The sequence below is a fragment of the Oncorhynchus mykiss genome, chromosome 5 (genome assembly GCF_057628025.1).
Source record: "Oncorhynchus mykiss isolate SJ-2025 chromosome 5, ASM5762802v1, whole genome shotgun sequence".
NCBI lineage: Eukaryota > Metazoa > Chordata > Actinopteri > Salmoniformes > Salmonidae > Oncorhynchus > Oncorhynchus mykiss.
Genome location: NC_143026.1, coordinates 79,073,369 through 79,195,359, shown reverse-complemented (window position 1 = coordinate 79,195,359; position 121,991 = coordinate 79,073,369). Strand labels below are relative to the sequence as shown.

Genomic DNA, 121,991 nt, shown 5'->3' with positions numbered 1-121,991 from the left:
AAAGTCAGCGACATATTACAGTTGGTTAGCATTTTAGCTAAAGTTAACTAGCAAGTTTGTTAGCTAGCTAGCTAATTTATGTAGAGTTAGCCACCAGTAAGTAGATGGCTTGTTCGGAGGCAGTTGCTTAGTTACTTCGTTATGTGCTGCTCTTACCTGTTTGGTTAATCGGTGGACATGGTGCGGTTCAACATAAAGTCTAAATAACATAGGTGCGAAGAGTTAATACAATCAAGCTCGCCTGCCACTCACTCCACACTTCTCTCTACATGCTGGATGAAGTGGTGTTGTTTTACAACATGATAGGAATCCTGCGCTCTGCTTCATGATTAACTGACGTAAAATCATAGAACGTGCGTGTTTCTTTGTAACCGTTTTAGTAAGACCAAAGACGGTATAGAAACTATTTGACAACTTTGTCTGTGTGCTGTTTAGACATATACAGTAGTACATAGTAGCAGTCTACCGAACAGCTTTTCTTTAAAGGTACAAAGCAGACGTTTTTATCTCCATAGCAAATCATTTCTGGTTAACAATTAAGTACATCACTGTGATTGTTTTCAATTAAAATGATCAAAAACAAACAACAATCGTTTCTTAGCAAAGACCAATTTCTCAAGCAAGAATTTTGCAAGGAGGGGAAAACTGAAAAAGTCGTTTTTGGCAGAGTTTTGGAACTCTTTCTTATTGGTCTATTAACTAATTTACCGCTTGGGGATGTCTCCAGGCAGGACAAAACTCCATCCCACTAAAGCAGGCTGAAATTTCATGCAGTTTTTTCATCCAGCTCTTACACTAAAGGAGCATTATCATCATTTTCAAAATTGTAAGTATTATTTCAACGTCATTATGTGGAAATATTATAAAACGTAGATAAATCACGTTTTTTACTGCACTGGGCCTTTAACATTTGTGACAGTATTGTAATCTATACGCCTTTATCAAGGACCCCTTTTCCTATACAATCCCCTCCTACTCTGTCTCGTGGGCAGAGTGCTGCAGCGTTCAAGTGGCTGCTATTTTGCAGCACTGAAAGCGCACTTCCAAGGAAGAGCTTATTTGACGGAGGATGAGAAAGGATTTGGTGAAATGGACTGTTATTATTTGTACACACTGTGGTTAATTATTGCTACACAAGAAGGCAGAATAATTGTGCAGAAGACGAGATTAGATTTCTATGTTTCGCTTCTTATTGTTTTTTCTTCCTCTGGCAGGTTAGTGTTGTGAGATGTGCTCTATTTGCCATGGCAAGAGGTCTGTTTTCATGGGTCTGGCTGAGGAAGCCTATCTACATACAGGTAAACCCAGTGGGAAATCTTTCCTATACTTTATCGTGATCGGACAATCACCCATTCACTATTGGACAGTTGGGATTATTCATGTTCCTGTATGGTAGGCTACTTTGAACATTAGAAGGCTCTTTTGGACACGATTTCATATACATTCATTTGCAATATTTTAATCTTCGGTAAACTGTAATTTTGGCCATTGCCATTATTGAGGCTGCTGTTTCTGATACAACTGTTTCTTTGAGTATTGGATTGATCCTATTTCATTTCCAATAGCGTACTTGCTCTGTCGATGCCCAAGAGCTGTAGTCATTGGCCCAATTCAGTAGGTACTCACCGTTTCTGTAGCAACAGGGATCATCCAGCTTTCACACAAAACAGGAGGATACACAATGTATTTTTCCATGGATGAGAGCACTGCATTCAATCCCAAGGACAGCTAGATAATGTTTTTCTTTGCATTCTAATGTTGTAATGTTGTTGAAAAGTTGTTGTTGAATTCTAAAATTCTAATGTTGTTGACACAAACCAGTTCACCTGGCACCTACTACCATACCCCGTTTAAAGGCACTTAAATATTTTGTGTTGCCCATTCACTCTCTGAATTTCCTACACAATCCATGTTTCAATTGCCTCGAGGCTTAAAAATCCTTCTTTAACCCATCTCTTCCCCTTCATTAAGTGACATCAGTAAGGGATCATAGCTTTCACCTGGTCAGTCGACGTCATGGAAAGACCAGGTGTTCATAAGTTACAGCCTTATTCTAAAATGGATAAAACATTTCAAAAATGTTTTCCAAAAATGTTTTCCATTTCAAAAATCCTTTCCATTGATCATCCTTGAGATGTTTCTACCAACTTGATCAAATCAAATCAAACTTTGTCACATGCGCCAAATACAACAGGTCTACACCTAGACCTTACCATGAAATGCTAACTTAAAAGACCCGTAACCAACAGTGCCATTCAAGAAAGTGTTAAGAAAATATTGACCAAATAAACAAAAGTAAAAAAGTAACACAGTACAATAACGAGGCTACATACAGGGGATACCAGTACCGTGTCAATGGGAGGGGGGGGACAATGGAAATAGTCTGTGTGGCTATTTGATTAATTGTTCAGCAATCTTATGGCTTGGGGTAGAAGCTGTTAAGGAGCCTTTTGATCCTAGACTTGGTGCTCTGGTACAGCTTGCCGTGAGGGAGCAGAGAGAACCGTCTATGACTTGGGTGACTGGAGTCTTTGACAATTTTTGGGGCTTTCCTCTGTCTAGTATATAGGTCCTGTATTTTTTATTTTATTTAACCTTTATTTAAACAGGAAAAGCCCATTGAGACAGAGAGTCTCTTTTTCAAGGGAGACCTGGCCAAGAAGGTAGCAACCACCTAGCAGACCGGGTATGGTAACTGCTGGTGGTGAAGGAGACCAGACTACAGAGGTAAAGAGGGAGTTTACCCAAAAGGGCTTTGTAGATGAACACATACATTTGTATCTTTCTACGCATATAAAGTGAGGTCCAATTTGGTGCAATGGTGGGTGAGTGACTTGGCATTTGTAATAAAGCGCAATGATGCATGATAAACAGAGTCCAGTCTCTGTAAGACAGAGGAGGTTGCATGCATATACACAAGTCACCATAATCAATTACAGAGAGAAAAGTGGCATGAAAAAGCTTCTTTCTAGCCATAAGCGTGAAGCAAGCGTTATTACGAAAAAAAAACTATTTCAGTTAAAGCTTGTCACAAGATTATCCACATGAACTTTAAAGGACAACTTGTCATCTTTTTATTTATTTTTATACATTAGCAAAAATGTCAACCTGTTTTTGCTTTGTCAGAATTTTGTATTGTGTGTAGATTGAGGGGGGGGGGAAACTAAATGTAAAAAAATGTGGATAAAGACAAGGGGTCTGAATACTTTCTGAATCAACTTGGAAAGCTGAGAAAAACAGTGTTCTCTAGACCATGTAGGAGATCCAACCTTTACAATGCGAGTGGTGTTTTACTGCAACTTATAGAGCCAAACCTTTTTTTAATTTAGTTAGATATGGTTCATGTTTGTAGCTATTTTTTCCCCCAGTGATCAACATATCTATTAAAAATGTAATTTATTTTACAGCCGGAATCAAAAACCCTGGTCTCATCATCTCATCTGTCTGTTTTGTTCAACCAAGAGACACACTCTGAGCTGCATTTTTGTTTTGTGCCTGTTTTTCCTTCACACCGCTGTGTGAGTAAGCCATGTAAGTGAAAAGTGACAGCAGTCACAAGGGGGAGTGTGTGTGTGTCTGCCATCTTAGTCCCACGGAGGGTTTTCCAGGCCACTCTGCATCTTCCTAATGAGGTCATAACATGATGGAACACCGTCACTCGCCGGTTGGTCGCTCCAGTAAGACATGCCGATTTCATACATACATACAGATGAAGTCGGAAGTTTACATACACTTAGGTTGGAGTCATTAAAACTCATTTTTCAACCACTCCACACATTTCTTGTTAACAAACTATAGTTCTGGCAAGGCGGTTAGGACATCTACATTGTGCATGACACAAGTCATTTTTCCAACAATTGTTTACAAACAGATTATTTCACTTATAACTCACTGTATCACAATCCCAATGGGTCAGAAGTTTACATACACTAAGTTTATTGTGTCTTTAAACAGCTTGGAAAATTCCAGAAAATTATGTCATGGCTTTACAAGCTTCTGATAGGCGAATTGACATCATTTAAGTCAATTGGAGGTGTACCTGTGGATGTATTTCAAGGCCTACCTTCAAACTCCGTGCCTCTTTGCTTAACATCATGGGAAAATCAAAAGAAATCAGACAAGGCCTCATAAAAAAATGGTAGACCTCCACAAGTCTGGTTCATCCTTGGGAGCAATTTCCAAACGCCTGAAGGTACCACGTTCATCTGTACAAACAATAGTACGCAAGTATAAACACCATGGGACCACGTAGCCGTCATACCACTCAGGAAGGAGATGCGTTCAATCCCAGAACAACATTAAATGACCTTGTGAAGATGCTGGAGGAAACCGGTACAAAAGTATCTATATCCACAGTAAAAATGAGTACTATATCGACATAACCTGAAAGGCCGCTCAGCAAGGAAGAAGCCACTGCTCCAAAACCGCCATAAAAGAAGCCAGACTACTGTTTGCAACTGCACATGGGGACAAATATTGTACTTTTTGGAGAAATGTCCTCTGGTCTGATGAAACAAAAATAGAACGGTTTGGCCATAATGACCATTGTTATGTTTGTAGGAAAAAGGGGGAGGCTTGCAAGCCGAAGAACACCATCCCAACCGTGAAGCACGGGGGTGGCAGCATCGTTGGGGGGGAGGACAACAAAGTTAAGGTATTGGAGTGGCCTTCACAAAGCCCTAACCTCAATCCTATAGAAAATTTGTGGGCAGAACTGAAAAAGTGTGTGCGAGCAAGGAGGGCTACAAACCTGACTCAGTTACACCAGCTCTGTCAGGAGGAATGGGCCAAAAGTCACCCAACTGCTTGTGGAAGGCTACCTGAAATGTTTGACCCAAGTTAAACAATTTAAAGGTAATGCTGCCAAGTACTAATTCAGTGTATGTAAACTTCTGACCCACTGGGAATGTGATGAAAGAAATAAAAGCTGAAATAAATCATTCTCTCTACTATTATTCTGACATTTTACATTCTTAAAATAAAGTGGTGATCCTAACTGACCTAATACAGGGAAGTTTTACTAGGATTAAATGTCAAGAGTTGTGAAACCGAGTTTAAATGTATTTGGCAAAGGTGTATGTAAACTTCCGACTTCAACTGTAAATAAAACCCCAAGCAGATGTCCTACTTGGAGATATGGATTCCTTGTGATTGTTTTATCTATGCAGAGCACTGTTTAAAATTGTACTCCCCGTAGCCTACAGAATTTCCCAGAATGTCACAAGTAATTTAATCTCATTAAACCAGACCAAAAATCTTGCGTAAACAGCCATGAGAGATTACAAATCATTTCACAAAACATTCAACAAATCCTTAGCATCAAAAGACGTATTGTCTACAGTTGGGTCTGCTTTCCGACTTAATAGTGTCAGACATTGCACTGCGTGTGGCGGAAGTTATCGCCCAAAATTGAATCTCCACATAGGCTACATACTGTGGAAGGCCATGGTTGTCAGGGGGTGCAGAGCTCAGTGGTCCAGCCGAGATAAAACTGCTCCATGGATCCTGTCTGTCTGTCAGGAGACAGGGTAATCCTGCCATGCTGGGTCCAGTTTATTGTACCCAGTCATCCAGATCTGACATCCAATGCTCCTTGAGTCCTTTACCACCAGAGTTAGAACCTGGGAATGACTCATCCCAAATGGCACCCTATTCGCTATATCGTGCACTACTTTTGACCAAAGCCCTATGGGCCTTTGTGAAAGCCATAGTTGAGATCACCAAACACGTAGCCCTGGCTGCACATTTTTAATATGGGTAGCCTAGAAACGTGTCTGTTGTGATTTGTCACCTATTTAACACAGTGTGAATATGTGATCAGGCACCGCTGTATTTTTGTATTGCAATTAAAAATGAAAAGGACCGATGTCCATTGCCCACCCACCGGTTTTGTCCCTGTGAAGTAAGAGAGAGAACCAGGTCTGATGTACCCCTGTGGCCCGAGCCTGAATATGAGGAACTGTGTCAGTATGTGCAATAGGGGGATATGATGACGATACTGATCATCTTATTTGATGTTGGCACAGTTTGACAGTGCTAACTAGAACACACATGCCCAGAACAGAGCAAATTATTCAAAGTTTTAAATTGTATGTTTCTGGAAGATTTGGTTACCTACATTTTAGTCAGTTAAACTCAGATGTGGGGAGGTTTAAGGAGGTGCTGTTTGTCAACTCTTTCCACAACTCTCTCTCCTTAGGGGAACACCTGCGTGCTCTCATCTCTCCATTCTCTCCCATATCGCCTCCTCTCCATGCTCTGCAGTGCATGAATCTATCAGTATGTGTTCACAAACCACTGTTTGAGGTCTAAGCTTGTCCCAGAGGACATGGTGGGAGCCTAATTTAATCAATATTACTTAAGATGCAGCATTTAGCTGGTTAGTATTTTCTTCCCACCCCACTCTCCTTAGGTGTAAACTTCATTTGTATTTTGGACATGCTCGATAGGCTGAACTGATGAACTAATCTGGAGCAGAAGAGCAGGAAGTCAGAATTAAATGCTATTGACATGTCACTTTGTCCTGTGACACAAGAGGAGAGCTAACAAGCAATGTGTTAAGTTGTTGTGGCAACTTCTGCTATTCTGTGCGTGTGTGTAGGTTTGCGTGATTGTTTGTGCGTGTGTGTTTTATGTGAGGAAGAGAGAGCAAGGCTGTGTATTTTTGCATGCTTGTATGTTAGGAGACTGTAACTTACAACAGGCCATGAACATGTCATATGTATCTACACAGTATGTAAGTGAAAAGTGAACAACTGGCCCAAAATCTGCTGTTAACATGTAGTGTTATTGTCGCAGTGTTGAGTCAGTGTGGGGATTGGGGTGTGTCCTCGACCAGGAGGGTGTGTCCTCGACCAGGAGGGAGAGGGTCTTTCTTATTGCCTGCTGTATGCTGTCCGACTTGGGACTGGGATGAGTCCGCTCAACCAGGCAGCGCGTAGCTCCTGCACATAGCACAGAGACAGTGTTACATCTCCCTGTGCCTGTACCAGGCACACAAATAGAGAGTGTGTAATTCCCAAAAGGCACCATATTCCCTATATAGTGTTTTTGTAGAGAATAGGGTGTCATTTGGGATGCACTGAGTGTGATATCTCTCTGAGCCTGCACAATGCACACAGCAAATAGTAATGACACCTCCTTCCTTTAGAGACTTGGAGTCCTGGGAGGAAGAGATGGATGCTGGGACAGATGAGTTACTGGTGCGTAACTCCTATGAGAGAGAGGGAGATGCAAGCAGAGAGTTTACACAGGTGGTACAAAAAGAAGCTCTCACCAGGAAACATCTTCCACGCTTGATGATTCCCATGTGTGTGCACTGTGCATAAGCCTATTAGTGTTCCCCATCTAGAATATTAGGGAGGGAAATGGTTTGCTTTTGTCTGTGACCCAATCTTTTAATTCTCCCTCTCCATCCATCCCTGCTTCATCTCCCCTCTCTCTCTCCCTTTCATCTCCTCTCTGTCTCTCCCCTTCATCTCCTCTCTCTCATCTCTATCCCTCGCAAGGCAGTTATCCCACTGTTCCACAGGCGCCGATGACGTGGATGTCAATTAAGGCAGCCCCCTGCACATCTCTGATTCAGAGGGGTTGGCTTAAATGCGGGAAGACACATTTCAGTTGAATGCATTCAGTTGTACAACTGACTAGGTATCCCCCTTTCCTCTCCCTGTTCATATGTCCCTCCCTCATCTCTCTATCCCTCTTTCTCTTTCGCTCTCCCCCATCTCTCCATATCTCTCTCTTTCCATTTCTCTCTCTTCACAGCTGGAGAGAGTGCCCATTAGAGAGGACTAGCTTTATGATCATGAATAATGGATGAGTGGTGAGCAGGGCTGCAAAACAAGTGTCAGCATAGAAATGGATCAAGAGCAGAGAACATTTCTATCTTCTCTCCCTGCGTATATGGATGCCAAAGAGCCGTTTCAGGTCACAAATAACAAGTGCTTTGTCCATGTATTTGTTGTGCATCCTTAAGTTGCATGGACTCAATATCTGGACCTCTGCTCAGTGTCAATTAAAAAAGCTGGACTGTAGTTAGGGTTAGTTAGACTATAGTCCCAGCACACCAGTGGTCTCTGTGTGTCGATTGAAATGTTGGTATCTCCAGCATGTTTCAGACATAATATGTAGGGGATAATCAATTACACTTTCTGCAGTTCCTTCTAAGGAAATAAAACCCAAGGCCTGGTGGGATGCATGATTATTTAGTGGCTAAACAATGGCTAAGGCTGTGTCCCTTTCTAGTGCACCACTTTTGACCCGGGATCTCAGGGCAAAGGTCGTGCCCTATAATGACTCTTTCCGCCCTTACCATCCACACACGCCATTACATCACCACAGCTCTGATTACAGCTGGTAATTAATAACAAGCAGTCACAACAGCCAGGATCAATGCTGCCTCATTAGCTGTGTTTTAGGGCTCCATCCCCTTTATAGTGCACTTCTTTCTACCAGGGCCCATAGGGCACTATTTGCATTATATAGGGAGCCATTTGGGACGTAGCCTTGCTCTTTCCCCACCAGCAGCCTATGGGCTCCTGTATAGGAGTGAGAAATGCATAATCACAGTTCAAATGAAAGCCCTCAAAACATTGATTTTTAAAGAACAACCACATATTTATTTTCCTTCAGAGTGTTATCTATAATGACTTTGCAGTTGGATGCAATTTACAGCACCTACCTACGCAAGAATCAATATGGAACACAGTGTATTGTTTGTGTGGTAGTCTCTCATGGACAGACTACGTAAACATAAATGTCACTGTAGATCTGTCATGATTTGTACAATGGCATGCGTGAGATAACGAGCAGCGTTAGTTCCGGTGCTTTGGACAAATCTTGGTTTCACAGGTGTTAGCATCTTTTTCGAATTTCGAAAGGGGAGGGAACATTTGGCAATAGACTTGCCCGCAACTTGCATAGAGAGAGGGTGGAGCTCTTTGTTCCAGTTCTGATACTCTTTCTGTCTTCCCACAAATGGACCCTGAACTTCATCGAGCCTCTGACCAATTACGCAATACTTTAGTTCTGGGTTAATCGAGATTAGTTCTTTCAGTTTAGGTTTGTAAAAAAACACTGGGAAAGTACTAGGACACCTACCGATTATGCTCACTCTAAACATACAGTACACTGAGTATACCAAACATTAAGAACACCTTCCTAATATTGAGTTGCACTCCCTTTTTGCCCTCAGAACATCCTCAATTCATTGGGGCATGGATACTGGCCCATGTTGATTCCAATGCTTCCCACAGTTGTGTCAAGTTGGCTGGATGTACTTTGGGTTGTAGACCATTCTTGATACACACAGGAAACTGTTGAGCATGAAAAACCCAGCAGCGTTGGAGTTCTTGACTCAAACCAATGCGCCTGGCAGCTAATACCGTACCCCGTTCAAAGGCACATACATTCTTTATCTTGCCCATTCACCCTCTGAATTGCACACATTCACAATCCATGTCTCAATTGTTTCAAGGTTTAAAAATCATAATTTAACCTGTCTCCTCCCCTTCCTCTACACTGATTGAAGTGGATTTAATAAGTTACATCAATAAGGGACCATAGACTGACCAGGTGAAAGCTATGTCATGGAAAGAGCAGGTGTTCATAATGTTTTGTTCACTCAGTGTAAAGTCAAGTGTATGAGGTCTTCAGATTACTTGACCAGGGAATGCCACAGAGAAATTACAAGGAAAGCTACAGATTATGTTATTAGCCTGGCACACCTCCCAAGTCAAGTGTATCTGGTTCTCTGAGACACCGAGGCAGAGATCAGCCTGCATATAGAGAGGGACTACACTAGACACCATGCTGTTGTAAATGACATTCTGAGAAGTTGTCGGTCCTGTGGAATGCTGAATAATTTAGGTTTAATATCAAGGCACTGCGGCTGGGAGAACACTTATCTGGAAAGCACCAACTCTTCCCACAAGTATGGAAAAATCTAAGCACAGAGGAAAAGGGTTAACCGAGATTACAGCTCTTTGACCTCTAGCTGCTCCAACCACCGTCCAGGTCTAGGAACCCACAGAATGAGGTTGGGCTGTGGGGAGAGATAATTGCTAAAAATTGGTTGCTCTGAACCTGCAGTCACAATAGAGAAGTGACTTGTGACTAGTCAGGAGCGGCAGCGTAGCCTAGTGCGTTGTACTAGTAACCAAAAGGTTGCAAGACCAAATCCCTGAGTTGACAAGGTACAAATCTGTCGTTCTGCCCCTGAACAAGGCAGTTAACCCACTGTTCCTAGGCCGTCATTGAAAATAAGAATTTGTTCTTAACTGACTTGCTTAGTTAAATAAAGGTAAAATAAAAAAGACTCCACAGCTCTCAACACTGAGATGACAAAAGAGGAGAGTAATGGACTGACATTACAGTAAGAGGTCCATTGAATAGAGAGAGAAGGATTAGATTAGAGAGCGAGATGGATGCAGACTGAAGGGCTAAATTGATTTCAGAAGAGTCATCTTTACTGTCAGTGAAAGAGGGTGGGTGGAAGATGAAGGGAATGCACATCTGTCAAGTCCCAGTCTTATGCATCATCACTAATAACAGAGTTCTTATAGAAATCCAATTCAGAAAACAGGGACTCGCTTTTCCTCATTTGCGTAAAGGTTTCATCTTTAGAAAGTGGTATTGTCCAATGTACATCACATTACAAGTGCTGGGCAAAGACGATGCAAGAGTTCACCTTTACTCACAATCATGTAGGTTAATCACTCTGTCCATAGTCATTGGACGGTAATGAAATGTGGGAATTGAGTAAGAAGTGGTTACAGATCCACACACAGCATCACAACATGGAATAGAGGGAGAAATTGAGATTGGCACTCAAAGTACTGTATTAAGTTGAGAATTGCACAGAAGAGATACAGAGAGAGACAGAGTCATGTCAATAAAGCAAATTGGAACTGAAAGAGGGAGAGGGAGAGAGGCTAGGGGAGTCCATCACTGTCAAACATTGGACATATTCATTATTAATAGATGGGATAGAAAGGGTTTCTGAATGTCTGTTATTCCTCCACTCAGCCAGCTTTCTGTGTTGAAGTAATGCCATTATTGATCTACTGAGAACATTAAGATAGTCCATTTTTAGAATTATGAATCAAAAGGCAATAACAATTTGGAGTGTCAAAAAGGATAAAGATTGTACAGTAGCTGTCTGCCTGTAACTAACCATGTGTTACCACAGAGCACCATTGGGTTGTTGATTACAGAGCTCATAATCAATAGTCATTGTAATAATGAAGTATTACTGTACGCCACAAGGCCCTCTATAGGCAACTACCCATGTATATCCCAATTTAAGGCCTGTTTCTCCATCAATTGCTCTCTAATTAGAATAAACTAGTTCATTACTAACAGTTTCATAAATAGTGTACATGAATGTGCTGTTATAGCAGTGAACAAAATTATGTTTTATTGAAGGACTGTAATATGTTGTAGATAGTTATGCAGTTGTGTAAATGCATGTTGTGTAAATCAAATAATACAAACCCCCCCCCTAAATCTATTTTAATTCCAGGTTGTAGAGCAACAAAATAGGAAAAATGCCAAGGGGGTGAATACTTTCGCAAGCCACTATATGGGATCACATGAAATTACATGATTGACTCAATGCTGGCTCGTACACGATATGTCTCTCGCTCTCCCCCCTCATTATATGACCCACCTCAGTTCAGTGATTTATTGTTCTCTCTGTTGCAGTGGCCAAGTCGGTCTAGGAAGAACGAGTCACATGGTCTGTTCTCACAGATGGTTGCTAGACTACAACAAGCATAGATGCAGGCGCAACAGACACTGGGAACAAGACAGAAGGCCTCACCCCTCCTCCCTCCTTTGTCTGTCACTGGCTATGTACCAAATGACACCCTATTCCTTATATAGTGCACTTCATTTTACCAGAGCCCTATGGCTGTATCGACTCCCTGTCCCCAAGCACACTCTGTTTTTCTCTCATACTCTCCCTCTCAATAACAATAGTTATTATTTCTTTCACGTGTTATACATTTTACAAGATCACCCAGCCCTTCTGGAGAGGAATAACACAGTAAATAGGTTTAAGATGTCTGATTAGAGAATGTCAAGCCACGAGGGGTCTGGGATTTACGGCAATCCCGCCAAATTTCTTTAAGTGGCATTTAAATTTCAAATGGATCGGTTAGCTGTTAGTTCCTGAAGAACATGGAGAAAGGTAGGATTTTCTGGCACAGCAATGCATTCGAAATGCATTCTGTTGAAACCCACTCAAATCTAAATTGACATTAGTTTTTGAGGAAGTGTCGTTTTGAATCTGGTTCTTTCTATGAATCTTCACGTCTCACAACCTGACCCTGTTTTAGCGCAAATTATGTCAGTGTGTTATCTGTTAATCTCTCACCTCATCTATTCTGCAGGATTGTTATAATACTGAATCTCAGTTAAACGTTCATGTTTCATTATGCACCCAGTGAAGGAGCTATTAATTGGATAACTACACTACTGGTACTAGACCAGCCTGCTTATGGAAATGACTGGAAATCCCTTTAGTGCTGAGTGTCACAACCTCACATTCCTGCTTTCTTGGTAATATGATTTCCACCTGAACTCTTCGAATAGGAATGCCCATTTATGTATTCTGATCATGATCTTATGTAATGAAAGTCATCACAGCTCTCTCTCCCCCTCTATCTCATTATCTACTCTCTCTCCCTCACTCCCTTGCTCTCTCTGTTTCAGGCCCGATTCTCTTACCTGCACATGAAGTATCTGTTCTTCTCATGGCTGGCAGTGTTTGTGGGTAGCTGGGTGGTGTATGTGGAGTACTCATCCTACTCAGAGCTGTGTCGTGGACATGAGTGCAAGAATTCCATAGTGAGTTCTCCATTTCCTTATATGAAATAAGTAAATTGATGGAGCCTCCTACTGGTTAAAAATATACTATTCCTTCAAATACAGCATTCCAGTGTCAGCTTCCATATTGTATTGAAACCATCCTGTGAGTTACTATACAAACCAACACCATGTCTATTTATCCAAGTGTGACAAGTACAGGAAAGGAGTGATCGACGGCTCGGCATGCAGAAGCCTGTGTGAAAAAGACACGCTGTACCTGGGGAAGTGTCTCTCTGCCAAGCCGAACAACCAGGTCAGATCTGACTCTGATCCTAGTTCTACGGTAAATCTCAAGTCTTTCCTTTCCAAAATGTAAGAGGGAAGGAGAGCATTGGAGGAGAAGATCCAAGGATCTGCTTCTCACTTCCTTCTGACATTGGGCAGGTGGTGTGGAGAGAGGACATGAGGAATCAAGGAAGGACTTTTGAGATTCACCCATAGTGTTTAGAGCTACAGTGTTTCTGTGTCTGAGAACTAACACGAGCATGTTGTGGGTCTGTGTGTCTCAGGTGTACTCAGGTGGCTGGGGGGACCTAGAGGGGGTGATTAAGTGCCAAATGGAAGAGATTCCTCATTATAACCTGGGAGCTGAGATGGAGCACAGGAAGGAGGCATCGCCCTTCAACAAGCCCACCAAGGGAACTTCCGTGGAGAAGTTCAAAGAGATGGTCCTCAGCCACCTCAAGGTCAGAATACTGTCATCTCATCCCAGTGTGATTCATTAGACTACCAGCTTTTATTAATAGGTTCATGTCCAACACTTATTTGAAGATCTTCATAACACATTCATAATCCATACATTATGCATTTATAATCAGGGCACCAATATTTCATAAATGCTAATTGATATTTTGTCACAGTATTCACATTCACGTAACTTATTACCATCTTTGTTAGTGTGTTATGACTTTAGTGGCTAGCGTGTTCATTAATGCAGTTCTGTTACAAAGGTATCTCTTACCCCTTATTCCTCTCCAGACCAAGGTGGGTGAACAGGCCAACCTTCCAGACCTGGTGAGCCTGGTTTTCTCCATGGCCGACTACAACAAAGATGGCCTCATCTCCTTGCCGGAGGCCCGCTCCACGTGGGCTCTTCTCCAGCTCAATGAGTTTCTGCTAGCAATAGTCCTGCAGGACCGAGAGCACACCCCTAGGCTCCTGGGCTTCTGTGGGGACCTGTATGTGATGGAGAAGGTAATCTAATAGGAATGCCCATTTATGAAGAATAAAAACAGGGATTATTTTCTTCAGACAACACAAATGATCTAGTAATCATGAGCGTATTTGTGATGAAAGTCATCACAGCTCTCTCCTCTGCCTCTTCCAATACCCCCCATCTCTCTTGTTCCCTTTTTCTCTGAACTTGTATGTGATGGAGAAGGTGCCCTATGCTCCCCTGTACGGCATCAGCCTGCCCTGGGTGGTGGAGCTGTGGATCCCCGCGGGGGTACGACGCAGCATGGACCAGTGGTTCACGCCCTCCTGGCCCCGCAAGGCCAAGATCTCCATCGGCCTCCTGGAGCTCGTTGAGGATGTCTTCCACGGGACCTTCGGCTCCTTCCTCATGTGTGACGTGAGCGCGGACGGCTTCGGTTACAACGACCACCACGACCTGAAGGTGATGGACACTCGCCACATTGTCCCTGAGGCCACCTTCCAGAAAGCCATGAGGGAGCGGCGGTGCGACACGGAAGACGACTGTCTGTACGGTGCCGACTGTCGCACTTCCTGTGACCTCACCAAGCACCGGTGTACTCCAGAGGTGACGCAGCCCAACCTGGCCAAGGCGTGCGGCACACTGAAGGATTACCTCCTGAACGGGGCGCCGTCTGACATTCAGGAGGAGCTGGAGAAACAGCTGTATGCATGTATAGCATTGAAGGGCTCGGCTGAACAGATGGAGATGGAACACTCACTTATACTGAACAACCTGAAGAGCTTGTTGTGGAAAAAGATATCGCACACTAAGGACTCCTGAGGTGAAAACATAGGTACATCCAGACCCTGGATTTGAAAGTATTGATTGGAACAGCATTTCTACTATTGTAAATCCACACTTTGGGAAAGGGTGGAGAATCAGGACAGATGAACACTACTGCTGCCCCCTCTTAAGCTTTTTAGGGAACTATAATATACAAAAATATAAAAGCAACATGTAAAGTGTTGGTTCTGTTTTTCATGAGTTGAAATAAAAGATGCCAAGTGTTCCATATGCACAAAAATCTTCTCAAATTGTGTACAAATGTTTGAGCGTTAATCCATCCACCTGATAAAACAGCATGATCATTACACAGGTGCACCTTGTGCTGGGGACAAAAGGCCACTGATCACACGCCACAGATGTCTCAAGTTGAGGAAGCATGCAATTGGCATGCTGACTGCAGGAATGTTCAACAGCGCTGTTGCCAGAGGATTGACTACATTTCTCTACCATTAACTGCCTCAGTCTTAATGAATTTGGCAGTACATCAAACCGGCCTCAGGACCTCCACATCCGGCTTATTCGCCTGTGGGATCATCCGAGACCAGTCACCCAGAGAATTACTCCATTTCATCAGCTGTCTGTAATAAAGCCCTTTTGTGGGGAAAAACTGATTGGCTGGGCCTGGCTCCCTAGTCGGTAGACCTTTTGTTTTTAACCTGACTGCACCCCTGCTCAGTCATGTGAAAGCCAGATTAGTGACAAATGAATTCATTTCAATTGACGTTGTTGAATGTTGTTTAAATTTCAGTATATAGAGGGACAATCAAACCATCGGTTAAAAATGCTTTACAAATTGAGGGGGACTGGGTTAATTTCCCCCTTAATTTGTGTAATGTTTAGACTGATTGTACATTTCTAGCAAACAATGCCTATTGTATTCCATTGTCAACTTTCCCTCCATCTATTTAAAATCTGCATTGAACACTGTCTATAGCGGGTGTATTCAACTCAAGCTAGGTCAGCTTTGTTTTTTTGTTCTACCAGATTAAATTGCATTTACCTGGTGTCCCAGGTCTAAATAAGTTTGATTAGAAAAAATGAAATCAGCAGTGAAACTGGATTGGAGGTCCATATTTGAATATCCTCGGTGGATGGTTTTGAATCAAGAGACTAGCCAACACTTCAGAGGAGAGTAAGTAAATCAGTTCCATGTCCAATTCCACACAATCTCAACCACTTAAACAGTATGGGTAACACTTCAAACAGTAGCTACTATAATAGAGGGGTAAACCAATAACAGACAGAGGCTATATTCTTTTTCTAAAGATTTATTAGAACAAAGAATTGTCCCTACATCATTAGGACCAGAGTTTAGCTGTCGGCAGCCTCCTGTTCCTGAGCCCTGAGGAAGCTGGCCTTCTTCTGAGCAACGCGGTCTTTCCTCTGGGCCAGAGAGAGCTTGGCACGGTTCCACCTGGGGGAGACAAACAGAATTATTACATTACGATGCATTTTAACAATGTCAGGGAACATGACTACAATGCCAAGGGCAGGGGACAATGCAATAAGTAAACTGAAATGTGTTTAAATACAAACAGATTGAAATTGACCCCAACTTGGACCATGATGTTTTAGTCATAACAGCATGAAAGCCAACAATGCAGTAGTAAGTACTGCATTCCAATAGAAAATAGCCAAAATTGCTCATCAACTTGCCTCTTCTTCTTGACTTCTTTCTTGGGCTTCTTTTCGTGGACTGGGTTGTTACGAATGCCAGCATGGGCCTTTTTGTACATCTCCTGAACCTGCGAGACAAGTGTGGCAAACAATAGTACCATGTAGTGGGTAAATAAAAGTAAATTCCAGACCAAATACACATTAACACAACAGTACAGAGGCTCCTGCTGGATGCAGTATAGTTTAAGAATGAGTTGTCACATTTGCCAGTTGTATTTTAGGACTAGTACATATGACACAAATGTATTAACTGTACTGCTCTCAGCCCCGTCTTGAAACGTTGATTACATCAATTTGGGCAAATGAAGGACCAACTACAATTTGCTCAGCCTCAAGTCTATCATCATCAAGCAGCAGTTACTACATAGACTTATTGAAAAATTCCAAATCAACCCCTATCCCCTCCTGTAGATCAGAGGGCATTGATAAGATTGAAGCAATGGACAGTAAGTTAACGCAGAATCCCAAACCAGGCCCTCGCTCCCTACCAAATCGTTTTGAGGGCACTCTGGTGTCACGTGTTGCTGACAACTCCAAGGGACACTTCCTAAGTGACAAGGGAATTAAATGAAACCATTAACTTCAGGAAACACGGGTGACTTGAATGACGCAATTGTGTTTTACATTTAAATAGGCCTCTGTGAACACGCAAACGCAGGGCCAAGGGGAAGGGACTGGTTTGGGATTCAGCACAACTTTCCCTTCAGAATTTATTTGCATCATAAGCTGATATGATCCCCAGTATGCTTACAGGCATGAGGCCTAAGAATTTAACAGAGCAGTAGTAGCAACCCATGCTATCTCAGGTTTAGTTTGGTTCAGTGAAAACTGGGTAGAACTGGGTGTGTGATACAATCCCAAGTGGCTAATAGTGCAGATAAACACGTAACCATCCAGCTGTGGTCTAATTTAACTAATAGACATGTATTGGCAGGCACCTCCCGATACATCACAATGGGTTCAGTGTGAACTTTCAACTTGCCGTGTCAGGGGCAACGCCATTCTTGATGAAGCGAGAGAACTGCTTCTTGTATGCGTCCTCATCCTCCTCCATCAGATAGCTCATGTACTCAGACACATTGACACCCATGATGTGCTTGCGGTGGACCTCTGCATTGAACTCTTTGCTCTCCGCATCATATCCAGGGAAGCGCTTAGTGCTAGGGGGAAAGGAAGGGGAAGAGGGGACAAGACCATGTCAGGCAGAAAGGGACTACTGACCCAGTCATATTGACTGAGGATTATAGGCAGTGCACTATGACCAATAGTTTCACTAAGGCCATATGAAATGAGTGATTGCAGAACACCAAGAACATAACATTTGGCTGGTAAACTACTGATTCATTTTGCTCTCAGCCCCGTCTTGAAACAGGACATGTTACATCAACCTGGGCAAATGAAGGACCAACTACAATTTGCTCAGCCTCAAGTGTATCATCATCAAGCAACACATAGATCCTGGCAACTTCAGAAGTACTAGCCTAGTCCCAGATCTGTGTGACTTACAAACAAATCTTGACCTGGGGATGTATGCATCATGTGCCCCAAGAGTGGGAATGCTGATCTAGGATCAGTTTTGCCTTTTTGATGACAATGAATAAGATTGTGGACAGGGGGAGCTGTTCCTAAATCAGCAGTCTTACGCCAAGACACTAGATACATACAGCCCCTGGCTACAAAAACATGTTCTTAAGCCAGGGAAAGTAATTACCTGTGGGGGATGGACAGGCCTCCATCCACAGCCCCCTTCAGGGCTCCGAAAACCTTGTTGCCAGTGCTGGTTCTGGCGAGCCCTGCATCCAGGTAGCAGGTGAATGCACCTGGCTGACCGTCGATGCTCTCCACGTTGAACTCATCTCCAGTGACCTCCACCTGTCCCTCGTACACCTTGTCCAGGCCGAACTTGTTCAGCAGCTGGAGGGGAAGACAAAAACAGGATTAGAGGAATCTGTTGTAGTATTAAGCCAAGCTGACAACATTGGTAGTGTGTTCTCGCTCAGCAAGCAACACTGTAGGTGGCTAAAGCAGAGGTCCTTTATGACTCAGTTGGTAGAGCATCATGCTTGCAATGCCAAGATTGTGGGTTCCATTCCCATGTTCATCCAAACGTAGAAATGTATGCATGCATGACTAAGTCTGCTAAATGGCATATTATATTACAGTCAGTTGCTAAACAAGTGGATCAAGTCAAACGGACAGCTAGCCTTTCGCCTGTAACTGCCAATTCCTCACAATGAGCAAAAAGAAATGCATGGTTCAATAGGATTGTTTGGAAATTCAGATGCAGAGCAGACATACTTCATGTAATACAGGGAATCATGGCATCTCTATAACAAACAATCCAGAACGCGATCCAGAGTTATGTCAATAACTTCGAAATGAGTTCAAGGTGTAAAAGATTAAACAAGGTTTGACGAAAGTAAATGGCACATGCAATGTTGATAAAAGACAGCTTTCATTAACAGGGTAGAAACATAGAATACGCATTCGCTAATAGTGCTGCAAACTGAACAAAACTATGGAGGGAGCCATCAGGTCAGAGCAGGGGTGTATGAGAGCTGATCTTACCCTGCGGGCCAGCAGCAGACCAGTGCAGTAGGCTGCTGCGTAGTTAGTCAGACCAACGGCGATCCCGTACTTGGGCAGCTCATGGGAGTAGGCAGCGCACACGATCATGTCCCCCTCGATCTTGGCATAGGCAATCTGAAGCAAATCACATAACACAAGAAATAATGACAATATAGTCTACAACATTTAATCCATAAGCGTGTGCTGCGCCGATTTCTGGTAACCAACCAGTCATAGTATAGGACATCGCCGATAAAATCAAATCAAAACATCATGGGACATCTCCGATTAACTCAAATCAAAGCGTCATGGGACATCTCCGATTAACTCAAATCAAAGCATCATGGGACATCTCCGATTAACTCAAATCAAAGCGTCATGGGACATGTGAGAATGATGGGGTCAATCTATTTGAATTGATCTGAGAACACAGTTCCACATTTTTCTCAGTGGATTAAACTGGACAGTTAAGTTAGTTAGTTGTTGCCACCTGAGCATGGTGCTCAGGTGGCAACAGAGTTGTGGGTTTGACTCTAACAAGCCACATGTGTAACTGTCAATTGTGTGTTACTGATGAATGTGTTACTGTCAAAAGTAAGCTGCTAAATAGATTGTCCATTCTGGTAATTCCAACATTTTCCCCATCTTACCTGGCAGACGATATCCCGGTTGGAGAAGCGGACAATCATCCTGTATTTGGGTGTGTTGTACTTGTTCTTATCTTGGATGACCAGGCGCTTACGGGCGAAGTAGTCCGTCTTTCCCTCTATGCAGAACAAGGATACCAAAGTCAGTGAGATGGAGGTTTATCAATGGAATGAATAGGGTCTTTAGTGTGAAAGGAAATATCAGGACAGTCATGGCATTTGCATTCTTACAACTCCAATCACGTGCTAAAACAAATCATTTTGACAATTTAGAAATCCCTTACCTCGCCTCCTCCTGAATTTGACCTGGTACCTCTTGAAGTAGGACTTATTTTTCACCACTTTCACAAAACCCTATAAGATAGTAACGTAATTAGCATGTCGGTAAACCTACCTAACTACTTTTCAACACACAAAGTAGACCTAACGTTACACATGCTGCACTGAAAGTTTATTTTATGTGGCCAAACTGTCAGACATTGTCACACCAAGTCTTTGGCCCATCTTCGCTGATGGGCTAGCTAGCAGTTAGTTAGCACTACTTTGCGATGTTCAGCACAGGGATGGATTTGGGGCACTGACCACATTATCCTATCCCGGTCCAAAATCTGTGCCATGCGATATATGAAAAGACAATTTCACCAACTGTCGAACTAGCTGACCACATTTTCTACTAGCCAGCCGGTGTGAAAAGTACTAGCCTCGGGCTAGTTTTAATTTCGACCCTACTCCGACTTTGGCAACACTATAAACATGTTTATTAGCGATTCACATCACTGGACTTGATTACAGACAAAGTAACAATTCGCTAGGAAGATCTCTACAGAGCTACAGGAAGCATGAATTGATTCAAGCGGCCATTAGGCCACGTTTGATAGACCCCCGTGAGAGGTAGCTGGACGGAATCCATCTTCATCTATGGCTTTCAAAAACATCTAAAACATGTGATTGCACACAACACATATCTGATGTCTTATATATGTATGTAGGAACATATTTTGGCGTTTTACTAACCATTTTCAGTCTTTTCTGTCTCCTTAACCAGGAGCCTGGAGTCAAAGACAGGGGATTTGACTCCGCTGCATTAGAAAAAGGAAGTTTGCATTGCGCATGTTGCGTAAATAGCGTGTAGCAGGATGTAGCTTTAGAGTAAGACAAATGCTACACTGCCCTCTACTGTATAGGGGGGACAATGGCAATACCAGGTGATAAGATGTCTCCAACAACAGTACATGATAAAAAATGTGCATCACTGAGGTATTTTCCTTTGTGGGTTTGTAATAAACCCTCAACGTACATTTATTGAAGGCATTTGCAAAGTGTCCTACAACACAAATTACATCACACTGTGACTGTGCCATGCTGTGTGTGCATGCATATTATGAACATCTACTGAATAAAAATAAACATTGCTATAGGAACATGTTAATAATTAAAACAACAGACCCAAAGGATGTTGTACAGAAGACACATGGGACATCAAAGGGAGGATTGCTCTGTAATTATGTCTGATTTTCATTCCATAGTGGACAGTATGGTGTAAGCAAGAGTCTTACGTCAGTGTTTTTTTTAGGACAGACGAGGGTGTGGCTGATATAAGAAATATGATATGTTTGTTAGCACTGGAATTTCCATGTAAAACCAGAAAAGTTAGTTTGATGACCTTTTGCTCTTATGTGGATCACGATAGTCGGCTCTGCCATTAACCTCATTCTCACCTGTTTTAAAAAAGTCTGAGCTGGACAGCTGATAGTGAACCTTTATTTCAACATCTTCTGTCTGACATTGAATAGTCTCCCTGTCACTAATCTCCCGTGGGCAGATTCTGCATCGATTTTACTTCTGGGTGAACCGGAGATTACTCTTTCACCCCCTCTGAGTGTGGCATGTTTGCTGTAATCCACTCTAGACAGCAACATTCCAAAACTTCCTGTGGAATTGATACTACTGTCAGAGGCAACAATGAGCCACAGGTGAGTTTGTGCTGTAGCGATTGGCTTCCAGTACTTTGCAGTTACTCTTGACTTTAGTAGACTACAGCTAATAGGAACATGTTATTTTACAGAGCAAAAATAAACATCACAAGGTGTTATTATATGAACGCTGGTTTATATGTTGGATGAACAACGACATTTAAGAACATACAGCTGGCGGGTTATACATTCTATCGGCAGGATAGAACAGCAACCACTGGTAAGACACGGGGCTGGGGCCTATGCATATATGTGAACGACAGCTGGTGCACGATATCTAAGGAAGTCTCAAGGTTTTGCTCGCCTGAGGTAGAGTATCTCATGATTAGCTGTAAACCACACTATCTACCTAGAGGGTTTTCATCTGTATTTTTCATAGCTGTCTACATACCACCACAGACTGATGCTGGCACTAAAACCTCGCTCAATGAGCTGTATACCGGCATAAGCAAACAGGAAAACGCTCATCCAGAGTCGGCGCTCCTAGTGGCCGGGTACTTTAATGCAGGGAAATTTAAATCAGTTTTACCTAATTTCTGTCAGCATGTTAAATGTGCAACCAGAGGAAAATAAATATAGACCACCTTTACTCCACACACAGAGATACAAAGTGTACAAAGCTTTCCCTCGCCCTCCATTTGGCAAATCTGACCATAATTCTATCCTCCTGATTCCTGCTTACAAGCAAAAATTTAAGCAGGAAGCACCAGTGACTCGGACTATAAAAAAGTTGTCAGATGAAGCAGATGCTAAACTACAGGACTGCTTTGCTAGCACAGACTGGAATATGTTCCGGGATTCTTCCGATGGCATTGCGGAGTACACCACATCAGTCACTGGCTTTATTAATAAGTGCATCAAGGAAGTCGTCCCTACAGTGATTGTACGTACATACCCCAACCAGAAGCCATGGATTACAGGCAACATTCGCACTGAGCTAAAGGGTAGAGCTACCGCTTTCAAGGAGCGGGACTCTAACCCAGAAGTTTATAAGAAATCCCACTATGCCCTCTGACAAACCATCAAACAGGCAAAGTGTCAATACAGTACTAAGATCGAATCGTACTACTCTGGTTCCGATGATCGTTGAATGTGGCAGGGCTTGCAAACTATTACAGACTACAAAGGGAAGCACAGCCGAGAGCTGCCCAGTGACACAAGCCTACCAGATGAGCTAAATAACTTATATGCTCGCTTTGAGGCAAGTAACACCGAAACATGCATGAGAGCACCAGCTGTTCCAGACGACTGTGTGATCACGCTCTCCGCAGCCGATGTGAGTAAGACCTTCAAACAACATTTACAAGGCCGCAGGGCCAGACGGATTTTCCAGGACATGTACTCCGAGCATGCGCTGACCAACTGGCAAGTGTCTTCACTGACATTTTATTTATTTTATAATTTTTTTATTATTATTATTTTTTGCCCTTTTTCTCCCCAATTTTGTGGTATCCAATTGGTAGTTACAGTCTTGTCTCATCGCTGCAACTCCCATATGGATTCGGGAGAGGCGAAGGTCGAGAGCCTTGCGTCCTCCGAAACCGAACCAAGCCGCACTGCTTCATGACACAATGCCCACATAACCCAGAAGCCAGTGCACCAATGTGTTGGAGGAAACACTGTACACCTGGCGTCCGTATCAGTGTGCACCTATCCCGGGCCCGCCACAGGATTCACTAGTGCGCCACGGGACAAGGACATCCATGGGGCGGCGCCAATTGTGCGGGCTGTGACAAAGCCTGGACTCGAACTCAGAATCTCTAGTGGCACAGCTAGCTCTACCATGCAGTGCCTTAGACCACTGCGGCACTCGGGAGGCCCTTTCACTGACATTTTCATCCTCTCCCTGTCTGAGTCTGCAATACTACCAACAGGCTTCAAGCAGACCACCATAGCCCCCCCTGTGCCCAAGAACACTAAGGTAACCTGCCTAAATTATTACCGACCCGTAGCACTCACGTCTGTAGCCATGAAATGCTTTGAAAGGCTGGTCATGGCTCACATTAACACCATTACGCCAGAAAGCCTAGACCCACTCCAATTTGCAAACCGAACCAACAGACCCATAGATGATGCGATCTCTATTACAATCCACACTGCACTTTTACACCTGGACAAAGGGAACACCTATGTGAGAATGCTATTCATTGACTACAGCTCAGCGTTCAACACCATAGTGCCCTCAAAGCTCATCACTAAGCTAAGGACCCTGGGACTAAACACCTCCCTCTGCAACTTGTTCCTGGACTTCCTGATGGGCCGCCTCCCAGGTGGTAAGGGTAGGTAACAACACATCCACCACGCTGATCCTCAACACGGGGGCCCCTCAGGATTGCGTGCTCAGCCCCCTCCTGTACTCCCTGTTCACTCATGACTGCACGGCCAGACACGACTCCAACACCATCATTAAATTTGCTGATGACACAACAGTGGTAGGCCTAATCACCGACAACGATGAGACAGCCTATAGGGAGGAGGTCAGAGACCTGACCGTGTGGTGCATGGACAACAACCTCTCCCTCAATGTGATCAAGACAAAGGAGATTAATTTGGACTACAGGAAAAGGAGGACCGAGCATGCCCCCAACCTCATCGACGGGACTGTAGTGGAGCAGGTTGAGAGTTCCTTGGTGTCCACATCACCAACAAACTAACATGGTCCAAGCACACCATTACAGTCATGAAGAGAGCATGACAAAACCTATTCCCCCTCAGGAGACTGAAAAGATTTGGCATGTGTCTTCAGATCCTCAAAAGGTTCTACAGCTGCACCATCGAGAGCATCCTGACGGGTTGCATCACTGCCTGGTATGGCAACTGCTCGGCCTCCGACCGCAAGGCACTACAGAGGGTAGTGCGTACGGCCCAGTATATCATCGGGGCCAAGCTTCCTGCCACCCAGGACCTGTATCTATGCATAATCACTTTAATAACTCTACCTACATGTACATATTACCTCAATTACCTAGACGCCGGTGCCCCAGCACATTGACATTGACTCTGTACCGGTACCCCCGGTATATAGCCCCGCTATTGTTATTTACTGCTGCTCTTGAATTATTTGTTATTCTTATCTCTTACTTTTTAAATTATTATTTGAGGGTATTTTCTTAAAACTGCATTGTTGGTTAAGGGCTTCTAAGTAAGCATTTTACTGTAAGGACTACCCCTGCTGTATTCGGCACGTGACAAATACAATTTGATTTGATTTATATTGTATTATATGATATTGTTTAGATTATTTTTAATGACGTGAAAAGTATCATACAGAATTATCAAATGGGTCTATATTTAAGCAATCAGGCACGAGGGGTGTAGTATGTGGCCAATACAGCCCTTAGCCCTTATATTGGCCATATATCACAAACCCCCGAGGTGCCTTATTGCTATTATAAACTGGTTACCAACGTAATTAGAGCAGAAAAAATAAATGTTTTGTCATAACCATGGAAAACTGTCTCATATACCACAGCTGTCAGCTAATCAGCATTCAGGGCTCGAACCGCCCAGTTTATGATCTCTGATAGTGTATTTTGTTGTGTGCTGACAAGAAATAATAGACATGAACTTGATACATTTTTCAAAAGTCTATAGCTGGTGGAGTTTATAAAGAGGTCAAAGAGTTGATCAAGGAACTTGAAGGTTTGTTATTTAAACTACTGTAGCTAAGTGTAAGGTAATAAATAAACAGTAGAGGGCAGTAGTAGTGTACTATTTTTCGGTAGTTGGGTTTTTCAGGTCGACTGACGTGACGCATGCTCTGTACGGTGGATGTAAACATTGGAGCTGCCCTTTTGTTGGCACGAGCTGGCTGTCGATTTGTGTACACGTATTCGGCTCGATGGGTTGTTTGGACGTGGAGCTGTTGCCTGGTGGAATCAGCTAGCTAACTAGCAGACTCGGCCTAAAAATAAATCCGAAACCAGGCCATTGAACTTGTTTAAATTCAATTGCGCAAGTCTGTGCTGTTGTACTTTGGTCAATGGAAAGTTAATGTTTATCCCCCAGGGTTGAAAACGCGACTAGGCACGGTAAGCGCGGTTCAGACTTTTTTTTTATGAGCAAGGAGCTGTTGCTTTGGCTAACTAACTACAGTAGCTAGCTAGCTAGCTAACGTTTTAAAGTGTTTGGAAATAGCCTGGAGCTAATAATGTGTTTGGTATGTTGGTATATAGGGCACTGTATTCCAAGTAGGCTTTTATGTCGCTAAATAGGTAGTTGTTTAATAGCTTAGCTTGTTGTAATACCCAATCTAACTAACGTTAGCAACTTTCATAAGCTGTTAGTTCATCGAATATATGCACAACGGTTAGCTATGAATTCATAAATCATTGCTAGTTGAACTTCATGCAAAATGTTTACTGAATCCTGTAGCAATTCAATGAACTTTAACAGACAGTTAGTTATAATGTGGACAGCTAACAAACTCACGCCTCATTTATAATGACTGTAGAAACAGCCCCCGGTAAACACATTTCAGTTGCTGTACGTTAGTTACGTTTTACTGTCATAGTAAAGTTAACGTTAGGCACACAATGGTGGAACTGAAATGTTTTATTTGCTAATAGATTTACACCTCCGAGACAGCATATCTAGTTGAAGGTAATATGTTTATAGTCCACCACAGTCAATTTCCATGTGAGGTCTTTTAAATTATTAAAATGAGGGTTTCCTGGATGACACACTCCTGTAATTTAAGTAAATAGCTGAGAGAACTGCAACTGTTACCTCCACTGTACAGCCATCCAATTATTTGTGTACAGTGATAAATAAGTCAGTGTCAGTTGTGCCAGCCAAGGACATTGATTTTCCATTCGCCTTTTCTTAGCTTGTTTACTTTTCATGGAATGTAAGCACACCAAAGAATTTTCATCATAGGTGCTAGATGAAATCCTTGCTGAAATGTTTCTATAACCCCCACTGTTTCCATCTGAGCCTTGGAAGTAAACATAGCTGCACTCTCACTATGCAGGAACCCTCCTCAACCCTACCCCAACCCTAATGGCACCGTATTTGCTAAATGTTGCACTACTTTGATTAGAAACCTATGGTCTAAAGTAGTGGAATATTTAGAGAATATGGTGCAATTTGGGACGCAGTGGGTGCTGAAGATCCCCTTTCCTCATGATCCACTTAACTGCTGATCCAGGCATGCAGTCATCTGTTGCTATGCTGGGTATTAGCTAGTAATGCTGTATCTAGCTGACCCATGTTTCTTCCTCCTCTTTCACTGATCGACTAAAGACAAAAATCTCCCTCCCTATTATACCACTTTGTAGCTTAGACCTAGCCTAGTTGATAACACTAGGAAACTACCCCTCACAGGCACACCTGTTTTTAGACATTAAGGTTAAGCGCTTTGTAATACAATCACATGCTGGTCTGTCCTGCTGTCTCACAGTCCAGTCCAGACATTCATGCCATGTGACTGCAGTGATTTCTTGGCTTGTTTGTTGGCTAGGAGGAGTAGTGGGGAGACGCGATTAACACCGGGATCCCGGGAGAGGGACAACTCTTCACATTTCCTGAAAAAAATGAAATGACAAGACCCAGGAAATGAGTTTACATTTTCCACCAATGTAGCACTAATGTAATTCCACAAAATACACAACATGCGCAGCAGCAGATTGGCAAAAAATAAAACGGCACATCTAAACAGGTTGTTACATGGAAGCCTTTAGCCTAGAGAATTTGCTTCACACTAAGCACACGCATAATTGACAATGCCGGACCGCACACAAGACCTGGATGCAGTTTAGAGTTCTAATCAGAACTGAAAATTCAATCCCAGTTCAATGCAAGCCCGGTGACCTGAATCCTGAGCCCAGGCCTGGCCCGAGATCACAGAAATTAAATGAGCCTGAACCTGAAAAAAAAAGAAGAAAATAAAGATTTTTATTTAACCAGGTAGGCCAGTTGAGAACAAGTTCTCATTTACAACTGTGACCTGGCCAAGATAAAGCAAAGCAGTGCGACCAAAAACAACAACAGAGTTTCACATGGGATAAACAAACGTACAGTCAATAACACAATAGAAAAATCTGTATACAGTGTGTGCAAATGAAGCAAGGATGCATCCCTTTCCCATAGAACCCTTTTGGATGCATCCCTTTCCCATAGAACCCTTTTGGATGCATCCCTTTCCCATAGAACCCTTTTGGATGCATCCCTTTCCCATAGAACCCTTTTGGATGCATCCCTTTCCCATAGAACCCTTTTGGAAGCACCCTGGAATGTACAGTGGCAAGAAAAAGTATGTGAACCCTTTGGAATTAACTGGATTTCTGCATAAATTTGTCATCAAATTTGATCTGATCTTCGTCTAAGTCACAACCATTGATAAACAGTGTGCTTAAAGTAATAACACACAAATTATTGTATTTTTCTCGTCTATATTGAATACATCGTTTAAACTTTCACAGTATACGTTGGAAAAGGTATGTGAACCCCTAGGCTAATGACTTCTCCAAAACCTAATTGAAGTCAGGAGTCAGCTAACCTGGAGTCCAATCAATGAGATGAGATTGGAGATGTTGGTTAGGACTACCCTGCCCTATAAAAAAACACTCACAAAATGTGAGTTTGCTATTCACAAGAAGCATTTCCTGATGTGAACCATGCCTTGAACAAAATAGATCTCAAAAGACCTAAGATTAAGAAAGGTTGACTTGCATAAAGCTTGGAAAGGTTTACAGAAGTATCTCTAAAAGCCTTGATGTTCATTAGTCCATGGTAAGACAAATTGTCTATAAATGGAGAAAGTTCTGCGCTGTTGCTACTCTCTCTTGGAGTGGCGGTCCCGTAAAGATGACTGCAAAAGCACAGCACAGAATGCTCACTGAGGTTAAGAAGAATCCTAGAGTGTCAGCTAAAGACTTCCAGAAATCTCTGGAACATGCTAACATTTCTGTTGACGAGTCTACAATACGTAAAAAACTAAACAAGAAGGGTGTTCATGGGAGGACACCACAGAAAAAGCCACTGCTGTCCAACGAATAATTACTGCACGTCTGAGGTTCGCAAAAGAGCACCTGGATGTTCCACAGCGCTACTGGCAAAATATTCTGTGGACAGATTAAACTGAAGTTGAGTTGTTTGGAAGGAACACACAACACTGTGTGGAGAAAAAAGGCACAGCACACCAACATCAAAACCGTTCTGGAGCATCATGGTGTGTGCGAGCATCATGGTTTAGGGCCTGGACAGCTTGCTATCATCAACAGAAAAGTTTATCAAGACATTTTGCAGGAGAATGTAGGGCTATCTGTCCGCCAATTGAAGCTCAACTGAAGTTAGGCGATGTAACAGGACAGCGACAAAAAACACAGAAATAAATCAACAACAGAATGGCTTCAACAGAAGAAAATACGTATTTTTGAGTGGCCCCGTCAGAGTCCTGACCTCAACCCAATTGAGATGCGGTGGCATGACCTCGAGCGGTTCATACCATACATCCCAATAATATTGCCGAACTGATATAGTTTTGTATAGAGGACTGGTAAATAATTCCTCCTGACTGTTGTGCAGGTCTGATCCTCAACTACAGAAAATGTTAGAGGTTATTGCTGCAAAAAGGAGGGTCAACCAGTTATTAAATCCAAGGGTTCACATACTTTCCCCACCCTGTGCTGCGAATGTTTACACGGTGGTCAGTAAAGACATGAAAACGTATGATTGTGTTATTAGTTTAAGCAGACTGTTTGTCTTGTGGCTTAGATGAAGATCAGATCAAATTGTATGACAAATTTATTCAGAAATTTAGGTAATTCCAAAGGGTTTCTAGCCACTGTTGTCTGAAGGTGGCCCACATTTTAAAATTGTTTTCTAATCTCCCTACAGTGCCACACTGTGATTTGAGTTCTTATTGTGTGGAGTGGAGAAAATATGTTTGTGTGCAAGGGCATTACAAATAATATTCAGTTCTCTTTTCTTTTCTCATCCAGAAGTGACAGCAATGGATTAAAGCAAAACATTGATTTTCCTCATGCTTATTTACTGAAAAAGTTATGATAATTCACAGCATGTCAGGGCTCTACATGGACTTTTTATTTGTTTTCAAGGATCACGTGTGCGCCTAAGTAGGAGCACAAAAAGGAAATTGAGAAGCACAATGAAAAATATTTGCAGTAACAAGCCACTTTCTTTGTAGTAATGGTGCAAGCGTGACGGTCACAAATCTGCACTCTGTATTCTCCATGGCAATCGGGCTGCAGTACAGTGAAGTTATCATTGCCACAATTATCATCTGGGTGATTTTTGTTTTCTGGGTGCACAGGTGCTCCTAAATAAGAATTCCAGGTCGCACAGCAGAATATTTAGGTGCATATGGGAGTAAAATGGTTGCGCGGTAGAGCCCTGCATTTAATTAATTAAGAAAATAGGCTTAATTGAAAGCTGGATTTGTTTTACGTTGTAGAAAACATAAGGGAAATTCTGCTTTTCAAGGCTTATCCTAGTTAGGTTAATAGTGCCATGTTGGTCTATTCAGCAGCGTGGCACTGGGTACATTGCTCTTGTCTGCTGTAGGCTTAGTCCCCAAGCACAGATAAGGAGATGCCTTTCTCAGTCTCTTTGTGAGTTTTAGTTCCCTGATCTCAATGGCAATGTTGGTTTGCTGAGGAGCCCTTTATTCAGACTTCAGAATCAGGCCTTGCTGTGTCTTTCATTAGCCATGCTGAATGCTTCTCTGGCTGGGTTGCAAATGGCACCCTATTCCCTATATAGTCCACTATATAAGGAATAGGGTGCCATTTGGGATGCTGCTTCTGAGTCGGGCCCCATTCACCCCTCTGTTCCTTGGCTTAACAAAAGAGGAAATGATCACTGACTGCACCCACTGAGGATTTATGTAGGGGAGACTCAAGACTGCATAGGACAAGCTGCTGAGAGGAATGTCAGTAGGGGAAGCCTACCACCTGTTCACTAGCAACCCTTTCAACTATTTAATTGCATAGGCCTTGGCCTACTCTTGGTATTATTTTCAGTTAAGAGCCGACAGCACAGAGGTGATGTCCGCTAGAGTGAGTTGTCTATCCGAGCCACATCCAGCCACACTGTCTGTACCCTACTACAACAACAACATGTGGATCTGAAGCATTAAACCCTGGAACAGGCTGTCTCTCTCTTCCTTCCCTTTCAATTTGAATCCCAAATAGGCATCTTTTCTCCTGCCAGTTAGTTCTGCCTGGTATGACACATTGGGGATGTGCTGAAGGAGCCTATCTCACGCCCTTACATCCTACTCTTGGCTCCCAGTAGGAGGCTACCTCCCAAATAGCACCCTATTTCCTACATAGTGCACTGTATAGGGAATAGGGTGCCATTCGGGATGCAGGGGGGGTGGTATAGTAGAGCCTGGCTTTTTACTGATACCCCAATAGATGCCTGGGTAACACATGCCTGGATAACATGAAAGGAAACAAACTAAATTACCACAAATGTTCTATCTAAACTCAGATAGATATATATCAATATATATCAATATATATATATATATATATATATATATATATATATATATATATATATATCTCAGCAAAAAAAGTCAACAGTGTTTATTTTCAGCAAACTTAAAGTGTACATATTTGTGTGAACATGACAAGATTCAACAACTGAGACATAAACTGATCAAGTTCTACAGACATGTGACTAACAGAAATTGAATAATGTGTCTCTGAACAAAGGGGGGGGGGGGGGGGGTCAAAATCAAAAGTAACCGTGGCCACCAGCTGCATTAAGTACTGCAGTGCATCTCCTCCTCATGGACTGCACCAGATTTGCCAGTTCTTGCTGTGAGATGTTACCCCACTCTTCCACCAAGGCACCTGCAAGTTCCCGGATATTTCTTGGGAGAATGGCCCTAGCCCTCACCCTCCGATCCAACAGGTCCCAGGCATGCTCAATGGGATTGAGATCCGGGCTCTTCGCTAGGCCATGGCAGAACACTGACATTCCTGTCTTGCAGAAAATCGCGCACAGAACGAGCAGTACGGCTGGTGCCATTGTCATGTTGGAGGGTCATGTCAGGATGAGCCTGCAGGAAGGTTACCACATGAGGGAGCAGGATGTCTTCCCTGTAACGCACAGCGTTTAGATTGAGCTCGTTGTCATTGCAGGCAGTCTAATGATGCTGTGACACACCGCCCCAGACCATGACGAACGCTCCACCTCCAAATCGATCTCGCTTCAGAGTACAGGCCTCGGTGTAACGCTCATTCCTTCGACGACAACCGTGACTCCTCAGTGAAGAGCACTTTTTGCCAGTCGTGGCTGGTCCAGCGACGGTGGGTTTGTGCCCATAGATGACGTCGTTGTCAGTGATGTCTGGTGAGGACCTGCCTTACAACAGGCCTACAAGTCCTCAGTCCAGCCTCTCTCAGCCTATTGCGGGCAGTCTGAGCACTGATAGAGGGATTGTGCATTCCTGGTGTAACTCGGTCAGTTGTTGCCATTCTGTACCTTTCCCACAGGTGTGATGTTCGGATGTACCGATCCTGTGCAGGTGTTGTTACACATGGTCTGCCACTGCGAGGACCATTATCTGTCATTATCTTTCTTTTGGTGTTTTTCAGAGTCAGTAGAAAGGCTTCTTTAGTATCCTAAGTTTTCATAACTGTCGCCATAATTGCCTACCGTCTGTAAGCTGTTAGTGTCTTAATGACCGTTCCACAAGTGCATGTTCATTAATTGTTTATGGTTCATTGAACAAGCATGGGGTGTTTAAACCCTTCACAAGGAAGATCTGTGAAGTTATTTGGATTTTTACTAGAGGTCGACCGATAATGATTTTTCAATACCGATACCGATTATTGGAGGACCAAATAAAGCCGATACCGATTAATCGGCCAATTAAAAATAATAATAATAAATAAATAAATTATATATATTATTTAAACTTTTACTTAAACTCTCCTTCCAGACTCACATTAAGCATCTCCAATCCAAAGTTAAATCTAGAATCGGCTTCCTATTTCGCAACAAAGCCTCCTTCAGTCAACGTTTTCAACGTTGATACCGATTCTTGGAGGACCACAAAAGCCGATACCGATTAATCGTCCAATTTAAAAAAATGTTTTATTTTATTATTATTATTATTTTGTTGTTGTACTTGTCATTATTACAACACTTCTGAATTAACACTTTTAACTTAATATAAAACATGAATAAAATCAATTTAGCCTCAAATAAATAATGAAATGTTCAATTTGGTTTAAATAATGCAAAAACAAAGTGTTGGAGAAGAAAGTAAAAGTGCAGTATGTGCCATGTAAGAAAGCTAACGTTTAAGTTCCTTGCTCAGAACATATGAAAGCTGGTGGTTCCTTTTAACATGAGTCTTCAATATTCCCAGGTAAGAAGTTTTGGGTTGTAGTTATTATAGGAACTATAGGACTATTTCTCTCTATGCCATTTGTATTTCATTAACCTTGACTATTGGATGTTCTTATAGGCACTTTAGTATTGCCAGTGTAACAGTATAGCTTCCGCCCCTCTCCTCGCTCCTACCTGGACTCGAACCAGGAACACATCGACAACAGCCACCCTCGAAGCAGCGTTACCCATGCAGAGCAAGGGGAACAACCACTAAGTCTCAGAGCGAGTGACATTTTAAACGCTATTACCGCGCACCCCGCTAACTAGCTAGCCATTTCACATCGGTTACACGAGCCTAATCTCGGGAGTTGATAGGCTTGAAGTCATAAAGAGCTGCTGGCAAACGCACAAAAGTGCTGTTTGAATGAATGCTTATGATCCTGCTGGTGCCTACCATCGCTCAGTCAGACTGCTCTACCAAATCATAGACTTGGTTATAACATGATAACACACAGAAATACGAGCCTTAGTTTCCGGATTCGACCATATTAATGACCTATCATCTCGAAAACAAGACGTTTATTCTTTCAGTGAAATACGGAACCGTTCCGTATTTTATCTAACGGGTGGCATCCATAAGTCTAAATATTCCTGTTACATTGCACAACCTTCAATGTTATGTCATAATTACGTAGAATTCTGGCAAATTAGGCGGCCCAAACTGTTGCATATACACTGACTCTGCGTGCAATGAACGCAAGAGAAGTGTCACAATTTCACCTGGTTATCAAGTCCAATACAGCAAACGAAAGAAACTTCTTTGTTAATCTACCCATGGTGTCCGATTTCAGAAATGCTTTACAGCGAAAGCACAAATGATTGTTAGATCACTGCCAAGTCAAAAAAACACAGCCATTTTTCCAGCATGAGTCACAAAAAGCAGAAATATAGATAAAATTGATCACTAACCTTTCATGATCTTCATCAGATGACACTCATAGGACATCATCTTACACAATACATGTATGTTTTGTTCGATAATGTGCATATTTATGTCCAAAATCTCTGTTTACATTGGAGCTTCACGTGCAATCAAAACATTACTGCACAACATCCGGTGATTTTGCAGAAATACTCATAATAAACAATGGTAAAAGACAACTGTTATTCACAGAATTAAATTGACTTCTCCTTAATGCCACCGCTGTGTCAGATTTAAAAAAACTTTACGGAAGAAACATAAATCTGAGAACGGAGCACAGAGCCCAATCCAACCAGAGAAATATTCGCCATTTTGGAGTCAACAGAAGTTAGAAATAACACTATAAATATTCACTTACCTTTGATGATCATCAGAAGGCACTCCCAGGAATCCCAGTTCGACACTAAATGACTGATTTGTTCTATAAAGTCCATAATTTATGTCCAAATAGCCACTTGTTGTTAGCGTGTTCAGCCCAGTAATCCATCTTCATGAGGCGCAAGCACTTCGTCCAGACAAAAACTCAAAGTTCCGTTACAGTCCTTTAGAAACATGTCAAACGATGTATGGAATCAATCTTTAGGATGTTTTTAACATAAAACCTCAATAAGCTTCCATCCGGAGAATTCCTATGTCTGAAGAAAAGCACTCGAACAAGGGCTAACTCTGTCGGGAGCACGCATCGAGAGCCTGCGACACTCTGCCAGACCACTGACTCAAACAGGTCTCATGAGCCCCTCCTTTATAGTAGAATCCTCAAACCAGTTTCTAAAGACAGTTGACATCTAGTGGAAGCCGTAGGAAGTGCAACTTGACTCCATAGACCCTGTGTATTCGGTCGGCCAAGCTTTGAAAAACTACAGATATCCCACTTCCTGGTTGGATTTTTCTCAGGTTTTCGCCTTCCATATGAGTTCTGTTATACTCACAGACATCATGCAAACAGTTTTAGAAACTTCAGAGTTTTTCTATCCATTAATAATATGCATATATTAGCATCTGGGACAGAGTAGGAGGCTGTTCACTCTTGGCACGCTATTCATGCAAAAATGGAAATGCTGCCCCCTATCCAAAAGAGTTAATATTGCTTGCTAACCTGGATTTTTTTTCGCTAAATATGCAGGTTTAAAAATATATACGTCTGTGTATTGATTTTAAGGTATTGATGTTTATGGTTAGGTACACATTGGAGCAACGATACGCACTGCATCGATTATATGCAACACAGGACACACTAGATAAACTAGTAATATCATCAACCATGTGTAGTTAACTAGTGATTATGATTGATTGTTGTTTTTTATGAGAAGTTTAATGCTAGCTAGGAACTTACCTTGGCTTACGGCATTCGCGTAACAGGCAGTCTCCTCGTGGAGTGCAATGTAATCGTTATGTTTGGAGGAAAAAGGGGGAGACCATCCCAGCCGTGAAGCACGGGGGTGGCAGCATCATGTTGTGGGGGTGCTTTGCTGCAGGAGGGACTGGTGCACTTCACAAAATAGATGGCATCATGAGGTCGGAAAATTATGTGGATGTTTTGAAGCAACATCTCAAGACATCAGTCAGGAAGTTGAAGCTTGGTCGCAAATGGGTCTTCCAAATAGACAATGACCCCAAGCATACTTCCAAAGTTGTGGCAAAATGGCTTAACCTCTCTGATCTCCCAAACCCGGATCCGGTATCGTGACTACAGCCTCAAGCTCATTACCATAACGCAACGTTAACTATTCATGAAAATCGCAAATGAAATGAAATAAATATGCCATCTCGCAAGCTTAGCCTTTTGTAAACAACACTGTCATCTCAGATTTTCAAAATATGCTTCTCAACCATAGGAAAACAATAATTTGTGTAAAAGTAGCTAGCTAGCGTAGCATTTAGCGTTAGCATTAGCGTTAGCATCCAGCACGCAACATTTCAACAAAAACATAAAAGCCTTCAAATAAAATAATTTACCTTTGAAGAACTTCTGATGTTTTCAATGAGGATACTCTCAGTTAGATAGCAGATGCTCAGTTTTTCCAAAAAGATTCCTTGTGTATTAGAAATAGCTCCGTTTTCTACATCACATTTGGCTACCAAAAAAACCCGAAAATTCAGTCCTCAAAACGCGAACTTTTTTCCAAATTAACTCCATAATATCGACTGAAAACATGGCAAACGTTGTTTAGAATCAATCATCAAGGTGTTTTTCACATATCTCTTCATTGATATATCGTTCTTGGACACATGGTTTCTCCCCTATATCAAATGGAAAAGTACAAGCAGCTGGCAATTGCGCACCGAATTCCACGCAGGACACCAGGCGGACACTTGGAAAATGTAGTCTCTTATGGTCAATCTTCCAATGATATGCCTACAAATACGTCACAATGCTGCTAAGACCTTGGGCGAACGACAGAAAGTGTAGGCTCATTCCTTGCGCAATCACAGCCATATAAGGAGACAATGGAAAACAGAGCTTCAGAAATTCTGCTAATTTCCTGGTTGATGCATCATCTTGGTTTCGCCTGTAGAATGAGTTCTGGGGCACTTACATACAAAATCTTTGCAGATTCTGAAACTTCAGAGTGTTTTCTTTCCAAAACTGTCAAGAATATGCATAGTCGAGCATCTTTTCGTGACAAAATATCGCGCTTAAAACGTGAACGTTTTTTATCCAAAAATGAAATGGCGCCCCTAGAGATCTAACAGGTTAAGGACAGCAAAGTCAAGGTATTGGAGTGGCCATCACAAAGCCCCGACCTCAATCCTATAGAAAATGTGTGGGCAGAACTGAAAAGGCGTGTGCAAGCAAGGAGGCCTATTAACCTGACTCCGTTACACCAGCTATGTCAGGAGTAATGGGCCAAAAGTCACCCAACGTGTGTGTTTAACATCGGCAGGCTAAAAATAATTCATTATTAAGGTCCTTAACTTAGCCTAGATGCTTGACTCTTACATTTCTTTGGAACTGTTTTTAAGAAGTGAAACAAAGTTGGTGCATCATTGAGACTTAACCAGCTTTTTTGTCATGTGAGCTAAGCAAGCCATTAATTAATTGTGTGACTGAGTGCACTCTACTGTGCCAGTTACCTGCATGTGATTAAAACCTAACAGTGAAATGCGCATACAGTGCATTTGGAAACTTTTCAACCCCCTTTACTTTTCCACATTTTGTTACGTTACAGCCTTATTCACAAATTGATTAAATTGCCCCCCCCTCAATCTACACAATACCCCAAAATGACAAAGCAATAACAGGTTTCTAGAAAAATAATGTATAACAAACTCACATGGACATAAGTATTCAGAGCTTTACTCAGTATTTTTTTGAAGCACCTTTGACAGCATTTACCTACTCAAGTCTTCTTGGGTATGACGCAACAAGCTTGGCATACCTGTATTTGGGGAGTTTATCCCATTCTTCTCTGCAGATCCTCTCAAGCTCTGCTAGGTTAGTTGTGGAGCGTCGCTGCAAAGATATTTTTAGGTCTCTCCAGAGATGTTTGGGCCAGAGGTCGACCGATTAATCGGAATGGCCGATTTAATTAGGGCCGATTTCAAGTTTTCATAACAATCGGAAATTGGTATTTTGGGTAGTTTGGGGCGCCGAACAAAATGTGTTTTTATTTTCAATACCTTTTATTTAACTAGGCAAGTCAGTTAAGAACACATTCTTATTTTCAATGACTGCCTAGGAACTGTGTGTTAACTGCCTTGTTCAGGGGCAGAACGACAGATTTTTACCTTGTCAGCTCAGGGGTACCAATCTTGCAACCGCACAGTTAACTAGTCCAACGCTCTAACCATTGCACTCCACGAGTAGCCTGCCTGTTACGCGAATGCAGTAGAAGCCAAGGTAAATAGCTAGCTAGCATTAAACTTATCTTATAAAAAAAACGATCAATCATAATCACTAGTTATAACTACTAATCCAGTTTAGCAGGCAATATTAACCAGGTGAAATTGTCATTTATCTTGTGTTGATTGCATGCAGAGTCAGGGTATATGCAACAGTTTGGGCTGCCTGGCTCATTGCGAACTAATTTGCCAGAATTTTACGTAATTATGACATAACATTGAAGGTTGTGCAATGTAACAAGAATATTTAGACTTAGGGATGCCACCCGTTAGATAAAATACAGAATGGTTCCGTATTTCACTGAAATAATAAACGTTTTGTTTTCGAGATGATAGTTTCCGGATTCGATCATATTAATGACCAAAGGTTCGTATTTCTGTGTGTTATTATGTTATAATTAAGTCTGATTTGATAGAGCAGTCCGACTGAACAGCAGCAGGCCCGTAATCATTCATTCAAACAGCACTTTTGTGTGTTTTGCCAGCAGCTCTTCGCAAGCACAGCACTGTTGATGACTTCAGGCCTATCAGCCTAATGGCTTGTGTAACCAATGTGAAATGGCTAGCTAGTTAGCTGGGTGTGCTCTAATACTGTTTCTAACGTCACTCGCTTTTAGATTTGGAGTAGTTATTCCCCTTGCGCTGCTTTTGTGGAACGATGGGTAACGATGCTTCGAGTGTGGCTGTTGTCGATGTGTTCCTGGTTCGAGCCCAGGTAGGGGGGAGGGAAGCTATACTGTTATACTGGTGATACTATAGTGCCTATAAGAACATCCAATAGTCAAAGGTATATGAAATGCAAATGGTATAGAGAGAAAGTCCTATAAATACTATATTAACTACAACCTAAAACCTCTTACTTTGGAATATTGAAGTCTCATGTTAAAAAGGAACAACCAACTTTCATATGTTCTCATGTTCTGAGCAAGGAACTTAAACGTTAGCTTTTTTACATGGCACATATTTTACATGGCACATATTACTTTCTTCTCCAACACTTTGTTTTTGCATTATTTAAACCAAATTGAACATGTTTCATTATTTATTTGAGGCTAAATTGTTTTTATTGATTTATATTAAGTTAAAATAAGTGTTAATTCAGTAGTGTTGTAATTGTCATTATTACAAATCTAAAAAATTGGCTCATTAATCGGTATCTGCTTTTTAATCGGTATCGGCGTTGAAAAATTATCGGTCGACCTCTAGTTTGGGCTCTGGCTGGGTCACTCAAGGACATTCTGAGAATTGTTCCGAAGCCACTCCTGCGTTGTCTTGGCTGTGTGCTTAGGGTGGTTGATGGCGCTCCAGCTCTATTCTTCCTCATTAAGCTACAGTAACTCAAAATGCATGAGGTTTTGGTGGATGTCGGCTCGGATTCAGCTCTGGTCTGGCATTTTCACAACGCAGCAAATTGCCTCTAAGTATAACTGATGTAGACGGTCAGGGAAGAAGAGCTGAGGAGTTGTTACTTTTCTGAACACGCCTCAGAGACTCTCTCTGGTAGCAATATCATCTGCTCTCGTGGGCTTGTGTGTAAATTGAGTAAGTGACTTGAGGTTAGCCTTTCAAGAAGGGGTTTCCTTTTGAGGAATATCTCTAAAGATGTTAGTCAGGCCTCATTAGTACTGTAGATCTAAATGACATGATATGGTTAAAGTGTGAAGTCATGACTCGGCTCCCAGAGATGTAATGGCATTATGTCAATCAGTGTTGCTCTCCAAGACTGAATATATATATATCACACTTCTGTGAAATCAAACTGTCCACTTAGGAAGCAACACTGATTGACAATAAATTTCACATGCTGTTGTGCAAATGGAATAGACAACAGGTGGAAATTATAGGCAATTAGCAAGACACCCCCAATAAAGGAGTGGTTCTGCAGGTGGTGACCACAGACCACTTCTCAGTTCCTATGCTTCCTGGCTGATGTTTTGGTCACTTTTGAATGCTGGCGGTGCTTTCACTCTAGTGGTAGCATGAGACGGAGTCTGCAACCCACACAAGTGGCTCAAATAGTGCAGCTCATCCAGGATGGCACATCAATGCGAGCTGTGGCAAGAAGGTTTACTGTGTCTGTCAGCGTAGTTTCCAGAGCATGGAGGCGCTACCGGGAGACAGGCCAGTACATCAGGAGACGTGGAGGAGGCCGTAGGAGGGCAACAACCCGGCAGCAGGACCGCTACCTCCGCCTTTGTGCAAGGAGGAGCAGGAGGAGCACTGCCAGAGCACTGCAAAATTACCTCCCAGCAGGCCACAAATGTGCATGTGTCTGCTCAAACGGTCAGAAACAGACTCCATGAGGGTGGTATGAGGGCCCAACGTCCACAAGTGGGGGTTGTGCTTACAGCCCAACACCTTGCAGGACGTTTGGCATTTGCCAGAGAACACCAAGATTGGCAAATTCGCCACAGGCGCCCTGTGCTCTTCACAGATGAAAGCAGGCTCACACTGAGCACATGTGACAGACGTGACAGAGTCTGGAGACGCCGTGGAGAACGTTTTGCTGGCTGCAACATCCTCCAGCATGACCGGTTTGGCGGTGGGTCAGTCATGGTGTGGGGTGGCATTTATTTGGGGGGCTGCACAGCCCTCCATGTGCTCGCCAGAGGTAGACTGACTGCCATTAGGTACCGAGATGAGATCCTCAGACCCCTTGTGAGACCACATGCTGGTGCGGTTGGCCCTGGGTTCCTCCTAATGCAAGACCGTGCTAGACCTCATGTGGCTGAAGTGTGTCAGCAGTTCCTGCAAGAGGAAGGCATTGATGCTATGGACTGGCCCGCCCGTTCCCCAGACCTGAATCCAATTGAGCACATCTGGGACATCATGTCTCACTCCATCCACCAACGCCACGTTGCACCACAGACTGTCCAGGAGTTGGCGGATGCTTTAGTCCAGGTCTGGGAGGAGATCCCTCAGGAGACCATCCGCCACCTCATCAGGAGCATGTCCAGGCGTTGTAGGGAGGTCATACAGGCACGTGGAGGCCACACACACTACTGAGCCTCATTTTGACTTGTTTTAAGGACATTACATCAGTTGGATCAGCCTGTAGTGTGGTTTTCCACTTTAATTTTGAGTGTGACTCCAAATCCAGACCTCCATGGGTTGATACATTTGATTTCCATTGATCATTTTTGTGTGATTTTGTTGTCAGCACATTCAACTCTGTAAAGAAAAAAAGTATTTAATACGAATATTTCATTCAATCAGTTCTAGGATGTGTTATTTTAGTGTTCCCTTTATTTTTTTGAGCAGTGTGTATATATACGCCGCCTAGGTCTAATACAATGATCCTCTATTTCAGTAACTCAACAGTCAAATTTGCGTCACCCTCTAACATTCGTCCCACCACAGCACTAGATAGAAATATGTTGCAGGTGGGGACATAGGCGTCTTCTCTCCAGAGAAACAGCTGTCTGTATTTTAATTCCAGCAGAATGGTAACAGCTGCTGCTTTCGAAACGTTTTGCGTCAAGGGACTGGGTAGAGCCATGGGCTTGAGTTTGTCAGCCAAAACAACATGCAGACTAGTTAGTTGTTCTCAACACTAAATTGGTATTATTATTTTTTGCAACAGACATTATGATTAGGCCTATAGCTAGTGGAAACTGTACTGTGTAAATGTCATTCTGAGAGAGTGATAAGATTGAATTCTTCCTCAGGACTGATAGTGTTTCCCGCTCGCGTGGACATGGATTATTATTGTGGTGATTATAAGGAAATTGACGGTCAGGAAATATTCGCAATGATCTAGAAATCAAGTGACTCACTGTTTTTGACAGAACAACAAAAACCTGCTTGATGACTGAGGTTCCTTAGACTTCCTCTTGAGGTCAAAGTTACGTCTCTAGTAGTGCACTCTAAGTTTGTGTGATGTGACATGAGTTGGTGACTGACGTTGTTCTGAGCCACCCGCTGTCAGGTGAATTCCAGAGGCTCTTGTCTTGCGGACTACAGTTGAAAGGAAAGATTTAACCAACTCCAGTTGCAGTGCCAGGCAGCACTGTGCTGTCTTGAATATCTCAGGAGGAGGAACAGAACTTTGACCTTGTCTGCCCTGACACTATGATCAGCATATGACTGCAAAGTACCGGAAGACACACCGCAAACTTATTTTGAGACGATTGTTCAAAAGACAGAGTTAAGCCTTGGTGTCAAATTAGGTTAGGAGAAGAACTGGAGTGTTGCTGATCCTGGCAGTCTTTTCTGGTGGGAGTTTTTTTCTAACTTGTTTTCATTTTGTTGATACTGATTGGATTTCTGCATGGATTGTCAAGACTACATTTGGAATAGCAGCACTCTTTACAGGTAGGAGTATCTGGGAGGATTTGAATAGTGTGGTAGCCTATAACTAGCCTATGTCTAGCCTGGTCCCATACTTTAGTGTCGTTGTCAGGCCATAGGCTACACAGTTAGTTACAACTCAAGCACAAAGGCCTACAGTATGGGACCACTGTCTGTTGTGAAATGTCTGGTGACTTATAAACAGCTTGTTTAGTGTTGTCTCGTGTCCCTTTTTTTACAAGGAACTCTTGGTTTAGTTTAGCATGTATTCATCCAGTTTAGATGTGCGTTTGTCACCTTTTAATTCAGCTGGACAAAGACACATTGTTTGCTAAACCAATGTTCCTGTAGGCCTATTCCTCAGATGGAAAGACATAGCCTACTGTATCATGATGGTAGACTATAGTATTATAGGCCATTGGATCTCACAACATTCTCACTAGTGGTGTCAGTTTCATTGGATTGAGTGGTGTGATGTAACTGAATACGTTCAATATGTACACTGCCTTAAAACAGTATTTACACCCCTTGACTTTTTCCACAGTTGTGTTACAGCCAACACACAATACCCCATAATGTCAAAGTGGAGTTATGTTTATTGACATTTTACAAATGTAATAAAAAATTGTGTTAAGTCAATAAGTATTCAACCCCTTTGTTATGGCAAACCTAAATAAGCTCAGGTGTAAAAATGTGCTTAACAAGTCACATAGTAAGCGGCATGGATATGACTGCTTCATATCTGTAACCCACACATACAATTATCTGTAAGGTCCCTCAGTCGAGCAGTGAATTTCAAACACAGATTCAACCACAAAGACCAGGGAGGTTTTTTAATATCTCGCAACGAGGGGCACCTATTGGTAGATGGATGTAAAAAAAAAAATATAAAAAAAAAAAGCAGACGTTGAATATTTCTTTGAGTATTGGGAAGTTATTAATTACACTTTGGATGGTGCATCAATACACCCAGTCACTACAAAGATACAGGCATCCTTCCTAACTCAGTTTCCGGAGAGGAAGGAAACCACTCAGGGATTTCAGGATGAGGCAAAGGTAACTTTAAAACAGTTACAGAGTCTTATAGCTGTGATAGGAGAAAACAGGATGGATCAACAACATTGTAGTTAATCCACAATACTAACCTAAATGACAGAGTGAGAAGGAAGTCTGTATAGAATAAAATATATTCCCAAACATGCATCCTGTTTGCAATAAGGCACTAAAGTAAAACTGCCAAAAATGTAGCAAAGCAAATCCAACACTTCACTGAGTTTCACTCTTCATTTTTTCCCTAGCATGGTTGTGGCTGCATCATGTTATGGGTATGCTTATCATTGGCAAGGATTGGGAGTTCTTTTTTTTGATAAAAATAAATGGAATAGAGCTAAGCACAGGCAAAATCCTAGAGGAAAACCTTGTCTGCTTTCCAACATACTGGGAGGCAAATTCACCTTTTCATTACTTGACAGAGCTTGGATAATTTAAAAAATAAAAATGTGCAAATATTCTACAATCCAGGTGTGCACAACTCTTCGAGACTTAACCAGAAAGACTCATAGCTTAATCGCGGCCAAAGGTGTTTCTAACATGTGGTCTAACTCAGTGGTCTGAAATTTGACATTTTCAATAAAATAAACATGTTTTCACTTTGTCATTATTTAGTATTGTGCATAGATGGTTGGAAAATCTATTTAATCAATTTTGAATTCAGGCTGCAACACAACACAATGTGAAATAAGTCTAGGGGTATTAATACTTTCTGAAGGCACTGTATCAATGACCGACTGAGACAGTTTATTTTTCTTCCTTCAAGCTGCGGCGTTTGCATTTAATAGTCTGTGTATTGTAAATTCTTGATGCATCAGTGTGACGAAGAAGAAAAAACAACAAGAGACAGTCGTTAGATGAAGCATGGATCCACACCAAGAAAAGCCTTACTACACAGTAACAGTCACAAATCAGTGTTCTAATATGTCTAGAGATGGTTGGACAGCCAGAGAACAAACATGACTATTGACAGTGTCCATAAACTCAAACATTGCAGGAAAGAAAGCCCAAAATGCATAAAACAGACAGAAGGAAGGAAGTGTGCTTGTAAATCCCTCCTACAGCTCACATGCTTCTCTCCACAGGTGGCGACTGATAAGGTTGCAGGCAAGCTGAGTTCTACTCTCTCATGGGTGAAGAACTCCATGTCACACACGGTTAGTCAGATGGCTAGCCAGGTCGCCACCTCGTCTGTCCAGGTGGCAACGGTGCCCTCGTCCCTGCAGACCACCACAGCCGCCTCCTCAACATCCCTCTCCCCGTCTCCCACGTCGGCATCTCCCGCTAAGCTCAGCCCAGATGAACTGGAACTGCTCGCCAAGCTGGAGGAGCAGAACAGGTGAGCGCCAGCTAGGAATTAATGAAATAATCAATCAAGTTCTGTCAACATATGAATACGTTTTTGTTCCCATGAACAACATTTGCATTGGTTAGACCAGTGACAAAGTCAGTGGTTATATCAATCTTAATTGTCTAGCAATAACAGTGACTGACAGTGGCTACAAAGACATTTTCACAATGATCTAAGCAAAAGTAGGCCTACAGCCACACTCTGTCCCTGAAGTGTTCATTAGCTGAAACAAGAGAAGTGCATTAGGACTCAACACACAGCCTCTGCTGTCCCCTCCACTCGACCCCTTTCTCTCCCTCTTTCCGTCCTGTGGCTCTCACCCTGCTTTTATGAGCAGTCTGAGTGTTGACATGGAAACGACAAGGCCTGAGAAGTGTAGCAGGTGGGCCCTGAGATGGGCCCTGATCAAAAGTAGTGCACCATAAAGGGAATAGGTTGCCATTTGGGACGACGACTCGGTACGGCAATCTCAAATGAAGAAGACTGCAGTCAGAGCCCTGTGAGATGTGGCTGTACTGATCTGTCTGAAGTGTGAGAGCGATGCTCGTGGGGCTGAGATGATAAGCTGTAGTAGTAGGACACATGTTGCAGTTAATAAAAGCTAATACTGGCTGAATCTTCTGAACAGTCTGCCGTGTGAGAGAAGTGAGAATGATATTTGAATAGGTTTGTTTCCCTTATGCTTTATAAAGCTTGGCTAACATCCGTTAAGACATCAACTGAGTAGAGGAGCAGTCAGTAGTAGTGATTCTTAACCTCTTAGTTCGCTAGCAGTCTCACTATCCATGGACTATACCATAAAACCGATTAGCTTAAAACCATACATAAACTTAGATCTAGCTCTTTAGTCTTGATTTAGACTGCCTTTTGATTTTATTATTCAGAAGTTACTACAACATTAGTTGTATTATTCAGAAGTCACTCCTGTTCAAAGTAATTATAGGGGGGAAAGGTCAACTTTTTATTGTCCTGGACAGACCTCTAAGCACCTTCCTCAACAGAGGGTGGACAGCAGGTGGGGTGTTTAGTTCAAGCAGGGCTACAGCTGGCCTCTTTCATTTGGCACCTGTCCCTGCTGCCCCTCCCTCTTCCATCAGGCTCTCCCTCCACGGGGTAAATTTAGGTGTTGGCGGCTAAGAATGTCTATTTCACCAGCCACGTTGGTGGGTGGTCAATTTGCAACGCTCTACAGTGCGAGCATAGAGTACCACCGTATGAGTCATAACAGGTGTCATAATACCCATAAAACATAGCAGTCAAACAAGGAAATGGTTCCAATTGTTTTTCCACTATTCATTTTTCCCTATGAAAGAGAGAGATACATTGTTATCAAAATGTCACGCCAGGGTAAGCCTACACAAAACACAGCCCTTGTTTTTAAGTGTTTGATTTTTCCCATAGGGAATTTTTTTTTATGTTTGGAAAACAATTGGAACCATTTCCCTGTTTGACCCCAAGGTTGTATGGGTATTATGACACCTCCACTGTGGGGCTCTATTACATTTGCAAATACAAATAGTAAAAAGTCAAGTATGAGTACATGCTGGGGTTAGAAAAAGGCTGCAGTAGCTGTTTTCAAAGTATTTCTGCTGTTTTGGTTCATAGCTGCTACATTGCACAAAGATATACTAATCCTACTGTATATCCTACCTCGTGCAGCAATACTGCCTGGCAGGGGAGCTGTGTGCAATGAATTAAGTGCTGATAGATACATTTTTGGAGGCTCTGCATACAGGCATAAAAGTTGGTCTAATTTACTCGAAAGTCTGTAAAGTGAGACTTTGTCCTCGTGATTCTTGGCTATTTACATTTGTTTTGTTCACAAGCTCGGGTTGCTTTTCAATGTTTGTTTGTCTGCTGCTTCAACTGATAGTGAAGAGACTCCCTAATCAGATCCCAAATCTCTCTCACACACACACACACACACACACACACACACACGACAGGACTCGAGTGGCCCTGTTACCACGGTAACCACACGCTTTAAAGGGGCAGCTGAATATTTTGTCTCTTTTATATTTTGATTAAGAGACTCGGGTCACTTTTTTTTTGTAATTGAGCAATATACCACATTACCGGTTACTAATACATTTGTTTTAGAAACATTACAAAGCATGGCCATCTGCTTTTTTTGTGTTATTTAATTATGTCAAAATAATATTTGGACTGGTAAAAAATCTGAGTGGCTGGTGGACCAAAAAGCACGACATTTAGAGCTATTGTTGCAGTGTCATGGGTAGGAGGTACAGTCTTGAGGATCATCGTGACTGGGGTTTGAAAATGACTCGTCTACAGAAATGTTACATTTTTATCAGAGATTAAAGTTTTTCCGAGCTGATAAGTTTAATTGACTCCTATAGAAAATACAAGTTGTATCCTCCGAACCAGCACTGGGTCTTTGAAGAAGTACACATTCATTGCAGGAAGAATCTTTCAACTAAAGAAATAACAAAAAAAGTTGTATTATGTCACACTGTTGTTGAAATTCCTTGTTTCTTTTTAAATACCAAAATGGATGAGAATAAGCTATATAAAATTATGAACAGGCAGTTTTTCGATCTTAGTTTTATGTAAAGGGCTAGTTATCCTCACTTTCTGACTGAGCAGGAAGACACTGACCTGCAGGTGCATCAAAAGTAGGTTTTTATACATCTATGAGCACCGAGGGAAGACTTGTGTACTTTGAGATCAATGCAGTATCACAGATACTAATGTAATGCCACACACACACACACACACACACACACACACACACACACACACACACACAGTGAGAAGGGGAAGGCCTTTGTACTGTGCAAAGTAGATAAGAGGTTTGAGTTTGAGAGAGACTAGTGCCAGACTCAGTTCAGCCAGTTCACTAGGTGAAGGCTGGTAGCTTCTCTGGATCTTCTAACTACACACCAAAAACATGAAGACAGCACCATGAGTTTATCCTGGTAAGCAGCACGAGGATCCTAACTTTCTTTCTAGATGCCATGGCTCTCTTCTCGTTACCGAGAGGCCTTAACTGAGGACAAAGTCTAACTGACATGAATTATTTTAGCGACAGAGCAACTTGTTTAAATAGTTCCTTTGTATCCTCTGTTCCTCCTACGAATCTCTGTGCTGTACTGGATCTTTTCAGTAAATTTACAATGGTTTGATGTATTTGTTTTGAGCCATCTGTAAGAACCCAACATGGAATGTTTTGTCGACTGGTGAATTATTAGCGGAGGAGCAGTGGCTAGGCTACATAGGAAATTCAGGTTTTCTGACTGTCAGTGTGTGCCTAGAATAAACAGTGTATCAACATTTTGGAATATTTCTGAAAATGACAGTGTGATGAAATCTACCAAGGAGAGAGGGAGAGGAGAATATGTGGACGCTTCTTCTTCCATGGTTGAAATGGATTGTTTGTTCCCTGTTCTAGGCTACATTTGTTGCTTTAGGCCTACAGGCCACTGAGGCCAGAGACTAACCTTATCAATGACCTTAACATTCCCTACCCTTCCTGCTTCCACACGGCCTCTTAAGAACACACTCAGTGTTATCTTGCATGTTTGCTAGAAGCCATGGGCTGCTACTGCAACCTTGCGTCCTGTTAGGATGGCTTAAACCTTTAGCCTATATCTTAGTAGTGTATTCCCTCACATCCCAGTATAGCTGTGATGACATTGGGCTCTACATTTAGCCTTGTCACTTTTTTAGGCATCTCATGATACATAGTCTGGTATCTAGTCTACTGCTTTCTAGATCTGTGGCCTTTGAAAGCAAAGCTATGTTTTAATTAAGCAAGCAGCTGTCACTGTTTAAATTATTCCAATGACACAGTATTAATCATCTGCAATATTTACTACCTTTCCCAACATGTTGAATGTATGTCCTAAATGTAAAACCCTTGCTGGTGCTGTCCTAGCTGTCCCTGTAACACAGGCCTACCCTGGCCCCCTTCCCCCTGACCCAAATATGGCTGTAACCCTACCCAGTCTGGGAGCACTCCCAGTGACGTCACCCTGGAGCCGAGAGGCCCAGGCCCCTTTTCTGAGATCAGGTTTCTGAGCCTCTGTGTCCCAGCAAAGGCCATAGCCTCTTCTCAAATGGCACCCTATTCCCTATGAAGTGCACTACTTTTGACCAGAACTACATAGGGAATAGGTTGCCATTTGGGACACACATGGGCTCATCAGCACGGCATAGGTTGGGAGGCATGGTTCCCTCTCACAGCCCTGGGCCCTGTTCATATGGCACTAAACGGAAAGAATACTGACTGAAACAGGGAGGGACTGCCTGGACTTGTCTGCTGAGAAATGCTAATTTGCGTTTTCTGTTACAATTTGTTTTAAAATATGTTCTGTTGCGTTCCCTAATGAACCTGATCCAGAGTCTGTTAACTTCAGTCTTACAGCTCCAGCGACAAACACATTGGCACATTAATTGATAGTGATACAAGGTCAGTCTGCTGTGAACTTAAACATACTCCTGCAGCTTTTTCTCACCAACCCACTTTCAGGAATGTTTTCAATCTAATAGATGAGACCAGATTCCAGGTAGTTATTTAGGCTACTTTGTATTGACCCACTTTACTGTTGACGTGTCATGGCTTTTTTTTTTTAAGGTTAATGTTTAGGGATTAGTACAAATGTAGGATCTCATTGAAGTAATAGTTAATCAACTAAGTCCACTTTGCTTTCTGTCACTTGGGACATTAATGCAAGTTAAATGTTCCATGAAATATCAGCCTGATTGATATTGTAGTGACCCTGATATAGTGATCATGATGGTTGTTCAAGGCTTTCCTATCCACCATGTTCATTGCATTTTGCACCTCAAACGAAAGTGCTGTGAAAGGATGTGTTGTTCTCTCAACCTTTTTTTAAGAGATGTACTTTGTCCCTAGTACTGTCTGTAACCCCATTGACCCTACATCCAGGGCTCATCACTGGGGATGCTGTTGCAGTGGGCTCTCCTTGGCTATGGCTCTGTCATAAAGCTGTACTACATCTCACTGCTAATTCTTCTGTATTGAATGAGCTTTTCCATTTTTAGTACTGCGCTAGAATTTAGTGGCTTCACCGTCTACCAGTGCCAGCACGATTTGGATAAATGTTCAGCATCAGTTATTGGGCTACTTGCCTCAAGCATTTACCCACAGTAAACCCACACTGCCCATATCAATGCATTTCTGATCCTTTCTACTGTAACAGTGACTATCTATTTATTAAAATATTTTTATTTCTACCCCTTTTTCTCCCCAATTTCGTTGTATCCAATTGGTAGTTAGTCTCGTCTCATCGCTGCAACTCTCGTACGGACTCGGGAGAGGCAAAGGTCGAGAGCCGTCTATTCTCCGAAACCTAACCAAGCCGCACTGCTTCTTGGCACAATGCCCACTTAACCCGGAAGCCGGCTGCACCAATGTGTCGGAGGAAACACCGTACACCTGGCGACCGTGTCGGCGTGCACTGCTCCCGGCCAACCACAGGACTCGCTAGTGCGTGATGGGACAAGGACATCCCTGCCGGCCAAACCCTCCCCTAACTCGGACGATGCTGGAACAATTGTGCGCCACCCCATGGGTCTCCCGGTCGCGGCCGCCTGCGACAGAGCCTGGACTTGAACCCAGAATATCTAGTGGCACAGCGATGCAGTGTCTTAGACCACTGCGCCACTCGGGAAGCCCATCTATTGACACTAATGAAATGTTTCAGATTGACCAGTTATGTGTGTTTATTCTTGATTTGGTACATTAGCAGCTAAAGCTACATTAAATAATCTATATCTGATGTCTGTAATTTGTGCTGCCTTCACTTCCGAACATAGAATGAAATGCTCTCTCATTCAGTCCGAACTCCCAACATAATGTCTCATTGGAGATCATGTATGCCTGAGTATAATGGTTATATGCTGGTCATATTTGGCAAGAGAAGCTCATGCATGTTGTTTGTGTCTCTAGGTTGCTGGAGACGGACAGTAAGTCCCTCCGCTCTGTGAACGGCTCCAGGAGGAACAGCGTCTCCAGCCTGGTGTCCAGCTCCTCGGCCTCCTCCAATCTGTCTCACCTGGAGGAGGACTCCTGGATCCTCTGGGGACGCATCGTTAACGAGTGGGAGGACTTCCGCAAGAAGAACGAGAAGCAGCTCAAGGTGAGTACTCTCGTGCGCTACACACTTCCTGTACACAATAGCCTGGGGACAAGCTTAAAAAGGGAGAGACTATTATTGGCCTTTTGTAAGAGTCAAAGGCAACTCTGGAAGAGCCAGTCTCAATTCACTCCCTTCCCTTTGGCCCTAACCATAACCCCTTGGCCCTAACCATTACCCCTTCCCCTTGGCCCTAAACCTATAGGTGAGAGACTATTGGTGAATCTCAATCTGTACTCGATTCCTCTCCATCCTCATCTGAATACTTCAGAGAATAGCGAATAATACAAGGTTCCTATCTTTGCTTACAAGTTGCACAAATATTTTTAATCAATGAAGTTAGTGAATACATTCAGTACAGTACAGCAGTCTCTTTGTTTCCTGGTATTGATACTATATAGGCGCAGTTCAGGTTTTTTTTCCCAAGGCCAGCTATGTCTTTCACTGACCCTTACTACTGTTGTCTTGATTTTACAGTGTGAACCCTGTTCTAAATGTAGCTTCTTAGTGCTCACTGCCAACTGATGGTGTCTCCCTAGTCGCACAGGGGGAAGTCTGATTTACCCATGTCAATGACATCTGAATCAGTCAATCAAATCAAATGTATTTATATAGCCCTTCGTACATCAGCTGATATCTCAAAGTGCTGTTCAGAAACCCAGCCTAAAAGCCCAAACAGCAAGCAATGCAGGTGTAGAAGCACGGTGGCTAGGGAAAACTCCCTAGAAAGGCCAAAACCTAGGAAGAAACCTAGAGAGGAACCAGGCTATGAGGTGGCCAGTCCTTTTCTGGCTGTGCCAGGTGGAGATTATAACAGAACATGGCCAAGATGTTCAAATGTTCATAAATGACCAGCATGGTCAAATAATAATAATAATCACAGTAGTTGTCGAGGGTGCAGCAAGTCATCACCTCAGGAATAAATGTCAGTTGGCTTTTCATAGCCGATCATTAAGAGTATCTCTACCGCTCCTGCTGCCTCGAGTTGAAAACAGCAGGTCTGGGACAGGTAGCATGTCCGGTGAACAGGTCAGGATTCCATAGCCGCAGGCAGAACAGCTGAAACTGGAGACGCAGCACGGCCAGGTGGACTGGGGACAGCAAGGAGTCATCATGCCAGGTAGTCCTGAGGCATGGTAATAGGGCTCATGTCCTCCTAGAGAGAGCATACTTAAATTCACACAGGACACCGGATAAGAAAGGAGAAGTACTCCAGATATAACAAACTGACCCTAGCCCCCCGACACAAGCTACTGCAGCATAAATACTGGAGGCTGAGACAGGAGGGGTCAGGAGACACTGTGGCCCCATCCCATCAGGGCGTGTTTCCTGGACCAACAGTATTGCTTCCAACACACCGACAGCATCATTGCATTTTGGTACACCAGAATTTCAATTAATTTCCAATGAAACACAGCATTTTCCTTACAGCATTGCGTTGCAGAGGCAGTTGCAGTGCATTCGGTGTGATGTATATGTTGGATTTATCGAATGTATGCGTCAAACTGTATGCGTAGACGGCTTAACAGAAATGGTAGCAGAAGTTGAGCTTTTATTGCATACATATCCAGATGAAGCTGCGTACTATTTTGTGCAATGACGCTGTCGGTGTGTTCGAATCGTAAGCCTGGTCACCGACAAAAAAGCTAATTGTAAATCTGAGGTGCTGTTATGCATTAGTTTTGCATTGTGTGTTAGTGGTGGAGAACCTTCCACTGGACCTCGGCTGCGTGACTAGGGCTGTTACGGGGATTGAATTACCACCACACCGGCGGTCACGAGTCATGAAGACAGTCAATTCCACATGACCGTTTAGTCACAGTAATTAGGCTTCTCCAAGCTCTGATGCTGCTGATGGTCATTAGTAGCCTACCTAACTTGCTAACTGCCTGGTACTCAGCAATATATTTTCCCTCTAATCACTCGGACATAAATGTAATAAAAAATCTAATCAAACACTTCATGAGAGATGATGAGCTTGTGTTGCACAACATTTCTAAAGGCTATGCAATTGCATGAGAAAACAGAGTGATGGCCTCTACTAAATAGAGGAGCATCCCATCAGCTTTTTATAGGCTAGGCCTACTAAACTCAGCAAAAAAGAAACATCCTCTCACTGTCGACTGCGTTTATTTTCAGCAAACCTAACGTGTAAATATTTGTATGAACATAAGATACATAAACTGAACAAGTTCCACAGATGTGACTAACAAATAGAATGTGTCTCTGAACAAAGGGGGGGTCAAAATCAAAAGTAACAGTCTTTCTGGTGGGGCCACCAGCTGCATTAAGTACTGCAGTGCATCTCCTCCTCATGGACTGCACCAGATTTGCCAGTTCTTGCTGTGAGGTGTTAACCCACTCTTCCACCAAGGCACCTGCAAGTTTCTGGACATTTCTGGGGGGAATGGCCCTAGCCCTCACCCTCCATTCCAACAGGTCCCAGACGTGCTCGATGGGATTGAGATCCGGGCTCTTCGCTGGCCATGGCAGAACACTGACATTCCTGTCTTGCAGGAAATCACGCACAGAACGAGCAGTATGGCTGGTGGCATTGTCATGCTGAAGGGTCATGTCAGGATGAGCCTGCAGGAAGGGTAACACATGATGGAGGAGGATGTCTTCCCTGTAATGCACAGCGTTGAGATTGCCTGCAGTGACAACAAGCTCAGTCCGATGATGCTGTGACACACCGCCGAAGACCAAGACAGAACCTCCACCTCCTATTCGATCCCACTCCGGAGTCAGGCCTCTGTGTAAAGCTCATTCCTTAGACGATAAACGTGAATCAATCAATCAATCAAATTTATTTTATATAGCCCTTCGTACATCAGCTGATATCTCAAAGTGCTGTACAGAAACCCAGCCTAAAACCCCAAACAGCAAGCAATGCAGGTGAAGAAGCACGGTGGCTAGGAAAAACTCCCTAGAAAGGCCAAAACCTAGGAAGAAACCTAGAGAGGAACCAGGCTATGTGGGGTGGCCAGTCCTCTTCTGGCTGTGCCGGGTGGAGATTATAACAAAACATGGTCAAGATGTTCAAATGTTCATAAATGATCAGCATGGTTGAATAATAATAAGGCAGAACAGTTGAAACTGGAGCAGCAGCACAGCCAGGTGGACTGGGGACAGCAAGGAGTCATCATGTCAGGTAGTCCTGGGGCATGGTCCTAGGGCTCAGGTCCTCCGAGAGAGAGAAAGAGAGAAGGAGAGAATTAGAGAACGCACACTTAGATTCACACAGGACACCGAATAGGACAGGAGAAGTACTCCAGATATAACAAACTGACCCTAGCCCCCCGACACAAACTACTGCAGCATAAATACTGGAGGCTGAGACAGGAGGGGTCAGGAGACACTGTGGCCCACTCCGAGGACACCCCCGGACAGGGCCAAACAGGAAGGATATAACCCCACCCACTTTGCCAAAGCACAGCCCCCACACCACTAGAGGGATATCTTCAACCACCAACATACCATCCTGAGACAAGGCTGAGTATAGCCCACAAAGACCTCCGCCACGGCACAACTTAAGAGGGGGGGGGGGGGGCAACCCAGACAGGATGACCACATCAGTGACTCAACCCACTCAGGTGACGCACCCCCTCCAGGGACGGCATGAGAGAGCCCCAGTAAAGCCAGTGACTCAGCCCCTGTAATAGGGTTAGAGGCAGAGAATCCCAGTGGAAAGAGGGGAACCGGCCAGGCAGAGACAGCAAGGGTGGTTCGTTGCTCCAGAGCCTTTCCGTTCACCCTCCCACTCCTGGGCCAGACTACACTCAATCATATGACCCACTGAAGAGATGAGTCTTCAGTAGAGACTTAAAGGTTGAGACCGAGTTTGCGTCTCTGACATGGGTAGGCAGACCGTTCCATAAAAATGGAGCTCTATAGGAGAAAGCCCTGCCTCCAGCTGTTTGCTTAAAAATTCTAGGGACAATTAGGAGGCCTGCGTCTTGTGACCGTAGCGTACGTGTAGGTATGTACGGCAGGACCAAATTACAGAGAAAGATAGGAGCAAGCCCATGTAATGCTTTGTAGGTTAGCAGTAAAACCTTGAAATCAGCCCTTGCTTTGACAGGAAGCCAGTGTAGAGAGGCTAGCACTGGAGTAATATGATCACATTTTTTGGTTCTAGTCAGGATTCTAGCAGCCGTATTTAGCACTAACTGAAGTTTATTTAGTGCTTTATCCGGGTAGCCGGAGAGTAGAGCATTGCAGTAGTCTAACCTGGAAGTGACAAAAGCATGGATTAATTTTTCTGCATCATTTTTGGACAGAAAGTTCCTGATTTTTGCAATGTTACGTAGATGGAAAAAAGCTGTCCTTGAAATGGTCTTGATATGTTCTTCAAAAGAGAGATCAGGGTCCAGAGTAACGCCGAGGTCCTTCACAGTTTTATTTGAGACGACTGTACAACCATTAAGATTAATTGTCAGATTCAACAGAAGATCTCTTTGTTTCTTGGGACCTAGAACAAGCATCTCTGTTTTGTCCGAGTTTAAAAGTAGAAAGTTTGCAGCCATCCACTTCCTTATGTCTGAAACACATTCTTCTAGCAAGGGCAATTTTGGGGCTTCACCATGTTTAATTGAAATGTACAGCTGTGTGTCATCCGCATAGCAGTGAAAGTTAACATTATGTTTTCGAATAACATCCCCAAGAGGTAAAATATATAGTGAAAACAATAGTGGTCCTAAAACGGAACCTTGAGGAACACCGAAATTTACAGTTGATTTGTCAGAGGACAGACCATTCACAGAGACAAACTGATATCTTTCCGACAGATAAGATCTAAACCAGGCCAGAACTTGTCCGTGTAGACCAATTTGGGTTTCCAATCTCTCCAAAAGAATGTGGTGATCGATGGTATCAAAAGCAGCACTAAGGTCTGAATCCGACCATCACCCCTGGTGAGACACAACCGTGACTCGTCAGTGAAGAGCACATTTTGCCAGTCCTGTCTGGTCCAGCGATGGTGGGTTTGTGCCCATAGACAACATTGTTGCCGGTGATGTCTGGTGAGGACCTGCCTTACAACAGGCCTACATGCCCTCAGTCCAGCCTCTCTCAGCCTATTGCGGGCAGTCTGAGCACTGATGGAGGGATTGTGCGTTCCTGGTGTAACTCGGGTAGTTGTTGTTGCCATTCTGTACCTGTCCCGCAGGTGTGATGTTTGGATGTATTGATACTCTGCATGTGTTGTCACACGTGGTCTGCCACTGTGAGGACGATCAGCTGTCCATCCTGTCTCCCTGTGGCGCTGTCTTAGGCGTCTCATAGTACGGACATTGCAATTTATTGCCCTGGCCACATCTGCAGTCCTCATGCCATGCAGCATGCCTAAGGCACGTTCACGCAGATGAGCCGGAACCCTGGGCATCTTTCCTTTGGTGTTTTTCAGAGTCCGTAGAAAGGCCTCTTTAGTGTCCTAAGTTTTCATAACTGTGACCATAATTGCCTACCGTCTGTAAGCTGTTAGTGTCTTAACGACCGTTCCACAGGTGCATGTTCATTAATTATGGTTCATTGAACACGCATGGGAAATCGTGTTTAAACCCTTTACAGTGAAGATCTGTGAAGTTATTTGGATTTTTACGAATTATCTTTGAAAGACAGGGTCCTGAAAAAGGGATGTTTCTTTTTTTTTGCTGAGTTTATATTTACTTCTCAACTTTCCTAATATTAAGCACATCGCTTATCTTTACAGCAGGAATATAGCCTACCTGGCTGGCATGAAAATGAACCACGGGAAAAATGTCCTCCATTCGCTATTTAAGTGCGTAGATGACATGTCATTTTCCCCTGTCCCTGTTTCAACATACATGGATGATAATGGTCCATTCAAAAAAACTAAAAAAATTCACACATATATTATTTAGTATCTGTAAAGGCAAGATTAAATCAAGAATAGTCTGATGGTGACAATATTAGCATATCACTTGTGAATGATGCCAGTGTAAGGCAAGAAACTATGCCTTTTTTGTGTGCAGCTTCTTATAATCATAGTCGCACACCTCATGTAGCCTAGCGCATATGCCTATATGTTTTGATACGGTTTGTATCGTATGAAGCTCATTAATCTGCTTAACAAGGGGTGGAGAGCCTAACTGGTATACATAAGCAGCGTGTGAGTTTCAAGTTTGGGGAAGATCATTTTCACCATAAAAATTAACCTTTTTATAATAAAAGCATTACATGCATAATTGCATTTGTGGTCACTTTTGATAAGGCTGTTTTCCCGCTAAGGGGACATTTGCGCTTATAGCCTACTTCCGTGTGCACATTGCTGCACTTATAATGTGAAAAAATAGCCTATTAGTTTATCAACATTTTTTAGCTAAACGTTCTGATCTGTTGCATCAGCCTCATTGTGTAAAAAATGTTTTTTGATGCTAGTGGTTATATTAATTTGAGATCTATCGCATCCCACAACTGTCCTACACTATGTTTGAAATATTTCTTTCTCGCACAGAAGGGCAAGTTGACCAATAGAATAGGTCAACTTTTGTACTAAGGGACATTTAAAACATATTTTTTATTTAACCTTTAACTCAGTTAAGAATAAATTCTTATTTACAATGACGGCCAAATCCGGACAACACTGGGCCAATTGTGCGCTGCCCTATGGGACTCCTAATCACGGCTGGATGTGATACAGTGTGGATTTGAACCAGGTACTATAGTGACGCCTCTTGCGCTGAGATGCAGTGCCTTAGACCGCTGCGCCACTTGGAAGTCCGACATAGGCTAGTGCTTTTGCTGTTTGTTAGGCCTACTCATCTTGTTGGCTGATGAACAGTAAATGTGGACAGTTCTCCCAATACCTTCAATATGCACCTCGGAATTGGATAAGAACGCTCGCAGTTGCGCCCCTGATGTCTGTCTGCACTTGTAGCCTGTGAGAAATACCCGATCAGGTGATGGAGAGCCATTTGAGTGAGAGGAGCTGCGGCGCACTGAGCACTCGGGGAGAAGGGAATTATAATTATTATATTTAGCCCAAGGGTGCAGTGGCCACTGGCTGCAAAAGGCATGGATTGTTTTAGGGGGCATTACTGCCACACAAAGAGGATGCCAGCGTGAAATTTTAGGCATTATCAAGTGCTTGTCAAATTGTGAATAGGAGATTGATGAAGTGTGTACAGCCTGCGCAAAAAAACAAAGCAGAGCTCATGCCTTTCAAGTGACTTTTTTCAAATAATCATTAGTCACATCATGCAAAACATATAGCCCAACGTTTGTAGAGCAACTAAAGTTACATTAATAACTCTAAATTAAACATATAGGAGTACCTATTTCTTAGTTAACCACTCAACACAGAATAGCCGCGTGTGCACACTCCCTCAATGGTTGGAGAAAAATATTCAGCTTTGTTCAATTGAATTCTACATACTATAAACTAATGCCACGGAATTCTAAGCAAATATTGTCTGCTAAATGCACTAGTGTAGCCCACAGCCATATGGCATAGCTAGATCAGGACCTGACTTCAGGACAATTCTTCTGAAATAGACTACATTTTCTTCATATCATGTTTCTTTAGACCTGTCTAAAATAAATAATGGATTTATTGTGAATGTATAGGCTATATTACATGTATTTATAATACTTTTTAAAAGGTAGATGTTCCAAAGGTCTGCATCAGTGGCTTGAAGGCTGTGTGTGGAAGCCAGGAGATTCTAAATGTGTTTGTTAATTAACGGTCAATTACCGTGAGACCAGCAGTTGTTTGCTTGACAATCACTGGCTGACAAAATGTTGTGACCGCCACAGCCCTATGTCTGACAATGGTATTTCACAATTTTTCCAGAGAAGAGGCCTTTGCTACATCACCTCCATGTAACCTGACTGTTGCAAGACTGCATCCTAGTCATATTATTAATCATCATGTTGAGCTCCTCAACAAATAGATTGCTCAGTTGACATTGCTCTCTTCTGTTGATCTAGTCTAGTGTGTTTCATCTTGCAAGGCAGGATGATACTACTACGTGTACTACTTTTATGTTCTATCAGCAAAATGTACATTCTCAATTTAACGTACTAGCGACGAATTCAATGCATCATATTCCCTCTTTTCCACTAGGGTGCTCCCGAAAAAAAGATAAGCCTCTTAACAATGAGCCTGTCCTTGGATGCGTCCCAACTGGTACCCTATGCCCTACATACTGCATTACTTTTGACCAGAGCCCTAGATGGGAAATAGGGTGCCATTTGGGACTTAACACTGAGTGAACACCAACCATAGTCTGAGTAATGTAGTGACAGACAGAGTAATGGGAGCAGGTCGTTTTACAGGCGTAATTGCAGCTGTATGCGTTATTCATGCGTTTCCTCTTGCATGTGTGTCTGAGTATTATCCACTGGAGGGATTGTATGTGTGTGTGTTTCCATTACAAGGCTGGGACTGTCAAGACTGACCTCAGAGAGAAAGATCCCCTGACCCCACACTCTCGAAAGCTTGCACACAAAAACAACACACAGCCTACACTTACACACACTAACACACTCCATCCTGCACCACTGGTCAGTGTTCCCTCTCTGCAGAGGAAATGTCTTTATCAAGTCACATCGGCAGTAATTTACAAGAACAACATTTCACTCTGCACAATTCCTCGCTGACTAGATTATATTTAGTGGTGGAAAATGTTATTGGAATGACTGACTGGGGTACATGCTGTGCTGTGGAGAAAACACACTGGAGTGTAGCAGCACACAGACACATGATTGTGTTTGCTCTGAACACCACATAGAATAAAACATTTGATGTGGATACCAGTATGTTCCTTGGTATTTTAACACACTCAGAAAACAAGGACTACATATTTTCCATCAGAGGCTGTTACGTTAATTATTAGGAATAGACTAGTTAATCGAAACTATTTATATACCTTGAAAGCGATCTATAGACAAGGTTGGGTAAACTGCAAACCACACTTTGGTTTGTCCACTGACACCAATTGGTAATATTAGCATTTTCAAAACAAAGTAAATGCTGATTATATGTTTAGTCTGTGCAATTTGGGTACCTTGAGATGTCCCTACCCCATTGAAGTTGAAATGCAAAATGGTTAAGGCTAAGGTTAGGTAAGGGTTAAGGTTTAGGGTAGGAAGGTCCCAAGCATTCGGGACGGTATTGACCAATATTTTTCTTCTCTCCAAACAGGATCTGGTCAGAAAAGGGATCCCCCATCACTTCCGAGCAATAGTATGGCAGTTGCTATGCAACGCCCAGAACATGCCTATCAAAGACCAGTACTCTGAGCTGCTGAAAATGACATCACCATGTGAGAAGCTGATTCGCCGGGACATCGCCCGGACGTATCCTGAGCATGACTTCTTTAAGGAGGACAGCTTGGGACAGGAAGTACTCTTCAATGTTATGAAGGTGAATGCTTCATAGGTTTGCAGAACTACAGAAAAGTTCCCACGAGAGAATCTTCAAATCTGCAACTCTTCAACCGGTATTTTTGAAAAGCCAAATAATTCTGGGAAAGTAACTGGAATTTTGCGACCCTGGTGCTTTGTCTGAAACCTTTACCCTCAACAGATTGCTTTACAGTGTGCTCTGGAGTTGGTTTAGCTCTTTAGCGCTGGTGCTTTCAGCACGTACAGGTAACTGTCAAAATAATGAAACACTTTAGTCAATGAGGAATACAAAGTATATTGAAAGCAATTGCTTCCACACAGGCGTGATTCCTGAGTTAATTAAGCAATTAACATCCCATACTCAGGGTCATAAATAAAAATGCTGGGCACGCCATTATTTTGGTTACCATGGCTGTGTCCCTATAGGATGACAATGCCCTCATCCACAGGGCACAAGTTGATATGCATGAAAACGATGTAAACCATATGCCATGGCCATCTGTCACCAGATCTCAACCCAGTTGAACACTTGGGAGATTCTGGTGTGGCGTTTGAGACTGCGTTTTCCACAACCATCATCAACACACCAAATTATATAATTTCTTGTGGAAGAGTGCTGTCGCATCCCTCCAATAGAGTTCCAGACACTTGTAGAATCTTGAAGCTGTTCTGGCTCATGGGAAAGGTGGGATGAGTCAGTTGCTCAACTGAATGCATTCAACCGAAATGTGTCCTTCGCATTTAACCCAACCCCTCTGAATCAGAGAGGTGCGGGTGGATGTTGATTAACGCAGCCCCATCACCGGTGCCCAGGGGATCAGTTGTTGTGGGGGTTAACTACCTTGCTCAAGGGCAGAACAGCAGATACTGGCACAACGCCCTATTAAGACACTTTATTTTGATGTTTCCTTTATTTGGGCAGTTACCTGTGGGTGGGTGGGTGGATATACACTTAACTGGAATGAATCCTGGTCCCATCTTTCGACTCATCTTTCCTGTCTGTCTTCTACTATCTGTCCTATTCGCCTGGTCACGGATCTGTTTGTGCTCTTGGCAGGATAGCACAAACAGACTAGTACTCAGTTTACTGTCCTGTCAATAGAAGATGAAGAACAATATTGCGTTAGAGCTGCTAATTTTATTTTTCTCATTAGCCAGTGGCAGAATTGTTCAAGAAAAGCTGTTTCAGCCTCCCGTGTGGCGCAGCGGTCTAGAGTCGTCACTACAGACCCGGGTTCGTTCCCAGGCAGTGTCAGAACCGGCCATGACCTGGAGTCCCATATGGCGGTGCACAATTGGCCCAGCCAAGGATCAACAACGGCACAGCCGTGAGGTGGTAGAGATACACAAGCTTACAGAACAATCGTCTGGTCTCGGTTGCAACACTCACGAGTTCCTAGCTGCCTCTGGAAGCAATGTCAGCAAAATAACTGTTTGTTTGGGAGCTTCATGAAATGGTTTTCCATGGCCGAGCAGTCGCACACAAGCCTAAGATCACCATGCGCAATGCCAAACGTCGGCTGGAGTGTTAAGTGCACTGCCATTGGACTCTGGAGCAGTGATTTATTTTTTATTTCACCTTTATTTAACCAAGTAGGCTAGTTGAGAACAAGTTCTCATTTGCAACTGCAACCTGGCCAAGATAAAGCAAAGCAGTTTGACACGTACAAAAACACAGAGTTACACATGGAATAAACAAACATACAATCAATAATACAGTAGAAAAAGTGTATATATACAGCATGTGCAAATGAGGTAGGATAAGGGAGGTAAGGCAATAAATAGGCCATGGTGGCGAAGTAATTACAATATAGCAATTAAACACTGGAATGGTAGAATGTGCAGATGATGAATGTGCAAGTAGAGATACTGGGATGCAAAGGAGCAAGATAAATACAGTATGGGGATGAGGTAGTTGGATGGGCTATGTACAGGTGCAGTGATCTGTGAGCTGCTCTGACAGCTGGTGCTTAAAGCTAGTGAGGGAGATATGAGTCTCCAGCTTTAGTGATTTTTGCAGTTCGTTCCAGTCATTGGCAGCGGAGAACTGGAAGGAGAGGCGGCCAAAGGAAAAATTGGCTTTGGGGGTGACCAGTGAGATATACCTGCTGGAGCGCGTGCTACGGGTGGGTGCTGCTATGGTGACCAGTGAGCTGAGATGAGGTGGGGCTTTACCTAGCAGAGACTTGTGGATGACCTGGAGCCAGTGGGTTTGGTGATGAGTATGAAGCGAGGGCCAGCCAACGAGAGCGTACAGGTCGCAGTGGTGGGTAGTATATGGGGCTTTGGTGACAAAACGGATGGCACTGTGATAGACTGCATCAAATTTGTTGAGTAGAGTGTTGGAGGCCATTTTGTAAATGACATTGCCGAAGTCAAGGATCAGTAGGATAGTCAGTTTAACGAGGGTATGTTTGGCAGCATAAGTGAAGGAGGCTTTGTTGCGAAATAGGAAGCCGATTCTAGATTTAATTTTGGATATTGCCCTATATGTTGCATAGCCTTTGGTCAAAAGTAGTGCACTATGTAGGGGATAGGGTGCCATTTGGGCATTGAGTTGCAGCCCCAAAGTGCTTGGCCATGCTTGGCTCTTGACCATGATCCGAGGTCACTTCCTGTTGTTGCAGGCCTACTCTCTGGTGGACCGGGAGGTCGGCTACTGTCAAGGAAGTGCTTTTATCGTCGGACTGCTTCTCATGCAGGTAATGTCAGTCTACCACACGCACACACACGCTGTCTACCCGATAGCCTCACTCACATAGAAAAACATGCTGTGTCATTGGTCACATGCAACTTGCCACTACACACATTGACAGACATGTTATATAGATCAGAGAACATTTTCTAAGAGAACTGTGTACTGAGAGTTGTGTTTTTCATGTGATTATCTTGTACTATGGTAGATATTTTGTATTGTGATGTGTGAAATGTGTATTATATGTATATGAGGAAGACATGTTTTGTTGATGGTTTCATAAAATTGCGAAGTCTAAGGGCTGGTTTCCCAGATACAGATTAAGCCTAGGAACGGACAAAAAAAACTGCATTGAAGGTATATTTTAGTCCAGCACTGGGCTTAAAATGTGTCTGTCCTCTAGCCTAGATGGTGTGAGGAAGTATTTTGTTGAAGGTTGATGAATCTGCATGATGATCACTTGTGTTGTTTGGTGTGTGGGTGTCCCTGTCACTAGATGCCAGAAGAGGAGGCGTTCTGTGTGTTTGTGAAGCTGATGCAAGACTACAGACTGAGAGAACTGTTCAAGCCTAGTATGGCTGAACTGGGTCTCTGCATGTATCAGTTTGAGTATATGATCCAGGTAAGACCTGGCATGGGTTCGGGACACGATTGAATGACAAACCTTTACAGAGCATTATTGATGCACTGTTAGATGATCCTTTAACTTTGATTCACTGAGACAATATCATGAATAACAACTTTATATTTAATAGTTTAGCAGGCACTCTTATCATAAATCAGTCAGTGTCATGATGGGTCATATCTATTTATGATTATATATTTTAATTGTATCTATCTCTGTCTCTCTCTTTCTCCCAACGTCCCCCCCTCTCCTTCAGGAACTTCTCCCAGACCTCCATATCCACTTCCAGGCCCAGAGTTTCCACACCTCTATGTATGCCTCTTCCTGGTTCCTCACCATTTTCCTCACCTCATTCCCTCTCCCTGTTGCCACCAGGATCTTTGATATCTTCATGTTAGAGGTGAGTCCAGTTAAAGGTGCATCCCCATCCCTCAACTGTAGACCAAAATAAGTGGCAGGGCTGCCATTTTGCTGATAAACAAATCCCAGATTGTAGCTTTAAATAATTATTTCTGATTTACTCATGTTTGACAATCTACTTCCAGTCTACCGAGTGAATACAGAATATAGTTTGTATTACAGCAAACACAATGGGCTGTGCGTAAATGCAAGCATTTGGTACCCTCTGGTGGCCTTGGCCAAAAGCACATAATCTTATGGACTAAAATTCAATTTCACCTCTAACTTAGTGCTTTTTTTGTCATAGGGTCTGAAAATAGTGTTCCGTGTGGTACTAGATAACGCAATGCTATGATAATGCAACGATAATGCTTTGATAATGTCATATTTGTCTCAGGGTCTGGAGATAGTGTTCCGCGTGGGGCTGGCCATCCTACAGATGAATCAGGCAGAACTCATACAGCTTGATATGGAGGGAATGTTACAGGTATGACTGAGCAGCCATAAACATTGAAATAACAACCCTGTCTGAGTTAATGCACACAATTATCAATTCAATATACTTTTTTCATCCCTGAGGGGCAGTTATTGCCAGCAGGCAATAATCTGGTCCCAGATCTGTTTGTTCTGTTGTGTCAATGACCGTAAGAGTTGGCTGGACCGCATAAACTGATCTGGGACCATGCTATGGCATACAAATTGAACGACAAACACACTCAAAGTTGCTTTATGTGAGCATGCATGTCTGGTCCTCACCCATTGTCTTCCCTGCTCTGCTGTAGTACTTTCAGAGGGTCATTCCCCACCAGCTGGAAAGTGGACCAGACAAGGTCATCCTGGCTGCTTATAATGTCAAGTACAACGCCAAGAAGATGAAGAAGTGAGTAGTACATTTCTGCTTGCTCTCTGGGGTCTAGGCCGGGTTACTGGAGATGGATGCTTGAAGCAAGTACAAGTGTTGTCGGTGCTCTGTATTGATGCTGTATGACTCCTGTTTTCAGGTTGGAAAAGGAATACACTACAATCAAAACTAAGGAGATGGAGGAGCAGGTGGAGATTAAGGTGAGTGGTGGCGCAGTAGGCTACGTTTTTAGTTTGGCAGTAGTACAGTGCGCTCCTATAGTCATCACATCAGTACAGCTCCATTTGATCACTATAAGCAGTTGATCACTATAACCGCACTCTCCCTAAGCCGAGTGCACTGTACTTAAAAACCCAGTTTGGAATAATTATTGTGTGTGTTGCATGTCTTTGTTTTGCAGAGGTTGCGCACAGAGAACCGACTGCTGAAACAGAGGATAGACACACTGGAGAAAGTGAGTGAAAAGGAGGAGGAGAAGTTGAACCGTGGCTCTCCTTGCCATCCTATGTCATGACACCAGTCATAATAAGAAGCCATATTATACCAGTAAACGCTTGTCATGGCTATTCACACAACAAACCATAACCCCCTACATTAAACCATCAAGCGCTTGTTCATGCATCTCTTGTTGGTCACTAAAGACACATGGCGGAGTCTTGTTGTTACTAACTGGGCTGTGAGTGTTGTCGGTGTGTATCTTATAGGATAAATGGATCCTAGTTGGCTTTGGAATGGAAGTCTTCCATTGATATGCATGTCTCAGTCTTGAGATCCACACTCAGGACCAGTTAAGCCAGACTCTAAAACAGTAGCTGGCTGTGGAGCTCCACAAGGCTACATTCTGGGGCTCTATGTAATTCCACCAGACACTAACTAACTAAAGCTGTAAAACGCTTGACGGACTCACTGTGAGAGTGATGGCTGTACACTCTTAAGATGATGCAGAGGAGCACTGCATGCCAGAGTACACGGCTGCCTTTGTTGTGCATGTTGTTGGGATCCGCCTTTGTGTTTGTCAGAGCACAAAGATACAGGCATTGCCAGGCCTGGCCAGAGTACCAGGGCACCATGCAGAGGCCTGAGTAGCTGTTCCAAATGACCAGGCTCTGTCTGGGACATAACCACTCACTCATATCACAGTAGCGCTTCAAACAACAGTCGACGGCTGCAACGTCATACCCAAAATATTAACTGGAATGACACAACAACTTCTAAAACTTAACCGTGTGGCGCGAACCTATAAAGCATGGCTTCATCTAAACAACTGTTATTTTGCTGTTTTATAGCTAACTTCTAATGATGCTTTTCCTCTTAGCCCCATTCAGCCTTAGTCTTCTGCTTTGCCTGTCTGAAACTCATCACCATGTTGTCTCTCTCACCACCACCTACTTCTCACTTTGTCACCACTTTATCCCCCACAACCTTGTCACGACAACTTATCACCACCACACCTGAAGACCATGTTCCTTTTCTACCTCCGAAACTGTCTAAATTACTAAGACACTATGGGGCGTATTCTAACCTCTCCCATTGCCAGCAGCATACCACCCTGCATACCACTGCTGGCTTGCTTCTGAAGCTAAGCAGGGTTGGTCCTGGTCAGTTCCTGGATGGGAGACCAGATGCTGCTGGAAGTGGTGTTGGAGGGCCAGTAGGAGGCACTCTTTCCTCTGGTCTAAAAAAATATCCCAATGCCCCAGGCCAGTGATTGGGGACACTGCCCTATGTGGGGTGCCGTCTTTCGGATGGGAAGTTAAACAGGTGTCCTGACTCTCTGAGGTCATTAAAGATCCCATGGCACTTATCGTAAGAGTAGGGGTGTTAACCCCGGTGTCCTGGCTAAATTCCCAATCTGGCCCTCAAACCATCACGGTCACCTAATAATCCCCAGTTTACAATTGGCTCATTCATCCCCCTCCTCTCCCCTGTAACTATTCCCCAGGTCGTTGCTGCAAATGAGAACGTGTTCTCAGTCAACTTACCTGGTAAAATAACAGATAAATAAATTCACATCAATGCATGGCTAACTGAAGTGGAATTTAAGATTTCTCGAATTGTTAATAAATAACGTATAGACTTAATCGGTTGGCAAAATGACGGAGGAAGGACAATGAACACTGAATTTCCCTTTTCAAAAACAAAATCAAGTGTTTTGTTTATATTTACGTTATAACTGTGTTAATTGGTCTCTCTCTTTGCTTTATCTCTCTTGTGGATATTTCTGTTTTGTAGGAAAGTGCTTCATTGGCAGATAGATTGATCCAGGTATAAACTTTATTTTCTCCTCCTTTACCCCCCCCCATCTCACATTGCAATTTTCACGACTTAGATTTCTCTATATCTCAATGTAGCTTTGCATGCTCATAATTTTACCTTTAAATGATGGCACAATAAATGTCTTTGCGATTACAGTATTTTCTTTTTTATCAATTAATATAAAATGAGGACATTGAAATCAGAAAAAATTTACTAATCACCCAGCATGCACCTCGAACCATGCCAAAACAAAATGCTTAGAGCTATCAATCAGTCAACCAATAAGACTGTCAAAATATTTGCAGAGAAAAAAAACAGCATGCGTTTCTAAACTCCAAATCCCACTTTTATATTATCTTTGATTTGCCCACCCCTTCCGTCCATCCCACCCCCGTGGTGCACCCTGCTCATCCTACCCCTCGGTTGGTTATGTCCTAAAGGGACAAGTGACACGTGCCCAGGAGGCAGAGGAGACCTACCTGGTCATGCGGGAGCTGGCCACAGTCAGGCAGCAGAGCGAAGAGGCCACAGCTCAGCTGGAGCTAGCACAGAGCACCATCAGGGATCTCCAGCAGAGACCCCTATTGGTAAGGAGAAACACAGTGCCAAAGTTGAAGGTCCTGTATGGCTCAGTTGGTACAGTGGTGATCAGGGGTGTCGTGCACCCCCAGAATCTGATGGGGCACAATGTGAGGATAAGCTTAATTCTATGTATAAAAAAATATATAATAACTGCATATTTAAACATGCCTCTTGAGCTGTTTGTATCCTCCTGACTGGTGTCTATTATTATTTTTTTTTTATAAAAAAAACACAGTTTTTACAAAAAATGCTTCTCTGCCTTAATCTGGGCAAAAGATTGAAAGGAATGTGAATCTTATTCAGTACATTTACTAATTGCTTGCTTTTCTAAAGTCTAGCAACCTTGCCATCAGGCATGCCATCTAAGTTAGACAAGCTAGCTAATATAACTTGATTGATGGTCTGAAATGTCTTCTTGGTAGCTACTTATGAGGTTGGGAGATTGGGAACCTATCTGGGCTAGCTAAAGACAACTTCTTACAGTTGATAGGTGGCTAGTAGTATTACAGAGAAACAGCAAAATATATATTTGTATTTAATTTTAAACAGGGCAGATCTGATGGGGCACGTGCACCTGTGCCGTCTCTGGTGGTGATGGAATGCAGGAGACGTAATGTACGTGAACGTATGTTCTCACTGTACTCTAAACTGCATTGGATTAAAGTGCCTTCGTAAATGGCAGTTATTACAGTGCCCTCAATGGGAAGGGTGATCACCAGGTCTGGCCAATCTGCAGTGAGTGATGGTAACAGTGGATATGGATTCTCCCTACCTCTCCACTGCAGAATGCACTCGCTCTCTCACTATACATAATGATCCTGTTTTCATGCATGCCTGGAAATTGGGACATGCTGTTTGACACAGTTCAGCCACTTTTTTCATCCATTAACATACTCCCAGGAAAGGATTCATGAATTTATAAGCATCTGATGTATGGGTGTGGAATGGATGGTACCCCGGCCAGCAGGACCCTCTCTTGGTGCTGTATATTCATTGGCAAAACAGACCCCTTTTAATATTGATGAGGGGAAACATGTTGAGATGATCATGTCTGCACTGATGTGAATGAAGCAGTGTTTTACATAATGTGCTGCTATATCCATTAACCATTTATAATGACTTGGAAGAGGGAGGCTTATTTGTCCTAGAGAGGAAATCAATGATGCAATTGAGAATATGTTTTTGAAAGTGAAGTGCCATACTTCTTGGTTTATTTTAGAGGAGTTGTGAGCAGTTGAACTAGGTAGCTAGCAACGTTTTTTTGTTTTACAATACTACAGTGTATTTGAGATATATAGATATTTTCAGTTGAAGTTGGAAGTTTACATACACCTTAGCCAAATACATTTAAACTCAGTTTTTCACAATTCCTCACATTTAATCCTAGTAAAAATTCCCTGTCTTAGGTCAGTTAGGATCACCACTTTATGTTAAGAATGTGAAATGTCAGAATAGTAGTGGAGAGAATTATTTATTTCAGCTTTAATTTCTTTCATCACATTCCAATTGGGTCAGCAGTTTACATACACTCAATTAGTATTTGGTAGCATTGCCTTTAAATTGTTTAACTTGGGTCAAACATTTCAGGTAGCCTTCCACAAGCTTCCCACAATAAGTTGGGTGAATTTTGGCCCATTCCTCCTGACAGAGCTGATGTAACTGAGTCAGGTTTGTAGGCCTCCTTGCTCGCACACGTTTTTTCAGTTCTGCCCACAAATTTTATACAGGCTTGAGGTCAGGGCTTTGTAATGGCCACTGCAAATACCTTGACTTTGTTGTCCTTAAGCCATTTTGCCACAACTGTGGAAGTATACTTGAGGTCATTGTCCATTTGGAAGACCCATTTGCGACCAAGCTTTAACTTCCTGACTTGTGTCTTGATGTTGCTTCAATATATCCTCATTATTTTCCTACCTCATGATGCCATCTATTTTGTGAAGTGCACCAGTCCCTCCTGCAGCAAAGCACCCCCACAATATGATGCTGCCACCCCCGTGCTTCACAATTGGTACAGTGTTCTTCGGCTTGCAAGCTTTCCCCTTTTTCCTCCAAACATAACGATGGTCATTATGGCCAAACAGTTCTATTTTTGTTTCATCAGACCAGAGGACATCAATCCAAAAAGTACGTTCTTTGTCCCCATGTGCAGTTGCAAACTGTAGTCTGGCCTTTTTTTATGGCGGTTTTGGAGCAGTGGCTTCTTCATTGCTGAGCGGCCTTTCAGGTTATTTCTATATAGGACTAGTTTTACTGAGGATATAGATAATTTTGTACCTCTTCCCTCCAGCGTCTTCACAAGGTCCTTTGCTGTTGCTCTGGGATTGATTTGTACTTCTCCCACCAAAGTACGTTAATCTCTAGGAGACAGAACACGTCTCCTTCCTGAGTGGTATGGCAGCTGTGTGGTCCCATGGTGTTTATACTTGCATACTATTGTTTGTACAGATGAATGTGGCACCTTCAGGTGTTTGGAAATTGCTCCCAAGGATGAATCGGACTTGTGGGGGTCTACACCTCCAATTAACTCAAATGATGTCAATTAGCCTATCAGAAGCTTTTAAAGCCATTGCATAATTTTCTGGAATTTTCCAAGCTGTTTAAAGGCACAGTCAACTTAGTGTATGTGAACTTCTGACCCACTGGAATTGTGATAGTGAATTGTAAGTGAAATAATCTGTCTGTAAACAATAGTTGGAAAAATGACTTGTCATGCACAAAGTAGATGTCCTAACCGACTTGCCAAAACTATAGTTTATTAACAAGAAATTTGTGGAGTGGTTGAAAAACAAGGTTTAATGACTCCAACCTAAGTGTATGTAAACTTCCGACTTCAACTGTATATACCTGAGTGAAAATGTGTAACATGTATATTGTTATACATTACATTTGTATTGTTTGGAGATTTGTCATTTGAATTAGCAGTTATTTCAAGATTCAACATAATATTCCTACTCGGAGACCAACCTTAAGGACACTGGGCCGGTTTCCCGGAGTCATATAAAGCTCTGACTCTAGATCTCTTCCTTACTCTCTTCTTGCTCTCTCTCCTTCCTCCTGCTTCCTCCCTGTGTAGAAGGGCATCCCGCGCTACACAGAGGAGTCCATCCTGCAGCTGGAGAGAGAGCTGGTTCAGGCCAGGCTAAAGGAGGCTGAGTCCCAGTGTGCCCTCAAGGAGATGCAAGACAAGATCCTGGACATAGAGAAGGTGTGTTACCTGGCTCAAACTGTCTATCATCAATTCACACACTGTCACGGTGCCTCCTAGTCCCACACCTCTGTCAGAGGCATTCTGCCTGGAATAGGCAAACGTTGTGGAATATTGCAGATGTAAATGTCATGACTAGACTGGACGTGATTCCTTTTCTACATGTAGAGACTAGCTTTTTTTAACGTAAACAATTATATCTGAAAATTCCACAATGTTGTGCCCTGCTGAACGCATCCCTGTTATTTTACTGTCCCGTGACATAAGCATCCTGAAGTTGTCTTCTCAGTCATTGTTTTGGATGCCTGTCCCCCAGAGGAACACATCTCTGCCAGATGACACCAACGTGGTGCGGTTGCAGGAGGAGCTGATAGCAGTGAAGCTGAGAGAGGCTGAGGCTGTGATGGGGCTGAAGGAGCTCAGACAACAGGTCAGAGACCTGGAGGAGCACTGGCAGGTGAGGATGAACATCTATTCTCCACACCATACACACACATGGAAGATTCAAACACATTAACAGATAACATTTTATTGGTCACATACACGTGTGTAGCAGATGTTACTGCGAGTGTAGCGAAATGCTTGTTCTTCTAGTTCCGAGTGCAGCAATATCTAACAAGTAATATCTAACAACTTCACAACATGTACCAAATACACACACATCTAAGTAAAGAAATGGAATTAAGAATATATAAATATATGGATGAGCAATAAAACATTCCTTCTGTAGGTCTATAGTGTATTGAAACTGATGAACTTAAAATCAAATTTGAAATGTGTTTTGACTTGACTAGCTCAGCTGTACCATGAGTACTCCTGCCCAAGACACAGCACTAAGAGACCCAGAGAGGATTAACATAAATATACCCGATGTAAATGTTAAATGTATTTTTGTCATCTTGCTCAATCTCCATGTGTGTATGAGTTGAGGACTGCTATTTTAGGTGTGTCGAGTCCGAACATCTTTGGTTGACTGTGTGCTTCCCCTACCTCTCCCCCTGCTCCTACAGCGTCACCTGGCGCGTACGGCGGGCCGCTGGAAGGACAACCCTAGGAAGAATGCTGTGTCTGAGCTGCAGGATGAGCTGATGAGTGTCAGGCTACGGGAGGCTGAGGCCCAGGCAGAGCTCAGAGAGACACGTCAGAGGATGATGGAGCTGGAGACACAGGTCAGTCAGTCAGACAGACACACACAGCTCAGCCTTTGGAGAAATATTAGTAGTGTACCAATTATGGCTGTCAAATAATTGAGTACATTTTTTAATTTGATCAAGTACTAATTATTCTTCAGGCATTCTAAATGAGTGTGACTATAGTAAAAAAAAGAACAAAGACATTTTAAACATGTCTAACAATGTTATGAAAGCACTGTAACCATCTGTCCTGTTCAGATAACTTTACACACATAGGCCTCCACACTCGCCATCTCGCTGGGCGAGTTAGTTTTGTATGGCCTGGTGCTCCGGGTGGGCGGAGTTTGCACATTTTTAGGCCATTCCATTTGTCCTTAAGCGAAATCTCCACCCACCCGCGGCACCAGGCAATACAAAACGAACTCGCCCACTTACTCCCGTTCTCTCACACATCCTCTGTCACACACACACACAATCATACACACCCCACCTTTAGAAATATCTCTGAGAAGCCTATTCCTTTTCAGTTCTTCCTGAACCATCCAAATTTGTGCATAGCCTAGTCTGTGGTCAAGTTATCAGGTTGATAGCTAGCTAGTTAGGTAACATGACTCGCTAGCTAAATAATGTTTATCAAAGTAGTTGAAAATGGCCTGCGACATGCTCATGAATCCGTGGCAGAAAGAAAAAAATATAGCTCCGGTAATATTGGGCATAACTTAGACAAGATTTTGGCAAGAAGCACAAGGTCTTCAGCAATGTAAAGGCACTAGCATTGAGCGTAACTGTGTTCCGTGTTGTGTTCTGCGCTTGAAAGGGTCCGTATGGCAATATATGCGCTTAAAAGGTTCCATTCTGTGAAATGGAGATGCGATTTAACGGTATAATTTTTTTTTGCTGTGTTTAACATGTCATGCAGCCCTAGTACCAGTGTATCTTTACATGCATGTGTGAGAGTAAACAAATGGCCATTTCTATTGCATTGTTCAACCACGAGGGGGCAGCAGAGGTACATATTCTTAACTGTCAGTAGCTCCCATAAAGATGTGTTGTATTCAGAGTTCAGTTACTACTATCTAATGTAGTTGTTGAACAATGCCATTTAGCAGATTCAAGCTATAGTACCTGCTTTAAATGGGTTGCCTCTTGTGATATTACAGTGGGGTTGTGAATAGAGACTATTCTAGAATAACAGAAATGTGTGATGAGTAAACTGACCCCTCCCAATATTTACCTACCATATCCTTCCCCTCCGGCAGAACCAGATCCATAGCAACCAACTGCGTCGGGCAGAGCAGGAGGGGCGGGGCTTTCAGGAGCGTGTGACTGTGCTGACGGCCCAGAATAAGGGCCTACACGTTCAGCTGCAGGAGATCAAACGCAAACAGGCAGAGATTGAGTGCAAGGTAAGAGATGTTGAGATGACTAGAGCCAAGAAAATATCTGAGCCGGCATAGTTTGGTTTGTGTCGGCATGATAGTGTGAAATGGATAAGAGCGTATCGGCCCCACAATCAGTCAAACTGGAAATATTTCTCAATCACTGGTTTGAGTTGTCAAAAATCATCCTTAATCTGATCCGTTGCTTCTTGTTAAAATCAGATCTTCAGAGTCCAGGTTCTGAAGGGGGAAGCAGTTTTGCCTGACATCTTCAGATAACATCTCTGTACTGCTGATGTTAAACGTGTGTGTGTGTGTGTGTGTGTGTGTGTGTGAAACCTCTGTGCAGCTCAGCAACACCCCTTGTCTCTCTGGGATTACTGCAGGAATCATACTGAACAACTGTTTCAGAAGGTTCAAAGTTTGTGTTAAGAGTAGCACTCAGATAGATGCAAGTTGTTGTGACCCTGGGGCTTAGTGTGTAATGGCTGTCAACATGTCTTTGGTAACACTCTAGAAACATTACTTCAGTTGAGTGACACTGGCCTGACAGTGTTTGTTCATTTGTTTGTTTCAGAACAAGGAGGAGGTGATGGCGGTGAGGCTGAGAGAGGCTGACAACATCGCTGCCATGGCCGAGCTGCAGCAACAGATCTCTGAACTGGAGATACAGGTACAGTACTTAACCCCCGGCCTCCCTTCCTCACTGTCACACTAGCTTGGTGCAGAACATTTAGCCTAGTCATGGACTAAAAAGTACTTTTAATCTATATTGACTGTACTTCATAGTCCATGACTCGGCTTAATTTGTGTCCAGCCCATAGACTTCTCCTCACCATAACCCACAGTTCAACACTCCATACCCACTCCAACATATGAGAACACAGGCTAACTCTGAGTGCATCAACTCTTGACAGATTCCCCAAGAAGGTTTTACAGTTTAGAGCCTGTATCTATTTGTGTTCTTCGTTGATGTGAGGAAGAAGGTGGGGTATTTTTAAAGTGACAGTTTACTGCAGAGGTGAAAAGGTGAACCATGATCATCTCTCGGATGGACAGTGTGACATCATATAGTCTAGCATATCATACCAACCATGCTCATGCTTGATTTGGTACTCTCAGTTAAACCAGAACTAAAAGCTTGTGTTATTTGGTCAGATATTTTCAACTGTGTTTATCATCCATCGAAGCCAAGCAGTTTAAGCACCGCCTTCGCCCAATGCTGATATGTCCAAATAACCTGTGACAAACCTAAGACCCAGAAGGATGTATTTGGAGATTGAGATCAACCTTTCTCTGAAATAACTGAACATCGTGGAAAGGTAGTGTTTTGTACCGTCAGAAGAAAAGATTTGTGTTAGTGTTTAATGTATTAGCAGCAGCTAAACAGATTGTCTGCCAGTAGAAAATAACCTATGCACTTCCTGTGCTAATGATTTGTCAGATTATTGAAACCTCTGTGTGCGTCTCTTCATATCATGCTGCGGTTCTTTATCTAGTGTGGTGTTGGGGTTGTATGTGTGTGAAACTATACACGATACAACACTCTAATTCATTTTCTGTCATGAGAATAATCAGGGGAGACTGACAGATTGCTTCAGTTCTTTCCATCAGCTCTGAGTCTGAAGAAATGTTCATGCAGAAGCTTTGATGTCTCCATCGAGTCAACGTGTTGGTGTTTCAGAAACGTTCCCTTCACAAGTTAACTAAGTGTCAGACTGTCTGCTTTCTTCACACCATTGGCCCACACACATACACCCTCTAATATACCCTTTATACCCACAGTTAGCTTATACCACAGAGTTAATGCATCCAAAAATGGTGTATAAGAAATAGACAGCCTTATATGCATTGTTAAGCATCTTAAATGTGATATTTTCAAGAACTCACCATTTGAATCAGTGTCAATAGACTTTTTCAAACCAACATCACTTCCATGCACACACAGTATAGTCAGGTTTTGTTACTAGGCGCTTCAACAACAACAGTGCATCAACACCAGCGTTCACTACTACCAAGTACCGCCCCCCTCTCACACTGATGATAATCTCAATCTTCACTAAACTGAGTTACTTTTTAATCTAGCCTTCTCTGAATATGCTGTGCATAGGATGCTAATAGTCTCTGCCAGACAGACAAAACAGGTATTTTCCCTATGTATAACCACTGTGTGTGGTGCCAGTGACAAACTCTTGGTCTGTGGTTTGGGTACCTGGTTGCAGCTCTTAAGGTTGTGGGTAGATGGCCTGTGTTACCTTAGCTCTGTCTCTCTGGTTGTAGACCCAAGAAAGCAATGACTGATAACTTGATGTCCACTGCATTTAACACCTCGAATAAAGACCCATAAAAGGTGTCTGATGGCACGCTATAACATGACAGAGGTTGGCTCTTTGTGATCCGCGCCACAGTATAAGTGACTTTATTTCCAAATAGTGAAGAAAGTGGGTACTGTCTCGCTCAACCTTAAACTTAGTCTTTGTTGGAGGGTGGTTCGCACACAAATAGACAGAAATTTACAGCTTCAGAAATGCATTTTTGTTTTTTTCTCCAAATAGGAATGTATTATGTGTAGCTTTAGTTAATTTATCAAATGAGTGTCGCCCACTTCTGCCCACTGTACCTTGCAGTGTTTCCCTTACCATTGTAGTACTCTTAGCTTGAAAAAGCCCCTGTGACGGCCTGCCTACCTGATCTTCCTCTAACTAAAACATCAAGTATGGCCCACCTGCACTACCGCCCACTATTGGAAAGTATTCACAACACACCAGTGATGTCTATATTTATATCTTGAGTTAAAGAATTTCACAATTATAGGGTCGCAAAGAACCTCCAGTACTAAACTACCGTAATATATATCTTTATATAGAGCTCAGTCGATAAAACTGAACGTATAGTCAAATGGACATCAGGGTTTTTACATCCATCGTTTTTGCAGTATGAAAGTAGCTGAATGTATGTGTGACCCATGATAATACCACAGCTCGGCTATCTTCTTGTCAAGACAAGAAACCACTTCCTACTGTGAGGCGAAGACAAACTGACAACTAGAACCAGAGGTGACATGTTGGAGGCCTATCTATGATTTTGTCATTCTGCATGCATGATATGCTCCCCAGATTTAGATTTATATTTAGCAGGGGGCTTTAGAATGTGCTGTTGCAAATTCAGTGGTTATTAGAGGTTCCTCAGTGTTTTTGGACTCTGAGGTGTCTGCAGTTGTACATGGTTGTTTGCTTTTACAAAGAAATGAAGTGCCATCCCATTTGTCAAAAAGTAATGTTTCCTGTCTTGTGTTTTCTATAGGTGTTTGTTTTTAACACTAATATAAATAGTGTAACTATTGTTATTGGGGTAGCTTTTGTTTTTTGGGTCAGACATGATATGTCACGAGATTGCACAGAATCAATCTAACGCTACTCTGCCTTAGCCATATATATACCAAGATTGATTGTAGAGAGAGAAAAAGCATGAAACTGGACATGAGATCTGGCCATCTTAACCATGTTGAAATGCCCATCTGTCAGAGGGACCAAGCCACCATGTCACTAGCCAAAAGCCGTACAACAACAACCTCTGGGAAGGCAGGTTGGCGTTTTTTGGGATGAGTCTTGCCCTGGAGGCAGAACTGAGCGATTTCCTCTAAATGGGCCAGCTGCAAAGTCAAAGTTGGCTATATTGTAAAAATTTATGAAAACAAAAATTGGCTTTTTGGTCTTCATTTAAGGCTATGATTAGGCATTAGGGTTAGCAGTGTGGTTAGGTTTTAAATCAGATTTTATGGCTTTGTGACACTGCCAGCTAGTGACCACTCGGCAGAGCAACATTCATTATGAAAAACGCTAACCTGCTGTGAGCGTAGAACTAGGGGGGAGCAGGCAGGCGAGGGAAGCCATGGCTGTATCCCAAATGGCACCCTATTCCCTATATAGAGCACTAATTTTGACCAGAGCCCAATGGCTGCCCAAAGGCTCTAATCGGTAGTACAGTATATAGGGAATAGGGTACCATTTGGGATGCACAACATGACTTAAAGACATTTGACGTGTCTGGCCACAGCCCCTAACCCCCTGGCACCTGGGGATCCACACAGCTGAGTACGAGGAAGTCTTGCTAACTGCCTCTCCCTTATCACTAGCTCTGTCAGGAGGGAGGGAACCTCAAGAAAAACAGATTCCAGGAAGAATAGCTGTTTTGTAGATCTCACATTGTCAGCTTGTCAGCAGCTTCTCAGGGGCCTAATCCTACACCCTCAACCCTTACCTGACCACAGGAACTGAGAGTGTTGTATATATTTTGAGGTGTTGGGTCAGACCGAGATGGTTAACTCACCTCACTACCTCACCCACCCCACCCCTGCTTTTAACTTCTTCCACTTTTTACCCTCTCCTGTTCCTGCGTTGCTGGTTGTGGTTAGCCTGAACCCTTCAGCCTGTGTCGGTGCCCCTTACTGTCTCTCTACTTATATATTCTCCCAGGCTTTAGACAGGATTGATTTGAGGTGTGTATGGGGTATGTGTGTTTGTCTCCTGTGGCTGCAGCTGTCTGCACTGAGGAAGGTAAACAGCACACGTGTCATGTTTGACAGTTAAACATACAGTAGCTACTAGCCTCATCCCCAGGGCCCAGAGAGGATAACAACACAAATGACTATAGCTACCTTGTTAGCTTAGCTAGGTTTCCCACTTCATCTATGGCTTAGTCAACAGCCACTCTCTCTCTACATACTGTATATTTTATGATACTTCTGTGATGCAAGTTTTCCAGTGATGTGTAGCTATAATGTCTCTCGTCTGGTGGTAGTAATCGCCCTCATTCCCTCCTACATTTTTCTACTTAATGTTACAACAGTGCAACCCAACCTGGTCTTGTCAAGTTGCCCTTATAGCAATTCAAGGTTTCCAACTTTTAAAGCATCTGCAGTAACACAAACTTCTTATCTCCTCCCCAGTGTTATGAGTAGCTGAACAATGATAAGTTATGTTTTAAGATGTGTGATTTTCTGTTTGTTTCTACAGAAAGAAGAAGGGAAGGTCCAGGGCCAGCTGAACAACACAGACTCCAGTCAGTACATCAGAGACCTGAAGGACCAGATAGCTGAACTCAAACATGAGGTGAGTAGTTACAACAGGGGAATACTGAACCGGGAGAATAACAAACAAGTTTGTATCTGTTGTTTTCAGAGATGATTTTGTTAATTGTATTTTTCATGTTTTGCTCAGATTTGTCTATTTTGAAGCCAACTGTAGGTTAGAAGTGTAAACTACGCCCAAAAGCTTCCTGCGCTGAGGGTGTTGATTTACCACTACACACCCCTCTCCTCTCATCTTCTAAAAGATAACCCTAAAACCAACTACTCAACATACTGAGAGTGCCCAGATTGAATAGAAAAGAGTCTCATAATCTGCTTTTGCTCCTCTGTGTACACCACAGCTAGCTATTATTATCTGAATTGCTAGATCAAGGATTTAAAGGTTATGAATTTCATCACAGAAATCTACAGGATCAGCAAAAGATCGTCAGATTTGACGGTTTGACTTTGACACTATCACTTCAGCAGAGTGGGCCATCTTTGATCAGATTAGTGTCTTTCAAATAATACAAAGACCTGATCAGACGTGAATGAAGGGATCCCTAGTAGGATTATATTGGCAGGCCCTGATGCACCCTTTTATTCTGTGTGTTGTGCATGTGCGTGCAATGTATTGTAATATGACATATGGCACATGACTCCAAGAGGCAAAAGAGGCGAGAGAGAAGCAAATATTTAATAAGGCCCGATGGGGTGTGGTGTATGGCCAATATACCATGGCTAAGGACTGTTCTTACGTACGCTGCAATACCACAAGTTCCAGAGGTGTCTTACTGCTATTATAAACTGGTTACCAACATAATTGGAGCAGTAAAAATAAATGTTTTGTCATACCCATGGTATACGGTCTGATATACCACAGCTGTCAGCCAATCAACATTGAGGGCTCGACCACCCAGTTGATATATATTTATATATATATTTATATATATGTGAGAAGAGTGGTAGAAAACCCCCAGAAGAAAAAAGCCATTTGTTTTCTTCCAGCAAATCAATCCTTTACAAGGGAGGATATAGTCAGATTTGTACCACCTCCTAAAAAAAGAGGAGAAAAAAGGCTGGTGTCTTGTGTTTAAACTGAGCTGAGCATTAAATCATGCAGCGTGTCGTTCTGGATCTCCTATCCAGACAGTGCAGGCAAACAGTCAAGGCAGTTAGTCAGGCAGTCAGAGCCAGTCGGTCAGAACAGAATCCCTCCGCCTCCTCTCTTCTTGGCTGGACTCAGATATGCATCCCAAATGGCACCCTATTCCCGTAATCCTTTGACGGATACAATCACGCATTTGTGATCATTGTTGAGTGATCCCTGCAGCATACGATCTCAAATATGTGATTGGAACAGTACGTATGAGGCAACAAACGCGTCTAAACAGCATTGTCTGAACAGCATCTAAATATTTTTTTGTGCTGATGGAAAATAAAGCTATTAAACTTTATTCCTCAATTTGACCTTTTATTGTATAAGATACATGCAAACTTCATCATCCAAGCATCACACGGAACACTCATTCCGTAAACCAGTCTAAATAACAGGTTGCGCTGTCAAAAAAACTAAACAGAAGTTAGCGACCTAACAGCTAGACTAGTTTACAATGTACCACGTCTCTGGTGAGCACAAGAGAATAATGTAATGTTGTTTAGAAAAGAAATGCGTGTCAGCTAAGCTTACAGCAGCTAAATTCTTTGATGGCAGCCATGTTTGTTTGTTTGTTTGGCGAAAATTCCCTAATCCCAGAATGCCATTCACTACAAGACGCAAATAAACAAAGTCAAAGATGGCTGCGCTCATTGCCTGAAAAAATGTTAACTTAGTTTAGCCACTTTTCAGCATATTACAAATCGTCGATGTACTTGTTAGTGTATACAAGAACCGGAGCATATGACTTGGCAAGTCGTTTACTGTTTTTGACAAAGAAAATTCAAATGTTTTCACCTCACAGATCATCACACCAAATACAAGCCTACTGCCTAGCCTAACCGTAGTGCGAAAGCTAAACAGGGATGAAACTATTTTAGGGGGGTTTGTGTGTGTGGGGGGTGGGGGTGGGGGGTTCATTTTAGGGGGGCGACAAGCTCCGACTGGGAAAAATCGTTTTGAACAGTCATCCAACTCGGGATTCCAACTCTGGAACTCTTTCTAGAGCTCCGACCTGAAGATCATTTGCCGTCATGATTTTACCTACTCTTTTTCCAAGTTCACAGTTGTCTTAAACTACAGAAGTCAGTCGCGTGAACTATCCCTTGTTTTAACATCTTTGGTCTGACAGACAGAATGCGTTGTATGTTTTTTATTTATTTATTTTATTTCACCTTTATTTAACCAGGTAGGCAAGTTGAGAACAAGTTCTCATTTACAATTGCGACCTGGCCAAGATAAAGCAAAGCAGTTCGACAGATACAACGACACAGAGTTACACATGGAGTAAAACAAACATACAGTCAATAATACAGTATAAACAAGTCTATATACAATGTGAGCAAATGAGGTGAGAAGGGAGGTAAAGGCAAAAAAGGCCATGGTGGCAAGGTAAATACAAAATAGCAAGTAAAACACTGGAATGGTAGTTTTGCAATGGAAGAATGTGCAAAGTAGAAATAAAAATAATGGGGTGCAAAGGAGCAAAATAAATAAATTAATTAATTAAATACAGTTGGGAAAGAGGTAGTTGTTAGGGCTAAATTATAGGTGGGCTATGTACAGGTGCAGTAATCGGTGAGCTGCTCTGACAGTTGGTGCTTAAAGCTAGTGAGGGAGATAAGTTTTTCCAGTTTCAGAGATTTTTGTAGTTCGTTCCAGTCATTGGCAGCAGAGAACTGGAAAGAGAGGCGGCCAAAGAAAGAATTGGTTTTGGGGGTGACTAGAGAGATATACCTAGCAGGGTCTTGTAGATGACATGGAGCCAGTGGGTTTGGCGACGAGTATGAAGCGAGGGCCAGCCAACGAGAGCGTACAGGTCGCAATGGTGGGTAGTATATGGGGCTTTGGTGACAAAACGGATTGCACTGTGATAGACTGCATCCAATTTGTTGAGTAGGGTATTGGAGGCTATTTTGTAAATGACATCGCCAAAGTCGAGGATTGGTAGGATGGTCAGTTTTACAAGGGTATGTTTGGCAGCATGAGTGAAGGATGCTTTGTTGCGAAATAGGAAGCCAATTCTAGATTTAACTTTGGATTGGAGATGTTTGATATGGGTCTGGAAGGAGAGTTTACAGTCTAACCAGACACCTAAGTATTTGTAGTTGTCCACGTATTCTAAGTCAGAGCCGTCCAGAGTAGTGATGTTGGACAGGCGGGTAGGTGCAGGTAGCGATCGGTTGAAGAGCATGCATTTAGTTTTACTTGTATTTTAAGAGCAATTGGAGGCCACGGAAGGAGAGTTGTATGGCATTGAAGCTTGCCTGGAGGGTTGTTAACACAGTGTCCAAAGAAGGGCCAGAAGTATACAGAATGGTGTCGTCTGTGTAGAGGTGGATCAGAGACTCACCAGCAGCAAGAGCGACCTCATTGATGTATACAGAGAAGAGAGTCGGTCCAAGAATTGAACCCTGTGGCACCCCCATAGAGACTGCCAGAGGTCTGGACAACAGACCCTCCGATTTGACACACTGAACTCTATCAGAGAAGTAGTTGGTGAACCAGGCGAGGCAATCATTTGAGAAACCAAGGCTGTTGAGTCTGCCGATGAGGATGTGGTGATTGACAGAGTCGAAAGCCTTGGCCAGATCAATGAATACGGCTGCACAGTAATGTTTCTTATCGATGGCGGTTAAGATATCGTTTAGGACCTTGAGCGTGGCTGAGGTGCACCCATGACCAGCTCTGAAACCAGATTGCATAGCAGAGAAGGTATGGTGAGATTTGAAATGGTCGGTAATCTGTTTGTTGACTTGGCTTTCGAAGACCTTAGAAAGGCATGGTAGGATAGATATAGGTCTGTAGCAGTTTGGGTCAAGAGTGTCCCCCCCTTTGAAGAGGGGGATGACCGCAGCTGAAAGAGAGGTTGAACAGGCTAGTAATAGGGGTGGCAACAATTCCGGCAGATAATTTTAGAAAGAAAGGGTCCAGATTGTCTAGCCCGGCTGATTTGTAGGGGTCCAGATTTTGCAGCTCTTTCAGAACATCAGCTGAATGGATTTGGGAGAAGGAGAAATGGGGAAGGCTTGGGCGAGTTGCTGTTGGGGGTGCAGTGCTGTTGACAGGGGTAGGAGTAGCCAGGTGGAAAGCATGGCCAGCAGTAGAAAACTGCTTATTGAAATGTTCAATTATGGTGGATTTATCAGTGGTGACAGTGTTTCCTATCTTCAGTGCAGTGGGCAGCTGGGAGGAGGTGTTCTTATTCTCCATGGACTTTACAGTGTCCCAGAACTTTTTTGAGTTAGTGTTGCAAGAAGCAAATTTCTGCTTGAAAAAGCTAGCCTTGGCTTTTCTAACTGCCTGTGTATAATGGTTTCTAGCTTCCCTGAACAGCTGCATATCACGGGGGCTGTTCGATGCTAATGCAGAACGCCATAGGATGTTTTTGTGTTGGTTAAGGGCAGTCAGGTCTGGGGAGAACCAAGGGCGATATCTGTTCCTGGTTCTAAATTTCTTGAATGGGGCATGTTTATTTAAGATGGTTAGGAAGGCATTTTAAAAAAAAGGCCTGCTCGCTGAAGTGTTTCAGGGAGCGTTTTACAGTGATGAGAGGAGGTCGTTTGACCGCTGACCCATTACGGATGCAGGCAATGAGGCAGTGATCGCTGAGATCTTGGTTGAAGACAGCAGAGGTGTATTTAGAGGGGAAGTTGGTTAGGATGATATCTATGAGGGTGCCTGTGTTTAAGGCTTTGGGGAGGTACCTGGTAGGTTCATTGATCATTTGTGTGAGATTGAGGGCATCAAGTTTAGATTGTAGGATGGCTGGGGTGTTAAGCATGTTCCAGTTTAGGTCGCCTAGCAGCACGAGCTCTGAAGATAGATGGGGGGCAATCAGTTCACATATGGTGTCCAGAGCACAGCTGGGGGCAGAGGGTGGTCTATAGCAGGCAGCAACGGTGAGAGACTTGTTTTTAGAGAGGTGGATTTTTAAAAGTAGAAGTTCAAATTGTTTGGGTACAGACCTGGATAGTAGGACAGAACTCTGCAGGCTGTCTTTGCAGTAGATTGCAACACCGCCCCCTTTGGCAGTTCTATCTTGTCTGAAAATGTTGTAGTTTGGAATTAAAATGTCTGAATTTTTGGTGGTCTTCCTAAGCCAGGATTCAGACACAGCTAGAACATCTGGGTTGGCAGTGTGCTAAAGCAGTGAATAGAACAAACTTAGGGAGGAGGCTTCTAATGTTAACATGCATGAAACCAAGGCTATTACGGTTACAGAAGTCGTCAAAAGAGAGCGCCTGGGGAATAGGAGTGGAGCTAGGCACTGCAGGGCCTGGATTCACCTCTACATCGCCAGAGGAACATAGGAGGAGTAGAATAAGGGTGCGGCTAAAAGCAATAAGAATTGGTCGTCTAGAACGTCTGGAACAGAGAGTAAAGGGAGATTTCTGGGGGCGATAAAATAGCATCAAGGTATAATGTACAGACAAAGGTAAGGTAGGATGTGAATACAGTGGAGGTAAACCTAGGTATTGAGTGATGAAGAGAGAGATATTGTCTCTAGAAACATCATTGAAACCAGGAGATGTCATTGCATGTGTGGGTGGTGGAACTAATAGGTTGGATAAGGTATAGTGAGCAGGACTAGAGGCTCTACAGTGAAATAAGCCAATAAACACTAACCAGAACAGCAATGGACAAGACATATTGACATTAAGGAGAGGCATGCTTAGTCGAGTGATCAAAAGGGTCCAGTGAGTGGAGAGGTTGGTTGAGGGTCACGGCGATTTAGACAGCTAGCCAGGCCATCGGTAGCAAGCTAGCATAGGATGGAGTCTGTTTTTAGCCACCTCTTGCGTTCGGTCAGTAGATTAGTGGGGTTCCGTGTGGTAGAGGGGATTAATCCAAATCACACAACAACAACAAAAATAAGAACAATAGATATAGTTATAGAGGCCCGAGAAGAAAACATAATAATAATAATAATAAAAATAAATAAATAAATTGTCCGATTGTCTATTCAGATAGCAGCCGGTAAGACAGCTAACGGTTAGCGGGCCGCAGATGGGCGTTCAGGTAACGTCGCGACGGGGGAGCCAGCCGGATCTCCTTCAGGTAGATAACGTCGGCAGTCCAGTTGTGAAGGCCCGGTGGGGCTCCGCGTAGGCAGTAAAACGGGTCCGGATCGACGAAAGCCGACTGTCACACGGATAGCAGCTAGCTAGCTGTGAGATCCGGGTATGAATGTCCAGAGCGCAGTTGAAATCCAGGGACATGGAGAGAAAAATTGGTCCGGTATGTTCCGTTCCGAGCCGCGCTGCGCCGTACAAAACTGGCGATAGATTTTCGAGCTAAAGGATAGCTGATGACCACAAACCGTGGTTAGCTGAATACTAACGATTTGCCAGTAAAGAAGCTAACTAGCTTCTGATTAGCTTCTGGATTAGCTTCTGGGCTAGCTCCTGGCTAGTTTCTGGCTAGCTTCTTGGAGTTTCTGGCTAGCTTCTTGGAGGATTACAGATCTGAGGTAAATAATACTTTTTTATAAATATAAATTGGTGAGGCTGGTTGCAGGAGAGTGTTTAGAAGATGAGTTGATGGAAAATAAAAATAAAGTGTATGTGAAAAAAGTTGTGTGTGTATATATATATATATATACATACAGGACACGACAAGACGAGGACAAAAGACGTCTGAACTGCTATGCGATCTTGGAGTGAAAAAAGTTTACATATATGTTGTCAACATACATATATGTTGTCAACAAACTTGGCGCCACACATAGCCGGCAAATAACTTAGCATTTTTTCATCATAATCAGTACAGCATTCAAAGAAGTATTTTACCCACATATGTGTCCATTACAATCTATGCAAGAAGTACTTGAATAAAACAGCAAATACATTATGACCCGTACATTCATATGGTGTGCTACAGCAGAAACGACAACACGATATACAGAAAATAAGCCACTTACTTTGATAGGAACGCACACATGTCCAATTTATAAGGAAAACAACCATGAAGGCAAGGCGGGTGCCAGCCAGAAAATGTGCTGGGGGAAAATGTTTGCAAGGCCTGTTCTGAGTAGAGATGCGCAATGTCTTCATACTTGATCTGGGGAAACACTGGGGAAGTGCTTGGGCCCTCTTTGACGAGAGATGTTTGTCCGCTCAATAAAGCCTCCATCATAAATTGTCCACAATATTGAAATTGAAATGGGCTACTTATGTGAATTAACGAGGAGGCGGAACACACCTAAATTCAAACTGTTGTTAGAAAATAAAACTTGTTAGAAAATATTTTGAAAGTGACAAGTTGAAACAGCCTATAGATAATTAGCAGTCAGCGTGCCTTGGTTTGAGGGCAGCGCGGGTAACTGTCCTGTTGCTTAACAATCACATTTTGGAACTGTGAAAGCATTCTGACATCACGTGCATGAAAAAAACTCATGCAGGGGCGACGGTTAGAGATATTTGGAACTCACACGTGAAAAGGTTAATAGTGCACTAAATTTGACCAGGGTCTGGTCAAACGTAGTGCACAATTAAGTGAATAGGGTGCCATTTGGTCAGTGGTGTTGGAAACTAATGGGCGGCAGTGAAACTATGAAACATGCTGATTGAAGCGTTGGGGGTGTAAGGTTCTAAATGGCCTCATAGCCAGGATCTGGGTGTACAAACTCCCCTGCCGGACCTTCACGACCTGAGAGATCTAATCCTGGAGATACTGCAGTTAGCTGGAAATACTGACTAGACAACTGACTCTTTTTTTTTCTTTTTTTTTTTTTGCACACAAAATAATACTTTTGATTATAAGAATCAAAAGACAAAGTATCAGGAGAGGTGAATGTGCTAGTTGATTCCATTTTTTCCAATGCATAATTATTAGGCCTAATTTATGCATTTCTTGGGGATGGTAGAAGAGCAGTAGTGAGACCAATAGATCAGAGTAGATGGACTTGGACCAAGAAGAAAAAGTGTCGCCTCAGTTCTTTTCAATCACACATTCTCATAAGAGTAAGGTTTCCAGTCAGCCACAGAGTTGAGCTAAACCAAAGTTGACTAATCTTTCTCAGGATCAAAAATAAGTCACGAACGGCTCTTGGTTTTTAGCCTGGAAGTGTCTTTGCACACTTGCATCTGTCAAGTTAACACGGTAGTTTCAAATCACTGATCTCCGTTGTACATTTGTTCTTTTTTACATTTAACAGATGAAGCACTAATATTTGAGAAAAGTGACAAGTACCGGTACAATAACTAGATTTCTAAGTGTGTCTCTCTCCCTACATGTCTGTCTTTGCGAGGCAGGCTGACCCAGGTGAGTTCTAGGCAGGGCAGGTGTGGCCCAGACCAAGCTTTTGACCTGACCTCTACCCGTCTTCCACTGGTTTTGCAGCCTATACCTAATATCAGATGTGTTGTGGAGCATGGTCAGAGGAGGTTGGTGGGAGGAGCTATAGGAGGACAGGCTCATTGTAATGGCTGGAATGGAATAAATGAAAAGGTACCAAACATATGGAAACAACATGTTTGACTCAGTTCCATTTATTCAATTCCAACCATTACAATGAGCCCGTCCTCCTATATTTCCTCCCGACAGCCGCTTCTGGAACATGTCTACCCAAATGAGTGTGAACTTGCCCGCTGCATGTGTTTAGAAATGAATCTCCAAGTGTCATAATTTCAGATCTGATGTTTTCATTGGTGTTGACGTCTTTGTTGTAGTTTGTACACGTGATTTCTAGAAAGATGAACAACCATGATGTTCTCATGTGCATTGGCAATGTATGGATCTTTGATTTTACAATTCCCACTCACCAGTGTGTTTATTTACACGTCCCCATTATGCATTACTCTACATGCTCCTCCTTTTAAACGCTTCTCGTCTTTTTCCACAGATCCGCTGCCTAAAAGGCCAGAGGGGGAGCAGCATGTCCAATCAGCCCGCTTTTGATGGGATCCACATTGTCAATCACTACATACCAGATGATGAGTCGTACCACTCCTCGGACGAAGACACAGGTGTAGGCAAGACCCCCTCCCACCTGGACCATCAGCATAGCAGCATCAGCCGCATCAGGCTGAACCCCTCCCTGGGTCTTGGGGACACTGACAGTGAGGGGGATGATGATGGGCATGGTCTGGTTCTCTCTGTGCCTCCCATTGGCATCCACAAACACACCACCGTGTGACTGGGTGATGGACACCATCGCTAGACGCCTGGAGGCTGATCAGAGCAGTTCTGATCTGGTACAGTGGGACAGAGGGGTTGTCCATGGTAGCAAGCCACTCTTCAGGAGAATGGCGTCTGACTGTCTGTGGGACTCCAATGTAGGGAGCTCCTTTCAATGGAATCTTTGGAAGCATGGAATAGAATGTGTGGGCTTTGTCAACAAGTGAAGTCGTAGCAGAATCACACCTGTGGTGGAGTTGGTTTTTTTCTTTGTCCGTTGCGTTAGTCTGCTTTACTCTTGTTTCGCCAAAACCCACCTGAAGAGGATCATATCCATGTGTTGCTCTGGTCTGGACCACAGGCAGGCAGATCAGAGAAGGACAACATGGAGGTTCAAGTAGCCGCCTGTGCTCCACGAAGCTAGGCTGACCACCAGGGGAGTGGACTGGGGTTACCCTGTCCAGGGTGACCCCACCCAGACAACCAAACTACAGGCACTCCTTCAGCCCCACAACCAACCATGGTACAACAGACACAACACACAGAGACTGTGCAATAAAATGTTTTATGCTTTATGATGACTGACACTTCTTTCAATCAGTTTTTATTTTTTTATCGCTTTTATAAGTGGACAATCAAAAATGTATAGAGCCCTTTTGTGTGGGTGTCTTTATATCAGGAGAGAATAATGTACTGAAGAGTGATGAATGTCTCTATTGAACATGGTTAATGAGCCCCAGTATCAAACAGAAAGTGTCAACAAGCATTAGGGTCGTATTCACTAGACAGCAAACAAAGAAAAAAAAAGAAGGACCAAAAAAGGGAGGGACTAGTGTTAACAGCTGATATGTCCCCCATCAGGGGACTATATACTAAATAGATTTTTAGACCAAGGAGTTGGAAATGGAGCTTGCAGTTCCTCCAGGAACGGTGTACCACTTCTCTAAAAAAATTTTTTTAAAAGAAACATGTTTTTGTTTCAAAACTTGCCGTTTGCAACAATGTGCACGACCTAAGTTGACATAATGTTGGCTCGTTGGCCTTGAGACATACAACCTGTTTATCATCAGGCCTGGTATAGGCCTATCCAAAGGTCAATTTGAATCCTGTATACTCCGTATATATGTAATTGTTTGTTTTTCATGTCCATTTTGACTTGAAAATATGTATCTAATGAATTATTGCATATCTGTTTAATGTAGGATGCGGCTGAAAGGGACATATCACTCTAGTTGTCAAGATGCACAGAACTGATTAGCAGACATTTCTTTCAGATGTGGGCTGTGTTCCAATTCTCCACCCTTCTCCAGAAGTGAGCACTTGTTCACGTGCCCTCATGCATTTAAAGGCATTGGATTGGTGCAAGCAAGCATGAAGGGAGTTTACACCATATTCCCTACACCAGTGCATTTATTTTATATCTATGAGGGGGAGCGTACAAATGCACTCTTCGGAAAAGGGGTAGAGTATGGGAACGTATCCACAGTCTCAATGTTCTGTAGATGTTTTCATATATCCTACTTTTCTCTGTTGGGACAATCTTACTTTTGGAGGAAGGACGGATTTAGGATCACTTCATAATTTCATAGATTAGGATACGTTTCAGCATGTTGGTTAATGGAAGCATGTAACTAGTTTATTAAGTAAACCAGCCCAGATTTAGAAGTACTGTTATTTCTAAAGTGGGAATATTGATCTTTAAATAAATAATAATTAAGGGACATAATGAAAAGTATAAGAACTGTAATCTGAATCTTGTATGAACATAAATAATGTTAAACAGAAGTATTGCTATGTTGTACTTTTGCACGAAATGAATGACGGTCCAAGCCAATGAAACAATACTTTTATCTGAAAATACTAAGAAGATAATTCTAAATGTCTCAAATGGCAAACTATTCCCTATGTGTAGTGCACTGCTTTTGGTCAAAAGTAATGCACTATGTAGGTAATAGCTTGCCATTTGGCATGCATCATAAGAAATGTGCTGTTTGTTTCCTCTGTGAATGAAGCAAAGTGTATTGTCAAGTGTTACCAAACTGTTGGAGGGGTTGTATAAGCTGGTCTCAGATCAGTTTGTGCTGTATAGCCTATAACTCGTATGGTCATTGTGATGCCTTGGCATGACAGATCTGGGACAATGATGGCATTTTAAACAGTAGGCTCTGCCTGCCAGATAAATATACACCACTTGGTTTCATAAAGGTTGATGTTGATCCATTATCAGGGTTAGCAGATCCCTAAAACAGACAACTTCTCTAGGTTGACAGGACCTGCGCCTTTTACCCCAGAGCCTTCGTAGCATTAAGATAATCCTTACAACCTTATTACTATGTATATTTAGTAGCCACGGTGTTTCCCTGAGCCTGCGTTAGTAACGTGGCTCTTAAAAACCTTTGCACATCTACGAGTGATCCAGACTACTCGTAGAGCAGTCAAAGTGCATCGTTAGATGTATTTTTGCCCTTCCGCGTCACTTTATTCACAGATCTCCGCTAAAAATCTCCTAAACATAATGATTCTATTGGTCTGATTGTAACTGCCGATAACTTCAGAAGGACGTTAGTTGACTACAAATACAAAGTTTCCAAAGTATTTCTAATTGTTGCAAACAAATTAAAACCGATATTATTACACATATTATTACATGGACAACAGAGCCTATAATTAGGCTATTTTAATCTTATTGAAATCAATTTCATGTTCAATCAGTTGAGTTCTAGTTTGCGACTAGTCTACAATTTGAAATGTTTGCCTCTGTGACAACGTGTGTAATGATATGCCCAATCTGTGATTTTGTGCATTATTATAAGCATAATAAACCGTGTCGCCTTCAATCGCCATAGGTGGTGATCTCTCATCAGTATTGTGGCATAATTATGTTAAAATAAGATTTGAATGGAGAAAGCTGATCCGAGCTCTGTTTTTCTTTCTATCCTATCAGTCTCGACACATGGTCTCTTTACGTGCTTGTTTGGGGAACACTTAAAGTTGGCTTGTAAATAACGATGCATTCGGTACAATCATCGTAATGCTTAAATTACATCGCAACTTGGAAATGAGGCCCACAACAATGGACATCTCATAATTGCTAGATTTTTAAACGTTTTTAAAGCAGTGGCCCTTTAAGACATTAGAACCAAAAACCTATCAGCCAAGTCTCGGCAAAATATTTATATCCAGAACGCACGGACTCATTGTTCAGAAGAGGTTTTGTGATACTGATGTGCTATTCCTTGGTTGGTTGAGGACAACGATGGATGGAATATTTGGAAAGGCATCATGACGCAGTTTTGGCACTTTCAGAGAAAGACAATATAATGCAGTAAAGAGAAGTCTACATGGAGTAATAACACTATGGAATAATCATTACCACACTCTGAAAACATGTATGTGAAATGAATGTGTTTGAGTTCACAAATAAACTATTTGATAAACATTTTCAGTTCTGTTGATGTTATATATAGTGTTTACTGATGTGCTGTAATAGTAACCATAGTGGAGCAAATACAATTCCATTCTCACATCTTTTACTGCAGTATCATGTCATTGGTTTCCGATTTTTTTAAATAACCTTAAAATAGTTTTGGGTTGCATGAATTGATGGACTATTACCCTCCCTATATATCATTGTTAGGGGTTCACAGCAAAGCTGTGAAACCTATTGTTATTCTTAGATCATTTATTTTCCTCGACATGGTTAAATAACTCTAGCATAGATCAACTTTTTTTATTCAAATTTGGCACACAGAAACTAGAGGCCATGTGTAATTTGGTCAAAAATGATGGCACCAATTGGCCTATAGGTGGCGCTATTATAAATAGCCTCACTTAATCCCTCATATTTGCGGCCCCTTTAACATAGACACTTTGTCTTTCCTTATGCTGAACAAATTTCCCTCAATCTTGAACATTTTGGAAAACCTTTTGAAAAATCCAAATAACACCATGCAGGCCCATGGTACATTGCTTAACTTCGTTTGAGAAGATCTAAGGGATTGGTTAAGAGATGGCTGAGTCGTAGATGAATCAGGAAATAGGATTTTACGTGTCCATTGAAATAAAAAACAATGGCCTATCAACTTGAAACTTTTTAGGATCATCAATGACATTACCATGATGAACCATATTACGTTTGACATTAATATCTTAAATAAGTAAACTATTAACAATTCACTTTTTTGACGAGGTTAATTAAGCTAACGCTTAAAATAATAATCTTCTCATGGACTAAAAGTCAGATTCATTGCAAATTTGATCATTGGACATTATCGCTGGGATGTGAGGTAACAACAGGGGCTGGCCTACGTTAAGTATTTAACAAGTACAGTGTTTGTTAGGTGTTAAGTCTGTGTTAAAAGATGCTTAAAATTATTAGAAGACAAAGTGATTGTGATCGTGTTGAATTGTGTTTGGGAAATAAAGATAGATATGGTTTTAGAAAGGTTGTGGTAATATTTCATTCAACACAGAAATGTGTAGGCAGCTTAATTTAACCTGTCCCACAGCTCAATTTACCTCGTAAATTGTGCCGGGAGACCACTTTCTTTGGACAAGCTATGTTTTCAAAACTATAATATTTGCATGACTTCTGATGATTTCTATGGACATACAAAATCCTGAAATATATGTAGATATCTTTGTTAGAAAGAATAGTGTTTGCTTTGATGGAGTGATGCTGATTCTAGAAAATGTCTCAATTTACCCCACTCTCCCCTACTTGATTTGATTTGGGAGGGAAAAATGTTTTGCAGTTAAAATGTACAACGCCCATTGGATAACAGATTACATAATTATACGGCACTTTGGTCCTTAATACACTGTTTTATTGGTAGCCTATGCCAATTTGACAAGGTTCAATGTTGAGTTTAGTTAGAATTAGCGCTCAGTCAGTCAGTGATGCTCTAACCCCCCCCCCCCCCCCCCCCCCCCCCCCCACCCCACCGTTCAGGAAGTCAATCATTCTGCTGCTTTTAAGAGGCCAACTTTCAGAGCTGCATGCCTTGCAATGCACCTTTCAATTGGACAACAACGCATAAGATCCTTCAGCGGCACTGGACCCGGGTTGTTGTGACAAGTCTGAGGAGCTTTCATTACGCTTGAACTCCGGTAGGCTATGTCTTGAACCTGCTCCACGACTGTCAACCTCTTAATTTTTCTAAGTCAATTGCATGGCTATAGTATACCGCGTTAAGAGGACAGGACGCACACGGGCATAATATTAAATTGATAGGCTACAACATAAAACATGTACAGTTCTTTATTGATAAGAACATGTGTAAGACTTATCTAAACACGTGGATGAATTAAGCAATGCAGCATAGATGCTCAACATTTTTCATTTTCGTGGACAAAAAAGTGGTTTAATTTAATTTATTAGAATACCTTAAACATAGCTGTACATTTCTGACTCAGTGGAGAGGCGACCTTTTAGAATTATGTTGTGTGTCAGAAACCTTTATGAGCTAAAAGGCTGTAGGTTTATATGCGTAGGCTTAGGCTGCTTTTTAGTAGTTGTTGAACTGTGCGGTGGGATCCAGCGCGCATTTTCAAATGAGAGGAGAAGATAACGAAGTTTGACACAGGCTTTCAACAGAGACTATGTTCATTACATGCAGCCAATGCCATTGATTCCATCCTTCAATACTGTGATACATTTCAATAAGCAAAAACTTGTATGGAAAACCAATCTTATTTTTTTTTAAACAAAGTTAGTCTATAAATTATAAATATTTCAGCAATGGTTGTTGATTGTACTTTAAAAATAAATGTCTATACCTAATGCACATAAAACAGCTAATAGCCATCTGGAAAAAGACACGAAGGACCTGTTGTTTAATAAGCTATGCATAAAGGGAGAACAAATCAATTTAGTTGGAAAGTATAGGCCTGCTGAATTTTGATAAACGGCCTCATAATGTATGATTATTATTGAGATAAACTAACAATAGGCTAACTGATAGGCTATGCATTGGTGGTGCCAAAGGCATTCTTATCTGATGTATTGTATAGCCTATCAAATTTAATAACCTAAGTTATTTGACTCTTTGAGTGCTATTTTGTTAAATGATAGGCCTATAATTAATTGCATAAACAGTTTTTCCATTCAAATAGGCTAGAAATTAACTTCTGCCTAAATTATTTGCTTGGATTGTGCTATTAAAGCATTTCAAAATACGATCCAGTGGTTTGATTAGTTGAATATATTTTCTAAGCTTTTATATGAAATAAAGTCACATCAGTCATATCATTACACCAGAAATGGGGCAATGGTCAGGACTACCTCGCGTCAGTGTGTCTTATGTTTGATCGGTAGCCATGGCGTTTTCTTTTGAGATTGTGTTGCGGTAGCTTGTCATATCTCCTCCAACCCAATGCGAGTTCCGGATGCAGCGGCGATGTTTCTAATCGATAGAGGGCATATGGCGCTTTGATTTCCTGCAAGTCACTTGTGGCTTTTGGCCTGCCTTTCTGCACCCGATAGAATACTTCTGCATTTTAAAAATAATATAAATAAGATGACAGAAAATAACTAAAAAAGAATGCAACGTCATGAGTCTAAAACAAAATGATTTATTGTAAAATGTTTTATATCTCTTCCTGTCACCAACATATTGTCTCACTGCAAAGGTCATAAACGAATAGGCCTACATTTATATTTAAATATGAATTCGTACCAACATTGCTATTATTTCGTTTGATTGGCCGCCAAGTTTTAACTTCCATAAGTAACTAATTTAGTTACATTGTGGTATACTCCAAATAATTTCAAAGAATAGGTTTATAGGAGTTTTTGAGTTAATCATTTCACCTGTCGAATATGAATATTGTAGCAAGATAACGTAGTAGACCTATAATGTAAGGACATAGACATAAGTTCTATCACATATCTTGAATGTCTTGCACGCGCCATCAGCTGGTTGAAACGTGACTGATACTGATATTCTCTGCCCCACTGGCAGTCTGGAGTGCTAGGCGAGCTGAATGCCTGTTGTTCTGTGCGTAATTGGTCCAGAACAGGTCATCAGCGGCCTTACTATGCGCACAGAGAACAGAGGTAGCACTGTTTACTCATTGAGCATATTATAATACTGCAGGAAATACGAAACTCCCGTGGCCCCGCAGGCAGGCGTGTGGACAGCGACTGTCTGCCGTTATTAAATATAGCCTTATGTATATATGAAGAGACACCGACCAAATTGATGGATAAAAATACATTTGTGAAGGACGCAAAACAATTCCAGACTGATGCAGTATTATCATGCATTAGTCTTTTTACAACATTTGTTCATTTTGAGAAATGCTATGTAAGCCAGTGAGGGGCTATTCAACATGTGACTATTTGGGCACAACCACGTCCATACTTCGCCTACTATTCTCTAATTCGCATTTTCATTCGTGCTCAATCGATTACGGAAATAGGTGGATACTGTACCATTATCAAGCATGTTGATAACACGTCTCATGAGTCATGTCGATTAGAGACACACGTAGCACACTCCGGTCCACAGCAACCCTGACTGACTGGCACCCAGGTGCTGTTGGTCTCCGCGTTTCCTCTCCCCCCTGTCTGTCCTGCAGCTAGGTATAGGGAGGGATTAAGTAACACATAAAGCAGTGTATCACTTATCCTGATTGCCATGGGTTTTAATTCCCCGTGGAGAGATACAGGCTGATCCGTGAGAGGGAGCTGTCTGGGGAGCTGTTTGTTCTGGAGACGGACCAATCATAGGCTCCAGGGGCGGCAATGAACTGGGGAGGAGTTTCCTCTAGCCTCGGCACCTGTCCCCGCCCAAAACACCTGGCAGACGTGAGAGGGCGTGTGCGCGTGCTCCATCCTCAGCCAGAAATCTCTTATAGTTGACCACACATTGTCAACCAATAGTCTTCAAATCTTTTCAGGGATAAGACTGCAACACCGCATCCCAGGAACAGAGGTGCAGATTGCTATTGGATCTGGATGGCCAGTGATTTTGGATATTAGCAGAGACCGAACAAGGAGAGTGAAAATGCCTCGGTCCTTCTTGGTGAAGAGTAAGAAGGCGCACAGCTACCACAAGCCTCGGTCCTTAGAAGATGACTACAGTAGACTTGATACTATCTTAGCTCATATATGTGCAGGTATGTGGTTGTTATTTCCAGGTTAATGTCTGGATGTTGTGTGAGGTGCACCATTTGTACATGCAAATTATTTCAATCGAAATGGAACAAACTCGTTTTTCTGTAGCCTAATTATATTGTTAGAAATATCCACTTTTATTTGTCTAGTTTTACAGATTGTTATAATGTGAGGCACGGCTTTATTCAAAAGAAGCAGCAATATATTAGAAATACAAGCCTATGATTTATAATGAAAACCTAGCTGTTAATTCAAAGGAATATATAGCCCATAAGGGCTTATCCTGTAGCCAGATCTTACATGTTTACATTATTTCGATAGCTACACTGACCTCAGTGGGATGATTTTGCTCGTATAATTATTCATAACGTTTAATTGTACTGTCACATATAGGCTATTACTAAAGTTATTTATATTGTTTCTTCTTCTTACAATAATTATTACAGTATTGGGATATCATAAGCAAAGTTGTATTTTTGTCGTTGTTATAGGATAAGGCTATTGTAATAGGCTACTCACGTTGTCCTCGTTGTAATTAAAACAGAGAATAGTAACATTCTAGATGACTCGGATGCCTTGACAGGAGGCGATGCCATCCGCGGGTTCTCCCCAGACTCTCACCTAGTGGACACGGCTGACTTCTCCTCCAAGTCCACACTCAGCTGTGGGGACAGTGTGTGCAGTCCAGCTTCAGTTTATGAAGACTTCTGGCGGCCTCCATCGCCTTCAGCATCACCAGGTAGAGATCTAGTCTGTGGTGCATTAAAATGTAGCTATCCCAAAGTGGGAGATTGTAGCAGAGGCAATGATAAATGATGCACTGCGATTACAATTTCACAATTTGATGATGGGACATCCTGATTGCTTGTAGGCCGATATCCATCTTAAGCTATTACATCACAATAGGCCTACACTAATGAATTATATTTATTTTTGCAACGCAATAGTAGATTCAGAGAAATCCCTGTCTCCCCCGGTGGACGAGACACAACCCTTCCCCGTTGTTCCCTTCCGGCCCTATGCGTGGAACAGTTACTCTGGTTCGGACATCCGTCACCTGGTCCAGCAGAGTCTCCATCACCAGCACCACCACCCCATGGACTTGAAGAGAAGCCCGGAGGTAGGGTACTACAGCGACCGGGCCATTGAACCAACCCTCTTTAACAGAAGTCCGGTAGCAGAAAATGACAGTGATTACCGGTCCGCTGCCGGTCTGTTCGAGAGAGCTGCCGCCCCCGGGGTAGGGTTGTACTCTGAAGGGAACCTGTACGGGAAAAGCCCAGAAATCAAGGCTGTGTCTGACTTACCCTGCTCACGGTTCATTCTGAATGGTACCTACAAGTGCATCAAATGCAGTAAGGTAAGATAATGTATGCACATGTAAAGATTTAAGCAGTTTATGTTAGCAATGATTTGCTTGAAGATGTATGGTTATGGACACAATTGTCCCTCCCTTTATTTACCTTGTACCATCATCATTCCCCTTACGAATTTCACACAACTTCCCTCTGCAGGCGTTTTCGACTCCCCATGGGTTGGAGGTCCACGTTCGCAGATCACACAGTGGCACGAGGCCCTACGCTTGTGATATCTGTGGCAAAACCTTCGGACATGCTGTCAGCCTCGAGCAACACAAAGCTGTGCACTCTCAGGTGACTATTCTAGAATCTAGACCATTCTAGTTTTTGTCATTGATTATTCAAAGGCAACAAGCAAAATAGGCTACTTTACTGTTTTGACGAGCTAATCAATATCATATTTAGACTTATATTTGCCTATATACTTCCACAGGAAAGAAGCTTTGATTGCAAAATATGCGGTAAAAGCTTCAAAAGGTCGTCGACTCTCTCCACGCATCTCCTCATCCACTCTGATACACGGCCTTACCCATGCCAGCATTGCGGGAAGAGGTTCCACCAGAAATCAGACATGAAGAAACATACATTCATCCACACAGGCAAGTAGGCGTCAGAAATGTTAGTCTATTAGTAGACCTCGCTGTAACACTAAATATGTTAATTGCATACACGGCCACCCAATGCATAATGGTGAGGTCATGCGTAATTGACATGCATTTTTCCTGAAGACCTGATACAATAAAATAAAACAGCTTGCTTGCCTATATGGTTTGGCTACTGAAGGTAACACGATGGTTAATGCATACATTTTTGTTCTGCAGGTGAGAAGCCGCACAAATGCCAAGTGTGTGGGAAAGCGTTCAGCCAGAGCTCCAACCTCATAACGCACAGCCGGAAACACACGGGCTTCAAACCATTCGGATGTGACCTCTGCAGCAAGGGATTCCAGAGAAAGGTCGACTTAAGAAGACACAAAGAGTCACAACATGGACTAAAACCCTCAAACTAAAATCAAATAAAAGAATGGACACCAAACACTATAAAACAAAACACTTGTTTTGGAAACCAGAAATAAGCTACTGTAGCTATCCATTCCTCAAAGATTTCAGACTGTGATTTACTGGTGGAGAGTTATAGAGGCTTTTGTGCAGTGTAGGTTTAGACAAAACCGGTTTGAACTAGGGAGGGACACTATCTGAACCCAAAATATTTGTACAAAATAACCAGATAGGTAATAACCCCAAAGAAAGCGCGTTAACAAAAACAACAGACGACCAATTTCCAACGGACAATTGGGAAAATAGACCTTGTCTAAAGAATGACAGACACTTTGTTTAGTTGGACGCCATGGATGCTGGCATAACAGTCACTACAATAAGGCTATGTGATTTAATAAACAATGGTTGTGTATTTATTTTAAAAACAATGTTATTTTCATTTTTTTCTTAGAATTCAAATAGCACATTTGTATTTTATATTAAGAATCTCAACTATACGGTATATCCAGGTGTCATTTACTACAATGTCAAACCTTATTTATTAATCAGATGATCGTTTAAATCAAATATAAAAACTGCAATCCAACAGATTTCGAAAGGTTTTTGTTTCGTTTCTATGTAGCCTACTGCATTATGCTCCAAGCTGCAAAATCCCGCAAGGCCCATCTGAATTATTTGAAGGACAACCAACGCAAATATTCAGAATTTATTTTTTTATTTTAACTCAGATTATCTGGATTCGTTGTAGTAGGCTAGTCTAGACTATTGGTCCAACTAACATTGTTACATTTTATAGACAGAATAAACCCCCTTGAAATGTGTCTTGGAGGGGGACCTGTGATGATGTTAATTTGAGGCAATTCATTTTCGTTGAATTTAATAGTTTAATCCTTTATTATTATTATTATTAGGGATATATTCATTCTGTAACGCCGAAGCGTTACAGATTCAGCGATAGAAATGTCAAGTTAATTTAAATCATGCTGTAAAGCTGAACCTCCGCGATGCGGATGGAATAGAGCCCGTATACTATATTTCCACTGTGTGGATAGTGATTGTCCTCGTGGTTAACCTTCAGTGATTTTTCATAGAAAACATGTCTCTCCTGTATTCATTGAGGGGTATAATATTAACCGAAAAACTTAGCTGAGCACAAATTGATATGAAGTCTCTTAAAACATACACGAAAAAGCACCTACAGCGGCTTGGTGTATTCTCCACTCCATGTAATAGGTCTGTATAAAGTGCTTTCTTGCCGTTGGCTATTTTACTGGAAATCTGAGAGGTGACCACAAATTAAGTCGAGTATCACAAGGAAGGTCTTCAAGTGCCTTCCAACTGGTAGGTTTATGTTCCCCCATTATTCATTAATCAAACCAGGTTGTGTTTTCTTCTCGTTTTTATCTGAACCACCCAGAAGGGCAGTTTTCTAATGCCATAGAGTTGATTGCTTAATCATCTATCTATCAAATAATTTCGTTTAGAATGAAGAATTAGATGCTTAAAATATTCGGCTAACTTATATAGAATTGTAAAATGACATCCACGAGTAAATGTAGCTTTTCGTCATGTGAAATAAATAAAATATAATTTTATGTGGAAAAACACATAGGGAATAGAAACCCAATTCCACCATTACCTAGGCTACAGGATGCTGCTGCGTTTCATCAGACTTAAGCTCCTATAAACATTTGGTTTGTTTTTACCAAGGCAGTAAGGAGTTATTTGTTTAGACCTCAAACGTTGCCTGAGCATATTACACGTTAACAAAATGGTATGTAACTTTGGCCACTCCGTATAAAGCTCAAGTTGGAAACAGGACCGGACAGGGTTGATTTCCGCAGGTGGAACTAAAGACCCATCAAAAAGCGTCACATAGCATGGCTGGAGGGCATCGACTGTACACCATCTCTGCCCGAAACACAGCTTGTAAGCGCAAGAGCAGGAAATGGGGACACAGGTGTATGTGTGGGCTACTATTATCCCTTCCATTGAGAACAATACTCATTAATTTATTCAAACATTTGTAATGAGCAATTTGCTAACATAGAAATAGGGCAGCTATAAAATGAGAGAATGAACAGCAACAAGAAACTAAACAACTATACAAGTTACCCGGTTATATAAAATAGAAAGTTAATCATAATCATGAACTTTAAAAATAGCTAATGTTCCTATAGGCCTGACAAACTGTATATATACTCTACATTTCAAAAGTTTGGGGTCACTTAGAAATGTCTTTTTTTTTTAAGTGACATTTTTTGTCCATTAAAATAACATCAAATATATCAGAAATACAGTGTAGACATTGTTAATGTTGTAAATTACTATTGCAGCTGGAAACTGCAGATCTTTAATGGAATATGTACATAGGCATACAGGGGCCCATTATCAGCAACCATCACTACTGTTTTCCAATGGCTTGTTGTGCTAGCATTTGAAAAGGCTAATTGATCATTAGAAAACCCTTTTGCAATTATGTTAGCACAGCTGAAAACTGTTGTTCTGATTAAAGACGCAATAAAACTGGCCTTCTTTAGACCTGTTGAGTACCTGGAGCAAGTACTTTCTTCTGAAACTCGTCAGTCTATTCTTGTTCTGAGAAATAAAGGCTATTCCATGCAGGAAATCGCCAAGCAACTGAAGATCTTGTACAACGCTGTGTACTACTCCCTTCACAGAACAGCACAAACTGTCTCTAACCAGAATAGAAAGAGGAGTGGGAGGCCCCGGTGCACAACTGAGCAAGATCACAAGTACATTAGAGTATCTAGTTTGAGAAACAGATGCCTCACAAGTCCTTAACTGGCAGCTTCATTAAATAGTATCCGCAAAACACCAGTCTCAACATAAACAGTGAAGAGGCGACTCCGGGGTGCTGGCCTTCCAGGCAGAGTTACAAAGAAAAAGTCATAGCTCAGACTGGCCAATAAAAAATATATTAAGATGGGCAAAATAACACAGACACGGGACAGAGGAACTCATCCCGGAGTCGACTCTTCACTGTTGACGTTGAGACGAGTGTTTAATGAAGCTGTCAGTTGAGGACTTGTGAGGTGTCTGTTTCTCAAACTAGACACTCTAATGTACTTGTCCTCTTGCTCAGTTGTCCACCTGGGCCTCCCACTCCAATTTCTATTCTGGTTAGAGCCAGTTTGCGTTTTTCTGTGAATGGAGTAGTACACAGTGTTGTACGAGATCTTCAGTTTCTTGGCAATTTCCTGCATGGAATAGCCTTCATTTCTCAGAACAAGAATAGATTGACGAGTTTCAGAATACATTTATTTATTTCTGGCCATTTGAAGCCTGTAATCGAACCCACAAATGCTGATGCTCCAGATACTCGACTAGTCTAAAGAAGGAGAGTTTTATTACTTCTTTAATCAGGATGACAGTTTTAAGCTGTGCTAACATAATTGCAAAAGGGTTTTCTAATGATCAATTAGCCTTTTAAAATGATAAACTTGGATTAGCTAATACAACGTGTTATTGGAAAACAGTAGTGATGGTTGCTGAAAATGGGCCTCTGTATGCCTATGTAAATATTCCATAAAAACAATCTTCCATTTCCAGCTACAATTGTCATTTACAACATTAGCAGTGCCTACACTGTATTTCCGATCAATTTGATGTTGTTTTAATGGACAAAAAACATGCTTTTCTTTCAAAAACAAGGACATTTCTAAGTGACCCCAAGCTTTTGAACGGTAGTGTATATTAGTCAATTAGACAAAATGTCATATATTGGGAAGGCTTATAGCCTACATCAACTTCATCATTTCATCTCGATACAGAACTTAATCAGGAAGTGCTTATTCCTCTACATTGATTGAAATCACTGACTCACAAGGATTTTACATGTCTCACTTCACTCAAGTCTTACAACGTTCAGGCCTGCAAAAATACTGAATATTTTAAACCCCCTGAAGAACAGACTGAGGAGTACAGGAAAAGGTCTGCTTATTTAACAAATGAGGGAGAAAGGCCAAAGGGACGCAGTGGCGACCCGTCATTCAGGGCAGAGCCCCACCTGTTTTGAGCCCTACATTTTTAGCAAAATGAATAAATAAAAAATAATAATACATATATTTTTTGTGGGGGGGGGGGGGGGTGTTGTTTTGCATGTTATTTTGGCATGAATATGTGACACATATCAGTTTGCAAACAATGTAAAAAAATAATATATATCATTGAGTTAATAAAGCCGCATACAAACAGGATCTCTTTTTTGTTTTCTTGAGTAAGGCAACGCCAAAATGCAGGTGTTTCAGCCTAGCTCAATGCTTTCTGTGGTGGTGGGGCAAGCCAGCAGAAATTACGGAGCTTTGCGACGTGATTGGCTCAGTGTTCTATCACTCATGGGGACTTGACAATTGTCACTTCAAACTTCTTAGGGCTGCAATCCCATTAACGGGATGATATGACAACAGCCAGTGAAAGTGCAGGGCTCCAAATTCAAAACAACAGAAATCTCATAATTAAAATTCCTCAAAACATACTGTGTTTTATACCGTTTTAAAGGTAATCTTGTTGTTAATCCCACCACAGTGTCCGATTTCAAATAGGCTTTACAGCGAAAGCACCACATGATTATCTAAGGTCACCACCAAGCCACAGAAAAATACAGCCGTTTTTCCAGCCAAAGAGAGGAGTTACAAAAAGCACAAATAGAGATGAAATGAATCACTAACCTTTGATGATCTTCATCAGATGACACTCATAGGACTTCATGTTACACAATACATGTATGTTTTGTTTGATAAAGTTCATATTTATATAAAAAAATCTGAGTTTAGAATTGGCGTGTTACGTTCACTAGTTCCAAAAACATCCAGTGATTTTGCATAGCCGCATCGATTCAACAGAAATACTCATCATAAAGGTAGATGATAATACAAGTTATACACATGGAATTATAGATATACCTCTCCTTAATGCAACCACTGTGTCAGATTTTTAAAAAACTTTACGGAAAAAGCAAACCATGCAATAATCTGAGACGGCGCTCAGAAAAATAATCAAATTAGCCACCATGTTGGAGTCAACAGAAACCAGAAATCACATTATAAATATTCCCTTACCTTTGATGAACTTCATCAGAATGCACTCCCAGGAATCGCAGTTCCACAATAAATGCTTGATTTGTTCGATAATGTCCGTTATTTATGTCAAAGTAGCTACTTTTGTTAGCGCGTTAAGTACACATACGCTCGTGCTTTACTTCGGACAAAAACTTCAAAAAGTTATATTACAGGTTGAAGAAACACGTGGAATGCATGTGACCAGGAAATGAATTATGTCGCTGTACATTTCAAAAGCGCTAGACAAGTAGTTATATTGACTAACGTTACACCTATCCTAGCTCGCTCATTAATGTCTTAATTAAAATTATGGATTGCCTCTTATCCGCTTGTCGTCCCCTTATGCCATAGTTTGTACATCTCAATTGTCATTAGAAACCACATTTGTTTTAGCAGGTCAGCCATATCAGATCAGTTTTTTTAAAGGCAGTAAATGAGGCTGAATGAATTGTTTTGCTCCCAAACAAGGCTCAGCTGATAGCCAGGTGTAGCAGTGGTAAAATGTTGGGACTGCTGTTGGGGCAGCTTTATGTAGGCCCTAACAGTTTGTGGGCACCGTTTGTCACCGTTATAGTACAATTAATGTATTGTTTAGTGTTGTGTTGTGTAGTTGCTTTGCTGGAATGCATTCCACTTTTATTTGATTTGCCCCACCAAGATTTCCATGCTAAAATTGACACTGAAGGGAAGCATAGCCATTGTTTTTGGCCAGACGTTCTTCCAGGTAGAGTTTACTTGTGAAAGAATGATGATTAACCTCTAAGTATTTGTTCATGACTTTCCTCTTTAAAATCCATGGAAAAAGACCAGCACTAGTCACGACAGCTACTGCATGTAATAACTATTCCCTAGTTTCCTATATCAATAAGGATAATTCTGATTTGTCTATGTTTTATAAATGGCCAATAGAGAAGTGACCAATTGTGGACCTGCATTGAGGGAAAGATCATTCAAGTATGCACTTATTACATATGAAAGTCATAGTAAAACAAAGCAAAGAAATAAAAAGTAAACTGTCAAGACTGATCCTACTCTACACAGATGATTCTATCATCATCTGCCAAGTGACAGGATCCCTCTCCACCAGGGTGACCTTCTGATGTCTCACTCTGACTGCTCTGATTGAGACACTATATCTGATCTGAGCTGTGTCTGGCTCTGGGGACTTTTGGCAGAATGAACAGTAGTAAGCAGCTAACTAGCACTCTATTAATACGTGCCTTTAACACTCAGAGGCAGCCTGAATGCTCCCATCCCACTATCACGCAGCTATACAGTATAACCCAGCCCATGCCCTATAGCCCCTAACGCCAAATGAATTCCTTAGGCATTAGGTAGTTACTCAGTTAATATGCAAGTCACACAATATTCAAAATACAACGTCACATTTCTTTGGGAGACAGAAATGAATTGCTGTTTCGTTCCTCATAGCGCTGGTAGAGTTCAAAATGCTGTGAGATATGTTTGCATCAGCAGAAAGCATTGATAATTACTGAGTACAGTAAAGGATGTATTACTACGAGAAGGGAGAACAGTCCTTCACCATCTTTTAGGCTGACTGACTGACTGATTGGCTGACTGATTGGCTGACTGGCTGGCTGGTTGGCTGGCTGGCTGGCTGACTGATTGGCTGGCTGGCTGGCTGACTGGCTGGCTAGCTGACTGATTGGCTGGCTGGCTGACTGTCTGGCTGGCTGACTGGCTGGCTGACTCGCTGGCTGACTGACTGACTGACTCGCTGGCTGACTGACTGACTGACTGGCTGGCTGGCTGGCTGACTGACTGGCTGGCTGATTGGCTGGCTGACTGACTGGCTGATTGGCTGGCTGGCTGGCTGGCTGGCTGACTGATTGGCTGGCTGACTGACTGGCTGGCTGGCTGACTGATTGGCTGGCTGACTGGCTGGCTGGCTGACTGATTGGCTGGCTGACTGATTGGCTGGCTGACAGGCTGACTGATTGGCTGGCTGACTGATTGGCTGGCTGGCTGACTGATTGGCTGGCTGACTGATTGGCTGGCTGACAGGCTGACTGGCTGGCTGACTGACTGATTGGCTGGCTGGCTGGCTGACTGATTGGCTGGCTGACTGACTGGCTGGCTGACTGACAGGCTGGCTGGCTGACTGGGTCAAAAAAAGACTCAGTTGCTTCAGTCCTGTGTGGTTCATTTGGGGCAGTTTTATTATTGATGCCAGATAACAAATTAAATATAAAAAAGATACATTTTAAGTCATGCTTTGGTTTTTGATGAGAATCTTTGCATCTCTTATAGTTGGGGGATGGAAGTAGACCGAGGAGGCTTTTCAAGCCAAGCCTTCAAATGAGTCATTAGTCTACCCAGAATTGTTTTGGAGCATACATTAAAAGGCCACTTTAAAATGTGCAGTTTTGTCATACAACACAATGCTAGAGACGTCTCAACGTCGTTTTAGAGAATTTGGCAGTAAGTCTAGGCCTATCTCCCCAGTGGATAGGCCTGCTGACAAGTGGGTGGGCTTATGCTCTCCCAGCCCCACCCATGGCTGCACCCCTGCCCAGTCATGTGAAGACAATAGAATAGGGCCTAATGAATTTATTTCAATTGACTAATTTCCTTATATGAACTGTAACTCAGTACAATCTTTGAAATTGTTGCATGATGAGTTAATTTTTTTTGTTTAGTATATAAATCACCAACAGTCATCAGAGCCTGTTTACAGTAGAGATGATCACACCCAACCCTCTGGCCACATCTGGAATCAACAACCTCTGCTGAATGGAAAATAGCTCAAATAATAAAATAGTAAATGTGTCATGTAGAAGGGGGAGAAAGGGAGAGACAAAGTATAACAGCTCTGAGAAAACCATTGTGATAATCCTGGGGCTATTTCAATGTTAATGTGTATAATCATGATGTTGCGTTTGTTCTCATGCAATGATTAGTACTAGGACTTTGACAGAAACAAACTGAGGGAGTTGTTTAAAAGCAGGATTCATCTAAAAAACTAACAAGGTAACACACTATGTTACTCCCAGTGAACAGAGGTAAGACTTACTCAGACTGGAGGCCAGAATGATAGACAACAATCCTATCAAACTGTACTCTGCCTCAGACACAGAAGCCACACTGGAAAGAACATCTTTGCAAGCCTAAATCACTAGAAGGCGATGATGGACAGAAGTGTGGTACCTGGGACAGTACTATATCAACAAAGAGCTGAACAATACAGATAGTCATATTGTGTGTGGGCAAACATATTGTTGACAACCACACAATACAATTTTTACCAGCATGTCACATGTGGAACCAGGTGGAAAAAAATCCTAGACCACCTTTACTCCACACACAGAGATGCATACAAAGCTCTCACCCGCCCTCCATTTTGCAAATCTGACCATAATTCTATTCTCCTGATTCCTGCTTACATGCAAAAACTAAAGCAGGAAGTACAAGTGACTAGTTCAATACGGAAGTGGTCAGATGACACGGATGCTACACTACAGGACTGTTTTGCTAGCACAGACTGGAATCTGTTCCGGATTCATCCAATGACATTGAGGAATATATCACCTCAGTCATCGGCTTCATCAATAAGTGCATCGATGATGTCGTCCCCACAGTGACTGTATGTACATATCCCAACCAGAAGCCATGGATTACAGGCAACATCCACATTGAGCTAAAGGCTAGAGCTACCGCTTTCAAGGAGTGGGAGACTAATCCGGACGCTTATAAGAATTCCCACTATGCCCTCAGATGAACCATCAAACAGGCAAAGCTTCAATACAGGATTAAGATTGAATCCTACTACACCGGCTCTGACGCTCGTCGGATGTGGCAGGGCTTGAAAACTATTACGGACTACAAAGGGAAACCCAGACGTGAGCTGCCCAGTGACGCGAGCCTACCAGACGAGCTAAATACCTTTTATGCTCGCTTCGAGGCAAGCAACACTGAAGCATGCACAAGAGCACCAGCTGTTCTGGATGACTGTGTGATAACGGTCTCAGTTGCCGATGTGAACAAAACCTTTAAACAGGTCAACATTCACAAAGCCGCTGTGTCAGATGGATTACCAGGACGGGAACTCAAAGCATGCACGGACCAACTGTCAAGTGTCTTCACTGACATTTTCAACCTCTCTGACTGAGTCTGAAATACCTACATGTTTCAAGCAGACCACCATAGTCCCTGTGCCCAAGGAAGCGAAGGTAACCTGCCTAAATTATTACCGCCTCGTGGTACTCACTTCGGTAGCCATGAAGTGCTTTGAAAGGCTGGTCATGGCTCACATCACAGAATCTCCTGGACACCTAGACCCACTCCGATTCTTTATACCCCCCCAACAGATCCACAGATCCGTCTGCAACTGAACCTGGACTTCCTGACGGGCCGCCCCCAGGTGGTAAGACTAGGCAACTACACGTCTGCCACGTTGATCCTTAACACTGGGGCCCCTCAGGGGTGTGCACATCTGACCGGAAGGCGCTACAGAGGATAGTACATCACTGGGGCCAAGCTCCCTGCCATCCAGGACCTATATAATAGATGGTGTCAGAGAAAAGCCCATACAATTGTCAGAGACTCCAGTCACCCAAGTTATAGACTGTTCTCTCTGCTACTGCACGGCAAGCGGTACCGGAGCGCCAAGTCTAGGACCAAAAGGCTCCTCAGCAGCTACTACCCATTCTTCTTGAACTGCACTGTTGGTTAAGGGCTTGTAAGTAAGCATTTCACGGTAAAGTCTACACTTGTTGTATTCGCATGTGACAAATAAAGTTTGATTTTATTTGAATACCATAATATGACTGTTTCAGTGTTATTATACGAAACAACAAAAGGGACATACATTTTACCCACAGTTGTAATTGTTAGACCTTTGCAAATCATCCAATATGTCAGAGAGTAAGCGAAGATTACTTTTCTCTTCACCTGCCTCCTCCCCCCTACACGAGAGGTAGGATGGGGAGGGCAGGGAGGTAGGATGGAGGAGGGAGGGGAGGTAGGATGGAGGAGGGAGGGGAGGTAGGATGGAGGAGATGTAGGATGGAGGAGGGAGGGGAGGTAGGATGGAGGAGGGAGTGAAGTAGGATGGAGGAGGGAGGGAGGGAGGGGAGGTAGGATGGAGGAGGGAGGGGAGGTAGGATGGAGGAGGGAGGGGAGGCAGGATGGAGGAGGGAGGGGAGGCAGGATGGAGGAGGGAGGGGAGGCAGGATGGAGGAGGGAGGGGAGGGTAGGATGGAGGAGGGAGTGGAGGTAGGATGGAGGAGGGAGGGGAGGTAGGGGAGGTAGGATGGAGGAGGGAGGGGAGGTAGGATGGAGGAGAGAGGGGAGGTAGGATGGAGGAGGGAGGGAAGGTAGGATGGAGAAGGGAGGGGAGGTAGGAAGAAGGCAAGGATGGAGGAGGGAGGGGAGGTAGGATGGAGGAGGGAGGGGAGGTAGGATGGAGGAGAGGTAGGATGGAGGAGGGAGGGGAGGTAGGATGGAGGGAGGGAGGGGGAGGTAGGATGGAGGAGAGGTAGGATGGAGGAGGGAGGGAGGTAGGATGGAGGAGAGGTAGGATGGAGGAGAGGTAGGATGGAGGAGGGAGGAGAGGTAGGATGGAGGAGGGAGGTAGGATGGAGGAGGGAGGGGGAGGTAGGATGGAGGAGAGGTAGGATGGAGGAGAGGTAGGATGGAGGAGGGAGGAGAGGTAGGGTGGAGGAGGGAGGGGAGGTAGGATGGAGGAGGGAGGGGAGGTAGGATGGGGAGGAGGGAGGAGAGGTAGGATGGAGGAGAGGTAGGATGGAGGAGAGGTAGGATGGAGGAGGGAGGAGAGGTAGGATGGAGGAGGGAGGTAGGATGGAGGAGGGAGGGGAGGTAGGATGGGGAGGAGAGGTAGGATGGAGGAGAGGTAGGATGGAGGAGGGAGGAGAGGTAGGGTGGAGGAGGGAGGGAGGTAGGATGGAGGAGGGAGGGGAGGTAGGATGGAGGAGGGAGGAGAGGTAGGATGGAGGAGGGGGAGAGGTAGGATGGAGGAGGGGGGAGGTAGGATGGATGAGGGAGGGAAGGTAGGATGGAGGAGGGAGGGAGGTAGGATGGAGGAGGGAGGGGAGGTGGGATGGAGGAAGGAGGAGAGGTAGGATGGAGGAGGGAGGGGAGGTAGGATGGAGGAGGGAGGGAGGTAGGATGGAGGAAGGAGGAGAGGTAGGATGGAGGAGGGAGGGGAGGTAGGATGGAGGAGGGAGGGGGAGGTAGGATGGAGGAAGGAGGAGAGGTAGGATGGAGGATGGAGGAGGGAGGGGAGGTAGGATGGAGGAGGGAGGGAAGGTAGGATGGAGGAAGGAGGAGAGGTAGGATGGAGGAGGGAGGAGAGGTAGGATGGAGGAGGGAGGGGAGGTAGGATGGAGGAGGGAGGGAAGGTAGGATGGAGAAAGGAGGAGAGGTAGGATGGAGGAGGGAGGGAGGTAGGATGGAGGAGAGGTAGGATGGGGAGGAGGGAGAGGAGGGAGGATGGAGGAGGGAGGGAGGTAGGATGTAGGAGAGGTAGGATGGAGGAGATGTAGGATGGAGGGAGGTAGGATGGAGGAGGGAGGGGAGGTAGGATGGAGGAGGGAGGGAGGTAGGATGGAGGAGGGAGGGGGAGGTAGGACTGGAGGAGGAGGTAGGATGGAGGAGAGGTAGGATGGAGGAGAGGGTAGGGGATGGAGGAGGGAGGAGAGGTAGGATGGAGGAGGGAGTGGGAGGTAGGATGGAGGAGGGAGGGGAGGTAGGGGAGGTAGGATGGAGGAGGGAGGGAGGTAGGATGGAGGAGAGAGGGGAGGTAGATGGAGGAGGAGGAAGGGTAGGATGGAGAAGGGAGGGGAGGTAGGAGAGGTAGGATGGAGGAGGGAGGGGAGGTAGGATGGAGGAGGGAGGGAGGCAGGATGGAGGAGAGGTAGGATGGAGGAGGGAGGGGAGGTAGGATGGAGGAGGGAGGGGGAGGTAGGATGGAGGAGAGGGTAGGATGGAGGAGGGGAGGGAGGTAGGATGGAGGAGAGGTAGGATGGAGGAGAGGTAGGATGGAGGAGGGAGGAGAGGTAGGATGGAGGAGGGAGGTAGGATGGAGGAGGGAGGGGGAGGTAGGATGGAGGAGAGGGTAGGATGGAGGAGAGGTAGGATGGAGGAGGGAGGAGAGGTAGGGTGGAGGAGGGAGGGGAGGTAGGATGGAGGAGGGAGGGAGGGTAGGATGGAGGAGGGAGGAGAGGTAGGATGGAGGAGAGGTAGGATGGAGGAGAGGTAGGATGGAGGAGGGAGGAGAGGTAGGATGGAGGAGGGAGGTAGGATGGAGGAGGGAGGGGGAGGTAGGATGGAGGAGAGGTAGGATGGAGAGGAGAGGTAGGATGGAGGAGGGAGGTAGAGGTAGGGTGGAGGAGGGAGGGGAGGTAGGATGGAGGAGGGAGGGGAGGTAGGATGGAGGAGGGAGGGAGAGGTAGGATGGAGGAGGGGGAGAGGTAGGATGGAGGAGGGGGAGGGTAGGAAAAGTATGGAGGAGGGAGGGAAGGTAGGATGGAGGAGGGAGGGGAGGTAGGATGGAGGAGGGAGGGGAGGTGGGATGGAGGAAGGAGGAGAGGTAGGATGGAGGGAGGGAGGGGGAGGTAGGATGGAGGAGGGAGGGGGAGGTAGGATGGAGGAAGGAGGAGAGGTAGGATGGAGGAGGGAGGGGAGGTAGGATGGAGGAGAGGGAGGGGAGGTAGGATGGAGGAGGGAGGAAGGTAGGATGGAGGAAGGAGGAGAGGTAGGATGGAGGAAGGAGGAGAGGTAGGATGGAGGAAGGAGGTAGAGGTAGGATGGAGGAGGGAGGGGAGGTAGGATGGAGGAGGGAGGGGGAGGAGGGGAGGGTAGGATGGAGGAGGGAGGGGAGGTAGGATGGAGGAGGGAGGTAGGATGGAGGAGGGGTAGGATGGAGGAGGGAGAGGAGGGAGGATGGAGGAGGGAGGGGAGGTAGGATGTAGGAGAGGTAGGATGGAGGAGATGTAGGATGGAGGGGAGGTAGGATGGAGGAGGGAGGGGAGGTAGGATGGAGGAGGGAGGGGAGGTAGGATGGAGGAGGGAGGGGAGGTAGGATGGAGGAGGAGGTAGGATGGAGGAGAGGTAGGATGGAGGAGAGGTAGGGGATGGAGGAGGGAGGAGAGGGTAGGATGGAGGAGGGAGTGGAGGTAGGATGGAGGAGGGAGGGAGGTAGGGGAGGTAGGATGGAGGAGGGAGGGAGGTAGGATGGAGGAGAGAGGGAGGGTAGGATGGAGGAGGGAGGGAAGGTAGGATGGAGAAGGGAGGGGAGGTAGGAGAGGTAGGATGGAGGAGGGAGGGAGGTAGGATGGAGGAGGGAGGGGAGGTAGGATGGAGGAGGGAGGTAGGATGGAGGAGAGGTAGGATGGAGGAGGGAGAGGATGGAGGAGAGGTAGGATGGAGGAGGGAGGAGAGGTAGGATGGAGGAGGGAGGTAGGATGGAGGAGGGAGGGGGAGGTAGGATGGAGGAGAGGTAGGATGGAGGAGAGGTAGGATGGAGGAGGGAGGAGAGGTAGGGTGGAGGAGGGAGGGGAGGTAGGATGGAGGAGGGAGAGGAGGGAGGATGGAGGATGGGAGGGGAGGTAGGATGTAGGAGAGGTAGGATGGAGGAGATGTAGGATGGAGGGGAGGTAGGATGGAGGAGGGAGGGGAGGTAGGATGGAGGAGGGAGGGAGGTAGGATGGAGGAGGGAGGGGGAGGTAGGATGGAGGAGGAGGTAGGATGGAGGAGAGGTAGGATGGGAGGAGAGGTAGGGGATGGAGGAGGGAGGAGAGGTAGGATGGAGGAGGGAGTGGAGGTAGGATGGAGGAGGGAGGGGAGGTAGGGGAGGTAGATGGAGGAGGGAGGGGAGGTAGGATGGAGGAGAGAGGGGGAGGTAGGATGGAGGAGGGAGGGAAGGTAGGATGGAGAAGGGAGGGGAGGTAGGAGAGGTAGGATGGAGGAGGGAGGGGAGGTAGGATGGAGGAGGGAGGGGAGGTAGGATGAGGGAGAGGTAGGATGGAGGAGGGAGGGGAGGTAGGATGGAGGAGGGAGGGGGAGGTAGGATGGAGGAGAGGTAGGATGGAGGAGGGAGGGGAGGTAGGATGGAGGAGAGGTAGGATGGAGGAGAGGTAGGATGGAGGAGGGAGGAGAGGTAGGATGGAGGAGGGAGGTAGGATGGAGGAGGGAGGGGAGGTAGGATGGAGGAGAGGTAGGATGGAGGAGAGGTAGGATGGAGGAGGGAGGAGAGGTAGGGTGGAGGAGGGAGGGGAGGTAGGATGGAGGAGGGAGGGGAGGTAGGATGGAGGAGGGAGGAGAGGTAGGATGGAGGAGGGGGAGAGGTAGGATGGAGGAGGGGGGAGGTAGGATGGAGGAGGGAGGGAAGGTAGGATGGAGGAGGGAGGGGAGGTAGGATGGAGGAGGGAGGGAGGTGGGATGGAGGAAGGAGGAGAGGTAGGATGGAGGAGGGAGGGAGGTAGGATGGAGGAGGGAGGGGAGGTAGGATGGAGGAAGGAGGAGAGGTAGGATGGAGGAGGGAGGGGAGGTAGGATGGAGGAGGGAGGGGAGGTAGGATGGAGGAAGGAGGAGAGGTAGGATGGAGGATGGAGGAGGGAGGGGAGGTAGGATGGAGGAGGGAGGGGAGGTAGGATGGAGGAAGGAGGAGAGGGTAGGATGGGAGGAGGGAGGAGAGGTAGGATGGAGGAGGGAGGGGAGGTAGGATGGAGGAGGGAGGGGAAGGGAGGATGGAGGAAGGAGGAGAGGTAGGATGGGAGGAAGGAGGGAGAGGTAGGATGGGAGGAAGGAGGAGAGGTAGGATGGAGGAGGGAGGGGAGGTAGGATGGAGGAGGGAGGGGAGGTAGGATGGAGGAGGGAGGGAGAGGATGGAGGAAGGAGGAGAGGTAGGATGGAGGAAGGAGGAGAGGTAGGATGGAGGAAGGAGGAGAGGTAGGATGGAGGAGGGAGGGAGGGTAGGATGGAGGAGGGAGGGGAGGTAGGGGAGGTAGGATGGAGGAGGGAGGGGAGGTAGGATGGAGGAAGGAGGAGAGGTAGGATGGAGGAGGGAGGGGAGGTAGGATGGGAGGAGGGAGGAGAGGTAGGATGGAGGAGGGAGGGGAGGTAGGATGGAGGAGGGAGGAAGGCAGGGATGGAGGAGGGAGGGAGGTAGGATGGAGGAGGGAGGGGAGGTAGGATGGAGGAGGGAGGGGGAGGTAGGGGAGGTAGGATGGAGGAGGGAGGGGAGGTAGGATGGAGGAAGGAGGAGATGTAGGATGGAGGAGGGAGGAGAGGTAGGATGGAGGAGGAGGGGAGGTAGGATGGAGGAGGGAGGGAAGGTAGGATGGAGGGAGGGAGGAGAGGTAGGATGGAGGAAGGAGGAGAGGTAGGATGGAGGATGGAGGAGGGAGGGGAGGTAGGATGGAGGAGGGAGGGAGGGAGGATGGAGGAAGGAGGAGAGGGTAGGATGGAGGAGGGAGGAGAGGTAGGATGGAGGAGGGAGGGGAGGTAGGATGGAGGAGGGAGGGAAGGTAGGATGGAGGAAGGAGGAGAGGTAGGATGGAGGAAGGAGGAGAGGGTAGGATGGAGGAGGGAGGGGAGGTAGGATGGAGGAGGGAGGGAGGTAGGATGGAGGAGCGAGGGGAGGTAGGATGGAGGAGGGAGGGAGGGTAGGATGGAGGAGGGAGGGGAGGTAGGATGGAGGAGGGAGGAGAGGTAGGATGGAGGAGGGAGGAGAGGTAGGATGGAGGAGGGAGGGAGAGGTAGGATGGAGGAGGGAGGAGAGGTAGGATGGAGGAGGGAGGGGAGGTAGGATGGAGGAGGGAGGGGGAGGCAGGGATGGAGGAGAGGTAGGATGGAGGAGGGAGGGGGAGGTAGGATGGAGGAGAGGTAGGATGGAGGAGAGGTAGGATGGAGGAGGGAGGAGAGGTAGGATGGAGGAGGGAGGTAGGATGGAGGAGGGAGGGGGAGGTAGGATGGAGGAGAGGTAGGATGGAGGAGAGGTAGGATGGAGGAGGGAGGAGAGGTAGGGTGGAGGAGGGAGGGGAGGTAGGATGGAGGAGGGAGGGGAGGTAGGATGGAGGAGGGAGGAGAGGTAGGATGGAGGAGAGGTAGGATGGAGGAGAGGTAGGATGGAGGAGGGAGGAGAGGTAAGGATGGAGGAGGGAGGTAGGACTGGAGGAGGGAGGGGAGGTAGGATGGAGGAGAGGTAGGATGGAGGAGAGGTAGGATGGAGGAGGGAGGAGAGGTAGGGTGGAGGAGGGAGGGGAGGTAGGATGGAGGAGGAGGGAGGGAGGATGGAGGAGAGGTAGGATGGAGGAGGGAGGAGAGGTAGGATGGAGGAGGGAGGTAGGATGGAGGAGGGAGGGGGAGGTAGGATGGAGGAGAGGTAGGATGGAGGAGAGGTAGGATGGAGGAGGGAGGAGAGGTAGGGTGGAGGAGGGAGGGGAGGTAGGATGGAGGAGGGAGGGGAGGTAGGATGGAGGAGGGAGGAGAGGTAGGATGGAGGAGAGGTAGGATGGAGGAGAGGTAGGATGGAGGAGGGAGGAGAGGTAGGATGGAGGAGGGAGGTAGGATGGAGGAGGGAGGGGGAGGTAGGATGGGAGGAGAGGTAGGATGGAGGAGAGGTAGGATGGAGGAGGGAGGAGAGGTAGGGTGGAGGAGGGAGGGAGGTAGGATGGAGGAGGGAGGGGAGGTAGGATGGAGGAGGGAGGGGAGGTAGGATGGAGGAGGGAGGGGAGGTAGGATGGAGGAGGGAGGAGAGGTAGGATGGAGGAGGGAGGAGAGGTAGGATGGAGGAGGGAGGAGAGGTAGGGTGGAGGAGGGAGGGGAGGTAGGATGGAGGAGGGAGGGGAGGTAGGATGGAGGAGGGAGGAGAGGTAGGATGGAGGAGGGGGAGAGGTAGGATGGAGGAGGGAGGAGAGGTAGGATGGAGGAGGGAGGAGAGGTAGGGTGGAGGAGGGAGGGGAGGTAGGATGGAGGAGGGAGGGAGGGTAGGATGGAGGAGGGAGGAGAGGTAGGATGGAGGAGGGGGAGAGGTAGGATGGAGGAGGGGGGAGGTAGGATGGGAGGAGGGGAGGGGAAGGTAGGATGGAGGAGGGAGGGGAGGTAGGATGGAGGAGGGAGGGGAGGTGGGATGGAGGAAGGAGGAGAGGTAGGATGGAGGAGGGAGGGAGGTAGGATGGAGGAGGGAGGGGAGGTAGGATGGAGGAGGGAGGGGAGGTGGGATGGAGGAAGGAGGAAGGAGGATGGAGGAGGGAGGGGAGGTAGGATGGAGGAGGGAGGGGAGGTAGGATGGAGGAAGGAGGAGAGGTAGGATGGAGGAGGGAGGGAGGTAGATGGAGGAGGGAGGGGAGGTAGGATGGAGGAAGGAGGAGAGGTAGGATGGAGGATGGAGGAGGGAGGGAGGTAGGGGAGGTAGGATGGAGGAGGGAGGGGGAGGTAGGATGGAGGAAGGAGGAGAGGTAGGATGGAGGAGGGAGGGGAGGTAGGATGGAGGAGGGAGGAGAGGTAGGATGGAGGAGGGAGGGGAGGTAGGATGGAGGAGGAGGGAAGGTAGGATGGAGGAGGGAGGGGAGGTAGGATGGAGGAGGGAGGGGAGGTAGGATGGAGGAGGGAGGGGAGGTAGGGGAGGTAGGATGGAGGAGGGAGGGGAGGTAGGATGGAGGAAGGAGGAGAGGTAGGATGGAGGAGGGAGGAGAGGTAGGATGGAGGAGGGAGGGGAGGTAGGATGGAGGAGGGAGGGAAGGTAGGATGGAGGAGGGAGGAGAGGTAGGATGGAGGAAGGAGGAGAGGTAGGATGGAGGATGGAGGAGGGAGGGGAGGTAGGATGGAGGAGGGAGGGGAGGTAGGATGGAGGAGGGAGGGGAGGTAGGATGGAGGAGGGAGGGGGAGGTAGGATGGAGGAGGGAGGGAGGCAGGATGGAGGAGGGAGGAGAGGTAGGATGGAGGAGGGAGGAGAGGTAGGATGGAGGAGGGAGGAGAGGTAGGGTGGAGGAGGGAGGGGAGGTAGGATGGAGGAGGGAGGGGAGGTAGGATGGAGGAGGGAGGAGAGGTAGGATGGAGGAGGGGGGAGAGGTAGGATGGAGGAGGGGGGAGGTAGGATGGAGGAGGGAGGGAAGGTAGGATGGAGGAGGGAGGGGAGGTAGGATGGAGGAGGGAGGGGAGGTGGGATGGAGGAAGGAGGAGAGGTAGGATGGAGGAGGGAGGGAGGTAGGATGGAGGAGGGAGGGGAGGTAGGATGGAGGAAGGAGGAAGAGGTAGGATGGAGGAGGGAGGGGAGGTAGGATGGAGGAGGGAGGGGAGGTAGGATGGAGGAAGGAGGAGAGGTAGGATGGAGGATGGAGGAGGGAGGGGAGGTAGGGGAAGGTAGGATGGAGGAGGGAGGGGAGGTAGGATGGAGGAAGGAGGAGAGGTAGGATGGAGGAGGGAGGGGAGGTAGGATGGAGGAGGGAGGAGAGGTAGGATGGAGGAGGGAGGGGAGGTAGGATGGAGGAGGGAGGGAAGGGGAGGATGGAGGAGGGAGGGAGGAGGATGGAGGAGGGAGGGGAGGTAGGATGGAGGAGGGAGGGGAGGAGGGAGGGAGGATGGAGGAGGGAGGGAGGAGGATGGAGGAAAGGAGGAGAGGTAGGATGGAGGAGGGAGGAGAGGTAGGATGGAGGAGGGAGGGGAGGTAGGATGGAGGAGGGGGAGGGAAGGTAGGATGGAGGAGGGAGGAGAGGTAGGATGGAGGAAGGAGGAGAGGTAGGATGGAGGATGGAGGGAGGGGAGGTAGGATGGAGGAGGGAGGGGAGGTAGGATGGAGGAGGGAGGGAGGTAGGATGGAGGAGGGAGGGGAGGTAGGATGGAGGAGGGAGGGAGGGGAGGCAGGAGGAGGGAGGAGAGGTAGGATGGAGGAGGGAGGGAGAGGTAGGATGGAGGAGAGGTAGGATGGAGGAGAGGTAGGATGGAGGAGGGAGGAGAGGTAGGATGGAGGAGGGAGGTAGGATGGAGGAGGGAGGGGGAGGTAGGATGGAGGAGAGGTAGGATGGAGGAGAGGTAGGATGGAGGAGGGAGGAGAGGTAGGGTGGAGGAGGGAGGGGAGGTAGGATGGAGGAGGGAGGGGGAGGTAGGATGGAGGAGGGAGGAGAGGTAGGATGGAGGAGAGGTAGGATGGAGGAGAGGTAGGATGGAGGAGGGAGGAGAGGTAGGATGGAGGAGGGAGGTAGGATGGAGGAGGGAGGGGGAGGTAGGATGGAGGAGAGGTAGGATGGAGGAGAGGTAGGATGGAGGAGGGAGGAGAGGTAGGGGTGGAGGAGGGAGGGGAGGTAGGATGGAGGAGGGAGGGGAGGTAGGATGGAGGAGAGGTAGGATGGAGGAGGGAGGAGAGGTAGGATGGAGGAGGGAGGTAGGATGGAGGAGGGAGGGGGAGGTAGGATGGAGGAGAGGTAGGATGGAGGAGAGGTAGGATGGAGGAGGGAGGAGAGGTAGGGTGGAGGAGGGAGGGGAGGTAGGATGGAGGAGGGAGGGGAGGTAGGATGGAGGAGGGAGGAGAGGTAGGATGGAGGAGAGGTAGGATGGAGGAGGGAGGAGAGGTAGGGTGGAGGAGGGAGGGGGAGGTAGGATGGAGGAGGGAGGAGAGGTAGGATGGAGGAAGGAGGAAGAGGTAGGATGGAGGATGGAGGAGGGAGGGGAGGTAGGATGGAGGAGGGAGGGGAGGTAGGATGGAGGGAGGGAGGGGAGGTAGGATGGAGGAGGGAGGGAGGTAGGATGGAGGAGGGAGGGGAGGTAGGATGGAGGAGGGAGGAGAGGTAGGATGGAGGAGGGAGGAGAGGTAGGATGGAGGAGAGGTAGGATCCAGGAGAGGTAGGATGGAGGAGGGAGGAGAGGTAGGATGGAGGAGGGAGGTAGGATGGAGGAGGGAGGGGGAGGTAGGATGGAGGAGAGGTAGGATGGAGGAGAGGTAGGATGGAGGAGGGAGGAGAGGAGGGGGTGGAGGAGGGAGGGGAGGTAGGATGGAGGAGGGAGGGGAGGTAGGATGGAGGAGGGAGGAGAGGTAGGATGGAGGAGAGGTAGGATGGAGGAGAGGTAGGATGGAGGAGGGAGGAGAGGTAGGATGGAGGAGGGAGGTAGGATGGAGGAGGGAGGGGGAGGTAGGATGGAGGAAGAGGTAGGATGGAGGAGAGGTAGGATGGAGGAGGGAGGAGAGGTAGGGTGGAGGAGGGAGGGGAGGTAGGATGGAGGAGGGAGGGGAGGTAGGATGGAGGGAGAGGTAGGATGGAGGAGGGAGGAGAGGTAGGATGGAGGAGGGAGGTAGGATGGAGGAGGGAGGGGGAGGTAGGATGGAGGAGAGGTAGGATGGAGGAGAGGTAGGATGGAGGAGGGAGGGAGAGGTAGGGTGGAGGAGGGAGGGGAGGTAGGATGGAGGAGGGAGGGGGAGGTAGGATGGAGGAGGGAGGAGAGGAGGATGGAGGAGAGGTAGGATGGAGGAGAGGTAGGATGGAGGAGGGAGGAGAGGTAGGATGGAGGAGGGAGGTAGGATGGAGGAGGGAGGGGGAGGTAGGATGGAGGAGAGGTAGGATGGAGGAGAGGTAGGATGGAGGAGGGAGGAGAGGTAGGGTGGAGGAGGGAGGGAGGTAGGATGGAGGAGGGAGGGGAGGTAGGATATGGAGGAGGGAGGAGAGGTAGGATGGAGGAGGGGGAGAGGTAGGATGGAGGAGGGGGAGGAGGATGGAGGAGGGAGGGAAGGTAGGATGGAGGAGGGAGGGGAGGTAGGATGGAGGAGGGAGGGGAGGTGGGATGGAGGAAGGGAGGAGAGGTAGGATGGAGGAGGGAGGGGAGGTAGGATGGAGGAGGGAGGGGAGGTAGGATGGAGGAAGGAGGAGAGGTAGGATGGAGGAGGGAGGGGAGGTAGGATGGAGGAGGGAGGGAGGTAGGATGGAGGAAGGAGGAGAGGTAGGATGGAGGATGGAGGAGGGAGGGGAGGTAGGGGAGGTAGGATGGAGGAGGGAGGGGAGGTAGGATGGAGGAAGGAGGAGAGGTAGGATGGAGGAGGGAGGGAGGGTAGGATGGAGGGAGGGAGGAGAGGTAGGATGGAGGAGGGAGGGGAGGTAGGATGGAGGAGGGAGGGAAGGTAGGATGGAGGAGGGAGGGAGGGTAGGATGGAGGAGGGAGGGAGGGAGGATGGAGGAGGGAGGGGAGGTAGGGGAGGTAGGATGGAGGAGGGAGGGGAGGTAGGATGGAGGAAGGTAGGAGAGGTAGGATGGAGGAGGGAGGAGAGGTAGGGATGGAGGAGGGAGGGAGGTAGGATGGAGGAGGGAGGGAAGGTAGGATGGAGGAGGGAGGAGGGTAGGATGGAGGAAGGAGGAGAGGTAGGATGGAGGATGGAGGAGGGAGGGGAGGTAGGATGGAGGAGGGAGGGGAGGTAGGATGGAGGAGGGAGGGGAGGTAGGATGGAGGAGGGAGGGGGAGGTAGGATGGAGGAGGGAGGGGAGGTAGGATGGAGGAGGGAGGAGAGGTAGGATGGAGGAGGGAGGAGAGGTAGGATGGAGGAGGGAGGAGAGGTAGGGTGGAGGAGGGAGGGGAGGTAGGATGGAGGAGGGAGGGGAGGTAGGATGGAGGAGGGAGGAGAGGTAGGATGGAGGAGGGGGAGAGGTAGGATGGAGGAGGGGGAGGTAGGATGGAGGAGGGAGGGAAGGTAGGATGGAGGAGGGAGGGGAGGTAGGATGGAGGAGGGAGGGGAGGTGGGATGGAGGAAGGAGGAGAGGTAGGATGGAGGAGGGAGGGGAGGTAGGATGGAGGAGGGAGGGGAGGTAGGATGGGAGGAAGGAGGAGAGGTAGGATGGAGGAGGGAGGGAGGGTAGGATGGAGGAGGGAGGGAGGGCAGGGATGGAGGAAGGAGGAGAGGTAGGATGGAGGATGGAGGAGGGAGGGGAGGTAGGGAGGTAGGATGGAGGAGGGAGGGGAGGTAGGATGGAGGAAGGAGGAGAGGTAGGATGGAGGAGGGAGGGGAGGTAGGATGGAGGAGGGAGGAGAGGTAGGATGGGAGGAGGGAGGGGAGGTAGGATGGAGGAGGGAGGGAAGGTAGGATGGAGGAGGGAGGGGGAGGGTAGGATGGAGGAGGGAGGGAGGTAGGATGGAGGAGGGAGGGAGGTAGGGAGGTAGGATGGAGGAGGGAGGGAGGTAGGATGGAGGAAGGAGGAGAGGTAGGATGGAGGAGGGAGGAGAGGTAGGATGGAGGAGGGAGGGAGGTAGGATGGAGGAGGGAGGGAAGGTAGGATGGAGGAGGGAGGAGAGGTAGGATGGAGGAAGGAGGAGAGGTAGGATGGAGGATGGAGGAGGGAGGGGAGGTAGGATGGAGGAGGGAGGGGAGGTAGGATGGAGGAGGGGAGGGGAGGTAGGATGGAGGAGGGAGGGAGGTAGGATGGAGGAGGGAGGGGAGGTAGGATGGAGGAGGGAGGAGAGGTAGGATGGAGGAGGGAGGAGAGGTAGGATGGAGGAGGGAGGAGAGGTAGGATGGAGGAGGGAGGAGAGGTAGGATGGAGGAGGGAGGAGAGGTAGGATGGAGGAGGGAGGGAGGTAGGATGGGAGGAGGGAGGGGAGGTAGGATGGAGGAGGGAGGGAGGTAGGATGGAGGAGGGAGGAGAGGTAGGATGGAGGAGGGAGGAGAGGTAGGATGGAGGAGGGAGGAGAGGTAGGATGGAGGAGGGAGGGAGAGGTAGGATGGAGGAGGGAGGGGAGGTAGGATGGAGGAGGGAGGGGGGAGGTAGGATGGAGGAGAGGTAGGATGGAGGAGGGAGGGAGGCAGGGATGGAGGAGAGGTAGGATGGAGGAGAGGTAGGATGGAGGAGGGAGGAGAGGTAGGATGGAGGAGGGAGGTAGGATGGAGGAGGGAGGGGGAGGGTAGGATGGAGGAGAGGTAGGATGGAGGAGAGGTAGGATGGAGGAGGAGGAGAGGTAGGGTGGAGGAGGGAGGGGAGGTAGGATGGAGGAGGGAGGGGAGGTAGGATGGAGGAGGGAGGAGAGGTAGGATGGAGGAGAGGTAGGATGGAGGAGAGGTAGGATGGAGGAGGGAGGAGAGGTAGGATGGAGGAGGGAGGTAGGATGGAGGAGGGAGGGGGAGGTAGGATGGAGGAGAGGTAGGATGGAGGAGAGGTAGAGGATGGAGGAGGGAGGAGAGGTAGGGTGGAGGAGGGAGGGGAGGTAGGATGGAGGAGGGAGGGGAGGTAGGATGGAGGAGGGAGGAGAGGTAGGATGGAGGAGGGGGAGAGGTAGGATGGAGGAGGGGGAGGTAGGATGGAGGAGGGAGGGAAGGTAGGATGGAGGAGGGAGGGGAGGGTAGGATGGAGGAGGGAGGGGAGGTGGGATGGAGGAAGGAGGAGAGGTAGGATGGAGGAGGGAGGGGAGGTAGGATGGAGGAGGGTAGGGGAGGTAGGATGGAGGAAGGAGGAGAGGTAGGATGGAGGAGGGAGGGGAGGTAGGATGGAGGAGGGAGGGGAGGTAGGATGGAGGAAGGAGGAGAGGTAGGATGGAGGATGGAGGAGGGAGGGGAGGTAGGATGGAGGAGGGAGGGGAGGTAGGATGGAGGAAGGAGGAGAGGTAGGATGGAGGAGGGAGGAGAGGTAGGATGGAGGAGGGAGGGGAGGTAGGATGGAGGAGGGAGGGAAGGTAGGATGGAGGAAGGAGGAGAGGTAGGATGGAGGAAGGAGGAGAGGTAGGATGGAGGAAGGAGGAGAGGTAGGATGGAGGAGGGAGGGGAGGTAGGATGGAGGAGGGAGGGGAGGTAGGGGAGGTAGGATGGAGGAGGGAGGGGAGGTAGGATGGAGGAAGGAGGAGAGGTAGGATGGAGGAGGGAGGGGAGGTAGGATGGAGGAGGGAGGAGAGGTAGGATGGAGGAGGGAGGGGAGGTAGGATGGAGGAGGGAGGGAAGGTAGGATGGAGGAGGGAGGGAGGTAGGAT

The 121,991-nt window shown here is 44.7% G+C and overlaps 4 protein-coding genes and 1 non-coding gene across 10 annotated transcripts; 3 read left to right on the top strand and 2 right to left on the bottom strand.

The window, feature by feature from the left end:
- Positions 1–968: 968 nt before the first annotated feature.
- Positions 969–15,095, top strand: dipk1ab (divergent protein kinase domain 1Ab). Its single transcript, XM_036978450.2, has 7 exons — positions 969–1,084; positions 1,215–1,298; positions 12,718–12,852; positions 13,019–13,126; positions 13,383–13,559; positions 13,852–14,067; positions 14,255–15,095. The coding sequence occupies exons 1-7, from the start codon at positions 1,070–1,072 to the stop codon at positions 14,849–14,851; spliced, it is 1,332 nt and encodes a 443-aa protein (XP_036834345.1). The 5' UTR covers positions 969–1,069; the 3' UTR covers positions 14,852–15,095.
- A 1,014-nt stretch (positions 15,096–16,109) lies between these two features.
- LOC110524610 (large ribosomal subunit protein uL18) lies at positions 16,110–20,809 on the bottom strand. The gene is made up of 8 exons (XM_021604435.3): positions 20,764–20,809; positions 20,034–20,103; positions 19,753–19,868; positions 19,103–19,237; positions 18,246–18,448; positions 17,517–17,694; positions 16,514–16,602; positions 16,110–16,271 (listed from the first exon to the last, which is right to left on the bottom strand). The coding sequence occupies exons 1-8, from the start codon at positions 20,764–20,766 to the stop codon at positions 16,169–16,171; spliced, it is 897 nt and encodes a 298-aa protein (XP_021460110.1). The 5' UTR covers positions 20,767–20,809; the 3' UTR covers positions 16,110–16,168.
- Positions 16,789–16,886, bottom strand: LOC149983589 (small nucleolar RNA SNORD21). Its single transcript, XR_016496459.1, has one exon. It is a non-coding gene; the product is annotated as a small nucleolar RNA SNORD21 (small nucleolar RNA).
- A 4,621-nt stretch (positions 20,810–25,430) lies between the features above and the next one.
- On the top strand, positions 25,431–90,962 carry evi5b (ecotropic viral integration site 5b). 6 transcript variants are annotated; one of them, XM_090236064.1, is made up of 21 exons: positions 25,544–25,753; positions 42,144–42,174; positions 44,286–44,539; positions 50,487–50,676; positions 59,840–60,061; positions 62,670–62,744; positions 63,234–63,359; positions 63,619–63,762; positions 64,159–64,248; positions 64,544–64,641; positions 64,763–64,823; positions 65,024–65,077; positions 66,856–66,888; positions 67,320–67,466; positions 70,535–70,666; positions 70,983–71,123; positions 71,677–71,835; positions 73,059–73,205; positions 73,756–73,851; positions 78,194–78,289; positions 87,249–90,962. In XM_090236064.1, exons 3-21 carry the CDS (start codon positions 44,346–44,348, stop codon positions 87,540–87,542), a joined length of 2,499 nt encoding a protein of 832 aa, XP_090092190.1. In that variant the 5' UTR covers positions 25,544–25,753; positions 42,144–42,174; positions 44,286–44,345; the 3' UTR covers positions 87,543–90,962. The 6 variants fall into 6 exon arrangements, with proteins under 6 accessions (XP_021460106.3, XP_036834344.2, XP_090092190.1 ...); XM_021604431.3 differs by lacking the exon at positions 42,144–42,174 and having other exon boundaries at positions 25,431–25,753; XM_090236065.1 differs by lacking the exons at positions 66,856–66,888; positions 67,320–67,466.
- Positions 90,963–92,489: 1,527 nt separating this feature from the next.
- Positions 92,490–98,050, top strand: LOC110524607 (zinc finger protein Gfi-1). The gene is made up of 7 exons (XM_021604430.3): positions 92,490–92,632; positions 95,426–95,644; positions 96,187–96,381; positions 96,590–97,002; positions 97,157–97,294; positions 97,434–97,599; positions 97,822–98,050. Exons 2-7 carry the CDS (start codon positions 95,533–95,535, stop codon positions 98,007–98,009), a joined length of 1,212 nt encoding a protein of 403 aa, XP_021460105.3. The 5' UTR covers positions 92,490–92,632; positions 95,426–95,532; the 3' UTR covers positions 98,010–98,050.
- The last annotated feature ends 23,941 nt before the right edge of the window (positions 98,051–121,991 follow it).

What these genes read in the sequence shown, in the direction of transcription:
- dipk1ab (XM_036978450.2), top strand. An exon ending in GGAAGCCTATCTACATACAG is followed by an intron (nt 1,299 to 12,717) that starts GTAAACCCAGTG and finishes TCTCTGTTTCAG; the next exon opens with GCCCGATTCTCTTACCTGCA. An exon ending in CTGCCAAGCCGAACAACCAG is followed by an intron (nt 13,127 to 13,382) that starts GTCAGATCTGAC and finishes TGTGTGTCTCAG; the next exon opens with GTGTACTCAGGTGGCTGGGG.
- LOC110524610 (XM_021604435.3), bottom strand. An exon ending in CAAATTCAGGAGGAGGCGAG is followed by an intron (nt 19,869 to 20,033) that starts GTAAGGGATTTC and finishes TGTTCTGCATAG; the next exon opens with AGGGAAAGACGGACTACTTC. An exon ending in ACCGGGATATCGTCTGCCAG is followed by an intron (nt 19,238 to 19,752) that starts GTAAGATGGGGA and finishes GATTTGCTTCAG; the next exon opens with ATTGCCTATGCCAAGATCGA.
- LOC110524607 (XM_021604430.3), top strand. Translation starts at nt 95,533, where the DNA reads ATGCCTCGGTCCTTCTTGGTGAAGAGTAAGAAGGCGCACAGCTACCAC. An exon ending in ATCGCCTTCAGCATCACCAG is followed by an intron (nt 96,382 to 96,589) that starts GTAGAGATCTAG and finishes GCAACGCAATAG; the next exon opens with TAGATTCAGAGAAATCCCTG. An exon ending in ACAAAGCTGTGCACTCTCAG is followed by an intron (nt 97,295 to 97,433) that starts GTGACTATTCTA and finishes ATACTTCCACAG; the next exon opens with GAAAGAAGCTTTGATTGCAA.
- evi5b (XM_021604431.3), top strand. Translation starts at nt 44,346, where the DNA reads ATGTCACACACGGTTAGTCAGATGGCTAGCCAGGTCGCCACCTCGTCT. An exon ending in TGATGGAGCTGGAGACACAG is followed by an intron (nt 71,836 to 73,058) that starts GTCAGTCAGTCA and finishes CCCCTCCGGCAG; the next exon opens with AACCAGATCCATAGCAACCA. An exon ending in TCTCTGAACTGGAGATACAG is followed by an intron (nt 73,852 to 78,193) that starts GTACAGTACTTA and finishes TTGTTTCTACAG; the next exon opens with AAAGAAGAAGGGAAGGTCCA.